At 35.3% G+C, this 144,179-nt stretch overlaps 3 protein-coding genes across 4 annotated transcripts; all 3 read left to right on the top strand.

Moving 5' to 3' along the window:
- The first annotated feature begins 11,784 nt into the window (after positions 1-11,784).
- LOC149788835 (uncharacterized) lies at positions 11,785-99,676 on the top strand. Of its 2 annotated transcripts, none has more exons than XM_089974960.1 (17): positions 11,785-12,115; positions 22,355-22,511; positions 30,273-31,034; positions 35,574-35,644; positions 38,619-39,021; positions 43,412-43,678; positions 47,982-48,563; positions 50,633-50,739; positions 52,331-52,579; positions 52,958-53,079; positions 61,460-61,620; positions 62,770-62,897; positions 66,621-67,196; positions 69,410-69,614; positions 76,919-77,046; positions 80,392-80,571; positions 97,433-99,676. In XM_089974960.1, exons 2-16 carry the CDS (start codon positions 22,442-22,444, stop codon positions 80,551-80,553), a joined length of 3,993 nt encoding a protein of 1,330 aa, XP_089831086.1. In that variant the 5' UTR covers positions 11,785-12,115; positions 22,355-22,441; the 3' UTR covers positions 80,554-80,571; positions 97,433-99,676. The 2 variants fall into 2 exon arrangements, with proteins under 2 accessions (XP_089831086.1, XP_089831087.1); XM_089974961.1 differs by lacking the exon at positions 11,785-12,115 and adding an exon at positions 18,881-18,967.
- Positions 99,677-121,525: 21,849 nt separating this feature from the next.
- On the top strand, positions 121,526-134,284 carry LOC149788836 (uncharacterized). The gene is made up of 4 exons (XM_089973554.1): positions 121,526-121,759; positions 130,412-130,550; positions 131,654-132,001; positions 133,988-134,284. Exons 2-4 carry the CDS (start codon positions 130,491-130,493, stop codon positions 134,282-134,284), a joined length of 705 nt encoding a protein of 234 aa, XP_089829680.1. The 5' UTR covers positions 121,526-121,759; positions 130,412-130,490.
- A 263-nt stretch (positions 134,285-134,547) lies between these two features.
- LOC149788837 (uncharacterized) lies at positions 134,548-137,078 on the top strand. The gene is made up of 2 exons (XM_089975794.1): positions 134,548-135,524; positions 136,946-137,078. The coding sequence occupies exons 1-2, from the start codon at positions 134,586-134,588 to the stop codon at positions 137,051-137,053; spliced, it is 1,047 nt and encodes a 348-aa protein (XP_089831920.1). The 5' UTR covers positions 134,548-134,585; the 3' UTR covers positions 137,054-137,078.
- The last annotated feature ends 7,101 nt before the right edge of the window (positions 137,079-144,179 follow it).

Consider the following 144,179-nt stretch of genomic DNA (forward strand, 5'->3'; position numbering starts at 1 on the left):
TTGTTTCAACAAAGTAAAGCCCACCGCATCATCAATCGCAATGCTCATTACGCGGTCTTGTTTAAAAGCCCTAGAGATAAATCGTAAATGCAAGTGTTAGCCAAACAGTTAAGAACACCGTGGCTGACGCAAACCCCATACGAATATTTACTCGTGATTTAAAACCCACCACCCACGACTATGGGCGATTTCGTACCCTCTTTTTCACTACTTGTGCCAAGACGGAGGGCCTGTCTTGTATACGTTCTAGTCGTCGACTTAACAAAAAAAAATAATCAAAACCTCTGACACTTTGGATCTGTTTCACATAGCGTCAAAATGTCGTCCTTTTAGTCTCATCTTCCCGTCAAATTGATTCGAGCCTTGTACGACATCAGTCGCGAAAAAAAAATCCACAAATACATGCTCTTCTCTTAGAAGACAGTCTCGAAGAAGTCTTACGATGGTTTACGGTGACAGCACGTCAAGTAATGCAAGGCATCATTCACATTTCTCATCAAACCAAACGCTTTTTGAGAGAAATATAGTAGGCTTCATGAAACTGGCCGATCCCCGCATCGACACTTAAACGAAAAAGCAAATCAGTTTGAAGCCTAGAGGTAGCGGTTGTCTAGGAGGTGTCATCATTCGCTCCATCTTAAAATGGGATCCCAATGCCCCCCAAAATAAAACACTTCCCGACCCAGAAGAAAATGAGCAGTGGTGTCAAGACCAGGTCACAATCATAGAAAAAAAAGCCCCCAGAAAAGGCCCTAGAAAACAGCTTATACTCGCAAGAGAGGCACTTCGGCTAGGGTGAAATATTACATCCCAAATTACGGCCTGCAGGGACGGTGACCGCGTATCCAGTAGCCTCATGTTCATCCACATTTTCCGTGGCTAGTGATACCAGCCAAGCCCAATTTGACACCCGCTCTTCCTAATTTGATTAAACAATTGAAACCGGTGTATCCAAGAACATCTCCTCTAGCGGTGACACCCTCCACCTCTTTATCCGCTGAGGCAGCTGCTCAAAAAAGTACCTGCCCCCAAAATCATGGTCCAAGAGAGATCGGGCATGTTACAGAGTTTATTGGATTTATCTAAGCAAGAACTGTCCCGATTTAGTCCGTTGCGAACCCCTCTACGACGCGTGATGCATGCCATAAAGTTGATACGATGTAAGCACAATCAGTGGCGGCGCATTCCACCATAAAAAAGACCTGGGGCAGGCAATGGATATCAGTGTTTTTGTGCTCCTTAACGCCAAAAGGTGTCCCGTAAAAGAAGTTCACACCGCCATCGTAGTTCTCCTGTACAAAACGGAAAAGGAAAAAGAAAAGGACAGTCTCGTTATCCGAAAAAACGATTAGCCAAGCATCGACGTCAACCCCAGAAAAGACCTTATCGTCAAAACAAAAAAAAGAGTAACCAAAGGGGAGGATTGTTTGGCGATATAAGACAAAAGTCGTCACATTTTAAAGCAGCTATGGTCAAAGGAGTTCGTCAAAAAGACAGGTTACGCACCCTTTGACCTGATCCAATACTGCTATAAAAGGGCGTGTGCCAAGTGTATTTTGTGTGTGTCCCAGAACAAAAAAACAAAGATGTCACCCCCAGAAAACCATCCCTCTTCTACCCCCAAAGGAAAGAAAAGGAAAGGACTACCTCCTCGTTTAGCCAAACATTGGAACGTGTTGTCCGTCCTGTCCAAAGCCCCTCCATCCATGCGAAAACAAACGATCCAAAGACGACATCAATACCCTGTGCGAATGTTGTCAGAGTGTTTTGAAAGGTAAGACACCTTTGTCTTCACATCAGAAAGAACTCCTAGCCAAGCATCGACACGTTCTTCGCCAAATGGTCCGAAAGAAAAGGCCCGTCCGTCAAAATAAAAAGATGCCCTGACGTTGTCCATCAGTTTTAATCCCAAGGGTTTTTTTTTTGGCATGTTAAGTGGAGAGAAGATCACCTTATCGAATGGTTAGGTTTTCCCTGACATCAGCATTTTCAGCAACAACAACAGCGATTTTTAAAGTTATTTCGTCAGCCGGTAGAATTGAACGAAGGATTGAATTTGATTTTTGTGTACTCCGGTTTTGTCGAGTACAACGTGGTGGGACACGCTTCCGCACCGTTACTGTGAGTCATTCCTTTCAAAGTGTATTATGGCGTGAATGCTGACACCGAAAGTTGATACACCTATCATGTTCACTGCGAATTGTTACATCCTCATTATTTGCACGATAGTAAGTCGTATTTCGACAGTGTCAGCATTGGTATAAGGAGATCTGGGACAAACTATTTTATTCTCCAAAGGGAAAGTCGCGGTGAAACTCCATTTTCGAAAAAGATTCTCTAACTACTTGTAAGTCATATATCCGGTGTACCGAGGAGTCGCTCGACAGCGAGGTTATGGTTTATGAGATATGCTGAAATCGGTGTTTGTTTTGGTGGTCCCGTTTTTAAACCGATGGTGACACGAGGATTGCAGGCCTTTAAAGACGCCGTTTTGACGCAAGTCAAAGAACTTTTTTAAAATGTCATCATTGACAAACAAAGTCCCAAAGAAGCTTTCTTGAGAGCAGGCAAAAATGTCTTGCTTCAAACTGGAAAAGACATTTTTGGCCTACGAGAAAATCCTATAAATGCCCTGGATGCTGACCTATCAGGCATTCCTGCTTCCCTGACACCACACCAAGGACAAGGCAGAAAGTGACGACGAAAACACCCCTCCAGAGGACATCACACACACAGAGCTAGAAAGACCAAGAAAAGAAGAACCGTCAGAGAATTAGACGGTTTTGATTATTAAAAACAGAGAGAAAAAAAGAACCAATTAGAGTCTTTCGAATATTCCATTTCGGAACTGGATCGTTTTACCATGCCACCTACCATGATGACGATGCAAGAATCTCAATTGGTAGAAGTTCGTCCCATCTCCGTCTTTGATAACCTCAGCCCACACTGAATTTGAAATCCAATGACAGCCACAAGATTACATCGATCTGAATAGCAGTTACTTGTACTTGAAAGTCAAAGTGATCAAAACAGACGACACCGCTCCGGGAGCCGATGCCAGAGCAGCTCCCGTGAACAATTGCATGCATTCCTTGTTCAGCGAAGTGGATTTGTACTTGAATACCAAACTAGTCAGCAGCAACATGGATACTTACCCGTACCGAGCGTACCTGGAAAATCTCTTTGACGTACGGAAAAGATACCAAGAACACTCACTTAGATGCTTGCGTGGTATGGAAACCTGACACAGCAGGCAAGAACAAATTTAACGACACAGCCCTGACAGCAGATGACGATGCTCACAATGTGGGCTTTAACGACCGTCGAAAGAAAAAAAATCCTGCAAGGACGTAGTTCAGAACTGATGGATCGATTGCATTTGGACATGTGGTTGCAATAAAATTATCTGCTGAACGGAGTATATCCGCCTTAGACTGAATCGTAACAGTACAGTGTTTCATTTGATGGCCCATGTCAACAGTTACAAAAACATTATCCATGACGCCAGAATATACGTGCGACGCGTAGATATTTTATCTAAAGTGGGGAAAAAACATCATCCACACTTTGAGCAGAACGACCGCCAAGTATCCGATACGTAGCGTGGAAGTGAAAACTTTCACCATTGCCACTGAACCTCGATCCAAGATCAAAGATTCATCTGTTCCAAGAACAGTTACCTAAACGTTTAATTGTTGACATCGTCTGCAACGACGCCCCCAACGGAGAAATAACAATCAATCATTTTTAGTTTAAACTCTACAGAATGTCCGAGATCGAATCAGACACGATGGCAAAACAATGTGCACCAGACAATTCGAACCTAACTTTACCCAGAAGAATTATTTGAAATCGTACTTGTCCCTGTACGAAGCTACCTGCCAGGTAGGGACCAACAGTAGTCACAGCATTTTGTACGACGATTATGCAGGAGGTTACGCTTTGTGGGAGTTTTATTTCACTCCAGACCAAGATAGCGACGAGGGACATGTCCACCCTATAAAACCAGGTCAACTGCGTGTGGAACTTCAGTTTGCAGAAGCTCGACAATACGATAGAAACCAACAGTTTGAGAGAAATCATTTTAGACTGTTAGAAGCTATGGAAGATACTTATCCATGTTCGAATCGTAGAGAATCTTTGGAAATGGAATGGAAGGATATGGTGGAAGCAGAACCCAAAGACATAGACGAAGAGGACTTGGTGGTCATTTCCAGATTGCCAGAAGAAGTACAACATTTAGTCTCATGTTGTGCTAAACACGTGGCAGAAAACATTACAGCGTTGACCAAAAAATATTGCGACGGATGTCAATATGATCATCCCAGCAAAATCAACATGATAAATGCATGATGATGAGACAAGAAGAAAAATTGTACGAATATCTGGGGGACACCTGGGGTCTCATCTCGGAATAAGCATTGTCTCATCAGTGGTAAAAAAGACATACCTGATCATTCCTCCCTGCCACTGAGTACTCTAGAGATCCGTCGCATCGAATCGCTCTTAGCACTAAATACGAAGACAAAGCTAATAGACTTTTGCTAGTCAGAGAATTTCAAACAAATGTTCAGGATTGAATTGATGACTTATCATTACCTCTGAAAAAAACAAGAACAAAAACAAAATGGATACCTGGAAACTTTATTCCCTTTTGAACAACAGTTCGTACACCTCTTCTTGGAATCCTGCCGTGTGCGCTAAAGATGAAATGCCTCATCGCAAACCTAAAGACCATCAAGCTTATGTTATCAACACGGACGACAGTCATCTCCCAGGAACCCACTGGGTAACCGTCTACTTTCCCCACGATGCTCTTGTAGAGTATTTTGATTCGTATGGATTGCCACCTTTGGAAAGACGACGTCATTCACTTTATGAGAAGAAACACCCAGACGACACGATTCAATAATGTGAAAGTACAAGGCACAGATTCCATGGTATGTGGACAATATTGTCTTTATCTTCTTCATCAAAGCAGTCTTGGATATCCCTTAGAACATTTAGTGACTTGTTGTGACCGCATCTTTAGCTAAGACATGTAGTGTACATCAATAGTCCAATGACCTCCCTCAATGGAACTCTAGCTTGACTTCACCACGTTGTCAACCTTGTCAAAAATGTGTTTTTTGATATTATATGAATTGTTTTATTGTTAGTTGCTGTTTGTTTTTTGTTGTTTTTTATATAAAAAAAAGGTTATTTAATATTATTATTAATATTAAAGAACGTTCTGTATCATTTATATTATGCACAACGTTCGATGTGTTTTCACTATGTCCACCATCTTCGTTTTGGAGGTAATTTATGTAGTGGAAGCACCTCCAGTGTATCATATCATTTGTTTACATTGTTTCATTGCTGTAAATCACACATAAAATAATCCCATGTACAGATGGATATTCTGAGACTATGTTAAGTTCGATGTATTACAAAACAAATGTTCTGTATGAGTGATATTATGCACAACGTTCAATGTATTTCACGATGTCCGCCATCTTTGTGATGGAGGCAATTTGCGTATTTGCACCTCAGATTTCCACTACGCGGTGTATACAGTCATTATTGAACAATAATAAACCGTTGATCTAACTAGTTTTTACGTAGAATAAGTGATGATCAACAATAGAATAATGCACTTACCGTCTCCTGCAAGGACAACGCTTCCGGATAGTGCATATTCTAATTTTCCCGCACCAAAAACTTTGTTTGGAGATCAATGTTTACTGTTTATACGTATGACACAATGATTTTAGTGTTTGATCATACATTTGTAATTAAGAGTGTAATAATATAATTAGCATTCAATATTTGTTTTGAATCCCAATATTTTAAAGATATTTAATATTTATTGACTTTTAAATACTTTTTGGCAATATGTAATATTTTGGCGGAGTGTTATAAATACGGGTGTCGTGCACACCAGTCAGTTTTCCTTCAACCGGCATCAGGTTCGTATGCAAATGCAATACATAATGTATAATCGGCTACTTTTTAGCAATATGTAATATTTTGGCGGAGTGTTATAAATACGGGTGTCGTGCACACCAGTCGGTTTTCCTTCAACCGGCATCAGGTTCGTATGCAAATGCAATACATAATGTATAATCGGCTACCAAAAGTGATAGGGAATGTTATCATTCTCTAAATAGAAATTAACTAGAAATAATAATATTAGAAAATATGGATTCATTTCTGCAAGATAAACATTTAGTAAATTTCAGTACTAAGGAAAATCAAAGCCAAAGATAAAGCGTTGGGTATTCTTATGTAGGGATATCGGGCCTCCATAACATTATTGCAGTACATTTGTATGACTTTATATTTTTATCGTAACAGACCTGGTCACCCGTTTCGCCTGTTAATTATATTTATTTGAATCTGTTTGTATTGGGATTGAATATTCTTAAATCATTATAGTAAATTCTATCTTATCATAGTTATTATTTAATACAAATTGTTGAGACTATTGGTTATATTTATGTGTACATTCTGTTATCTTAATTCGATTACTATGGAGAGAATATGTAAATTTTATCATACTGAATTGCTTATTGACATTTTAAGACTAAAATAAATCCTCTATTTTTCTCATTCAGATTTTATGTTGTTTATATACTTAGATAAATAATTTCCTCACATATAAGTAGCTATTATAAGAAGCCATTGTTTATACATGGATTCCATCTGTTACCAGACGACTCTCTGTATACTACCAGTATATTAAAATATTGCAACCACTTAAAGGTCTCAAATTAAGGATTGCCGTAGTTTCGAAACAGGAAGTAATTTGAGCTGGAAAATTAAATATCAATTGTTTTATTGTTAGTTGTTGGTTGTTTGAATAAAAGATGCTACAGTTTGAAACACGTGTTGGTGGTTTGTTTTCATACTTTTGTATGACTATACACGCTCTTTGAATTCTCTATCCCTCACCATGAGATAAACGATACAGCGTTCCTACTCAAAAAATATCATAGGGATGTTTTCTGTCGCGTCCGTGATTGAGACCTATAAAGTACAGCGGTCTCCAGTCTGGCCATCCATTGTTAATTCGCCAGCCTATGAAGATGTGTTCAAGACTAGCCAAGCTCCACGAAGCCCACGTGAATCTACATCGTGTCAGGAAAACTTGATAACCATGCCTGATGAGATTGAGAATGTCAGGATGTTAAAAGTGGCCCAAGACCTGATAGAATGGGTCTTTAAAGACGAAATAAAGAAGAAACAATAAGAATGGATAGAAAAGTATAGACTTCAGAAACTATAACAGCGGCAACAACAGCAGGAGCCAGGCAGAGGTTTTGTGGACTGACGTGTTGACGCGAAATAATTCTCCTTCTCCTACCAAAGAAGCAGACCCTATCCTGTTGGAAAGCCTACAGCCCGACGGGGACACAATTTTTAACGATAAAATGATTGTCATAAGCCCGTTAAAATTTAATCATTTAGAGGGCTACCCCCAACAATCTAGAAAAGAGAAATAAGTCAGATTGCCAACCATTTGTCTGTCTTTGTGTTTACTAGTTAAAAAATAGAAGTGTTCCTATAAACACTTCGTTCTATGGCTTTGTAAGATAATGTGTGTTTGTATGTGTGTGTGTGTTTGTTTTCTTTCCTTAGCAAAAACCGTATCCCTTACCAAAAAAGTGTTTGTATGTGTGTGTGTGTGTGTGTTTGTATATGTTCGTGTGCATTCGCGTATTATTTTATATTTTTCAATGTATGTGTGTTGTGTTTTTTTCCTTAGCAAAGAAAATATATCACTTAAGAAAAAAGTGTTTGCTTGTCTTTGTATACATTAGTGTATTTTTATATGTGTGTTTGTGTAAATGTGTGTTTGTTTTCTTCCCTTAACAAAAAAGTGTTTGTATGTGTGTGTCTGTTTCCTCTCTTAGCAAAAAATGTATCCAATAACAAAAGTGGTTGTGTGTGTGTGCGTGTGTGTGTGTGTGTGTGTGTGGATGTGTGTGTTTTCTTCCCTTAGCAAACAAAATTATTCCTTAACAAAAACGTGCTTACATGTGTGTGTATGTACGTTTGTTTTCTTCCCTTAGCAAAAGGCTTATCCCTTAGCAAAAAAAGTGTTTGCATGTGTGTGTGTTTGTTTTCTTCCCTTAAAAAAGTGATCCCATAACAAACAAGTTGTTTTTATGTGTCTGTGTGCGTTCGCCTACGTTTGAATGTGTGTATATGTCTTTGTTTTCTTCTCTTAACAGAAGTCTTATCCATTAACAAAAAAGTGTTTGTATGTGTGTTTGTGTTTGTGTGCATTAGCGTACATTTGCATGTGTGTGTATATGTTTGTTATCTTTACTTAACAAAAAATGTTTCCTTAACAGAATAATGTTTGTGTGAATGTGTTTTTGTGTTTGTATGTGTTTGTGTGCGTTTGCGAACGTTTGCATGTATTGGTCTTTTCTTACCCTTAACAAACGCACTAGCAGATGTATGTTCATTTGTTTATTTGTCTATGTCTATCAAGTTATATGTCCTGCCCAGCCAGGCGATGTTTGTGTGCTTTGTATGAATGGCACGGGTTACCGCGCCTCCAGACGATGTTTGTTTTTGTTGGTCAGTACCGCCCAGAAGTTCGTTCCCGTCCAACCAAGCGTTATAGCTTTTATCCGCTGTTACTGCTTCGCCCGATTAAGGTCATCCTCTTGCATCCTCTTGCAACATTGTTGTCAATGTCCTATACCGTGACGTCATCATTCATATTTTCCCTACACAAACCCAACCTATGTTCAACTTTCCCTTGTCCGTATACAGTCCCAACCTTTTTTTCGTATAAATCTTGGCGGTCAATCGTCCCAGGGGGTCTTGTACTGGTAAATCCCATTGTCCGTGAATCGTCCCCATATACTACTAATATTGAACGAAACCCCTTGCTAGTTTTAAATTTTAAAAACTCAAAACATTGGTGACAGTCTAATTAAAGATGAAAAAGAAGTAGTGCCTGTTGCCTAAAACACGCTATTTTATTCGACAAAGGCACAGCTTTAAAACGGCTGTTTAAAATTCAACACTTAAACCTTTATTTCATATTAAAATGCAATCATGACAAGTTTCAAAAGTGAACCTTCACACTGTAAAGATGACGCACCCCCTCAGGATTATAGCAGTCATGGAAGCTTATCTTCTTGTGGGAAATGTTTAACATTTTCATTTTCAGAAGTACGTTCGCTTCGATGCAGATCATATTAAGAACATGCATATGAAACTGCCAGTCAAATTAAACGTCCTTTGTGGGGAGACTCTCGAAAAATGAGAATAATAGCTATTTTTCAACAAAAAAAACCAGTGGCGTCACTCGGGTTGGTGTCACCTAGTGCGGTAGCTCATGGTGTCACCCCCATGGTCCTCCTTCCGTAACAGACCATACTGAATCCTTAGTAATGTCATTTTGGTGTCACCCCCTCTGATGGTGTCACCCGGTGCAGTCCGCACCCCCCGCATCCCCCTAGCGACGCCACTGCTGTGCCTGCTAATCATGTATTTAACTATGATCGGTTATCCGCTTATGAAATCCGACTGTACCGAGCAGTGTGTGCTCTGTGAAATTTGCAATTTTTTATTTTGGTGTCACCCCTCTGAGATGGTGTCACCCGGTGCGGTCCGAACCCCCCGCACCCACCTAGCGACGCCACTGAAAAAAGTACCCATTAATGGAACAACTGATAACATCAATTTCATAGAATCATTTACAATAAAACATTTTGGGCAGCACATTTGCAAAACATGGGCACAGCAGTGGAGTTAAGCAGAACAAGTTTAAATATATATATATATATATATATATATATATATATATATATATATATATATATATATATATATATATACTGTACGTGACTATGGATTGTTTGTGTCAGTGAAGGAATATCAGTTATGCGCAAGCTCTGGTGGAATTTTAGTTGGAGTTACTCTACTAGAAACGTAAAATGCCATTTCCTAAATATAAATAGAAAGTGTTATAGCAGCTCTTTTCTAGTGGCAAATATGATGTGAAGATTGAAAATTGAAATGTTCTATTAAAAGTTTAAGAAAGCAGAGAATTCTATTTAAAGTTCAGATAACTCTGTCTTGCACAAGATTGAGAAAGTATTTACTTTTTATTTCGCACAATGATGATGGCCACAAGTGTGTAGATGTTCAATACGACGAACATTTGGTGAAAAATTCAGAAATTGCGGCTTAGTGAATTTTATTACAAAAGAATAACGCCACGTTGAATCGATATACTAGAACAGGACTAGAACAAGAATAGGTAAAGCATTCAAAACATTTATGAATTTTGTATTGTGATTAGTAACTTCTGCTTTTACAAGTCACTTCATATTAAATGTGTACTGAGAAATAAACATATATATTATTCAATTAATTCTGATCACGTGCTTAACAGTTATGATTTTAAACGAGTTGGATGTTAGATATAATATACATGCTAAACATTATGTCAGATATTTTTGCATTAATATATAAATATGTCTTCTTCAAATATGCAGAACCCCTTTATACATTGTTCGGCTCCGTAGTTCATAATTTAATCAACAATGTACATTCAGCAACCTGACCCCAAAGGTTTCTATTCTATTCTAAACATCAGCTGGACATGGACCCTGTGAGTGGCTATGCGCCTATACTAATCACCCGGCTAGAGTAGAACTGTTGACGCAGGAGCGCCCGCATAATTATGTTTGTGGGGGGGGTCAAACATATAGCTGACAGCTATTATGTTTTAAGGAAGTAGGCTAAAATATGCTACCAGGAAGTGGGGTGGGTGGGCGGAGCTTGCCTATATGCGAATGCGCCCATGTGTCTTCACACTGGTAATTGGCACATACAAAGTTATTCACCAGCTACAACGTAAACATAACTGGGTGATATCTTTGAAATGCGTAGTACATAAGGTAATTTGGAATTGTACGTGTTGGCATCCAGTTTATACACAACAGTACCATGTGCTTTTGTTTACGTCTGTAGGAGGATGTATCTTCGAAAACGTCAGCTTAACTATAGTATATTACGACAAGGGCTCAAACCACTGCCAACTAATTATAGATTAATAATAGCTGACGATGACACTAAACATATGAACAATTCACATAGGTAATCAACAGCCCTACATGTACCAATTTAGTGAATGTTGACACTCAATACATGATAAGTCAAAATGTACACGAATTACACGATTTAATCATCTTCTGAATATCCTATAAGATCTGATATTGCATTAACAAGCGCAGCACACACAATTAAAATGTCATCAAAAAATTTAAGAGATGACAATCTTGTGTCTGTCGGGAGTTACCTTATGTTCGTATCACAATTTAAGCTTTGGAAATGGATTTCTTTCGTTTGGCCTCCCATCTAACAATTGATCTGAACAAACAAAAACCTTTTTCCTAGTGGGATTTTATAATTAAAGCTTTCATCCACTCGAGTCACATAGGCCCGTCATACGGCAGGATATGCAATTTGTAAAGGACTGAACACGCGCATTCATCGCGGACTTGGTTGTGTATTTCACATAAGTGATTCTTTCATATATTTAATTTTATTCAGATGACTGCAGTTGAAGTTCAACTGCCTGTTTGATATCCATCATAGCACATCAATACATGTACAACCGAAAAAATATAAAACAGCTGATCATGCGTCAGACAAATTCACAGTAACGTAATGGAGGATATGCCACGTGTCATGTCGAGTGACACGCTTATGAAAATTGGCTCAGTGCCAGAAAAATTTGCTCGTCACTAGTTTCAGTTTCCTTTTTACGATGGCCTGCATGTTCAGTTTAGCATCATTCGCTATTATACTCTTTATGTATTATCACGTGTACCAGTTTAAATAGTTGCGGAAGTGTGATGTTAATTTTCAATTGTAATCTTTATTTATTGTAATGTATCGCGGCTGAAGCTGGCCTGTACATGAAGGTGGAGTCAACAAAGGCGTGATTCCACTCACTTTCAATTTAGTTGGCATATTTCCACTTTTTTATCGTCGACTTCATACGTTTTATTTGTGCTGACAGATGTGTTAATACTGGTGTAATGTTATTGGCTGCTTTGGCTTCCATTGATGTTATTCACTCGAAGGAAAATACGGCGTGAGTATTGAATTTGTTATGCCCTTGCTTTGTACTTATGGACGTGGTGGTACTGTTTTAAACACTTAAGTGACTGTATTTTTGCATCGCCACGGTGTTACTCTTTTGCACTCTTTACATTTGATTTTGTAGACGCTAAACCACGAAATTAAATATTTACTAATATGCAAACTTTGATAGAGAATGCCACGAGTACCCACGAACATGTCTTTTGTAAGAAAACCACGAAACTTGAACCCAATGAAAATAAATGATAACACAGCACATTTAACCAAAGGTCATACTCTTTTCATGGAACTTCAGATATTATGTTTATTTGATTCTACGTACACAACAAATCAACTAATGCTGTCTAAAAAGATTTTCAAATGAATTTACTCATTATAATAACCTAGAAATGATCACGTGCTCTAAAGGAAGGATATCATATGCCATATCCCCACTAGATTAGACGTCATCGACGGTGACGCTGACGTTAATGAATGTACATCTTACCTGGCGTTATTGAATGTACATTTTTGTTGACGTCATTGAATCTACATTTGTGCTGACATTATTGGATTACGCTGGAGTTACTGAATGTACACATTTGCTAACGTTATTGAACGTACAACTCTACTGACGTTATTGAATTACACAATTACTGATATTATTGAATTTACACATTTACTGATGTTATTGAATTTACACATTTGCTGGCGTTACTGAATTCACATATTTACTGACGTTACTGAATTTACACATTTACTGATGTTATTGAACTTACACATTTACTGATGTTATTGAATTTATATCTTTGCTGGCTTTATTGAATGTACATCTTGTCTATATTATCTAATATCTCATTGTTCCTATCTTCATGATTGATGATTTGTTAAACAGTCTGATGAGTAGTAATCAGCCATTATAAAACAAGATCAGTGTTATCGACGGCGGCCCTGGAGTTATTGAACGTACATCTTTGCTGACATTATTAGCTGCACATCTTTGCTGACGTTATTAACTGTACATCTTTGCTGACGTTATTAAATGTACATCTTTCCTGGCGTTATTGAATTACATCTTTGCTCACGTTATTAAATGTACATCTTTCCTGACGTTATTGAATTACATCTTTGCTGCCGTTATTAATGTACATCTTTCCTGACGTTATTAAATGTACATCTTTACTGGCGTTATTGAATTACAACTTTGCTGACGTTATTAAATGTACATCTTTCCTGACGTTATTGAATTACATCTTTGCTAACGTTATTAAATGTACATCTTTACTGACGTTATTAAATGTACATCTTTCCCGATGTTATTAAACGCACATCTTTCCTGACCTTATTAAATTACATCTTTGCTGGCGTTATTGAACGTACATCTTTTCTGACGTTATTGAATTACATCTTTGCTAACGTTATTAAATGTACATCTTTCCTGGCGTTATTAAATTACATCCTTGCTGGCGTTATTGAATGTAGAGCTTTCCTGACGTTATTAAATGTACATTTTTCCTGACGTTATTGAATTACATCTTTGCTGGAGTTATTGAATGATCATCTTTCCTGATGTTATGAAATGTACATCTTTCCTGACCTTACTAAATTATATCTTTGCTGGCGTTATTGAATGTACATCTTTCCTGACGTTATTAAATGTACATCTTTCCTGACTTTAATAAATTACATCTTTGCTGGCGTTATTGAATGTACATCTTTCCTGACGTTATTAAAAGTACATCTTTCCTGCCGTTATTGAATTACATCTTTCCTCACTTTATTAAATGTACATTTTTCCTGACGTTATTGAATTACATCTTGGCTGGCGTTATTGAATGTACATCTTTCCTGATGTTATGCAATATGCATCTTTCCTGACCTTACTAAATTATATCTTTGCTGGCGTTATTGAACGTATATCTTTCCTGATATTATTGAATGTACAGCTTTTCTGACGTTATTACATGTACATCTTTTCTGGCGTTATTGAATTACATCTTTGCTCACGTTACTAAATGTACATCTTTCCTGACGTTATTGAATTACATCTTTCCTAACGTTATTGAATGTACATCTTTCCTGACGTTATTAAATGTACATCTTTCCTGACGTTATTAAATGTACATCTTTCCTGATGTTATTAAATTACATCTTTGTTGGCGTTATCGAATGTACATCTTTCCTGACGTTATTGAATTACATCTTTCCTGACGTTATTGAATGTACATCTTTCCTGACGTTATTAAATGTACATCTTTCCTGACCTTATTAAATTACATCTTTGTTGGCGTTATCGAATGTACATCTTTCCTGACGTTATTGAATTACATCTTTGCTGACGTTATTAAATGCACATCTTTCCTGACGTTATTGAATTACATCTTTGCTGATGTTATTACATGTACATATTTCCTGATGTTATTAAATTTACATCTTTCCTGACGTTATTAAATGTACATCTTTCCTGACTTTATTAAATTACATCTTTGCTGGCGTTATTGAATGTACAGCTTTCCTTACGTTATTAGACGTACATCTTTACTGGCGTTATTGAATTACATCTTTGCTAATGTTATTAGATGTACATCTTTCCGGACGTTATTGAATTACATCTTTGCTGACGTTATTGAATGTACATCTTTCCTGACGTTATTAAATGTACATCTTTCCTGGCGTTATTGAATTACAACTTTGCTGACGTTATTAAATGAACATCTTTCCTGACGTTATTAAAGTACATCTTTGCTGGCGTTATTGAATGTACATTTTTACTAACGTTATTAAATGTAATCTTTTTCTATATTAATTCATGATTTGATTTGTTTATGCAGACCGATGAGTAGTAAACCGCCATTACAAAACAAGATCAGTGTGACCTATCTTTTACAATATAGTGACCATGTGAGCCTTTATTTTTATAAAATGTTCCTATCTGCATGCGACGCGACAGTCTGTATAGGAGGAAACGAAAAAGGAAACATAAGTGAATGCTTTCTGAAAAGTGCACCAGAATATCAAAAGTAGGTCACTTTTTCATAAAAGTTGTATGACGGAATATCGAAAAGTAGGTTAATATGACTCAAGTGAAACACTTTCAGTACAAACAAACTTATCTACTCTTTATTCCACTCGACTGAAACACGTTCAACACACACAAACCACTAATATATATTTGACATATATGATACGAAGGAACCCTAAACTGTTGGGGAAAAAAGAACTCACTCATTGTAACACTGGATGCTATAAAATCATGCTGAATACTCAGAAAAGGACTTACACTGTTACTTATTGACAGGAACATGATGCCAGAAACATACTCTTCTGAAACGACATATGGCAAAGTCTCATATATATATATATATATATATATATATATATATATATATATATATATATATATATATATATATAGATAGATAGATAGATAGATAGATAGATAGATAGATAGATAGGGGGATATGTGTTTACAGTATCTACAGTGAAAGAGTGGGCATCATATCAAAGGTATTTGCATAAAAAATACTTTAAAATTCTTTAAGCCAAATTACGAACGATCAAGTAGTACTTCACATTTTTGAAGTATTTAGAGTTGATATGTCATTATTACGCTTTATACACTGCTGTTGCTAACTAGAACATTGTTTTTTATCCTCTCACCCATTTTCTCTCTCTTTCTCTCTCTCTCTCTCTCTCTCTCTCTCTCTCAGTTTGTCTGTCAATTTTACGACCATAGGTCCATAGACAATGTCGGATGATACTCTAGGCAAAAATCGACAAAGCTACTATTTCATGGATTTTCAAACATTTACTGCGATAATGGTTGTTGGTCGAGAGAGAGTGATCTGGACGGACTGTGGTAAAACTGACATACTGTGAGAGTGACCTGGATCGATTGTGGTAAAACTGACTTACTGACTTAGAGAGTAATCTGGATCGATTGTGGTAAAACTGACATACTGACAGTGAGAGTAATCTGGAACGACTGTGGTAAAACTGACATACTGAGAGAGTAATCTGGATCGACTGTGGTAAAACTCACATACTGACAAAGAGAGTAATCTGGACGGACTGTGGTAAAACTGAGATACTGACAGAGAGTAATCTGGATGGACTGTGGTAAAACTGACATATTGGCTGAGAGAGTAATCTGGATCGACTGTGGTAAAAATAACATACTGACAGAGAGAGCAATTTGGACGGACTGTGGTAAAACTGACATACTGATAGAGTAATCTGGATCGACTGTGGTAAAACTGACATACTGACAGAGAGAGAGATCTGGACTGACTGTGGTAAAACTGACGTACTGACAGAGAGAGTAATCTGGATGGACTGTGGTAAAACTGACATACTGACAGAGAGAGTAATCTGGACGGACTGTGGTAAAACTGACATACTGAGAGAGTAATCTGGATCGACTGTGGTAAAAGTGACATACTGACAGAGAGAGTAATTTTGATAGACTGTGGTAAAACTGACATACTGACAGAGAGTAATCTGGATCGACTGTGGTAAGACTGACATGCTGACAGAGAGAGTAATATGGATGGACTGTGGTAAAACTGGCATACTGAGAGAGTAATCTGGATCGACTGTGGTAAAACTGACATACTGACTGAGCAGCCAACACAGAGAAAGAGAGACAAAAGAGGGAAAGACTCGTTGACTTTGCAGGAACAGGAAGGGAGATAAAGAGGGAGAGACACGTTAAATTTGCAGGAACAGGAAGGGAGATGTCTGCCAATTGCACTGATATCAACCTCCAATAAGTAATAATGTATTTTCTCTATCACAGCTCATTTATGATGTTAAAAGTAAATATTTTTGTGACTTTGTTGAAGTGAGTAACTGATGGCTCTAGGTTATAAGGTTGTAAATCTTAAGCTATGTTTGTCATTTAGTGTGTTCGCCAGGAGGACACGAGCTATTACGGTAGACAATATGCGGCTTATGGGAATTTAAGATTACGTTCGGGTCGCTACTAAAGCTACCACATCATTGTCGATAGTAAAATTATTATTTTACAAATGTAACTGTTCCATGCTGCAAATAAAAATAAATTTATATTGTTTGCTTGTGTAAGTTCGTGATTTATATATATAATCGTGCGTCGTATTCTTTTGACTCTCTAACATTACCTCCAGCAATGTAATACCTCAAGCAAGTGCAATGATCTCATCTATAAAATTGAAGTAGTAGCAGCAGCAGTAAGAGTATAAAAGTAGAAGTAACGGTACAGAACTAGCAATAGTTGCTGTAGCTTCAAACCCATTCCGTTTATAGATGTCGTATTAGTATTAGTATCAGTATTAGTAACTGTTGCAGCAGCAGTAGTAATAATCCTTCCTGTAGTAGTAGTAGTAGCAGCAGCAGCCATATTAGTAATAAAGGATTCGGAAGTTAGCGGTATCACGATGTGATTAAAACAAAAACAAACAGAAGGACTGAATGATAGCTTACTAGCGAGAGAGGGTGCAGCCGGGGTAGCCGTACAGTAGGAGTGTCGGTACAGTAGTAGCAATAGTTGGTGTAGATGCAACCCCATTAATAGATGCCACATTAGTAGTAGTAGTAGTAGTAGTAGTAGCATCAACAATAGGAGCAAAACAAGGGTATGCTGTGAATGAATCCTATTAGCGGTATGAGTACTGTTGTAGCGACAACTGATGTGATTTAACTGTTTCCAATTTTCTTAGCCTTTTATATAGTCTCGTTGATTTAGAATCCAAATTTTAAAAACTTTGCTGATTCGCTCGTCCTAAAGGTACATGCAGCATTTCTATAACACACTGAACCCTGAGTCTACTTCTGACCTATATAGCAGAGTAAAGAAACAGACATTTGCGTTTATGTAAATTAATTCAAATGCCATTTGGTAGTGAGCGCAGACTTTAGATGTTGAAAACGTTGGTGATAATAGAGACAAGACAGTAGATTAAGTGGCTCTAATTAGCAACAGTAACTTGCATACATTTTAAAAGGAAATAAAACATTTTTTAAAACCTTTGACAGGCCTCTACACCTAAAGCGCATATATCTCACATTTATATTTTTGTTATAGAGGTCTAAAGTGGGTGTGAGTTTGACCAGAGACGTATTAATCAACTACATGTTAACAAATCAACTTAAATACAAATCGTTATTGACGAATACAAGGTTTAATTTAACATATGAAACACAGATTTGTATAAACTCCAACGACTCTTAGTTTCATGATGTCTTTCTCAAGTCGGTGAATGAGCGGCACTGTTTAACAGGGGACGCATTTGAGTGTGAATTGATTTAACCTTGAAATCTGTAGTCTAAAGGTTTTGTTTGTTAGCTCTACCGGGCCCATTTAGCTGCTGTCATACAATGACAACTACAACTGAATAGACGGACCGAAAACAGATCGACAGAATGATACCTAGAGAGAGACAGACAGACAAATAGAGAGGGTATAGAGTTGGGAGTGAATGCACCTTTGCACTACATTCAAACAAAATTACTTGAATGCTAGCACTGGAGTCTCACGTTTGAATTTGAAATTTATTTTTCACATTTATGCTATCACCTATATCGTGCACACAAGTAAACCCGATGAACAAGGCTTGCATATTATTTGATTGTTCTAGAAAGGCTATTACGGTAGTTGTATAAAATACACCTAAAACTTGCCAGGTATAGCGCACTATTACTCTATTACCGTGTTCCTAAAAATATCAGAAATTCTCTGCAGTGATTGGCTGGTTTTGTATATACAAAAGAAGTCTTTGAGCAATTGAGACGACAGTATATCGCCAAAGAGAGAATACACTTTTTAGTTTGAGAGCGTTACATTCCAATGGATTTGTAGTCAGTTCACGAGATTTATGCACATTATGTAAGTATAAATCGTCTCTATATGATTATACAACTACGTGTGTTTTTTATAGAGACACACAAAAACGTAGTTGATTACCCATAGGGGTCGTCAATTAAATATGTCAACAAAAGGGGGGGGGGTTTGAAGAAGTTTGACAATTGTTGACATGGGGGAGGGGGGAGTTCAAGATAAATTGACGTCAACAATGATATTTTTTACAATAAATTTAATAAATCAAAAAATAGGAATTTAGTCGGTGCGTTGGTATGGCACACACTCAGTGGCGTCGCTAGGGGGGTGCGGGCGGTGCGGACCGCACCGGGTGACACCATCTCAGAGGGGTGACACCAAAATGAAAAATTGCAAATTTTACAGAGCACACACTGCTCGGTCTAGTCGGATTTCATAAGCGGATAACCGATTATAGTTAAATACATGACTAGCAGGCACAGCAGTGGTGTCGCTAGGGGGATGCGGGGGGTGCAGACTGCACCGGGTGACACCATCAGAGATGGTGACACCAAAATGACATTACTAAGGATTCTGTATGGTCTGTTACGGAAGGAGGACCATGGGGGTGACACCATGAGCTACCGCACTGGGTGACACCAACCCGAGTGACGCCACTGCACACACTCGCTCGCCCGTCAGCAGCCCACCAGTTTAATCCTAAACCGGTTGAGCTCTTGCCAAGGAAGTCATAGTCTTGCATCATCATATTTGTTTTTATTCAATGTACATTGTAGACTGTAGACAGATTAACCACATATGGTATTAATCTGAAGATTAATACCATTGTGGTTATTCATCTGACAGATTTTTAAGGGAAGCTGTTACTAAATTCAAAGACTGCACTGAGGGGGGTAAAAAAGTTTTGACAATTTTATTAGTGGGGTCACTGAAAATTTGACAGTTGTTGACAAGGCGGGGGGGGTGGTAAATAATTGCCTATAAATTGTTGACATAATTAATGGACGTCCCCATATTCGCAATTGTGTGAACACCTACTTAGTACATGACATGCTAATGGAAATAACGTTGTGCTAACTGGCCGAGTCGTACGTACAAAAGTATAATACTTCCTGAACGTGCACTGAGCTGGGCAGTTAATGATACATAAGTGCATGTAAATGAATTAACAGTTTTACAGGTTTGGACAAGTAAGTTACTGAATGCATAGAGAGCTTTACAATTATTGACACCTAAACTATTGAATGCAAAGACGTGTACAGCGATTACCATCTGTATTATGTTTGTGCAACTCTGAAAGTTCATCACACTCGTTCATACCTAGGTCATTTGGTGCGTAGCGAGTTTTACATTCAATAAGTCAGACGCTTACTTACCTAAATAACAGTAAACTTATCCTGTTATCGTATGTACTTTGTTTCCTGTGACTCTGGGGTTGAAGTGTGGTTCTGGTTGCCTTAAGAAAATTTAGGGTAGGTATGTTGATACAAACTTGTTGGGTCTTTTTTTTTTTTTTTTGATCGGGACGGATTTAAATGAAGCGTAAACTAGAATAAAAAGCGTCATTTGTATGTTGAATTTAACTTCGATTGGAGTTTACATCCCTTTCTTAATTATTTCTTCTCCCGATGTTTTTTAGGTAGTTTCCAATTTGTTTTAAATGTAGGGTCAGCGGCAAATAACATGGTCAACTTAATAACCAGAGACACATAAACGCTTTTTAATCTTGCCTTAGGTTACATGAAGGTTTTATTAGCTAAAATCATCCAGAGTATTTCTAGCCACTAAAAACCTCTCTCCACAATATTTACAAGCAACATTAACATGCCGTTCACAGCAATTACTCCCACCACTAACTCGCTTTGCACATTATTTACACCCACTACTAGCCTGCCATCCACGGTTTTTGCAACCACCATTAGCGTCTCCATCTACAATATTTACAGCCACCACTAACCCCTACACAACATCTACACACAACACTAACCTTCCACCCACAGTATTTACACCCAACTACATCTCCATTTACAGTAATTAGACCCACGTTTACTAGACTCCACATTCATACCATTAACCTCCTCATCCACATTATTTACAACCACCACTAACCTCTTCATCCACAGTATTTACAATTACCACTAACCTCCTCTCATCCACAGTATTTACAACCACCACTAACCTCCTCATCTATAGTATTTACAATTACCACTAACCTCCTTATCCACAGTATTTACAATTACCACTAACCTCCTCTCATCCACAGTATTTACAACCACCACTAACCTCCTCATCCATAGTATTTACAATTACCACTAACCTCCTCATCCACAGTATTTACAACCACCATTAACCTCCTCATCCACAGTATTGTATCAATTACCAATAACCTCCTCATCCACAGTATCTACAACCACCACTAACCTCCTCATCCACAGTATATACAACCACCACTAACCTCCTCATCCACATTATTTACAACCACCAATAACCGCCGGATTTACTAAGCTTCCCATCGACGGTATTTGAGTCCACCACAAACTGTACAAATGCATAGACACATACTTGTTAGTGCTTCGTACAATCATGAACGTATATGCACGTGTACATACAATTCCCAGGTCCAGTCATTGCGATCATTAACTTTTCTATGTTGAAAAGACAGTTTCTCTAAGATTACAAGTGAAGAAAACTGTAGGCATATACCGCCTAACTAATATATTATAGATCAGCAAATTAGAGATATGAAAACAATTCTTTAGAAATAAACAATAGTTAAAAAGTAATTATTGAATGTAAAACCGATTAACACAGCATGATGAATTGGCCAAGAAGAAAGAATTGAAAGAAGCACCAGACATTTACTGTATACAGACAGTGAGCATTATGATTATCAACCTTTCGTACAGAAAGGGTTATATAATTTTGAACCATGTAACTCTCTTTCTCTCTCTCTCTCTCGGAAATTACAAAAGCACATGTGTGATATCTATACATAACATACCTGTGTACCTCCCATCAACAGTATTTCCATTCTGCTTCTCAGCCCTTGTTGTTGCACTGATTTACTTATAAAGGAGATTAACATCTCTCTCTGTCTTTTACGCGCGTTGAAAAAAAAATTACAAAAATCATGTGCGTAATGCCTATGTACTTGTCAATTTCACCGTCTTCGTTTCGCTTCTCAGTATTAACTGCAGCACTGAATTACTTATATAGGACACTAATGCAATTATTACAATAGTAAGGTTGCTTGAAAAATCCCTCCCATCTTTTGATATTCTTTCTCAAAATTCTTCAAATAACAAATTTTACTTGCTACTCTTTATACCTTTAAGTTTACAAACACGCTGCTATCTCTGCACTAATTCACAAATGAAATAGTAGTTACGTACATGACACTGGTCAAACTACAACTTCGCTCAATGTATTTTGCAGCGCAGTCCTCAAGTCAGCATTGTGCTAGTTTTGGACAACTTCATTTGGAGTCAATAACACTGATCCACAGTCTTTTACGGTAAGAACATGGCCACGGGAGGACATAAAGAAATAGGCTGCAATCTATTCAATGTCGGGACTGTGTCACTTGAAACCGGTAAGTGATAGATAAAGTTATATACAAAAATGCATTTGCCTTTAAATATCAAATCAGTTCATACACGTTCTTGATTTTCGTTTTCTTCCTTTTTTGCGTTCACAAATTGTATCTTTTCCGCGAAAGGTCACTTCTTTTTTAATGGTCTTTTTTTTTTTTTAATCATTGTTTTCATGTAAAGAGTGTGCATCCTGGAGATCACGTGAATACATTTTTCATGAGAGAAAATACCATGAAGATTGCTGTTTTTTTCAATGAAAACTGTGCAAGTCAAGATTTAAATTATACTTTGCTTTACGGAAACTTAAATTGTAAATGGTGCACAATTCTGAAGTGATAATTTCACAGTACACTGTCGTGGCCAGCATGACACGTAAACATTAAGATTGACATATGGGCTAGTCTCACAATATATTTTGTAGCTAGAAACGATTAACCTCTCTTGTTGGGAAGCATGAATGGATTTTAATTAGGACCCGATAGGTTAACGGTTAAAGATAGAGAGAGAGCGGTGTTAAGCAGCAGATGATGACAGGGTTTAGACAACCCAGGGAACATTTTGGGAAAATGTGAGCCATTTCACATACGTGTCATAAGATTATATTTCCAGAATAGTTATTAATAAAGACGGACTATAGAGGATTCTTCTAACTTCGATGGGAGTTTAAATTTTGTGGCTGTTATAGAAGGAGTCATGACTAAGCTAATCGAAGGAGGTGTGTTCCTTGACGGAATTCACGGTTAGAAGAAATTCTGGTCGCGATATTAGTTAGTTTAGGTTTTAGAGGCAAGCCAGAAATTAGCTCTGGGAAATATATTTCTCGTTTGATTGTCCCAGGGACGAGTGTCAGAAAGTTGAGGACACAGAACGAGGGAGATTCGGCTGCATAGGACGAGCGAGTCTATTTAAAGAACAATGAGAAACTACCTCCACACCTGTAATTCACAGTCGTAAAAGAGCACAGTCTGCATCCAAGAGATTGATGACTCGAAGAGTCTACATGAGAGAGAGAGAGAGAGAGAGAGAGAGAGCACGAAAAGAAATACAGAAACGTCGACATATCAACAGCAACGATTTGGAAAAGACCGGAAGCAACAAAGTGATGCTGACATCCTGGTAGTTTGAGTTCGATTAGATACTCGATGATATGGGTAGACAAAACGACTAATTGAATTTCGCACAAATTTTATATCTCTATTTCTAAGAGAAATGAATCATTTGATGTCATGTTCTATTTCATTTTCTTTATGAAGTTGATTAAATGGTTTAATTTTCATACCGGATCTCATGTTGTTTTATTCTATATCTCTGCTCAGATCTCTGTTATTCTATTCATTAAGTTCGCAATTTATTTTATTGTTTACTCGATCCGGGCAATAACACCGTGGTTAGTCATCTCCTGGATTACAATAACCAAAAACCATAAGAAGTGGGGGGGGGGATCTCTTGCATATCATCCCACCATCTGATATAAAATATTCAGGGAAAAATTTGCTTACAGATGTACAGACATTTATTTCATAAAATATTAGATAGATAGATACAAAAGTTTTTTTTATTAGAAGTTTATAAATTTTTAGAAGTAAAAACAAACCAGTAGATTACAGTATGTGTATGTCGCACAGTCATGAAATTTATTCTACAGCCATCTCGACAAGGAAGGATATTGCAACGTTATATAATTGGTATCGTGTAGAAAAATCTCTTGGAAAGTGTACGCATACCATTATAACGGTAGAAAAATCCCTTGGAAAGTGTACGCATACCATTATAACGGTAGAAAAATCCCTTGGAAAGTGTACGCATACCATTATAACGGCCGAGGTTCTTCTAGATTACTTAGTGTAAGTTCAGATTTAAGGTTGTAATCCAGCTCGGTACGTTTTCTCTTACGCTATAATTTTTACGTATGATTTGCGGCTATAGCAATGGTGGATGGGAGGGTGGGGCAGAATATTACACAATGAAATTGTGTAATATTTTAATTCATTTAGATATCGGTGATTATTATTATTGTTTGGCTGTTTTATTATTTTATATCTGCTTCGTAAGTTAAATTCTAAAAAATCTATTTGCCTCAATGCAAGAGTATGAAGCCCTTGTGTGTTACATAGAATATGACATTCATCTAAATGCCAATTTTGAAATAGATAAATAATATTTCGCTAAATGAAAATATAGTTAAAAATAATGAAATAGTATTCCGTTTTTGTTAGATACGAAATAATATCTCAATTAAGAAAAATATTGTTTCGTTATTTGAAAATATTATTTCCTTTGCAACAAAAGGAAAATAAAGAAACAAATACTTGGATAGAGATCCAGTAAGGGGCTCCGTTGTTAAAAACATGTCCGTGGGAAAAAAAATTCGTTCGAGTAAGAAAATAATTTGTGGAAGGTACTATTTTTATGGGGTTAGGTGCAGTGAAAAAAACTATTAGACATATTAGGTGGTACTCTGCAGTTTGGTATAAAGAAAGAGAATTTCCCAGGCCTTCCATACTGGGTACAATGGCTATTTAAAAAGGACTTTGCATCTATTAGATAATCTTAAAAGAATTTTTAATTCCCTTCATTTGGATGTCTGAATGATGGTGTAATTTGCGTTATAGAAGTGTAAAACTTGGCCTTACTTCAGACGTACACAGATAGAAAAAAAAAACTAGTTTCGCTTCGTCGTTTTTACTTCCTGGACTTCTGAAGTAAATTGTAAAAGACAGGAGAGATAAAACTTTCTTTTTTAATGTTTACCCCTTTTGTTCGATAGCCGGCCTTGTGACATCGAGCGAGAAACGCTTAACAGTCCCACTCACAGTATGACTTCAAATTTTCGTACGACACGTTAACGCGGAAGTTGAAGAGAGACCGAAACAAGACTCAAGTGAAACTCTTGGCAGATTTTTCCTGGATTCTGGGCATGACAATGTATTTAACGGAACTTAGTCATTAATATGAAATATATGTTTCAAAACAAGACGTTATGCAGTGTATATAAGATAAGTACTCATATATTTATCGTAACTCGTCAATATGATTATTTTCTGCTGATCGAGGAATGAATGCGGGCCCCGAGTAAAGCGCTCACCGTTACGGATCACTGCCATCCTACCTCTGTCTGCGTGGGTTCGTGTCTCGGATTCGGCCATTGTGGGTATGTGAGAAAGCTTGCCACTCGTGGGTCGGTGGTTCTTTCCGGGGTTTTCCCGGGTTCTTCCTCCACCATTTATACCGGCCGCCATGTATAACCAATCTTGTGCTGAAAAATGGCGTTAAGCCATGCAAGAACAAACAACAACAACGAATGAATCCAAACGTTATAACATATATGAATATATACTATATTATGTCATATATATATCCTTAGTAAATTAAAAATAAATCGAAAAATTCTTCCATAAATTTGTTACCGCTTATGCTTCCTATATCCTTTGAGAGAGAGAGAAAAAAGAAACAACTAGACGGAAGGTTTAGCATCGCTAATTAGCATAAAGTTGGTAGAAGTGTTATGTAGGACTGCAACGGTGTATGTTCGGTGTAACAACTGCTTGAACTCTCCATTGATTTTTAATAATTATACATTGCTATCCGAGCGAACCCGGTTCAGGTCCAATTATCGCCTTTCCCACCATTTATCCTTATTCCTTAATTACAATTTTATGCTAGGATACATTGTAAACTTAAAACGTGAACATGTTTGACATTATTACGAAGATATGTAAAAAGCCATTGAATCCTAAAACAATTCGGATGTGTATTAAGGGAAATGTTCACGACCGCATATTCAAAAGTATGAAAGAATCATTACCTGCATGGTAATTTGTTTATAAAAAAAAAATCAAATACTTATTTGTTGAAACCTTTTCGTATTAAGTGTAAATTGTTTTTTATTATTGTAATATGTATTGGAATATATATTTGCCGACCATTTGGTATCGTTCTTCTTTCCACATCTCGATATCCGTCGTCGGTATCAGACTATGCTGGTGTCTCATATAGTTCGATAGACCTAGAGGCAAGATCAACACGATTGCTTCATAATGTGGAAAATATGAACCCCGAGGATGCAGAATCCAATAGAAAAAAGGTAGTCATTAATAAGGAATCTGACTACGTAGTCATTAAACAAGGAAAAGAAACCGTGTAAAATAAAACAATAGCGGGCAATTTTATCCGAGTGGATTGTTGTTGTGGTGAAAATTGTATTGCCAGTCAGAATCAATATGACATTTATGACCACTCCTGAAATATTAGCTGAATGATAAGGGATTAAAGAAACATTAGGGAAATGCTAATGGATTAAAGAAACATTAGGGAAATGCTAATGAATGAAAGAAACATTAGGGAAATGCTAATGGTTGAAAGAAACATTGGGGAAATGCTAAGGGATGAAAGAAACATTGGGGGAATCCTAACGGAGGAAAGAAACATTTGGGGAATGATAAGGGATGAAAGAAACATTAGGAAAATGCTAAGGGATGAAAGAAACATTAGGGGAATGCTATGGGATGAAAGAAACATTAGGGGAATGCTAAGGGATGAAAGAAACATTATTGGAATGCTAAGGGATGAAAGAAACATGTGGGGAATGCTAAGGGATGAAAGAAACATTAGGGGAATGCTAAGGGATGAAAGAAACATTTGGGGAATGCTAAGGGATGAAAGAAACATTTGGGGAATGCTAAGGGATGAAAGAAAAGCAGCGCACTATCGCCGAGCTGATGAAGATACTCCCTGACAGTGTAGATTGGAAGGGATATCTCGTCCAGTTCTTCAAGTCCCTGCAAAACATGCGGTACTCAGTTACCAAAATGTTACGTCATCTTTCTACATTACCAAAATGTATCAGAATGCTTACGCTTTCATGCAAATGCTTGTTAGGATTGTTGCTATTATTTATTTCAGCGACTGAAGAAAATATGTTTAAGACTCAAACTAACAGAAAGACAGACACACAAGCATCAAGTTTAGTAAACATTAAAGTATGATTTAATTACATAAATGAAAATGTGAGAGGAACTTACAGTATTTTGAAGTAGATCCAAAATAATCCTGAAAAGGTTCATTTAAATCTCAGAAGAATGAAAACTTTCGTATAAATTATAAAACCGGAAAGTACTGATCCCGCCAAGAGTCGTGACATTGTCAAAATGGCGTTGTCCAGAACTCCTTTGAATAATTCACAATGGTTCGAGAATAATTAGTGTAGTCCAATGAGCACTTTCTATTTCCACTGAACAGTCCAAGCGATTGTTTTTCCTCTCAAATAATATCTAAATACAACATAAGAATTAACTTGATTCATCTAACATACCACATGACCGATCTGTCCAATGTAAAAAATCGAATATTTTCAAGATAGTTACTAACACTTGTATTATTAGTATTCGCCAACACATATGTAAGCATATATTTATAGACCCAATGCAATTTTCCGTTCTATAAATCTAAAAATAGACCCCATGCACGTACACCAAACCAACTATAGATAATCACTAAAATGTACAGTTCTGAATAAATATTTTAATAAAAGTTTCAAAAATGAGACAAAAATCATGTAACAGGACTTATATATATATATAATACGTAATACGTAAATGTTAAGTGTGACATTAGTTTGTAGTCATGCGCTCTTTGTGCGTTTCCGCGCGCGCGCGCGCGCGTGCGTGTGTGTGTGTGTGTGTGTGTGTAGACGACATCAGTGTTTCCGAGTATTTGCTGATGCACAGTGTGTAATGTTTGGGAATAACGTTTTGGATCAGGATGAGATCCCAATTAATATGATGAATTGCCCGAGTCAGACGGTTGAGATCGACAAGCGTCCATTATTTTCATAACTGGACTACGTTAATTTGAAAATAAAATCGCTTCACGGAATAATATTTCAGAACTCCAATATTTAATCCATAACACAGTTGAAAGATATAAGCGAATTATTCCACCTGACTTTTTTGTGGAGAAAGCAACAAATAAGCCTAAAAATGAATGGAAATGAATTTGATCACACCATAACGTCGATAAGCACGTAGTAAGACCATCATTACATATTTCGTACATGCTAGAATATAGAACATCAGTCATATATTTGTAGAACACACTGCATAATAAGGTAGACTGTATATCGCACAAATAAATTGAAGTTTTCTTTATTAGTATCTAAAATTAGCCCGTAGCTTTGCATGCGCTCAAAAATGAAATAATCGAACGTAAGACAAACGTTTTGTATCTATATTGTGCATCACACATAGCCTATTGAAACGTTAGTTTTCTACTATTATTAAAAGTGCAATGACTGATCTTTTGAAGCCTTGGAAAGCTTTGTAAACTGTTTAGCAAAATATCTCAGAGTTGTATCCAATTCTTATGTTACGTCTTTAGGCTCTAAAAGATAGTAACAAACGAAAGAGTGAAAACAACAAGCTTTGAAAAAATTAACAAATAATTTATTTCTCTGGAAAAACACTGTAGAAATGAAAAAATAAGAACTTACGATTTTAAGAATCAAATCCAAACATAGTGCAAGAATAATCCATGAATTAAATTTTAGAAGTCCTAGTAATGAAATGTTCTAATGACTTTAAGTTCGAGTCCCGATGAAGAATCCTAAATGGAAGTCGATGACGTATACTGTAGTCATTATGATGCTTCAGTGTCTAGTTATTTGTTATTCCACAGACAACCATATTCCGGTTTTTGAATTTCCGAATAAAATTTAAAGAAATGTTTTTGTCCGAGAATTCTGTATGAGCTCTAAAATATTTCCATGACAAAGAATTAATCTTTTAGAATCCAGATAATTTGAATAAAAACTAAAATATAACTTCAAACAGGCCACAACAAAAACGAACACCTTACGTCCCAGGGTTTAGAAGCCCGACTGAGATTATTTCTGTATAGACAAAGGTTATATGGATAAATAATGCGCAAAACAGATACCCGTATGAGGGTCACGTGCTCACATTACAGAATGGTTTAGCAGGTATCTACACGTCTATGGTCACGTATTCCAGTACAGCCTCAATTTCAATATTATCCTTCACACATTAAAGTTGAATTTTAAAAAAAGAAGTTTACTTGATTCTCAATCAAGGCCAGGAACTAGGTCATCAAAGGATACAAAGTTCGGGGTTTACAATTAAATAATCAGGTCAAACTAATTTCTGGAAAATATCAAATTCCTAGTAAACAAAATTACATTACTTTGACATGTAATGAAATTAACAATAAAAATATTTTGAAACTTACAAACAATTTAATTAAATATAAATTAAATCAAATATACATAACACCAATGAAGAGGGGATACTTTGTGAAATAGCTTTACGGTATATTAAATAAGAATTAATTTCAGTAAAGAATTTAATCATATAACTGAGTCTATGGTTTATCACCTTTCTTTAAAAGGAGAGTTTAGGCTAGTTTAAGAAGCAAAAAGACTGACGAACGAAGTCAAAGTGAAATGTCCCAAGATCCGAACTATGAGTATTGACACGATTATGTACAAAATTATTTATTTCACCTTGATCTAATTAGCCTAATCCCACGTGTGCCGCGGCCCCAAAGGTATTGTTTCTGAAGACAGAAGATGCTTGAAATGTCCATATTTACAGATGATTGTGGTGGTGGTGAAAGGTTTTGACAGTAGATTATTTAAAGTCATAAATATACTGATATTCAGCCTACAAGGTATCAGCGTACCAATATATAATGTACTTTAATATAAGTATACATGTCATTACTGATGTTCTTAACGTTTTTTACAGATGGCCTTGACCCATGGGCTGTTACTGTGTCTGGAGACATACTGTTGATCACAGACTTTAAGGCAAGTAAAGTCTATGTTTACAGGCGGCTGGACGGCATCTTGCTGTCTTCAACAGACAAACTAGAGGCATGGCCCCAAGGCATTTGTCGTGTTAATGAAAGGGAAATCTGCGTAACTCTGAGTAATGGTACCATAGAAATCATGTCTGTAGAAGGGACGGGCGTGATTAAACGGGGAAGAACATATAATCTACGTCCAGCACTTGATTACTGTCATGATGCTAACAGATTCATGGACAAGGTCGTTTTGTGTGGTGTTAAAGACAACACGATCTGTTGGTGCGTTTTGTCGCTTCGCGATGGAGTAGTTGACACAGTTCACAGCATCTGTGAAGGTAGATGGAGTAACTTGACCACAAAAGGTAACATGATTTATATATCGTGTCAGGCTGAAGCTGCTGACCGTGGTGTTTATGGATTTAATATTCTGAATCCACGTCAAGCGCCATTTATATACAAACATGAGGGACTGTCTTTGCCACTTGGAATAACAGCAGATGACAAAGGATTTTTATTCCTGTGTGATAGATTGCAAGACACCATTCATTATCTGACAGATAAGTGTGAGCTAGTGTTCATATATAGGAAGGGGATACCACGTCTTCCAAACGCAATATTCTGGGACCGTGGAATTCTCTATGTAACACGCTTGACGAGTAATGTGATCACTATGTTCCAACCACAATCTTCACATCAACAGGGTAAGTACCATATTTTTTATACTTCATTTACATCAGCTACACAAAATAATTCTAAAATATTTAAAACTAAATTAAAATATATATGAAATAAGATTGTTGATTTTTTTATTAAAGTGATTATAGGCCTTGTCGTGGTGATGTATGTAGCCGTCTTTATTTAAATAAATATAAATAAAATTGTATTGCTGTACAATTTAATATAATCTAGTTTATATAGGTATATTCATTCCTTTTTGTTAATAATTGCGCACCTTGGTTATCATCACAAAGATGTACACACGAATATTTATTTGTGGAACACTTCAGACCTTTAGCAATGTTACCTATAGGCCTTGAGGTGCCCCATTCCATTTTTGTCCATAAAATTGTTAAATGTTTTTATATCTTTATTTTACCCTTAATGTATGTTCTTGGGATTTTCATTAAAAAAATTGAAAAGAATTTTGAACAGAAATTTATTTAGATAGTCACTTTTGACACGGGTTCTCTAAATTTTCTAGCAATATTTTTTAATAGGGTTGTACTCGTATAAGTTCCTGTTCTCAGATCCATTTATTTTCTCCGCCTTGACCAAATAGATGGCCTATATATAACTTGTACTTCCTTCCTAAGGTGTTGCATGTTTTGGCCGCTTTTATTTATTGCTGCAGGTTATCCTTGTCAGGGATCTTTTCTATCCATTGTGGGATATAATGTAACGTTATTTGCTATATCCCTTTTTTATGGACTGGCGTTCAAAGGTCACATTTTTCCTTTAGTTGTTATTTACTTTATTAAAGCTATAATAATTTAAAAGATAAATGTCGCAAGGTACATAGAGTCCATAAGGAATTCTTTTCTTTTTTTGCGATTTAGAAGAGACGGATTTTGAGATTAGTGAGGTACAAAAAGTAAATATTAAAGCGAGAATAAAAGGGGCGGTTTCTTTGTATTCTTTAACTATACCGTCGTTCCGTTATGAAATTTTGCTAGCAAACCTGACGAATAATCTCAACATTTATATATTTATTGAAACAGTTTAAATTTACATTGCATTTTGTTTGAAATTCATATAAGTGCTTCTATTGTCACATTTGATTTCCAATAGCTCGAGACTTTCCTGGATAACACGTGTTTTTTTGCGTCTTTTGTTGCACGCTCATTAGAATCCAAGTGTAAGTAATACTTTTTGATACTGAATTGGGGATGATTTCATAATAGTACTTTATTCATGAAGAAATAATCTAGTCATCAATTGATCTCAGTGCAGGCAACCTAAACTCGTATCATGTTAGTGTCATATTATATAGCTTAGATGTATGATAGGCCACTAAACGTTCCTGTAATAAATGGTTCAAAATCGGTCAGTTCAAAATAACTCAGTAGGCAGAGCCTGTATCCATATTTTGAAAAGGTAATGTCGCATGTTAATCAAATGGGTGTGCAGAAAATCGAAGTCCTTCCCAATGGAATGTAATAATCAGTTAAGAAAATCGACTGGCCTTCCCAATTAAATTTAAAAATCAGTTTAGAAAATTTAACTGACTGTATGGTCTTGATGGTGTCAGTATTAACTGGTCCTCCTCAAAATCAACAGACCATCTCCCTGCGTACTAGATCTTAAATCGGCCCCTGTCGCGATCCCTTCACCAATTATTTAATACAGTGCACGTGTATTTTTGTTCAGACATACTAAATAATGACAGGGATGAATGAGTCAATTTTAAAACTAAAGCAGTACTTCAAAATTATATGAACTTTAAACGCAATTTTTAGTCAGGTGCAAATACCCAAAACTGTAACATCAACCTTGTGCATACTTATCAAAACGAAATAATATTGCAGACATTTAGGTAAAAGAGAAAAACATATGCAATAAATAGTCCAATACTAAATATGACAAAAGGTGTAGGCTGTGTTATCGTTCCATGGAATAACTTTACTTTTAAAGCAAAAACCTTTAGCATCCACTGTGAATCATTTTCCAAATTCTAAATGAGTTAAGAAAAATGAAGTGTTGTATGTCTTCTGCTATTGTAAGAGGAATATGTCACACTGTATTTACATTTAATTATTGGTGTGTAAAATGTCACGCGGTATTTACACTGAATTATCTGTGTGGAAAGTGTATATACACTGAATTATCTGTGTGGAAAGTGTATATACACTGAATTATCTGTGTGGAAAGTGTATATACACTGAATTATCTGTGTGCAAAGTATATAAATATACACTGAATTATCTGTGTGGAAAGTGTATATACACTGAATTATCTGTATGGAAAGTATATATACACTGAATTATCTGTGTGGAAAGTGTATAGACACTGAATTATCTGTGTAGAAAGTATATATTAGCCTATATATATGTAGCCTATCATTAAAAAAGCTTCCCTGTATACTTCCACAAGTGCAGAAGAAATTGTCCATCAAAATCCATACACAAATATATCTCTCAAAGTTATCTTTAATTATCTTCAGCACAATTACTAAATAAGTACCATTACAGGGCTTTACAATTTTAATAATGGTCAGCTCGTCGACTGCAAGCTAACTGATAATTGAACTTGTCCTTGGAGATTTGAGCTTGCACGAAATATGACAACATAACACCACTGCTAAATTTAAAACACAAAGAAAAATGTATGTGATTTGTAAGAGTCTTGTGTTATATTTATTTTACAAATAAAGCAAGTTTGTTTTCCTCTTTGTCCTTGCTTGCATCTTAAAACCATACTAAGGTTGTCAAAAAGATACATACAAAATAGTACATGGAAGATCAAAAAGTAGATGAGAAGGCAAATGGAATAGATAGTTATAAAAAGGCAAAAACAGACACATACATGTATATAGACAGAATAATGGATAGAGAGATAAGGGTTCTGATAATAATAGATTTTTGTGAGAATGAGAGAGACGTAAAAGGCCATGAATTGAAAACTAAAAAGTCATGACAGGGAGAACGATTTTTGCAGAATATCATTTGAAACATGGGATTGATTGACACTTGACACTTGACAGTTATGTGAAAGAAGAATATGGCGCATACGCATGGCAAAAAATGGTCATAATATATGTACTGGGACTTGTTCAGGGTCTCAAGTATGGCATACCGTGGTCATGATATATGTACTGGGACTTGTTCAGGGTCTCAAGTATGGCATACCGTGGTCATGATATATGTACTGGGACTTGTTCAGGGTCTCAAGTATGGCATACCGTGGTCATGATATATGTACTGGGACTTGTTCAGGGTCTCAAGTATGGCATACCGTGGTCATGATATATGTACTGGGACTTGTTCAGGGTGTCAAGTATGGCATACCGTGGTCATGATATATGTACTGGGACTTGTTCAGGGTGTCAAGTATGGCATACCGTGGTCATGATATATGTACTGGGACTTGTTCAGGGTGTCAAGCATGGCAAACAAATGGTCATGATATATGTACTGGGACTTGTTCAATGTGTCAAGCATGGCATAAAATGGTCATGATATATGTACTGGGACTTGTTCAGGGTGCCAAGCATGGCAAAACATGGTCATGATATATGTACTGGGACTTGTTCAGGGTGTCAAGCATGGCAAAACATGGTCATGATATATGTACTGGGACTTGTTCAGGGTGTCAAGCATGTGGACCTGTAAATCCCTGCCAATACTTCCAAAACCAATCCATAGATTCAAGGGAAACAACTGGTTGACGTGTCCATTCCATTGTTTCCTTTGTGTACATGTTTGTTTATCCTCGTTACAAGATTTTCCATCCCATGGTTCTGGGTTTTAGTAACCGCCTGTGTCTTACATGAACAATGAATAAATGCTATAATTCCCTGGTGTGTGATGATTATTTGTAACCAGTGACAAACAGATAACAATAATAGGACAATTTTCACAATGACTGAGAGACTTCAAATAGAACCCTAGCAGGGGGATCAATATTAATAATTTGCCTGTGGTTTTAAGACCATCAGGATCATGAAATGCAGCGTTCATTTTGTTTTAAGTTTAATGTTTTGTCAACGAAACATGACACGTTTTCGTTTCAGACTCCTCGTGGGGAAACTCATTTAAAAGACTGGTAGAGCCGGATCTGGATTTAAAGTTGTTCTGGGTGTAGTGGTGGTTCAAATTAGGCATCGTCGAAATACACGTTTTAATGGCCACAGTGGGTACAAAACTTTAAAACCAACCAAATAACTATTTCATGGAGGTACCACGTTATGCACAGAATGTTAATAACAGACCTATTATGTTAATGATTGGTCATTGTGACATGGAAGTGGTTGGTAATGTAAATTCTTATCCCGTTAATATTCATAACAATTTCTTTTTGGTTTAAAATTTGATTTTGTAATGTATGAGCCATGACAAATATGACCATATCAAAGACCATTAACAACAAAAATTTCCTTTTCTTCAGACTGGTATTTTGCCGACATATGGCACTGCAGTCTGTTTATTGTGCAGATGTTCATTAATAATTCTTTACTTTCAGCTCTTGGTGGTATTGCTTAAGTTGGGATGATTTTTATTTTGTTTCTTTTGCATATCATACAGGTCCAGACGTGAACAATGAAGCAAAACATAAAGTCACGGAAGAAACAACTACAGAGATAGAACAGAAAATTGTAAGTATTCAATATCTGATTATTACATCACATATAATTTACCATCTAGGCTACTGACAGCTTATTAAATCATCACATATAATTTACCATCTAGAGTATTGACAGCTTACTTAATGCATCACATATAATTTACCATCTAGGCTATTGACAGCTTATTAAATCATCACATATAATTTACCATCTAGAGTATTGACAGCTTGCTTAACATATAATTTACCATCTAATGTATTGTCAGCTTATTAAATCATTACATATAATTTACCATCTAGAGTATTGACAGCTTGCTTAAACTAAAATTTACCATCTAATATATTGACAGCTTATTAAATCATTACATATAATTTACCATCTAGAGTATTGACAGCTTACTTAATGCATCACATATAATTTACCATCTCAGCTATTGACAGCTTATTAAATCATCACATATAATTTACCATCTAGGGTATTGACAGCTTACTTAATGCATCACATATAATTTACCATCTCAGCTATTGACAGCTTATTAAATCATCACATATAATTTACCATCTAGGGTATTGACAGCTTACTTAATGCATCACATATAATTTACCATCTCAGCTATTGACAGCTTATTAAATCGTCACATATAATTTACCATCTAGGGTATTGACAGCTTACTTAATGCATCACATATAATTTACCATCTCAGCTATTGACAGCTTATTAAATCATCACATATAATTTACCATCTAGGGTATTGACAGCTTATTAAATCATCACATATAATTTACCATCTCAGCTATTGACAGCTTATTAAATCATCACATATAATTTACCATCTCAGCTATTGACAGCTTATTAAATCATCACATATAATTTACCATCTAGAGTATTGACAGCTTACTTAATGCATCACGTATAATTTACCATCTCAGCTATTGACAGCTTATTAAATCATCACATATAATTTACCATCTAGAGTATTGACAGCTTACTTAATGCATCACATATAATGTACCATCTAGGGTATTGACAGCTTACTTCCAATATGATACACCACAATACAAAATGTTTGATATGTGTTATGGATTGATATTTAATAGTAATCAAGCATTTTTACTTATAAATCAGGGCCCTTTATAGAACTATAAAGTTAGGTGGGGGATAGTTCCCCTCTACTCGACAGAAATGGAGATATTTTATGAATGATTCATTTTTGTCCTCTACTGGTCATAGACCAAAAGAGATTATAGGTGGACTGTCTTTTTTAAGTATGTATTTCTTGGAGAAATGTGGAAATGACACTCATAACATTAAGACAGGAAGTGAAATTGACTTTTGTTGAAATTGAAATATCCTTCTTAAAGCACCCATACATGTAATTTTGAAGGGTGTTTGTTCTTTGCCCTATGATGTGGTGTTACTATTGATTATATCCCCTCTTAATTTCAATGTCAGAGGAAGTATTATCTGCCATTTTCTAATTCTTGGCTGTTTTGTTTTCTATTTAATCATCTTAGATTGGCATAATATGTCTCAAGGGTGGGTAAGTATGGCCATAATAAGACTCAGTGTTACTTTGCCCCCAACTGCCGTATGGGTTGTGCGTGCATACAAGGATGGATGTCCAATTTGCTGCCTTCCATGGGATGAGGTATGTGATTTAGTGCAAGTCGTAACACTTATCAGTGAGGAAGAAAGGCACAGCTTCTTCCTGATAATTTCTGTATGACCCTCTACATTTACAGGAGGAGTCTGAATTACTTCCTTTGCTAGGGAAGTCTTCTGTGAGGTTACCATCTCATTGGATTCGGTGCTTTAGATATCACCAAAATTCCAAAGATCCCAGGTGATCTTGCAAGTATTATAGATCCCTTGCTTCTCCAAAAGGAAGGAAAAGAGCTCAGAGTTGGTTACACCTTGCTGAAATGAATGAGCAGCATTCTCACAGTGGAGGGAAAGACTTGAGAGAGTATCTCACTTTCCTAGAATGGATGATCAGCACGCTCTCAAAGCACCTGTGGTCGATATATGCGAGTCATGCTTTAAAGATAGCCGGGAAAGACATTTGATCTGTGAAGTATCTTAGTAGCTGGACTGGACATTGTTCACTGGACACCAGTTACCATGCTATGAGCACCGGCTACAGTAACGATGTTCGAGCAATCTGGTATTTAGTTTTTATTGTAATTTTTATTCAGAGACTATGCTGATACTCCCCTCCATCCTTTATCATACCATTTGTTCCCATTTAATCTCCATCCTTTATCATACCGTTTGTTCCAATTTAATCTCCGTCCTTTTATCATACTATTTGTTCCCATTTAATCTCCATCCTTTATCATACCGTTTGTTCCAATTTAATCTCCGTCCTTTATCATACTGTTTGTTCCCATTTAATCTCCATCCTTTATCATACCGTTTGTTCCCATTTAATCTCAGTCCTTTATCATACCTTTTGTTCCCATTTAATCCCGTCCTTTATCATACTGTTTGTTCCCATTTAATCTCCATCCTTTATCATACCATTTTTTCCCATTTAATCTCCGTCCTTTATCATACTGTTTGTTCCCATTTAATCTCTTGAGATTTCATATGTAAATGAGTAAATTTAACATGCTGAACATTAAGACTGTGCATATATCAAGCATGTCAGCACACGTTTTGTTTTCCTGTCTCATGTCAACAGGGTTGTCTACTAAAATTTCTAATAAATCGTACTTAACTGTGACTACATTTGAGCGCTAGAATCATTTCCACAATTGATAATGAATATGTAGTTACACAGACTTGATGGATGTGCAGCCTAACCAAATTTACATGAAACATGCAAAAATAAATGTACTTTAAAGATTTTGTTGGTTACAGTGGAGTAATGCCATATGTAGTTTTCCGTATATGCATGTGCTCCATGAGTTATAGGAATAAAACTTACACTGACCTTAGGAGTATTTTCTCCTAATGTACATTAGGTTTCATCACTCCAATAGTTTGTCTGTTTGTCATGTAGGTAGACAAAGAGAGGTCAAGTACAGAGACAGAAATGCCTCCATCTGTGCTGGTCCCAAAGGATTCTGATAAAGAGTGGTCAAGTGCAGAGACAGAAATGGCTCCATCTATACAGGTCCCAAAGGATTCTGATAAAGAGTGGTCAAGTGCAGAGACAGAAATGCCTCCATCTGTACAGGTCCCAAAGGATTCTGATAACAAGAGATCAAGTACAGAGACAGAAATGCCTCCATCTGTACAGGTCCCAAAGGATTCTGATAACAAGAGATCAAATACAGAGACAGAAATGCCTCCATCTGTACAGGTCCCAAAGGATTCTGATAACAAGAGATCAAGTACAGAGACAGAAATGCCTCCATCTGTGCAGGTCCCAAAGGATTCTGAAAATGACAAACAAGATAATGGTAAATACATGACATTGTTGCATGTGTAGGACTGCATGAATGTAGGTTTTCCATCGTAATTGTGTGCAGTATATTTTGAATTTTACAGTATGAGCCAGTGATCAACATTTGCTTGACTAATGTTTACAAATTTATCGACCAATAATATCGCACTTATGTAAAGCCGGTATGAAATATATTAAGTCAACATGTTATTGATATGTTTGTTAGGTGTGCTTTGTCATTAAAAGTTATGATATAATACTAGAGATATAGTAATGATTTGACCTGAGTAAGTTTTATCAAATATCAGCGCTTCTTTTTGCCTGTCAAAAAATGATCAGTCAAAAGTGTGGAAACTATAGTGGTTGTTAGTCCTCAAACATGTCTTTATTATCATCCAGTGACCTTGACATTGCCGACATGGATAAAAATATTTGACAATACAAGTTTTGCAAATAAGATTATAAAAACTTAGTTTTATACGTTTAAATGTTTGTCAAGTAGGTTACACGCATTGGTCTTCTGTGAATTACATCATAAATGGCAGATCATGAAAATCCCATTTCATTATTATGTGTTTGGTTCATCAATCATACTTTTAAGGAAATCCTGGTGATTAATAAATTCATTTCAATTAAATAGTTTATTATCATAAATATTTACATTAGTGATGAATGTGTTTTCTTTCCAATTACACATGTCAAAGCAATATCACGAGTTATATCATTAACAATGAACACCTTTTAAGTCACCAACCATAAGCAACATGCATGAAAACAATCTTTAGCATCGGCAAGCTAACAAACTGGTTAGTAACTGGAACATCGGCAAATCACAGACACATGCAAATATTAAGATTAAATAGATTCTATTGACTATTAGTAATTATTTCTTATTTATCAAAACTTGCTTCCAATATTAAATATTCACATTATAACAGGAGTGACCTTGACATTGACTACATGATGAAAATACTCATTTTGGCATTGCAAATGGAACACGACCTCTCTGTTGTGCCCTTCTCAATTTTTATAAATTTGTAAGTCCCTCTCTATGTATGTATGTATGTATGTATGTATGTAATGCACACTGTTTGCAAGATGATGTCTCTGTAGACACAAAATGCTATTTAAACCTAGATTATTGATCTACTGCTACAATAAAATCTACACAAGGCTTTATGAATAGATATCAAGTGTAATAGTGAGCATGTGTAACACATTCTTTCTCGTGGTTCGGTGGTTCTTCCCGGGGTTTTCCAGGGTTCTTCCTCCACCAGTTATACTGGCTGCCATGTATAGCCTATCTTGTGCTGAAAAATGGCGTTAAACCATACAACAACAACAATAACACATTCTAGGTGGGAACATTATGTAACACTATTTTAAAGAGTAGTGGTACTGAATTATAGCAAATCATACAAAGGATTGTCTCTGTAGATGGTGAATAATAAGCTTTTTAAGTTGTTGTTGTTGTAGGGTTTAATGCCATTTTTCAGCACACGATAGGCTATACATGGCAGCCAGTATTATTGGTTGAGGAAGAACCCGGGAAATCCCCGGAAAGAACCACCGACCCTCAATAAGCTACTGGAAGCTTTCCCACATACCCACATTGGTCGAATCTGAGACTCGAACCCATGCAGACAGAGGTGAGATGGCAGTGATCCGTAACAAAGAGCGCTTTAGACCACTCCACCACTCAGGGCCCCAGCTTTTCAAGAGCTTGGCATGAGTCAGATGACTTTATATAAGGTAGTATGGAATTCCACAGTTTGGCACCAGAAAAAGCAAAACTCTTCTGATCAAACTCTGAATTTGGTATAGGTAGATATAAATTGTTGTTTGAGTTGGGTTTATAATTCATACATATGTACATTTTCAACAAATTTAAAATTACATTTAAGATAATCAGGTGCCAATCCTTTTAAGTAAACTTTTGAAACTTGGTTTTATGCTGAAATTGAAGCCATTTTAGGATTTTGCAGATTTGTTAATGGTGTGTCTAAATAAGTATCAATAATAACTCTAGCTGCTCTCTTTTGGAATTTCAGAAATCTTACATGATTTCTGTATCACCATTGCCCTAGATAGAACAACATAATTCTATGTTTGTCATGTTATTTACGTTGAAGCAAATCCTTTTTCTGCTCTTGAGGAGGTAAGAGTGTCTTTTGTTCAATAGATAAAGCATTGTGTTAATGTTTAATAAATGTATCAACTTGAATTTTCCAAGATAATATCTATCACAATGCCAAGTACCAATGGTTTTTAATTTTCAGACTAGTGTACATTCTTTGATTTAGCATTACTTTGAAGTCAGCTTTCTCACCGTTTACTCTAGCTTGACTACGTATGATCATGGCTTTTGATTTGGATGCATCTGTCTTCATACCCTTGTGCTCACACCAGATTTATATTTGTACAAATTCTTGATTTAATTTAATGATAATTTATTAATCTCATAACATGTTAATCCAGTGTTAGATAATGTCACATCTGCAAACATGTTAGCGGCAGATATCTCCGCATGATATGGAAATCATTGGTGTACAACAGAAAGAGTAATGGTCTATAAAACGGTCCCTCTGGTCCAATTTTCACAGTTTTTTATCGGAATGTTTATTCCAATTGAAACATCTTGTTGTCTGCCATCAAGATAGATTTCAAGCCAAGTTAAAAGTTTACTGTTATCTACATAAACGCTATGGATTTCCAGCAGGATTTTGTGACTTACGAGATCAAAGGTCTTTCTAAAGTTATGTATCTGCAATGTTAACTTGATCTATTGCTGTTAACCAATCTCCCACCATTCTAGACATATTAATATCATCATATCAATATCATCATATTAGTTTCATCATATCAGTATCATCATATCAATATCCTCATATCAATATCATCATATCAATATTGTCATATCAATATCCTCATATCAATAGCATCATATCAATATCGTCATATCAGTATTATCATATCAATATCATCATATCAATATCCTCATATCAGTATCATCATATTAATATCATCATATCAATATCCTCATATCAATATCATCATATCAATGTCATCATATCAATATTGTCATATCAATATCCTCATATCAATAGCATCATATCAATATCCTCAGATTAGTATCATCATATCAATATTGTCATATCAATATCCTCATATCAATATCATCATATCAATATCCTCATATCAATATCATCATATCAATATCATCATATTAATATCATCACATCAAAGTGGTGCTTATCTGACACCCACCACAACCTCCATAGCAGCCGTCTTGAAAATTGTATTGTTTCATTGCCTCAGCCACAAATCATGAAAAGACGTCAAATTTGATCAGATTAAAATGATGCCAATATTACCTCCTATGACCATTTACAAAATCGTGTTATTGCTACAGCTTCACGATGAACTGTCATATCGACGTAAGTTTTCTCCAAAAATACCACCGTATGTTTTGTCGTTTCCAAATTAAAATGATGCTGATAGGGTCATTTTTAAGATCCTGCTAAACGGATGGTCATGTCTGAAAGAGGTGTTCACCAAAAAACTTATTACAGGTGTATACATTTCCTAAAGAACAATGCTGCCAGTCTTGTATTATTAAGGTCACAACGACTGATTTGAAATTCATTTTATTGTTACAAAATATCAGAGATAGTTTCAGCACTCTGCAGTTTAAAAGAAGAAATAGTTTTATCATTCGATTAGGAGTTAATCCCTTCGAGGGATTGTTGATAAAGAATTTGTCCAAATTGGTAGGATGGTTTTAAAGGGTTGCTGAATATTCCTGACATAACAATACCATGAAATATTTAGCATGACAAACAAATTATTTTGAATTATAAGTGTTGCAAAATTAATATATGTATTATGCAGTTTTTCACTGGAAAAATTAATCCTTGTGCTGATGGCAAGTGTGAAAAAGTGAATGCTCTGGCATACAGCCTCAATACAGCTGTATTGGATTTTTTATGTGAAGAGTCAGCTCCCAACATGGATAAAAGCAGTCAATACTCATAGTTTATATGTGTGTGTGTGTGTGTGTATATATATATATATATATATATATATATATATATATATATATGATTGGGGCATAATTTAGGACACTGTCATTGTCAACCTATTTAACCTTATGAAATGTGCTCAAATAATTTTTCAAATCAAACTAGATTGTATATAGTAGTTTAATATGGGTATGATTGTGTTTAACTTAGACGATGTTTTCATGATCTGCTTAATACAAGAAATTGCATTTTTGCATCATCAAAAGAATGGTCAAATACTTTACTTTACTCATTGTGAACATTTTTAGGGTTGTTCTTATTTTGTTATTGTTCTTGAAATTGTTCAGTGTTGCCATCATAAGACAATGAAAGTTTCTATTTCAGACCCTGTCATTCCCGTGGAGATCCTTCGTATGGACAGTAATTCCATTGAGCTGTACAAAAAGGCTCTGCAGGATGGAGTGGAGAAGGTTTACAGTATCAGAGTGATGGTGGTAGGGCAGTATGGGGTTGGAAAGACAGCATTGACAAAGCACCTGCTTGGGCAGAAGGTTGATATATCTAAGCGGAATAGCACAGAGGGAATCGACGTGCACAAACATTGTTGCAAAATCTCGCTGGACACTGGTGAATGGATAGTACAGCATGAAGGTACGCTATCATTGTCCAAAAACTGTTACAAAGATAAATTTTCTTGTCCAAAAAGACCTGAGTAATTTTGCATAATTATGTATATAGTATTTAAATGAATATTGTACACCTAGAGATAGGATTGGAGTTAAACAGAAGTGTAAACTTTCTTGTGTAACTATCTGGAACAAACGAACCACATTCAGTATTCTTGAATGATTTTCATATGGCATATATTGCTGTTTGGATGTTACTCCAGGCTTTATATTGAAAATACTTTCGATTTTTTTTATTATTATTTCAATACACTGATATTGTGAATGCCAATAACATATCTACCGAAATGGGTTTTGCTTCCATATTATTTTTAGACTGATCATAATACCGCTACTAACAATTTTATCCATTACTCCCAGGCAAAAATGGTATTGCTTAAAAGATACAAGTTATCTGCTCATCTAAGTAGCAGTTAAAGTTATCTCCCCTTGATACAGGGATTGGTGCCAAATCTCCTAAATACTTCAGTTGCTATGTCTGCTTATGCCAAGTTGCTTGAGTTCCAGACAAAAAGGTCTCGCAATCAATATGCAATATAGAAGCATTGTGGAAGTTTTACCTTTAAGCCAGTGGGAGGAGTGTTCTATTCAATGGGAAGTTTACTTCATCTATTAATTTCAGATTATTCTGTTCTTTCTTTCTTTAAAGACAAAGTATCTCACTTAAAAGTGTCACCAACTGTCCTGTCCTCACACACAAATAAGTGCAAATCTGGTGTGTATCATATTGTTGGATAATTTCCGTTATGGTCGGATACATACAGGTAAGTTTTCTATAATATTCTATTTCAACAGTCCACTTCCTATTTATAAACACGACTCTCTTCTGATTGTAATAGTATAGGCAGTCATTTGGCCTTTCCTGCAGGTAACTTTGTCCTACAACTGATATTATAGCATCCCATATCAATAATGAATCTTCATTTCATGTTCATGTGCATGTATAGTGTGTACTGTAATGGCTTTCAATCTTGGGACACAAACACTCACAATGCTTACAGGAAGTTCCTGTGATTGAATGACAATGACTATATTCTCCAAAATAGCAGGCGAGTTTCATCTTGGAGCAAGATATGGTATCCTGCGTTATTCTAATCCTCATCCTCAGTCTCCTTGCCAGCCTCGTACATTTTATCATCAGTCTCCTTGCCAGCCTTGTACATTTTATCGTCAGTCTCCTTGCCAGCCTCGTACCTTTTGTCATCAGTCTCCTTGCCAGCCTCGTACATTTTATGATTTTGGTCATCTAGGTCTGAAGTTCAACATCCATGTAAACATAGTATGTCTTGGTCATGAACGAAAATTGAATTAGTACACTGGTGACTTCCTTGCTTATATGGAACAATCTCTCCGATTGAGACTTCCTAAGCCTGCTGGGTTTGCTTAACGTGGAAGCAGACATCTTAATCATAGGTCGCCTTCTTGGACTCCCATTACAAATGTTTTAGTGGATTTGTCCCACAGAAGCAAACCAACTAATACAAATGAAATGACCCCTTCATTCCTCAGGTTTTACCAATATGAGCCAGAATGGAACTACCTATAATGGACGTATTTGCTGCATGTGTAATGTCAAACTCAAATTTTATATCCCACAAGTCCTGGATCCAAAGTCCTGACACCTCTGGCTCCAAAGATGATATGTAAAGCAAGAGAATTGAAGTTTTGCATCATCCTGACTGCTCCACTCAAATGAAAAATATTGGATGAACTACCTCATCAATCTAGCAACATAATCTCCAGGAAATCAAGATATTCCCTCAAGCAATCACAACGATGGGTGTTTAATCCTAACCTAGAGTGACTGAGCATTCACATCTGGATCTTATTAATATACGCCCTCAGGATCAAAGAGTTCTCACAAGTTACCATTGGTAGAGAAATTGTTCAAGTGATATCGATAGCCCTCCACCTCACAGGTGTAATAAGGCAATGGAGTATTTTCTCACAGTGGTGTGTACAAGCACACTTTATACCAAGGCGGGCATCCACACCTCAATAGCTAACTTCATATGGTTCTTTGACAAGAAACAGCTAGCACTAATCACAATTATAACCTACAATCACCTGCTTTGTCATGGAAAAGAGGATAATGGACAGTTGAAAGACCTATCCACTCTTCTGTCATTTGCGTTTACCAATGACACTGGATCCTTGCCGAAGAGAAGACAACAAGACAAAATTTTAACCGCTCACAAGAGCTTTATTGTTTCATCACTCATGTGAGACCTGTTTCCTGACTGCAAATTGCAGGCAGAAGCAATGGAATACATACTCTATTATTCAACCAGTCAGTAGTTTCTGACAAGATGGGTAAGTGTCACTGATGTAGGCCCTGTTTTCATTGAAAAGAACAGGCTCTCATGGGGAATCAGGATGAATTTCAATCAGCTTCAGGACACTTTGTCACAGTATCATCATCGACTCTGAAGTGGGACCAAAACAAGAGTCATCTTATCTCTTTCATGAACTCATGTGCCGTAATGGTACATACATACCGTATAATTCTGCCTTCCTGGTTTGTTAAATAGACAGTTTGCAGTTATGGCTGAAGTTCCCATGGCTTCACATGTAAGGAAGGCTAAAAGTTAGTTCCTGTCAATCAATACCTGAAGCTGTCAAATAAAAAAAGCCAACTGCAGTTGTGACTAATTCCTGGCATGCAAAACAGTGCAAAATAAATCACCCATATTTCTGCTTCATACATGTTATATCAAGCTTCTATTTCTTTAACAAATTAATAAATGCATGTTTGTTTACTGATTTCTATTTATGGATGACCTAAGTCGTGTGATCCTACAACATATGCTGAAGTTAAAGGCTTTCACTTGAATCAAGCCACTAAAAAATGTGTTTGAGTGAATTTAAACACAATAAATATTTATTTTATAAGTGAACCAAAGTTGTTAATTGTGAATTTTGTGTCTGTTAAGCTGGTGACTGAGGCGACCACAGTTGAGCATGTTTACATAGTCTTTGTTTCCTCAGACCTTCCCATCCCACTTTATTCATTTTAACATTTTGGCGGAGAATGGAATCTGAGCCAGTTATCAAAAATTTAAGCCAGATTTATGGCTGAAAATAAATATGCTGAGAATTAGGCATGCTTTAGTTTGTCTTACAAAACATTATGTGACTTTTGTTTAATATTTTCGAATTTTGTTTGTACAGCATTGATGGGGAATGGTTTGATTTTATCACCTGACTATTGGAACTCTGATGTCATGGGCATGTAGGTTGCAAGATTTGTTTAGTCATGTGACTAGCAAAGCAAATGGCAAGTACTATTTCAAATTTCATCAATGTTGTAGTTTCGTCTGTATCAGTTGATTAAGGACCTAACAAATGTTGTAATCACAGAGAAAATTGTAAGTATTCAGTTTCATGCAGGAATCGCTGGACTTTAGGTCGTTTGTATACTGCCACCTTGCCGTGACAGCAGATTCCCACTTTTGTCAATAAATATCAAAGATATCTTAAATGGGATGGGAAACTTAGACTATGTATTTACTACTGTGGTGATGTTGTCTATTGTCAGTGCAGCTCCTTTTATTCTCTAAAATATTGTTTACATTTGGTAAATGGGTCTATGTCATCCAGATCAGGATATTGAATAACTTTATGTATGAACTAGGGACTGTACATCTTAAGAATATCTATATTTAGAACGAAGCATTATCAGGATGTAATACGATATGTAAAGTCAGCATGACATAACGTTTGAGAGATAGTTTACTTAGTGTGTTAGTATTAAAATACTATATGGGCCAGTTTATTGTAACGGTCAGTTGATAAGTTATCTGAGCCAGGTGAGCAATATTTGGTACACTTAGGCCTCTTGTTATCCTTGTTTTAATACCCTGTATTTATAAACAGTTTTACCCACTCAACTCCTGTGGGTAAATACAACCATGAGAAATCCACTGGAGCCTCTTATCCCATTTGCTTGGTGTGTATTTTGTGTATATGGATGTATTGATGTAATCTATGTTCCCTTTGGTCTCATACGGTGTGGAACTTTTCTCTACTTCATTTGAAGATTCCCTCCATTCCAAGGCTCATCTAGATGTTGAGAAATCACTGTCTTCTGTTATAGTATGGCTCTTTCATTGGCACAGATGTCACTCATGACACAATGAATGGCATAGTAAAAACTCCATTAATAGGTCAACAGTGTCAGGAGTGCTCTTCGCCCCCAGTTTTCTGCTTACAACAGGTTTAACGACACTAATGTTTTATAATACTGTCTGTATTTTCCGCTTTTTAAGATTCTGATCAACTGACCAGACTGCAGCGTCTGAGGGAGCTATTGTCTGGACCAGATCAGAAGCCAGATGTGAGCCAAGAACAAGAAGGTAACATTGAGGGTATCTATCAAAGAGAGACAACTTCTGAAGTAGATACCGCTAACAACTGTAGTACATTAGCTATGTCAGGGGCAGACCAAGACATTAAATTAACCTTCTCCCAATCAGCACATTTGCCTCATATCAAGGTGGATGATGAGAGACATGATGCATTGCACTCAGGCCAAGAGTCAAGCAATGTTGCTATTCCGGTGAGTGAGGTAAAGACCCATGAGAGTGAGACGAAAAAGGATGCAGTGATGGAAATCTTCCATTTGATCAATGAAAATGCTGACAAACTTGAAAAGGATATAGTGAAATATGCAGCATTGTCGATATGGGACTTCGCAGGTCAATACGCTTTCTATACTACTCATCAGACTTTTCTCACTAGTCGTGCACTGTATCTCTTGGTTATAGATCTCAGTCAACAAATCACAGACCTAATAAAAGATGACAAGTGTTTCCTTGATACGGATGGGACAAAACTGTCTAAAGTTCACGGTAAGTACATGATTTTTAGCCTTGAGTGTGATGTCAATAAATAGGAGTATATTCCAACAAAGTTAATAACAGAACAAATTCTGAAAGTATGTACATAAAAGATCCATACAACAGTAGCTTTAAAGGAGATATTATACCAACTTGAGAAATTAGATATTGGTATAAGGTTCAAAAAGGCATATGGAATCAACCGCTCCAGTGGCCTGGTGGTTAGAGCATCCGCCTCGGGTGAAGTAGGTAGTGGGTTCGATCCCTGGCCAAGTCATACCAAAGACTTTTAAAAATGGTACTGACAGCTGCCTCGCTTGGCACTCAGCATTAAGAGTTAGTGTTAGGACTGGTCGGCCTGGTGCCAGGATAATATCACTGGGTGGGATATCATGCTACATGTATGCGGCATGATGCCCCAATACTAGACATCACTATAAAACTGTCACACTGCAGACATCATAGCGATATGACTGAAAAATTGTTAAAGCTACGTTAAAAATCTGAATCACATGCACACACACACACACACACACACACACACGCATATGGAATCTCTCAAATCCAAATAGGTCCAGATTTATTATCTTTAAAAATACTACTGCTTGTTAACAAACAAGAGCAAATTAAATGGGGGTCTAATTATTGGGGATGTGTGTTGAGGATGGGTGCTTTTGTTGAAGGAAGTAAACCTTTTTTATACAAAAGGCATTTGTTTGCAATACAAGACTTAATGGTAATAACATAACTTAGGACTTAATCTTTTTGTAATTAGAAGCAGACACAATGATAATCATATGTGTATCCTAGATTAAATGAACAGTAAAAGAAATAAATGGAATAAATACAAAACAGTACAGATTTAAGACGGTATTTAACTAACATGGAGAGAGGCAGGGGAGACTACTCATGGAAGGAAGTGGGACATGAATAAAAACTAACAACAATCCAGAGCAACTTAACATAGAGAACAATTACAAAATGGCCCACCCCCAACCAAACCCAACATTCACCCTATAAAAAATAAGATGCTGAAATAAGAAGCAAATTTGTAATGAAAACAATTGTGTAATTTATAAGTAAATTACAAGCCGGAAAAATAGAAAATATTGTACATTTACAACAGGAAGAAAAAAAAACAACCCGAACAAACCTTAAAGATAGAACATTATTACATGCACACTAGCCCCAAGCATTAGATTTTCCCTTTGTATGTCTAAGTGAATATGCAATTATAATAATGTTTGGAGGGCTATAATGCTATTGGGATGCATATCCTGGAAATATATGTTGAAAAACGGACACATTGACAGGGTTGAGAAATTGCAAACAAGCCAACAACCATGTTCATGTTCTTCAAAAATATTACATAAACTTTACAATGAAATTCCATTTGCATTTTTAATCAAGCAGTTATCTGTAAAAGTATGTGATCTCTCTCTGTTTGTCAGTTAATCATATTCTCACTTCTAGAATACTGGATATAATTCCTAATTGTTAAAAGCATTGCTATTTAATTGATTGTTAAAGACATTGCTATTTAATTGATTGTTAAAGGCATTGCTATTTAATTGATTGTTAAAGGAATTGCTATTTAATTGATTGTTAAAGGAATTGCTATTTAATTGATTGTTAAAGGCATTGCTATTTATTTGATTGTTAAAGGCATTGCTATTTAATTGATTGTTAAAGGCATTGCTATTTAATTGATTGTTAAAGGCATTGCTATTTAATTAATTGTTAAAGGCATTGCTATTTAATTGATTGCTAAAGGCATTGCTATTTATCTGATTGTTAAAGGCATTGCCATTTAATTGATTGTTAAAGGCATTGCTATTTATTTGATTGTTAAAGGCATTGCTGTTTAATTGATTGTTTAACTGTGGCTTAGAATACTTAATGTAATATGTTTAATTTGGTATAATAATGTGCACAATGTATGTAATAAAACAAGGACATAATGAAAACTAGTTTATAATTGATTATTGTGTCATCAATATTAATGAAAGTCATTATTATTATTATTATTATTATTATTTAACTTATCCAATTATACATAAAGTAGTTTCTATTCTTTTCAGACGTGATTGAGATTTGGTTGAACTCCATACATTCCTGTGCACTATCACCTGAAGCCAGCATTCCCTATGTGATTCTTGTTGGTACGCATGTGGATAAGATCTCAGAGGTATATTAAGTTAGAATTTAATCGTTAAAGTTCACTTTAAAGACCGGACTCGTGTTGATATACACAAAAATAATGTACAGCAGTGTAAAGAGTCATGAGTTGCAATCAAGGTTTATTTAATCATGTGCAAACATGACAAAATGGAAATCACTTCAATAATAGGTTTAAAAGGCTACTAAAATGGAAATCATTTCTAGTATATTTTAATAGAAGACATGAATGACAGTTGTTTCAAGAATATGTTAAAATAATAACTAAATTCTAGTCATTTCAAGAATACGTTAATATAATACCTAAATGGAAGTAATTTCAAGATTATGTTAATAGTTACCTAAATGGAAAGTTCACAAGTGCAAAATATCGATAGTCCACAAGTGATAAAAATGGAAAAGAATAAATGAAGCATTTGGAATATGGTATCACGGTACCAATTGTTTTTCCATATACCTCAATGCTAATGTTTTGTGAAATAAATATACTTTCTGTCCTACTTGGGCATGCGTGTCACACACTGTCATATAGAACAATGCTAGATTGTCAATTTGACAATGACATAACCAGGTACTCCATTGCATTTAAGAGAGATAACTCTACTGGAACTAGACAGAGGTAAGAGTTATCTAGTCACAACAAGCACATTTTCAGCCATGTGTACCATATTTTTAAAAAATCATAAAAAATACAAAATATGATTTAGATAGAAATTAACACAAGCTCACATGTTTCCAAGAGGCTCAACTTTTTTAAAAGCCAAACAGAAAGTACAACTCTTACATAATGCACCAATCACAGCTAGTGTTGTTCTTTAATTCTGAATACAATGTTCCATACACCTTAAGCTCCGCCCACCTGGACTTGCGCAATTGGTGCCGTTATACCATATAAGCTACAGTGATCAGGTTTTTATATGCTGACATGCACATAGTAAACAATAACTGGGCATTTCCATTGAGCACTGACATTTTGCTTAATGCTTACCAAGACCGTATGAAAAGCAGACTTTTCAATAAATGATGATGCTTGTTATTAACAGTGTCTATTATACATTTGTCTATTTTCTTCAATAACTGACGAAAAATGAGAAAGGACAGTCAACAAAAGCAGTTTGAATAAAATATTTTATAAAAATTATTGTTTCATTTGACTTGCATTTTATCAGTGTTGCTTATTCAGTCTGACTAACAAAATTGTCAGCTAATTGATAGATATCAACATTGGCTTAGAAGGCAACCTGTTACACGGTGGATGAAAGTTTTTCACGAAGGTGTTCCCAGATACTTAAAACTTTCATGGGACTTGATCGTTTTCAAGTTTCATTAACTTGTCTATGAAAGAGATAAATGTTTCACAGAGTTGACAAAGATCTAGCATTTTACCATAGCTGTTTTAGAATTGGCATAACTCAAGAATATGACACTTAAAATAATACATTTATGCATTTCTTCGAGAAACTTGGCAAACCAAAAACAGAATCATGTTTGTGAAAGTTTTTTAAAATATAGTTAATGGCTTCATATAGAATGTCATGTTGTGAATGAAATGCTCATAGACTACATGTGAAATCTCCACGTTTAATGTATTTTGCTTACAGATATCTCGAAAAGAAGTCATTGACAAGTACTTTAGGAAACTCCGGTACATGCTGAGAGAAAAGCCAACCATACGCCACCTGATGGATGATATTGCCATTGATAACACACAGCCTGACCCCATGCTGGATGAGTTGAAAAGAAGAATTTTTGAACTTTCTTCCCATCAGCCCCACTGGGGAGAGGAAAAACCTGCCCGATGGCTTCCCTTAGAACAAGCCATCATGACACTAAAAGCTTCTGGTGCCAAGGTGCAGTTGACAACAAAATATATTCTCACATACGTATCCACTTAAAGTTGAAGCATAGAAGTGTGCGATGTTCTGAATCCATTGACCAGTATTCCTGTCAATCTGCCTTTTTCATTTCTGTGATATGGTTTTAATTTGACAAGATCTACCTTTACAGACCTTGGTGAATGGCTAGCACTTGTGTTAAATCAAAAGGTCTGTGATCAAGTTCTCTAGGAAATAAAAAAGAAATTCTATAGGAAACAAAAAATTGTTTCTGCAAAAATAGAAATTATGATTCATAGCAATAATGCATTATTTGTTAATGTGGTCATCATATGTTCCAACCAACTCCTTAATTGTTGGATTAAAATAGCTTTGTACATTTCTTTCGATCAGGTTGTACCACTCAGTCTCATTGAAGAGATTAATATGTCTGGATCTGTTAGGATTGAGGACAGAAAGGAATTGGAGCTGTTCCTTAGATTCCATCATGAGATGGGCACAATCCTCTACTTCAGGTAAATAAGAGTTATTTTTCCTTGTGATTGAGTATACTTATATTAATCCACTCTTGGTAAAAAATGGATCAAGATAATTATGTTTAAATTATCTCATTTTATATTCAGCAAAGTAATTGACGTTTATAATAATAATAATAATAATAATAATAATGCTTTATTTATAGAGGGTGACTCATTAGTCAAGGACTATTCTCCCATGAGGCCCTCTTAAGGAGAGTATAACAATGCACATCATATGAAGATAACAATAATTACTTTTTATTTTAACATGTTTAGTATTAAAATACTAAATTCCATTATCTATTAGAAACACATACATGCTCGTGATATCTTTTCTTAAATTCTCGAATATTTTCAACAGATTTTACATGTAGTGGAAGCTTATTCCACAGAACTGTACCAGAGTATTGGAAACCCTTTTTAAATTGCTCTGTTCTTGGTTTTGGTGGTAGAAGGTTTCCATGTGACATTGATCTCAACTGTTGTTGTGCTGAAAAAGGCCTGAATACGTCCTGAAGATACTCTGGTGCAGTTCCATGTAGACATTTATATAAAAGAACTGCCTTGTGAAAATGTATCCTGTCATATATTGTGAGTCATTTGAGTTCTGTAAATAATGCTTTTGAGGGATGATCAACAGATGCATCTAAAATTACATGTGCTGCTCATTTCTGAAGTTTATAAATCCTGTCAAGGTCAGATTTAGCACAGTTTCCCCATACATTAGAACAATAATCCATTGTTGGAAGAATATATGACTTGTAGTATAGTTTGCGAGTTTCCATAGGTAAATATTTCTTGATTCTGCTGAGAAGCGCAATTTTGGATGACAGTGTTTTACAAAACTTATCAATATGGTCATTCCATAATAAATTATTATCTATGGACACACCTACAAGAATTTCATGTTTGACATTTTCTAATGGATGATTATTTATTGCAAGAGATAGTTTTGGGTTCTCTGACTTGTGTAGCTTTTGTGATGTCCCCAAAATGATACATTTTGTTTTACCTACATTATTACCATCCTATTTTGTTTTGCCCAGTTTTGGATCTGTTTCGTGTAAGATTTTGTTGTACGTGTTTATAGGTTATTGCTAAATTCCATATGATGAGATGCTGAAATAGATATCAGTATTTTAAGAAAACATGGATTAAATACAATATACAATCCACTATGTAAAATTCATCATTTAATAATCATTTCATTTTAACACTACTTAATTTTTATGAAACAATTCTTAGCAGATGCTGCTTGAGTTAAATTATTAATCTATTCTCAATGTTTCTGAATAATTCAGAAACGAGTTGAAGAAATCCGCGTAAAATATATTTTGATTATTTCTATAATATAACCAGGAACAGTGTCATTCATATAAGCCTTACTACCAAGTCTATGATACAGCAGTACAATATCATCTGGACCATGCTAATCATTCTTCTACCCGCCAGATATAGCCAAGCATAGCAGTACAATATCATCTGGCCCATGCTAATCATTCTTCTAGCTACCAGATATAGCCAAGCACAGCAGTGTAATGTAATCTGGCCCATGTTAGTCATTCTTCTACCCGCCAGATATAGCCAAGCACAGCAGTACAATATCATCTGGCCCATGCTAATCATTCTTCTAGCTACCAGATATAGCCAAGCACAGCAGTACAATATTATCTGGCCCATGTTAATCATTCTTCTAGCTACCAGATATAGCCAAGCACAGCAGTAAAATATCATTTGGCCCATGCAAATATTACATCTAGCTACAATGTCATCTGGCCCATGTAAATATTACACCTGGCTACAATGTCATCTGGACCATGTAAATATTACATCTAGTTACAGTGTCATCTGGACCATGTAAATATTACACCTGGCTACAATGTCATCTGGCCCATGTAAATATTACATTTAGCTACAATGTCATCTGGCCCATGTAAATATCACATCTAGCTACAATGTCATCTGGCCCATGTAAATATTACATTTAGCTACAATGTCATCTGGCCCATGTAAATATTACACCTGGTGACAGTGTCATATAGCCCATGTAAATATTACACCTGGCTACAATGTCATCTGGCCCGTGTAAATATTATATCTGGCTACAATGTAATCTGGCCCATGTAAATATTACATCTAGCTACAGTGTCATCTGGCCCATGTAAATATTACATCTGGCTACAATGTCATCTGGCCCATGTAAATATTACATTTAGCTACAATGTCATCAGGCCCATGTAAATATTACATCTAGCTACAATGTCATCTGGCCCATGTAAATATTACATCTAGCTACAATGTCATCTAGACCATGTAAATATTACATCTAGTTACAGTGTCATCTGGACCATGTAAATATTACATCTAGCTACAATGTCATCTGGACCATGTAAATATTACACCTGGCTACAATGTCATCTGGACCATGTAAATATTACATTTAGCTACAATGTCATCTGGACCATGTAAATATTACACCTGGCAACAATGTCATCTGGACCATGTAAATATTACATCTAGCTACAATGTCATCTGGACCATGTAAATATTACACCTGGCTACAATGTCATCTGGACCATGTAAATATTACATCTAGCTACAGTGTCATCTGGCCCATGTAAATATTACATTTAGCTACAGTGTCATCTGGACCATGTAAATATTACACCTGGCAACAATGTCATCTGGACCATGTAAATATTACATCTAGCTACAATGTCATCTGGACCATGTAAATATTACACCTGGCTACAATGTCATCTGGACCATGTAAATATTACATCTAGCTACAATGTCATCTGAACCATGTAAATATTACACCTGGCTACAATGTTCTCTGGCCCATGTAAATATTACATCTAGCTACAATGTCATCTGGACCATGTAAATATTACATTTAGCTACAGTGTCATCTGGCCCATGTAAATATTACACCTGGTGACAGTGTCATCTGGCCCATGTAAATATTACACCTGGCTACAATGTCATCTGGCCCATGTAAATATTACATCTAGCTACAATGTCATCTGGCCCATGTAAATATTATGCCTGGTGACAGTGACATCTGGCCCATGTAAATATTACACCTGGCTACAATGTCATCTGGCCCATGTAAATATTATATCTAGCTACAATGTAATCTGGCCCATGTAAATATTACATTTAGCTACAATGTCATCTGGCCCATGTAAATATTACACCTGGTGACAGTGTCATCTGGCCCATGTAAATATTACACCTGGCTACAATGTCATCTGGCCCATGTAAATATTACATTTAGCTACAATGTCATCTGGCCCATGTAAATATTACATCTAGCTACAATGTCATCTGGACCATGTAAATATTACATCTAGCTACAATGTCATCTGGACCATGTAAATATTACACCTGGCTACAATGTTCTCTGGCCCATGTAAATATTACATCTAGCTACAATGTCATCTGGCGCATGTAAATATTACATCTAGCTACAATGTCATCTGGCCCATGTAAATATTACATTTAGCTACAATGTCATCTGGCCCATGTAAATATTACACCTGGTGACAGTGTCATCTGGCCCATGTAAATATTACACCTGGCTACAATGTCATCTGGCCCATGTAAATAGTATATCTGGCTACAATGTCATCTGGTCCATGTAAATATTACATCTAGCTACAATGTCATCTGGCCCATATAAATATTACATCTAGCTACAATGTCATCTGGCCCATGTAAATATTACACCTGGCTACAGTGTCATCTGACCCATGTAAATATTACACCTGGCTACAATGTCATCTGGCCCATGTAAATATTACACCTGGCTACAATGTCATCTGTCTCATGTAAATATTACACCTGGCTACAGTGTCATCTGGCCCATGTAAATATTACACCTGGCTACAGTGTCATCTGACCCATGTAAATATTACACCTGGCTACAATGTTCTCTGGCCCATGTAAATATTACATCTAGCTACAATGTCATCTGGCGCATGTAAATATTACATCTAGCTACAATGTCATCTGGCCCATGTAAATATTACATTTAGCTACAATGTCATCTGGCCCATGTAAATATTACACCTGGTGACAGTGTCATCTGGCCCATGTAAATATTACACCTGGCTACAATGTCATCTGGCCCATGTAAATAGTATATCTGGCTACAATGTCATCTGGTCCATGTAAATATTACATCTAGCTACAATGTCATCTGGCCCATATAAATATTACATCTAGCTACAATGTCATCTGGCCCATGTAAATATTACACCTGGCTACAGTGTCATCTGACCCATGTAAATATTACACCTGGCTACAATGTCATCTGGCCCATGTAAATATTACACCTGGCTACAATGTCATCTGTCTCATGTAAATATTACACCTGGCTACAGTGTCATCTGGCCCATGTAAATATTACACCTGGCTACAGTGTCATCTGACCCATGTAAATATTACACCTGGCTACAATGTCATCTGGCCCATGTAAATATTACACCTGGCTACAATGTCATCTGTCTCATGTAAATATTACACCTGGCTACAGTGTCATCTGGCCCATGTAAATATTACACCTGGCTACAGTGTCATCTGACCCATGTAAATATTACACCTGGCTACAATGTCATCTAGCCTATGTAAATATTTAAAGAAACAAGGAATAAGATCTCTTCAGTAAACAGTAAAATGTCATCTGACTGATGAAGACCATATCTCTAGCTATAATATCGCCAAGCACAGTAGTGTAATGCCATCCATGTAAATCATACTGCCAGATCCAGATCTATGACATAGCCAAGCACAGCGGTACAATGACATCTGGCCCATGTAAATATTACTTATCACTACAAGGTATAGCCAAGCACAGCGGTACAATGACATCTGGCCCATGTAAATATTACTTATCACTACAAGACATTGCACTGCCATTAGATTAGATGGTCGGTGCCTTATAGACATTGCACTGCCATTAGATTAGATGGTCAGTGCCTTATAGACATTGCGCTGCCATTAGATTAGATGGTCGGTGCCTTATAGACATTGCACTGCCATTAGATTAGATGGTGGGTGCCTTATAGACATTGCACTGCCATTAGATTAGATGGTCAGTGCCTTATAGACATTGCACTGCCATTAGATTAGATGGTCGGTACCTTATAGACATTGCACTGCCATTAGATTAGATGGTGGGTGCCTTATAGACATTGCGCTGCCATTAGATTAGATGGTTGGTGCCTTATAGACATTGCACTGCCATTAGATTAGATGGTGGGTGCCTTATAGACATTGCACTGCCATTAGATTAGATGGTGGGTGCCTTATAGACATTGCACTGCCATTAGATTAGATGGTGGGTGCCTTATAGACATTGCACTGCCATTAGATTAAATGGTCAGTGCCTTATAGACATTGCACTGCCATTAGATTAGATGGTGGGTGCCTTATAGACATTGTACTGCCATTAGATTAGATGGTCGGTGCCTTATAGACATTGCACTGCCATTAGATTAGATGGTGGGTGCCTTATATACATTGCGCTGCCATTAGATTAGATGGTGGGTGCCTTATAGACATTGCGCTGCCATTAGATTAGATGGTGGGTGCCTTATAGACATTGCACTGCCATTAGATTAGATGGTGGGTGCCTTATAGACATTGCGCTGCCATTAGATTAGATGGTGGGTGCCTTATATACATTGCGCTGCCATTAGATTAGATGGTGGGTGCCTTATAGACATTGCACTGCCATTAGATTAGATGGTCAGTGCCTTATAGACATTGCGCTGCCATTAGATTAGATGGTCGGTGCCTTATAGACATTGCGCTGCCATTAGATTAGATGGTCAGTGCCTTATAGACATTGCGCTGCCATTAGATTAGATGGTCGGTGCCTTATAGACATTGCGCTGCCATTAGATTAGATGGTCGGTGCCTTATAGACATTGCACTGCCATTAGATTAGATGGTCAGTGCCTTATAGACATTGCGCTGCCATTAGATTAGATGGTGGGTGCCTTATAGACATTGCACTGCCATTAGATTAGATGGTGGGTGCCTTATATACATTGCGCTGCCATTAGATTAGATGGTCAGTGCCTTATAGACATTGCGCTGCCATTAGATTAGATGGTGGGTGCCTTATATACATTGCGCTGCCATTAGATTAGATGGTGGGTGCCTTATATACATTGCGCTGCCATTAGATTAGATGGTGGGTGCCTTATAGACATTGCACTGCCATTAGATTAGATGGTCGGTACCTTATAGACATTGCACTGCCATTAGATTAGATGGTCGGTGCCTTATAGACATTGCACTGCCATTAGATTAGATGGTCAGTGCCTTATAGACATTGCGCTGCCATTAGATTAGATGGTGGGTGCCTTATAGACATTGCACTGCCATTAGATTAGATGGTGGGTGCCTTATATACATTGCGCTGCCATTAGATTAGATGGTCAGTGCCTTATAGACATTGCGCTGCCATTAGATTAGATGGTGGGTGCCTTATAGACATTGCGCTGCCATTAGATTAGATGGTGGGTGCCTTATAGACATTGCACTGCCATTAGATTAGATGGTCGGTACCTTATAGACATTGCGCTGCCATTAGATTAGATGGTCAGTGCCTTATAGACATTGCACTGCCATTAGATTAGATGGTCGGTGCCTTATAGACATTGCACTGCCATTAGATAGTCTATTGACAAAAATAATAAGACTTGATATTAAAGCTTAAAATTTTCTTGCTGCATGTATGATATAATAGGCATTGAAACTGTCAGAGGGATGTAAACACCCAGGTGTGATATTTATTTGAAAAGATGTGAACACTCAGGTGTGATATTTATTTGAGAGGGGGCAGGTCAACATAAAACACCCTGACTCAACAACGAGAAATTATTTAGTGGATTTAAGAAATTATTTAAAGGTCGGAAAGAAAACAGGTGCGCTTCTAAAAATCGTAGGACGATTCGCAGTCTTACGCTTAGCAGATTCATGTGGACTAGTAATACATGTAGTTAAAACATGACATGTGTTGATGTTTTGTTTGTTTTTGTGCCTTTTTTCAAACTGATTTTTTTCTCCAAAAGTTGAATTTGGCCTGAGAGATTCAAATGTTTCACAAGATTCCATTTTGACACTGCTTTAAAATATGTGATATGTGTTAAATGTCTGATTAATCTATAATTAGTATAAGTACATTTACAATATTTGCCATTACTTTGTAGCAGACACACCCATTTTGTAACAAAAGGATAAGTTGTCTTAAGTATTTTATCTTGAAAAATGAAAACATGCTGTTAATATTAAACTCGTAGCACAATCCCTCAGGAAAAGTTATGACATTCCTTACTAACCAAAGCTGCGTGTGTATATATATATAGAGAGAGAGAGAGAAAGAGAGAAAGACAGCAAGAGATATAATGCATATATTTAAGCGACAATTACTCATTTTGTCATCATTCGCATGTCAAGATATCAAAATACCCAACTAATTATCATAGGATAAAACTGTCAGTGCAGGTTAAAATTATCCAATCAAAGCGAATGAATCTGTGCCAAAATCTACATTTAAAAAAACTGGATAAAGCATTTTCATATGAAGGTTATGAATTAAATGACCTATGTAAACATTACGGATTATTTTTCTTAATTCTAATGGGCTTATATTAAAGTTATTACAAGTATCTTGTTCCTTAAATGTTGGTTGAGACAATAACTGTATTTCAATGTGGAACAATCATATTTATTCATATAACAGGATGCTACCATTAGGAAGAAATGTTTTTGCGCAGCTCAACTAATATTTAACTAAATTTTAAGAAAACCCCAATAGAAAAATGTTCATGCACTTGCACACACATAAATAGATGTTTTCTAATAGTTACATTCTCTGTGTGTCGCCATTTCTCTCACACATAACATAATTTCTTATGGAAAGATGTTTCCTTCACATCTTCACATCTGCCAAACCCGCAATAAACTAACAGCTTCTCAAAGCTAATAATTTTACATTTGATTCCAAACATTTTCAGTTCAGAGGGTTTCGCAAGCATATATTTAGTTTTATAACAAGTTATTTCTGTCTCTCATTGTATGTTCTATATGACAGTATAACTGTCCCTGCCTTTGGGGTGTTATGGTTTTGATTACAAGCTTTAACACTGTCATAGACATCTTCAACATGTAACTTGTATAAGTTTTACTAGTATGCATCATACAGATGGGGGTGTATGTGTGTACACAAATTAATCCAAGGCAGCCAACTTTGGCTTTGTTCAGTTTCTTGCAATACAAAATATATAATTAGTACAGGCTGTCTTATGTAGAACAAGGGATATAACTCTTGCTAAGCATTTTCTTTGTATTTGGTTTTCAGTGTTGAAGGACTCAGAGAGAAGATTGTCCTGGATCCACAATGGATGATTGATGCTCTGAAGTCTCTCATCACAGCTGAGTCTTTCATCAGTAAAAACCCTGCCATCACTACCAAGTTGTACGAATTCATAAACACAGGAAAACTCACCCATGAACTGATAGGTTTGTAATTATTTGCTTTAGAACAAACCCCTGGTCTGTTTTGACATTATTGTATCAATTTTTTTAAGGGACTGTTGGCATATGAATTCAGTTATATTAAGTATTAAAAATGTATCGTTGTGCTGATGACTTTGTATTTCTTCGCAACAAATGCAAGAGCTATTTGCCACTGGGAAAATTCAAATTTTACAACTTCACATATACGGTGATAAATTTTGTAATCAAGTCTAAGTGGAAAGCTGGCATGTAATAATGACTTGACAAAGCAATAAATAATCATTCCACAGGTGTGTATGATTTTTCCATAGGGTTTTACTTGGTTTAGAAAATGTAGATGAACGCAAGATTCATCGAGAACAGGGCAAACACTTTGACGTTTCCTATGACAGTTGGAAGTTAGTGAAGATTGTCGGCCATTTGATAATCATTCTTATTATGAATGAAGTCACCTTTTAAAATCCCTAACTAACACAGGTGTATGACGTGTGTAACATTGAAGAGGTAATACTAACATTACTTGACCAAACAAAAATATTCTTGTTTGGACTATACTTACTCTAAAAGGTATGAAATCTGCTCTCATCAGAATAATTTAATGACTAATTAAAAGTAATTAAATGATTTGCACTCTAGTAGGGATGAACCCAAGTCAGTTCTTTCACTACGGCTGAAAGAAATATGTTTTGTGCACAATAACTCTATTCCGCCACCATTTACAATTACCAAATATTGCAGACCACTTGCACTTGGATCATGAAACAGAAACATTATAATGTTAGGGTCTAAAGGTCAAAGGTTAAGATCACTATAATTGCAACAAAACATATAGTTTCACCACAATAATTTAAGTTAATGACCTACCTCAACCAAACTATACAGATGGTCTTCAAATTTACAAACTTGCCCAAACTTTGTGGATGACATTCATCTTGGTAAGGAAGAAGGCTACTGATTTCAAGCTTAAATATCAAGGTCACTCTAACAGAAAGAAGAAAAAGTGTTGCTGGATGCAAATTCTCAATTATCTCTATGAAGGACTATTACAATTGGGGCATGTGTGTTGTGTACTGTTAATGGCAATCATGTTTTAACAGTCCATGTGTAATTTTTCATATTGGATATAAAATATCTAATGATGTTCTTTTCTAGATGTCATCTGGAGTAAAGAGAACAACCCGGAACTCCATGACAACAAGGATCACATTTTACATCTGATGGAGCAACTGAACATTATTGCCAGGCCAAGGATATATGTTGAAGAAGGAAAAGAACCCAAGGCAAGTTTATGTACAGCATGATTTGGTTTAGTAAGTTTGCCTTCAGTGTTAAATTCATCTGGAAATAAGTAAATAATGATGCTGGTAAAGGGATGGAAATATATATATATATATATATATATATATATATATATATATATATATATATATATATATATATATATATATATATGGAAGGTATATTTCATGATCAAACATATTTTTTGCACAAAATGTGTGACCTTGGATAATTAAACTTATAGATGCATCTCCAAAGAAACAGAATTATGGGCTTGCAGAATAACTTTACCAATGAGCTGATTGTTGGCATTATTCTCAGTACAATCGGATCACAAAATGTGGTCACTATGACTGATATTTTTGCTTTATTGACTTGGTTAAAATTTGTATCTAAAGTTCATTTCTCTGGAGCTGTGTACAATGGAATCGAGAATCTTCATCATGATATGAGTTGCAGTTAATTGTTCCAAGTAAAAGAACATAGTGATCACAAAGGTAGGTTACTGTGACACATATTTTACATTCGTTGACTTTGGTTACATTTTACAGTTGAATTTGAATTCCAAGATACTATCCTCTAGATGATGCAATGCAGCCCTACAAACATCATCCCCATTGTAACAAAAAGGTATCGGCGACCTATATTTCATGTCTTACTGACTTCAGTTAAGCATTTGCATTTACGTCTTGACTACAGTTGTCTTGTACCTTAGTCATGAAACTTGCTGAGATGATGCAGACAAATGCTTTTTTCTTCATTGACATATTTACACTTTTTATTTTAAGTTCATTTCTTGGATACTGATCATTTTATAGCCATGAAACTAAAAATTAGAGGCATTTCGTTTATTGTTCAATCTTGCAAGAAACGTCATTTTGATCTTGAGGGAAAGTTCTGCTGACATGAGTTCTGTATGTATGTATTGCTCATCATCACACATGGACTCCTGCCTGACATATATAGTCAAGGCTACTAATGAGGTATGCAATTTATCTTGGAATAAGTATCTTTATTGTTCCCCATCACAAAGAATAGAGAACATAACAATTATCTGTGTTCATTCATCCATATTTCCATCAGTTCAGCTTGTAATGCTGTACCATCACATTTATTTATTAGACCTGGTTTTAACAATCACCATGTGGTCTTATCTTGAATTCCAAAAAATTATTTTCAGCTTGTCAAGCATGATTCCCTTAATGAGACTCTTCTTCTGTTAAAAAGAGGACTACTGGCATGAAAGATTATTGCTTAACAATGACTATCACCATAGTTATCTGGGCTGATTGTGCTAGTGAACCTTTGTCCCCTGAATGAGAGAGAGCCAAGCATAATAATGAGGTCATCTTGCTTATGATTAGCACAGCTTTTGTGGAGACTGGATTTCTGATCAGATTTTGATCAAATTTAGAATCTATGTTTATATCACTGATATCTCAGAAGGATTCAACGATGCTTATATCACTGATATCTCAGAAGGATTCATCAATGCTTATATCACCGATATCTCAGAAGGATTCATTGATGCTTTTATCACCGATATCTCAGAAGGATTCATCGATGCTTTTATCACTAATATCTCAGAAGAATTCATCGATGAGGAAGATGCTTGCATTTAACAAGCTGATAACATATCTGATATGCTGAGTTTGTTACCCTGTTACCCTTCTATAAATCATTATTTTATCAGAGTTTGATTAAACTTAGAATGTAGATATATCAATGAAGATCTTATAGGATTTCAAAAATGGCACTTCGAGTGTTCATTAAATAGATCAGCAATTATGATGTTGGAATGTCATTCAAAACATGATGTTTTTTCCATTTTCTGTTACAGATGGTCTGCTGATGCCAAATCTTACTTGCCTAACAATAGTTTTCATATTATTAACATGTGTCAATCATATTATGTTGCTGTTAGTCTGTCAGTCTGTCTGACCATTTATCACTTATAAATTTGGTATTTGAACAACAACTTTAGCTGTCTGCCATTTATACTTACCACACTTTGCAGATGGCATGCAACTGGTGTAAGGAAAATCTCAATCAATTTCAGAATCAACAAGCCAGAGATCAAGGTCACATCATGTTGTATATACTGTATATATTGTACATAACATATAGAAGGCCTCAAGGTAGATTAGTTATGTAACTAATTGAGTTACCTTCTTTAAATAAAGTCTTTATTATTATTATTATTTATATTATAATAAGGTAACAGTAAAGTAAAGCAAAAAAATAATATGTGCATAATAACGTGAGCTTTGCACCATGTGCAGTCCAAAATTTGTGGATGGCTTGCATTTGGTAAAGAAATAAAGCTATTGAATTTGGGGTCCAAAGGTCAAAAGTCAAGGTCATGGACCAAATTAAGAAAAATGGCTTGCACAACATTAGCTATACATAGTAGACTGTAAATGGCTTACATTTAGGGCACCGAAGAAGCTTATTGCAGACTGATCAAGTATTTGGGAAGTGTAAGCCAAAACCAAGATGTTCATTCAATCTGCAGTAGCATGAGTAATCATGTAATTAGTGTCATTAACTATGAATTCACCTGAACATGGGAGTAAGAAATGTAGAAGCGGTTTATATTATCTGGTGATTACAGATAAATCTGTTATCAGATTTAGAACAGTGTTCTGTTTAAAAGGGTTTATTTTATAATTAGGTTTCGGTTTTGCTCTGCCATAAATGTGCCTCAGCAATTTCACTAATATTGCAATCCAGTTCTTTCACGTTGTTGCAGCAAGCTTATTTGAGATGGTGAGAAAAGAAAATGGTTACATGGAGATAAATAATGTCTCTGTTTTTGAAAAATGTTTATTAGAAACTATTTTGACACATTTGGAGAGAAATTTGCTTTCAGCAATATTTGTCAAATTATCAGCATTTCTTGAACAATTACAAGTGTACATGATTCCTTGATCTCTGTTGCTTACCAGTAAAAGAAATTCTTTGATCTCTGTTGCTTACCAGTAAAAGAAATGGGATATTGATCACTAATTGAAATATCGGATGTGTTAATCTCATAAAGGTTTTTAGAGTGGGTAATGTAGATTCAGTAGATCAGATCATAGGGTAGTTTGTGTTCATTGATGATTCCCACTCTGGCCCAATTAATAGGATAGATTTGTTCAACAAATATTGTAAAGGACCAAAATTGTTTCTCCCCATCAAAGTGTGTAATAGTTGTGAAGCTTGTGTTTAGTTGCTATACAGGACAAGAATCTAGCCATCCATGACAGATTAAGCTGAGTTGCTATGCTATAGATAAAATCCGCTGAAATTTACAACTTCCCAAAATAGCCCCAATATATATTGAGCAAATAACTTATCCATGCAGACATGAGTATATTTAAAACTGCATCATTATTGGGAGCTGTTACAGGCTCTTTTTCTGCAACAGTATGAATATATATAAACGTTATATCCAGTTAGCAACTCCAGTTAATATTTGATCAATAGGGGATGTTTCTGAGACATCCCATATTGGCTGCAGTTAATTTGAATAAGCATCGACATTAGCACTTTCTACTGATTGACAAATTTCAACAAATGAAAAAAATGATCACCAAACATTTGTGTAAAGCATATTTGGATAGAATTAAAAAGATTTGTCAAGTATGTTTTTCACATTGATGTAATGTATATTTATACAAATTAAACACTTTAATTTCTACCAAATATCTCCATTACAAATTAATTAATTCATTTATCAGGAGGAGAATTACTTCCTTGCCCCATGCATCCTTCAGCAGAAAACACCAGAAGATATTATCTGCCCAAAACCAAATGAACAAATGGGGAGCTCTCCAGTCATGTGTTATTTATTCACGGGGAAGTTTCTACCCAGTCCGATCTTTCATAGACTGATTGCTGCCTGTGTTGCTCACTGGCCAATAGCCACGAAGAAGAACGAGGAGTCAGAAGAGAATCTGATCTTCTGTGGCTGCTGCGTTTTTCAGTTGGACCAGTATCACAAATTGACCCTATTCTTTAGAGAGTATGCTATTTTTATGAGGGTCACAAAAATGGGAATCAAGGTCAAGACTCCATCTTCAGAGCTGTGCATTGAGGTGAGAGAGTTCATCACTACCAACCTCCTTAAGATTATTGGATACCTGGGTCAGAGTCTGAAGTTTGAGTACTTTATACAATGTACTGAATACAGTGGCGTCAGTATCAACAGCCTGATTCCTGTATCTAGGCTCGAAGAGAATCCAGAAGTACGCTGTGATTTCCATGACAACATAATTGACTCAAGCAAACTTTTAAAGTTTTGGTTTGCGGATCAAGTGAGTACTAACAAATTAAGGTGTTATATGAATTGTTATTGGAGATTTTACTTACAATTATATATTATGTGTAAATTCCTTGGTTATAGACTAAAAATGTACTGAGAGCTAAATTAAAATCAGATAAAAATAAATAAAACTCCAGTCTGAGAAAGAAGACTGCAAGTTTGCTGTTAACAGTTTCTGAGAAAACGATTGAAGCAATGTTTGCAGACAAAAAATAATCTCTTTCATAATTCATGTAATGTTGTTGGTGCAGGTTAAGTTTATGCTCTTTCTATTTGCACTTACGTAACTATGCAATTTGCCAATTTTTGATTATAAAATGTCTTTAGCGTAGGTGAAGGATACAAACTGACCCTTAGCCCAAAAGTATCCATCAGTTCGCTTGTTATTGTGAAACTAGGCCACATGCCAAGAATAACCTAAATATACTACTTATCCTCACTTTCTTTGGGTTTTGAGATATATTTATATTATGATATTAGTGTCTGACTCATCAGTGTGTACTATTTCGGGTTGTACTTTGCAAATTCATTTCAATTATGATATCATTGTCAGATCTATCTGATTAGGATGTCCCAGCATTGACAATTTAGGGGGAACTTCCGCACCTTCATTTCAGTTAGAGGAGAAATTTTAGGAGTACATAAGAAATGTAGGGAAAAAATAAATGCAGGCTTAAAAATACAATACACTTATTCAGTTAATTTTTCAAAACAATTCTCAAGTAGTAAGTACAGACCTTATAATCACAGCTCCTACAATTAACATGCATTCTTTGTAAATACATTTCAGTTTGCTGAGATATGTATACATGAAATAAAAATCCTTTATACTCATCACCATTGGTTAGATTTTGATGATTGAGCAATATGATTGGTTAATGATAAACTCTGCAACAAAAAGGCATTGATGCTACATATACAACAAAGTGTTTTAGTGTGCAAGTCAATAGACAGGTGTAGTCTAGCACCTTAAGGGAAACATCTAGTTGATTGTGGTCAAAAACTGGAATATGCATATAGAGTGAATGTCATACATATGTACAAGAAAAATCTATCCTCTACGTATAATCCAAACTGACATGTATAGAGTATTGTATTGTATTCTTTTGATTTCTGCATATATATGCACACGGTCATCTTTACAAATGTGTACGTGCAGAGCAGTTTCTCTATCGGAATTATGTAATGTACTACTTTGATTTCTGTATGCACATGTACACATTTATGCTAATAAAGGTACATGTACAATGATTTCTGTACAGGAATCATATAATGTACTACTTTGATTTCTGTATGCACATGTACACATTTATGCTAATATAGGTACATGTACAATGATTTCTGTACAGGAATCATATAATGTAGTACTTTGATTTCTGTATGCACATGTACACATTTATGCTAATATAGGTACATGAACAGTGATTTCTGTACAGGAATCATAATGTACTACTTTGATTTCTGTATGCACATGTACACATTTATGCTAATATAGGTACATGTACAATGATTTCTGTACAGGAATTATGTAATGTACTACTTTGATTTCTGTATGCACATGTACACATTTATGCTAATATAGGTACATGAACAATGATTTCTGTACAGGAATCATATAATGTACTACTTTGATTTCTGTATGCACATGTACACATTTATGCTAATATAGGTACATGTACAATGATTTCTGTACAGGAATTATGTAATGTACTACTTTGATTTCTGTATGCACATGTACACATTTATGCTAATAAAGGTACATGAACAACGATTTCTGTACAGGAATCATGTAATGTACTACTTTGATTTCTGTATGCACATGTACACATTTATGCTAAGAAAGGTACATGAACAACGATTTCTGTACAGGAATCATATAATGTAGTATTTTGATTATGTATGTACTGTTGTACAGTCATCTTAATGAAGGCACATGCACAGTAACTTTTGTATATGAATTGCATAATATGGTGCTTAAAGGACAAGACTGTAATGGCCTCATATGAAAGCCATGATCTTTTTGACTAATTTTTCCTGTATTCCAGAAGTAGACATTTTCTGGAAGTCAAAAGAGTTGCTTAATTTGGTTTGCATAAATGGGTCATTGGGTTACTTTATTTAAAATGTTTATAATATTTGTCTTGTTCGTTTGGACGAGCTGAATGTTCACATATTCTGGTAACAATTATTTAACTTTTGATGTAGAAACAAGTGGATGTTGTAAGAACAGCAGTTCAGGCACAATTAAAAATGGCCCAAACAAAAATGGGTGCATCAACCACCAAATCAAAATTTGATCTTCCTGTACGAAAGCCTAGGTCCACAGCCATTCAACGATCAGGACAGTTACCTACCAAACCAGTCAAGTCCAAGGCAAAGATACAAGCAACAGCTGCTTCGAACAAGGAAGGTATAATGTCAAGAAGATTAATATTTTCCTGCAGCTCTAAGACAGATATAGTGATGATGACACTATGGCCTACAGGTCCCACGGGTAGACTAATTGCCATATAAAGACAAAATTGCCTACATGTGCCACGGGTAGACTAATTGCCATATAAAGACAAAATTGCCTACATGTGCCACGGGTAGACTAATTGCCATATAAAGACAAAATTGCCTACATGTGCCACGGGTAGACTAATTGCCATATAAAGACAAAATTGCCTACATGTGCCATGGTTAGACTAATTGCCATATAAAGACAAAATTGCCTACATGTGCCACGGGTAGACTAATTGCCATATAAAGACAAAATTACCTACATGTGCCACGGGTAGACTAATTGCCATATAAAGACAAAATTGCCTACATGTGCCATGGTTAGACTAATTGCCATATAAAGACAAAATTGCCTACATGTGCCACGGGTAGACTAATTGCCATATAAAGACAAAATTGCCTACATGTGCCACGGGTAGACTAATTGCCATATAAAGACAAAATTGCCTACATGTGCCACGGGTAGACTAATTGCCATATAAAGACAAAATTGCCTACATGTGCCATGGTTAGACTCAGTGTTATAAAACTAATCCACTCGTGAAGGCACCATTGTCTGTATGTGCAGAGATGCTGCCAGGGTGCACGATTACGTGAATCTTGCAAAATGTGAACTAATTCGTAATTTACTTCAAGACCAGTGAAAATTGGTTTAAAGTCGCACAAATAAAAATGTACTCTGTGCATTATACAGTTTTGACTCGGCTATTCACCCTTATAGTGTTTGTTGCGACATAAGTCACTGCAGTAGAATGAGCTTAGCGCTTTTCAGGACATGTCTTTTTGTAGCTGTTTACACATCCAGTTTCTTCGGCTTGACACAAATTGTTGTAAACTAAATCCGCTTTTCACATTGAGCCCTGAGCCATTGTTCTGTCATAGTATGAATCTTGCATCAAGGGTGTTTTTAAAATGTGCGTTTACAAGACACCCTACCTAGAAAACTAGAAATGGATGAGTCTCAGTGTGGTTCATTGTTTGATGACGATGTTTTTCTGCGAATACCGCCCGATGACTGATGATTGTGATGAAGGTAATTGCCTTTTAAAGCTAGGAAGTATTTAAGATTAATGTAGCAGGGGAAGTGTTAATGCAGATACCAGTGAGTGATTTGGAACCTGAAAATGGTGTTTAATATGAGTCCGATGTACACTGCTGGATAAACAACAACAGCCGGCAATGCCGGTCAACCAATCGTTTAAGCGGCATTTCAGAATTACATATAGAAAAGGCGGGCTAACAACCAAATTAAAAGACACTGCAAAAGCAGAGTGCAATTTTCGTTTCTTCACTCATCACAATTCAGCTTTATGGAATTTTGTACTACAAAACAATATAGCCTTTGCACAAGGGTTGACAAATTTAATAAATAAAACTCTTACAAGTGAAATTAATAAGTAAATTATCAAAATACTTTTGTCTGAACAAGTAGATTATGACATTAATGGACCTAAAATCCTAATACAACTTTATGGGACAGTAAATCTGGCACAATAGTCAGTAAAGTATTAATTCAAGAAAGCAAAACTTTGACAAATCTTATGACAACTCTTATTTTTGAGAAGAGGTAGCCAGTAAACTGAATTAACTCATTAAGAATAAGGGTATCGACTAATTGAAAAGATGATAACATTGCACACTACGTGAAGCAAAAATGTTGAGAAAAACAATAGGAAAACTACCCAGCCACATGCTTATTTGTGTGGCAAGGGGAGAGTTCCCCATTAGATAAAATCTTAGCAGCATCTCGGTATGTCCAACATGGGTAGACTACCTGCAATATGACAGATACACTGGTGAGTATACCGTTGTCAGCATGTGTCACAGGTAGACTAACTACCATATGACATTACACTGGTGATGATTTCATTGTTGACATGAGCCACAGGTAGACTGACTGCTATATGAATAATGGTATATACGCTTTTGATGATACCATTGTCAGCATGTGTCACAGGTAGACTGACTACCATATGAATAATGACAGATACGCTTTTGATGATACCATTGTCAGCATGTGTCACAGGTAGACTGACTACCATATGAATAATGACAGATACGCTTTTGATGATACCATTGTCGGCATGTGTCACAGGTAGACTGACTGCCATATGAATAATGACAGATACGCTTTTGATGATACCATTGTCGGCATGCGACATCTTCCAAGCCAGTCTCAGAATGCATTTGGCCAGCACGATCATCTCCATTATATACATGTTCCAAACTTTGTGGATGCCTTGCATTTGGGGGGACGGAAGAACCATGACAATTTTCAGTTAAAAGTTGAAAGTAGCTTGAAAGAAGAAAAATAATTTGTGTACAATAACATTAGGTTTATATCACATATCTAGCTTACACTTTGATTGAGGAAAAAACCTTTTAAATTTTGGTGTAGAAAGATCAGAAGTTTGTGCCTGAAAGGTAAAAAATTGGATCTGGCGCAGTGACATTAATTCAACATAACAAACCTGGACCAAATGTTATTGATGGCTGTAAGGATAAAGCCTATTGATTTTGAAGACAAAAGACCAAACATTAAAATCACTGCGATGGAAAGAAGGACAAAACGTACTTTCTACAGTTAAATATCAGTAATCTACATCAATAACTATTTTGTACATTAGAACAAATACCAGAATCATACATTTTACTGCAGCATGACCCAGTTTCATGGCATCTTTAGCATACTTTGATACACACTTCCATACCCAGATTTTTCTGAATCTTATCATAGTTTTAACTGGTCATCCTAATAGCAGATAGTTTGAGTTGTTCCCCTTGTTTAATTGTAACAGTCAACCATTCAAGCTTGCCCATATCAGGATTTATAAGATTTTTGATAAGTTTGTTTTGCAGCTGAAAATATTTCTGTGACAAAACTCTTGTGGACATGGGAGTTGCATATATAATGCAAACAAATTCAATTTTTCTGCATTTACATATACGGTGTTAGAGGGTGACAAACTTGATTATCTTATAGGACTAGTTTTAAATAGGTTACTTGTAAGATATTAAGGTGGTGGTCATTAAATCCAAAAACGTAGGGGGTCTATAAATTCCTTTATGGCAAAACTTATTAGTGTGAACCACCTATTCGTTATTGTAAACTACACTGTACTGCCAGAATTTAATTTTACCAAAATCTTGGAAAAGGAATAAGTTTGTACCCAAACACAAGAAACCTTTGATATTTCCAAATACTGGTCCAAGATGGGAAAATGCGAGATATTCAGAAGCCACTTTTAGATATATCATTTGCAGACCTAAAGCCATTGGGAACTGTTGTTCAACTGTGAATTATTTCATATTGTTGATTTAAATTACCAGAAGTATAAAACATTGATGTACATATGCAATCAGTCACATTATACTTGTACCTCTTGGTCAGCACCATATCTGTCCCATTAAATCACACATGTAGTTTTGCAACTGCACAGATGATCTGCTGTCATACTCAGTATACATGTTACTTATGGTCAGCATCATGTTCAGTCAACTAACATATATTTTGGAAACAAATGATCTCACAGACACATGTCCAAAGTACATTATCCTTTTCTGAGCTACTACTGTTACAAAAAGTACATCTACTGTCATGTTGAAACAAAGTGTGGAAAGTGAACTGTGCTAAAAGGAAATGTTTGCAAGGGCATTACTAACAGGACAAGGGGACAAGGGCACTATGAATAGTACATGGAGCCAAGGGCATTCAGAACAGTACATGAAGACAAGGGCACTAACAACATAAAACTGTAACAAGGGCACAAAGAATAGTACATGGGAACAAGGGCACAAAGAATAGTGCATGGGAACAAGGGTACAAAGAATAATACATGGGAACAAGGGCGCAAAGAATAGTACATGGGAACAAGGGTGCAAAGAATAGTACATGGGAACAAGGGCACAAAGAATAGTACATGGGAACAAGGGCACAAAGAATAGTACATGGGAACAAGTGCACAAAGAACATTATATAGAGACAATGGCATTATAATTAAGACAATATAATTAAGCACATACATAATAGTACATTAGGACAAGGTCACCAAGAACATTACTTTGGAACAAGACCATTAAGAACAACACATGGGAATAAGGGCATTAAAAACAACACATGGGGACAAGGTCACCAAGAACACTACTTTGGAACAAGACCATTAAGAACTAAGGGTGTAACGATATACCGATTTACCGGTAAATTGCGATACAAAATGGCTGAAATGGTACATCGCGATACGAGTTTAGTAATACCGGTGTACCGGTTTCATTTTCTTCACCAACATTAGCCAGTCCATAACTAGCTTTGAGCACACCAATGTCTTTTATTAGTCTTAACGTAGTTACCAAAATGGCGGCTTCTTTGTATGAGCCTAGTGAAGAACCCAAGAGCAGATAGTTCTGTTTGGAATAATTTTTCACTAAAAAGGGAGTTTGGCACTAATACAATTGACAAAACTGTCGCTGTGTGTAATATGTGCAAAACTGAAATCAAGCACACAGGTGGTATGACGAAACTCTCGACTCATTTACGGCGTCACCATCGATCATTACTTTCCATAGGTACTGTGCAGCAGAGTGACACAACCTCTAACGCAACAGTCGAAGGTTCCATTAAAAGTGTACTTATTGTTTCAGATCGACAACCAAAGGTTGCTGTTATGCTAGGTGCACAGACTAAATACAAATCTTCATCACCAAGGTCCACAGCTATCACTCGTGCCATTGCTAGTTTCATCATTCACGATTTGCGGCCGTACAGTGTTGTATCAAACAAAGGATTTTTAAACATGGCATCGGTGTTAAGTAATTAGTCTCTCAGGTTCCAACCAAGAAAGGTTGGGAATCACTGATATTATTAATTTACTATATTATTCATTTTTCTAATCAAAGTAGGATATTTATCAATATGATAATTTTTGTGATTATGTGTTGTTTTTCTTGTGTTTATCCCTTGTCATGTTTTGTCCTACAAGAAATGAATCGTTAGATTGATTTGAAGACTTTCTAATCAGGCAAAATAATTCTACAACTCTTTTCCAGTATTTTGTTTCTTGCTTGTAGAAGTTTTCACATGTTGATATAATTTTTATTTTCTAAACAAGTGATGTGATTATTACAGTTACTGGGTGTTTTGGTTGAATTAAAAGCAAGATGGTTTCATTTTCTTCTTCATATTTTATTAAATGCAAGGACATTGCTCATTATTTCAGTACAAAAATATACAATATCAACATTCCAGTCATAAATGCTATCAATGACCAATACGTATTGATATGTATCGCAATACAGACATGCCATATTGCAATATATTGCAATACATATTTTCCTGGCAATACTCATCCCTATTAAGAACAACATATGGGAATAAGGGCATTAAAAACAACACATGGGAATAAGGGCATTAAAAACAACACATGGGGACATTAGGTCACCAGGAACATTACTTTGGAACAAGACCATTAAGAACAACACATGGGAATAAGGGCATTAAAAACAACACATGGGGACATTAGGTCACCAGGAACATTACTTTGGAAAAAGACCATTAAGAACAACACATGGGAATAAGGGCATTAAAAATAACACCTGGGGACATTAGGTCACCAGGAACATTACTTTGGAACATGACCATTAAGAACAACACATGGGAATAAGGGCATTAAAAACAACACATGGGGACATTAGGTCACCAGGAACATTACTTTGGAACAAGACCATTAAGAACAACACATGGGAATAAGGGCATTAAAAACAACACATGGGGACATTAGGTCACCAGGAACATTACTTTGGAACAAGACCATTAAGAACAACACATGGGAATAAGGGCATTAAAAACAACACATGGGGACATTAGGTCACCAAGAACATTACTTTGGAACAAGAACATTAAGAACAACACATGGGATAAGGGCATTAAAAACAACACATGGGATAAGGGCATTAAAAACAACACATGGGATAAGGCACTGTGCATATTACATCAAGGCATGGTTAATAAGGACAGTACATGGAGACATGGGCTCTTAGAACTTTACATGTTGATAAGGGCATTACATGGTGAAAAGGGTACAAGGAATATTACACTGAGGCAAGGGCAATAAGTAAAAGTACATGGGGATATGAACACTAAGAACAGCATGTCTTGACATGGGCATTGATAACAGTACATGGGGACAATGGCTTTAAGAAGAATGTATTGGGCATAAATATTTAGAACAGTAAATGGGACAAGGGCACTAAGAACAATACATTGGGACAAGGGCACTAAGAACAATACATTGGGATCAGGGCACTAAAAACAGTACATTGGGACAATGGCATTGAGAACAGTACACGGAGACAATGGCATTAAGAACAGTACGTGAGACAATACCACTAAGAACAGTGCATGGAGACAGTGGTGTTAAGAACAGCACTGGGGCAAGGGCATTAAAAACAGTTCATGGAGACAAGTACATAGGGACATGGTCACTAAAATAAGGACAGCAGTCAAGATGAATGCATCTGGAATAAGATGCCATTTATTCATGAGAGGCTAACTGCCTGATGAAAATAATGTTAAGGTTTTTTAAGGATAATTAAGATTACAGCCATATAATTATTCTCATCAAGAATCACAAGCCAGTCTTCCTATATTGTTAATAAGGTTGTTCAACAGATATCAGATTTGTCAATTAAGCTAATGTAAAATGTTATAATAGATCTTACAAATTTCAATAAGTTTGGAGATGTGCCGTCAATACCAGTGGCCATTTAATGAATAATATTGTTAAACTGCTCTAAGCCACGTCCATGCTCATTTACAGAACAACAATTATTCTAAATTCATCAAAGATATTAAAGCTTTATAAACCTGTAACGAGCTCAACCCAAGTTCAAACTTGGAACAAAATCAAAATACCCATTAGTATTTAATGATTTTCTATTATTTGTATGATACTAGTATTATGTCACAAATATGCTTAATAGTATCTATACATTTGTCTAGGTTAGTAATATATGCGATATCATGATTTAAAGTTTATGTGATATATTTTCTATATCTATGTCCAGGTTGTGGGAATATTTCCAACATGTTGACAAACATAATGAAACATGATGTAACTATTCAACTTAGACAACACTGCTAGTCCGTCTGTTAACCATATGTACTTAGATAATGAACAACACTATGATTCTACATGATTTCATTTGTGTCTTTTTCAGAAACACCGCATCGGATTGCTCTGAATCGATGTTTGTCAACAATAGTGAGGGATCTTGATTTTAAGCTTGTCTCCATGTACATTCAAGAGAAAGAACTTTTTGATGATGTGACAATGCGTGACATCTCGGTAAGAGCAGTCATACTGAAAAAGTTGGTTAAAATATACATAGGATCTTTCTATTGATTTTATGATAGATTATAGTTAATTACAACTCTTCCAGGCGAAACATGTCAATAAACTTTATGAATTTGGGGTCATATGGTACTCCTGATTCATATTTTATCAATGTATATATTTAAATTCTGCACATATCATCCATTCAGTTTCTTGGATAATAGACCTAATCTTAAGGCAAGGCATCAGTGTATCTTATGCCTCCCTGGAGAATATTTATGGTATTCCAGGAAAATCCTTGGAAAAGCATGGAAAATTCTAGCATTGAAACCCTGGAATATTGGAACTAATATTCCAGGTTCCTTCCAGTGTGGGCTGGGAAACAACAGAAAAATATATGGAAAAAAATGGAATATTGGCATGAGACAAACCTGGAAAATTATATCATGCAAAACCATGAAAAAATCATGGAGACGCCTGGAAAATTTCAGCATGGAAAACCCTAGGGGTATCTGGACAAATATTCCAGGCTGGTTCCAGAGTCGGCTGGAAAACCATTGAAAACCCTTGAATATTTGCATGGATTGCAATGTGATATTTAGCTAAGAACACCTGAAAATAGTTAATGAAAACGTGAGATTTCCATAGAAATTAATTTTCATCTGACTGAGATGCTGACAGGATTCACTCCCATCTGTCAAAACCATACACTGACAGGATCTACTCCCATCTGTTAAAATCATACGGTGACAGGATCCACTCCCATCTGTTAAAATCATACACTGACAGGATCCACATCCATCTGTTAAAATCATACGCTGACAGGTTCCACTCCCATCTGTCAAAATCATACACTGACAGGATCCACTCCCATCTGTCAAAATCATACACTGACAGGATCCACTCCCATCTGTTAAAATCATACACTATTAGGCAAAAAATTAGACTTTAGCCATTTGAATTACACTGAACCACCTCTTTTTCATAAATCCTCTTAGAATAAATCATGCATCCTCCCCTGCTTCATGTATGATTCAGGTACCATCCACTGAAATAGATTGCTGCAGTATGTACAAGGTACCCTGGAAAAAATATTTGACTATTTACTTCTTTAGCAAAATGATTTCTTGTTTTAGTTCAACATCTGAAGTCTTTTAACAAGTCTTATAAACATCTTGAAGTGTTATTTGTGACATTTTAAGATATCCTAAATTTAATTATACCATCCATTTTAAAAACGGCTATGGCATATGTCAAACAGTTGGTACTTTCGATCTTCAAACTATAAAATAGATGACTGCCATAGTCTTTGAAAATTCAAAAATTAGATGCAATGACGTATGAACAATGATGAATAAGATAAGTGAGAAGTAAGAAAAGTCGCTGTAAGAAACCGAAATTAGATTAACAAGCTTGCGTGCAATTCACTAATCTCATCATCGATAACTGACAGCATTGCATCATGAGCTGCAGTTTGGCAGGCGCAGCCATAAAAAAATATTGATCTGCAATGGTATCATCTCAATGATTATGTGAAGCAAGATTAAGTTTTATTTCATAAATTAAATTGTAAGATAAAGCTATGCAGCAACAGAGTAATTTGCAACTCAGTCTTAATTGTATTCAAAACAAGATACCTCTGTGGTTTTTAATTATTTCCAGGGTTCTGTGATTAGTTGTTCAACACGTATTGCTACTGCTTGCAATAAGATTTCCCGATTTAATGAGCTAAATTGTGCAATGGTTCAGTCTGAAAAATGGAGCCTATTGGAAAATGAAGATGTCATGGCAGTTCAGTATTTGTATATTTTAAATATGATGAGTCCATATTTAGAGGTTCGTAAACTAGTCTCCAAACTGTAAACACAGTAAATAACCATTTTTAAGGCCTAGATATCGAAGTAGGTCTCTGTCACAGGAAAATCACATTCATTCTTGTGTCATTTTAATGATTTCTTTTTTAAAAGGAAAAAGTCGTAACACATATAATTCATTATAAAATGCCAGCAGGATAGATGTCCCTTTCTCAAAGAAAATAAAAATTAAATACATTTTAAAGTTTTGTTTAGTATGAAAATAACTGACAATTATATTTACTTCTGACAGAATATATCAATAATGATAATAATAATAATAATAACCAACATCATCATCATCATCATCATCAAAATGATACTATTTGTCATCATCAAAATGATACTATTTGTCATCATCAGAATGATACTATTTATCATCATCAAAATGATACTATTTAATAATACTCCGAACAATACTCAGTAATAATAACTGGGACAGGTGTAATATCCCTAACGATAAGAAATAAAAGAATCAGAAGAATGATATTGCCCTTATTTGGTAAAACATGCCGATTATTTAAGCATTCATATTTTTTGGAAATGTATGCTTATCTTAATTATTTAAATAATAGAGTTTATTATTATTATTATCATTATTATTATTATTATTATTATTATTATTTTGATATATACAACGTACAGATTTGTATAAGTCTGATAATATTATAGGTAATAAAATGGATTTAGTAGAACTAAAACAATAATCTTCATGATTATGTTAATTGAGGGCATCATTATTATAATATTATTTCTTGTCAAGTTGCTGTTTGAAATTGTTTAAAAATCAGAGTTTTGATTAAGATACAATGAATACACTGTGCAGAGGGACATTTACATATTAGAATCTTGTCTTTGAGTAATATTGTATTCCAATGAAATGTCTTAGACAGAAATCTGGATGCCATCCTTAATATCCAACATTTACATAGAATATTTAAGTGAAAATGCTCATGTGAAACACACACAAGGAAATCCAACTAGGAACAAATTTAACATGTGTCAAATCAGGATGAAAGTCCAATATTGTTATGAGAAATTAGAACGCTGCCTTATTTACAGATGTAATGGAAAAGAGTGTTTCCTAAGTTATACCTTCTTATGTGAACATTCAAATTTTCCACAAATAGGATCCACTACTAGGATGTGGGAAACAAATAGGATCCACAAATAGGATGTGGGAAACAAATAGGATCCACAAATAGAATGTGGGAAACAAATAGGATCCACAAATAGGATGTGGAAAACAAATAGGATCCACAAATAGGATGTGGAAAACAAATAGGATCCACAAATAGGCACCTGTTGAAAACAGTTTCATCTAGATACCTATGCAGAGGATCCATGTGAAAATGAAATTAACCAACAACCCCGCCTGATAAAGATGATTTCAGTTTTCTTAGTAATCCTGGATGTACATTTACTTATTTGAACTTTTATTTCATATTCCTTTGATAAATTACTAAAATTTATTTAACAGTATTTCCTTTTTATGATTCTGTAGGATCAGAAAACAACATCGAACCAGATAAGGGAGCTCATAAAACTGATTCAGCAGAGAGACCAGGATACCTACGACAAATTTAAAGAATGTCTCATTCTGGCCAAACAATCATCATTAAAAGACATGTTAGAAAAAGAAGAGGCAAAGTTAATGCAGAAATAAAGAAAGCTCAGGACACAGGTTGGTATTTAGCTCAACTGGTTGCATGAACAAGTGAGGCTATAGCGAGGCCCTGTGTGCGTTAAGCATCCATCAACAATTTGTTTTTTGGAACTTCTACAAAAAAATCATTTAACCAATTTGAAAAGAACCTGCCAGACATCATCCTGTAGTAAGTTTTGCAGGTTTGTACAAATAATACTCATCCATCAGCGCATATGGCCACCTTGGCCAACAGTCGAAAGACCTTAAATTGGCTTTTGTTAACTATAAAAGGCTCAACAGAATTTAAGAAGACTTAAGGGAAAAACATCTTGACATAAAGGATTTCACATTTTGTACACATGATACTGCCTCAAATATGATTACCATTACTAAAAGTAGAAAAATCTTTAAATGACTTCTCAAAAAGCATCTAGCAGAAATTGGCAAACTTTCACAGGAAGCTTTTCCACATAAAATCAAGCCTGACACTTTTCTACAAATAGTCTGATTCACCATCAAACAGGACTCTCAACAAAATTTCTGGATTATTGTCCTATGCTCCAGTTTTATTACAAATCTTAACATTTTGTCTTGAAATTTAGGTTGTCTAATAAAGTATTGCTTGATAACAGTAATCGCTCATTGAATATTCAGCAAGCATCAAGGTTAAAATACAACAATAAAGACCTGAATGTTTTTTAAAGGAATCATGATTTATATTTTAGGAAATGTTTGATGATGTCCTCAAATTTTAGTCATTCCTCAACTCTCAGCTCTTTTGTAGGGACAGAAACACTTCCACCCACTGAGCGCAATTAGGAGCAAACTCATTTCTAATTAATGACAAGACCGTACGCTTATCAGCAGTCATGCAACTATATTTCATGATCAGATTTTTAAGACTGTTGAATAATTTTATATTATCAAGATTTTGAATAATTTTGTTTACAAGCAAGATCTATGCATTTTAATGAAGTAATCTTGTATCTGATTGGCCGATTATTAAGAGTTCAAATTCTAATTTGATTCTGCTTCATCTTCAGATGTTATAGTTCAATGATAAGTGAAATCTCAGGCATTTCAACAAAATATAAAATATGTGTTTAGGTAGAGGTGGGGGACGTGAAGTTTCTATAAAGTAGTCCAGACATTGGGATTGGTGGGTGAATAGGGTGCAGAGCCCCACCCCACCCACACCGAACACTGAAATAGTTACAGTGTATCAGCTCAAGTTGATCTGATTTTCCTTGTTGGAGAAGTGTGGAATTTGTTTGAAAACATTCCTTTTCATATTACAGTTGTGTAAACTCATATTTTTCTTACAGATCTTTCTTATACAGGTTCCAATAAATTGGGGACAAAATGTATCATGGAGAATCATTGGGGTCATTTCAGACCGACTTAGACTACTTGGTAGATCATGGAGAATCATTAGGGTCATTTTGAACTGACTTAGACTACTTGGTAGATCATGGAGAATCATTACGGTCATTTCGAAGTGACTTAGACTACTTGGTAGATCATGGAGAATCATTACGGTCATTTCGAAGTGACTTAGACTACTTAGTAGATCATGGAGAATCATTATGGTCATTTCAGACCGACTTAGACTATGTGGTAGATCATGGAGAATCATTAGGGTCATTTTGAACTGACTTAGACTACTTAGTAGATCATGGAGAATCATTAGGGTCACTTCAGACTGACTTAGACTACTTAGTAGATCATGGAGAATCATTAAGGTCATTTCGAACCAACTTAGACAACTTGGTAGATCATGGAGAATCATTAGGGTCATTTCGAACCAACTTAGACTACTTGGTAGATCATGGAGAATCATTACGGTCATTTCGAACTGACTTAGACTACTTGGTAGATCATGGAGAATCATTAGGGTCACTTCAGACTGACTTAGACTACTTGGTAGATCATGGAGAATCATTAAGGTCATTTCAAACCAACTTAGACTACTTGGTAGATCATGGAGAATCATTAGGGTCACTTCCGACCGACTTAGAGTACTTGGTAGATCATGGAGAATCGTTAGGGTCATTTTGAACCAACTTAGACAGCTTGGTAGATCATGGAGAATTGTTAGGGTCATTTCAGACCGACTTAGACTACTTGGTAGATCATGGAGAATTGTTAGGGTCACTTCAGACCGACTTAGAGTACTTGGTAGATCATGGAGAATTGTTAGGGTCATTTCGACCCAACTTAGACTACTTGGTAGATCATGGAGAATCATTAGGGTCATTTCGAACCAACTTAGACTACTTGGTAGATCATAGAGAATTGTCAGGGTCATTTCAGACCAACTTAGACTACTTGGTAGATAGCTCAACCTCCGATGAGCTTTGCTTTCGCCCTCAAAGTATATCTATCAAGTGCAATGTTTTCTCAACTTCTCAGAAGAAAGCAGTCGGTGTGCAATGGTCTCAGGACAGAAATCAACTTGTTGTGGTCCCTCTACCATGTTCAATAACTGATGATGCAGTCAGTGTTCTAAATGTTCAGGCAATCAGGGTCTTGAGGATTAAGAATGGTATATTTTATGTCCTAGTAATATCCATATCCAAACACTGAGAGTGGTATCCAAACACTGAGAGTGGTATGTTTTATGTACTAGTAATATCCATATCCAAACACTGAGAGTGGTATGTTTTATGTACTAGTAATATCCATATCCAAACAATGAGAGTGGTATGTTCTATGTACTAGTAATATCCATATCCAAACACTGAGAGTGGTATGCTTTATGTACTAGTAATATCCATATTCAGACACTGAGATTGGTATCCAAACACTGAGAGTGGTATGTTTTATGTACTAGTAATATCCATATCCAAACACTGACAGTGGTATCCAAACACTGAGAGTAGTATGTTTTATGTACAAGTAATATCCATATCCAAACACTGAGAGTGGTATGCTTTATGTACTAGTAATATCCATATTCAGACACTGAGATTGCTATCCAAACACTGAAAGTGGTATGTTTTATGTACTAGTAATATCCATATCCAAACACTGAGAGTGGTATGTTTTATGCACTAGTAATATCCATATCCAAACACTGAGATTGGTATCCAAACACTGAGAGTGGTATGTTTTATGTACAAGTAATATCCATATCCAAACACTGAGAGTGGCATGTTTTATGTACTATTAATATCCATATCCAAACACTGAGAGTGGTATGTTTTATGTACAAGTAATATCCATATCCAAACACTGAGAGTGGTATGTTTTATGTACTAGTAATATCCATATCCAAACACTGAGAGTGGTATGTTTTATGTACTAGCAATATCCATATCCAAACACTGAGAGTGGCATGTTTTATGTACTAGTAATATCCATATCCAAACACTGAGAGTGGTATGTTTTATGTACAAGTAATATCCATATCCAAACACTGAGAGTGGTATGTTTTATGTACTAGTAATATCCATATCCAAACACTGAGAGTGGCATGTTTTATGTACTAGTAATATCCATATCCAAACACTGAGAGTGGTATGTTTTATGTACAAGTAATATCCATATCCAAACACTGTGAGTGGCATGTTTTATGTGCTAGTAATATCCATATCCAAACACTGAGAGTGGTATGTTTTATGTACTATTAATATCCATATCCAAACACTCAGAGTGGTATGTTCTATGTACTATTAATATCCATATCCAAACACTGAGAGTGGTATGCTTTATGTACTAGTAATATCCATATCCAAACACTCAGAGTGGTATGTTCTATGTACTATTAATATCCATATCCAAACACTGAGAGTGGTATCCAAACACTGAGAGTGGTATGTTTTATGTACAAGTAATATCCATATTCAGACACTGAGATTGGTATCCAAACACTGAGAGTGGTATGTTTTATGTACTAGTAATATCCATATTCAGACACTGAGATTGGTATCCAAACACTGAGAGTGGTATGTTTTATGTACTAGTAATATCCATATCCAAACACTGAGAGTGGTATGTTTTATGTACTAGTAATATCCATATCCAAACACTGAGAGTGGTATCCAAACACTGAGAGTGGAATGTTTTATGTACAAGTAATATCCATATCCAAACACTGAGAGTGGCATGTTTTATGTACTATTAATATCCATATCCAAACACTCAGAGTGGTATGTTTTATGTACTAGTAATATCCATATGCAAACACTGAGATTGGTATCCAAACACTGAGAGTGGTATGTTTTATGTACTATTAATATCCATATCCAAACACTGAGAGTGGTATGCTTTATGTACTAGTAATATCCATATTCAGACACTGAGATTGGTATCCAAACACTGAGAGTGGTATGTTTTATGTACTACTAATATCCATATCCAAACACTGAGAGTGGTATGTTTTATGTACTAGTAATATCCATATCCAAACACTAAGAGTGGTATGTTTTATGTACTAGTAATATCCATATCCAAACACTGAGATTGGTATCCAAACACTGAGAGTGGTATGTTTTATGTGCTAGTAATATTCATATCCAAACACTGAGAGTGGCATGTTTTATGTACTATTAATATCCATATCCAAACACTCAGAGTGGTATGTTTTATGTACTAGTAATATCCATATCCAAACACTGAGATTGGTATCCAAACACTGAGAGTGGTATGTTTTATGTACTAGTAATATCCATATCCAAACACTGAGAGTGGTATGTTTTATGTACTAGTAATATCCATATCCAAACACTGAGAGTGGCATGTTTTATGTACTATTAATATCCATATCCAAACACTCAGAGTGGTATGTTCTATGTACTATTAATATCCATATCCAAACACTGAGAGTGGTATGCTTTATGTACTAGTAATATCCATATTCAGACACTGAGATTGGTATCCAAACACTGAGAGTAGTATGTTTTATGTACAAGTAATATCCATATCCAAACACTGAGAGTGGAATGTTTTATGTGCTAGTAATATCCATATCCAAACACTGAGTGGCATCTTTTATGTACTAGTAATATCCATATCCAAACACTGAGAGTGGCATGTTTTATGTACTATTAATATCCATATCCAGACACTGAGAGTGGTATGTTTTATGTACTATTAATATCCATATCCAGACACTGAGAGTGGTATGTTTTATGTAAACACTGAGAGTGGTATGTTTTATGTACTAGTAATATCCATATCCAAACACTGAGTGGCATGTTTTATGTACTAGTAATATCCATATCCAAACACTGAGAGTGGCATGTTTTATGTACTATTAATATCCATATCCAGACACTGAGAGTGGTATGTTTTATGTAAACACTGAGAGTGGTATGTTTTATGTACAAGTAATACCCATATCCAAACACTGAGAATGGTATGTTTTATGTACTAGTAATATCCATATCCAAACACTGAGAGTGGCATGTTTTATGTACTAATAATATTCATATCCAAACACTGAGAGTGGTATGTTTTATGTACTATTAATATCCATATCCAGACACTGAGAGTGGTATGTTTTATGTAAACACTCAGAGTGGTATGTTTTATGTAAACACTGAGAGTGGTATGTTTTATGTACTAGTAATATCCATATCCAAACACTGAGAGTGGTATGTTTTATGTACTAGTAATATCCATATCCAAACACTGAGAGTGGTATGTTTTATGTACTAGTAATATCCATATCCAAACACTGAGAGTGGCATGTTTTATGTACTAATAATATTCATATCCAAACACTGAGAGTGGTATGTTTTATGTACTATTAATATCCATATCCAGACACTGAGAGTGGTATGTTTTATGTAAACACTCAGAGTGGTATGTTTTATGTACTAGTAATATCCATATCCAAACACTGAGATTGGTATCCAAACACTGAGAGTGGTATGTTTTATGTACTAGTAACATCCATATCCAAACACTGAGAGTGGTATGTTTTATGTACTAGTAATATCCATATCCAAACACTGAGAGTGGCATGTTTTATGTACTAATAATATTCATATCCAAACACTGAGAGTGGTATGTTTTATGTACTATTAATATCCATATCCAGACACTGAGAGTGGTATGTTTTATGTAAACACTGAGAGTGGTATGTTTTATGTACTGGTAATATCTATATCCAAACACTGAAAGTGGTATGCTTTATGTAGTAGTAATATCCACATCCAGACACTGAGAGTGGTATGTTTTATGTACTTGTAATATCCACATCCAAACACCGAGAGTGGTATGTTTTATGTACTAGTAATATCCATATCCAAACACCGAGAGTGGTAGGCTTTATGTACCAGTAATATCCATACCCAAACAGTGAGAGTGGTATCCAAACACTGAGAGTGGTATGTTTTATGTACTAGTAATATCCATATGTAAACACTGAGGATGGCATGTTTAATGTACTTGTAATATCCATATCCAAACACTGTGAGTGGCATGTTTTATGTACTAGTAATATCCAGATCCAAACACTGAGAGTGGCATGTTTTATGTACTCGTAATATCCATATGCAAACACTGAGAGTGGTTTCCAAACAATGAGAGTGGTATGTTTTATGTACTAGTAATATCCATATCCAAACACTGAGAGTGGTATGCTTTATGTACTAGTAATATCCATATCCAAACACTGAGAGTGGCATGTTTTATGTACTCGTAATACCCATATCTAAACACAGACTGGTATGTTTTATGTACTAGTAATATCCATATCCAAACACTGAGAGTGGCATGTTTTATGCACTAGTAACATCCATATCCAAACACTGAGAGTGGTATCCAAACACTGAGAGTGGTATGCTTTATGTGCTAGTAATATCCATATCCAAACACTGACAGTGACATGTTTTATGTACTAGTAATATCCATATCGAAGCACTGAGAGTGGTATGTTTTATGTGCTAGTAATATCCATATCCAAACACTGAGAGTGGTATGTTTTATGTACTAGTAATATCCATATCCAAACACTGAGAGTGGCATGTTTTATGTACTAGTAATATCCATATCCAAACACTGAGAGTGGCATGTTTTATGAACTAGTAATATCCATATCCAAACACTGAGAGTGGTATGTTTTATGTACAAGTAATATCCATATCCAAACACTGAGAGTGGCATGTTTTATGTGCTAGTAATATCCATATCCAAACACTGAGAGTGGTATGTTTTATGTACTAGTAATATCCATATCCAAACACTGAGAGTGGCATGCTTTATGTACTAGTAATATCCATATCCAAACACTGAGAGTGGTATCCAAACCCTGAGAGTGGTATGTTTTATGTGCTAGTAATATCCATATCCAAACACTGAGTGGTATGTTTTATGTACTAGTAATATCCATATCCAAACACTGAGAGTGGTATGTTTTATGTACAAGTAATATCCATATCCAAACACTGAGAGTGGTATGTTTTATGTACAAGTAATATCCATATCCAAACACTGAGAGTGGTATGTTTTATGTGCTAGTAATATCCATATCCAAACACTGAGAGTGGTATGCTTTATGTACTAGTAATATCCATATCCAAACACTGAGAGTGGTATGTTTTATGTACAAGTAATATCCATATCCAAACACTGAGAGTGATATGTTTTATGTACAAGTAATATCCATATCCAAACACTGAGAGTGGCATGTTTTATGTGCTAGTAATATCCATATCCAAACACTGAGAGTGGCATGCTTTATGTACTAGTAATATCCATATCCAAAGACTGAGAGTGGCATGTTTTATGTACTAGTAATATCCATATCCAAACACTGAGAGTGGTATGTTTTATGTACTAGCAATATCCATATCCAAACACTGAGAGTGGCATGCTTTATGTACTAGTAATATCCATATCCAAACACTGAGAGTGGTATCCAAACCCTGAGAGTGGTATGTTTTATGTGCTAGTAATATCCATATCCAAACACTGAGTGGTATGTTTTATGTACTAGTAATATCCATATCCAAACACTGAGAGTGGTATGTTTTATGTACTAGTAATATCCATATCCAAACACTGAGAGTGGTATGTTTTATGTACTAGTAATATCCATATCCAAACACTGAGAGTGGCATGTTTTATGAACTAGTAATATCCATATCCAAACACTGAGAGTGGTATGTTTTATGTGCTAGTAATATCCATATCCAAACACTGAGTGGTATGTTTTATGTACTAGTAATATCCATATCCAAGCACTGAGAGTGGTATGTTTTATGTACTAGTAATATCCATATCCAAACACTGAGAGTGGTATGTTTTATGTACTAGTAATATCCATATCCAAACACTGAGAGTGGCATGTTTTATGAACTAGTAATATCCATATCCAAACACTGAGAGTGGTATGTTTTATGTACTAGTAATATCCATATCCAAACACTGAGAGTGGCATGTTTTATGAACTAGTAATATCCATATCCAAACACTGAGAGTGGTATGCTTTATGTACTAGTAATATCCATATCCAAACACTGAGAGTGGTATGCTTTATGTACTAGTAATATCCATATCCAAACACTGAGAGTGGTATGCTTTATGTACAAGTAATATCCATATCCAAACACTGAGAGTGGTATGCTTTATGTACTAGTAATATCCATATCCAAACACTGAGAGTGGCATGTTTTATGAACTAGTAATATCCATATCCAAACACTGAGAGTGGTATGTTTTATGTACTAGTAATATCCATATCCAAACAATGAGTGGTATGCTTTATGTACTAGTAATATCCATATCCAAACACTGAGAGTGGCATGTTTTATGTACTAGTAATATCCATATCCAAACACTGAGAGTGGCATGTTTTATGAACTAGTAATATCCATATCCAAACACTGAGAGTGGTATGTTTTATGTACTAGTAATATCCATATCCAAACACTGAGAGTGGTATGCTTTATGTACTAGTAATATCCATATCCAAACACTGAGAGTGGCATGCTTTATGTACAAGTAATATCCATATCCAAACACTGAGAGTGGCACGTTTTATGTGCTAGTAATATCCATATCCAAACACTGAGAGTGGTATGCTTTATGTACTAGTAATATCCATATCCAAAAAACTGAGAGTGGCATGTTTTATGTACTAGTAATATCCATATCCAAACACTGAGAGTGGTATGTTTTATGTACTAGTAATATCCATATCCAAACACTGAGAGTGGCATGCTTTATGTACTAGTGATATCCATATCCAAACACTGAGAGTGGTATCCAAACCCTGAGAGTGGTATGTTTTATGTGCTAGTAATATCCATATCCAAACACTGAGTGGTATGTTTTATGTACTAGTAATATCCATATCCAAACACTGAGAGTGGCATGTTTTATGTGCTAGTAATATCCATATCCAAACACTGAGTGGTATGTTTTATGTACTTGTAATATCCATATCCAAACACTGAGAGTGGTATGTTTTATGTACTAGTAATATCCATATCCAAACACAGAGAGTGGTATGTTTTATGTACTATTAATATCCATATCCAGACACTGAGAGTGGTATGTTTTATGTACTAGTAATATCCATATCCAAACACTGTGAGTGGTATGTTTTATGTACAAGTAATATCCATATCCAAACACTGAGAGTGGTATGTTTTATGTACAAGTAATATCCATATCCAAACACTGAGAGTGGTATGTTTTATGTACTATTAATATCCATATCCAGACACTGAGAGTGGTATGTTTTATGTACTAGTAATATCCATATCCAAACACAGAGAGTGGAATGTTTTATGTGCTAGTAATATCCATATCCAAACACTGAGAGTGGTATGTTTTATGTGCTAGTAATATCCATATCCAAACACTGAGAGTGGTATGTTTTATGTACAAGTAATATCCATATCCAAACACTGAGAGTGGTATGTTTTATGTACTATTAATATCCATATCCAGACACTGAGAGTGGTATGTTTTATGTACTAGTAATATCCATATCCAAACACAGAGAGTGGAATGTTTTATTTACTAGTAATATCCATATCCAAACACTGAGAGTGGCATGTTTTATGAACTAGTAATATCCATATCCAAACACTGAGAGTGGTATGTTTTATGTGCTAGTAATATCCATATCCAAACACTGAGAGTGGTATGTTTTATGTACTAGTAATATCCATATCCAAACACTGAGAGTGGCATGTTTTATGAACTAGTAATATCCATATCCAAACACTGAGAGTGGTATGTTTTATGTACTAGTAATATCCATATCCAAACACTGAGAGTGGTATGCTTTTTGTACTAGTAATATCCATATCCAAACACTGAGAGTGGTATCCAAACCCTGAGAGTGGTATGTTTTATGTGCTAGTAATATCCATATCCAAACACTGAGAGTGGCATGTTTTATGTGCTAGTAATATCCATATCCAAACACTGAGAGTGGTATCCAAACACTGAGAGTGGTATGTTTTATGTACAAGTAATATCCATATCCAAACACAGAGAGTGGAATGTTTTATGTACTAGTAATATCCATATCCAAATATTGAGAGTGGTATGTTTTATGTACTAGTAATATCCATATCCAAACACTGAGAGTGGTATGTTTTATGTACTAGTAATACCCATGTCCAGACACTGAGAGTGGTATCCAAACACTCAGAGTGGTTTGTTTTATGTAAACACTGAGAGTGGTATGTTTTATGTACAAGTAATATCCATATCCAAACACAGAGAGTGGAATGTTTTATGTACTAGTAATATCCATATCCAAACACTGAGAGTGGTATGTTTTATGTGCTAGTAATATCCATATCCAAACACTGAGAGTGGTATGTTTTATGTACTAGTAATACCCATATCCAGACACTGAGAGTGGTATCCAAACACTGAGAGTGGTATGTTTTATGTGCTAGTAATATCCATATCCAAACACTGAGAGTGGCATGTTTTATGTGCTAGTAATATCCATATCCAAACACTGAGAGTGGTATGTTTTATGTACTAGTAATATCCATATCCAAACACTGAGAGTGGTATCCAAACCCTGAGAGTGGTATGTTTTATGTGCTAGTAATATCCATATCCAAACACTGAGAGTGGTATGTTTTATGTGCTAGTAATATCCATATCCAAACACTGAGAGTGGTATCCAAACACTGAGAGTGGTATGTTTTATGTGCTAGTAATATCCATATCCAAACACTGAGAGTGGTATGTTTTATGTGCTAGTAATATCCATATCCAAACACTGAGAGTGGTATGTTTTATGTACTAGTAATACCCATATCCAGACACTGAGAGTGGTATCCAAACACTGAGAGTGGTATGTTTTATGTGCTAGTAATATCCATATCCAAACACTGAGAGTGGTATGTTTTATGTGCTAGTAATATCCATATCCAAACACTGAGAGTGGTATGTTTTATGTACTAGTAATACCCATATCCAGACACTGAGAGTGGTATCCAAACCCTGAGAGTGGTATGTTTTATGTGCTAGTAATATCCATATCCAAACACTGAGAGTGGCATGTTTTATGTGCTAGTAATATCCATATCCAAACACTGAGAGTGGTATGTTTTATGTACTAGTAATATCCATATCCAAACACTGAGAGTGGTATCCAAACACTGAGAGTGGTATGTTTTATGTACAAGTAATATCCATATCCAAACACTGAGAGTGGTATGTTTTATGTACTAGTAATATCCATATCCAAATATTGCGAGTGGTATGTTTTATGTACTAGTAATATCCATATCCAAACACTGAGAGTGGCATGTTTTATGTGCTAGTAATATCCATATCCAAACACTGAGAGTGGTATGTTTTATGTACTAGTAATATCCATATCCAAACACAGAGAGTGGAATGTTTTATGTACTAGTAATATCCATATCCAAATATTGAGAGTGGTATGTTTTATGTACTAGTAATATCCATATCCAAACACTGAGAGTGGTATGTTTTATGTACAAGTAATATCCATATCCAAATATTGAGAGTGGTATGTTTTATGTACTAGTAATATCCATATCCAAACACTGAGAGTGATATGTTTTATGTACTAGTAATATCCATATCCAAACACTGAGAGTGGTATGTTTTATGTACTAGTAATATCCATATCCAAACACTGAGAGTGGTATGTTTTATGTACTAGTAATATCCATATCCAAACACTGAGAGTGGTATGTTTTATGTACTAGTAATATCCATATCCAAACACTGAGAGTGGTATGTTTTATGTACTAGTAATATCCATATCCAAATATTGAGAGTGGTATGTTTTATGTACTAGTAATATCCATATCCAAACACTGAGAGTGGTATGTTTTATGTACTAGTAATATCCATATCCAAACACTGAGAGTGGTATGTTTTATGTACTAGTAATATCCATATCCAAACACTGAGAGTGGTATGTTTTATGTACTAGTAATATCCATATTCAGACACTGAGATTGGTATCCAAACACTGAGAGTGGTATGTTTTATGTACTAGTAATATCCATATCCAAACACTGAGAGTGGTATGTTTTATGTACTAGTAATATCCATATTCAGACACTGAGATTGGTATCCAAACACTGAGAGTGGTATGTTTTATGTACAAGTAATATCCATATCCAAACACAGAGAGTGGAATGTTTTATGTACTAGTAATATCCATATCCAAACACTGAGAGTGGTATGTTTTATGTACTAGTAATATCCATATCCAAACACTGAGATTGGTATGTTTTATGTGCTAGTAATATCCATATCCAAACACTGAGAGTGGTATGTTTTATGTACTAGTAATATCCATATCCAAACACTGAGAGTGGCATGTTTTATGTACTAGTAATATCCATATCCAAACACTGAGAGTGGTATGTTTTATGTACAAGTAATATCCATATCCAAACACTGAGAGTGGCATGTTTTATGTGCTAATAATATCCATATCCAAACACTGAGAGTGGTATGCTTTATGTACTAGTAATATCCATATCCAAACACTGAGGGTGGTATGTTTTATGTACTAGTAATATCCATATCCAAACACTGAGAGTGGTATGTTTTATGTACTAGTAATATCCATATCCAAACACTGAGAGTGGCATGTTTTATGTACGAGTAATATCCATATCCAAACACTGAGAGTGGCATGCTTTATGTACTAGTAATATCCATATCCAAACACTGAGAGTGGTATCCAAACCCTGAGAGTGGTATGTTTTATGTGCTAGTAATATCCATATCCAAACACTGAGTGGTATGTTTTATGTACTAGTAATATCCATATCCAAACACTGAGAGTGGTATGTTTTATGTACTAGTAATATCCATATCCAAACACTGAGAGTGGTATGTTTTTTGTACTAGTAATATCCATATCCAAACACAGAGAGTGGAATGTTTTATGTACTAGTAATATCCATATCCAAACACTGAGAGTGGTATGTTTTATGTACTAGTAATATCCATATCCAAATACTGAGAGTGGTATGTTTTATGTACTAGTAATATCCATATCCAAACACTGAGAGTGGCATGTTTTATGTACAAGTAATATCCATATCCAAAAACTGAGAGTTTCATGTTTTATGTACTAGTAATATCCATATCCAAACACTGAGATTGGCATGTTTTATGTACTATTAATATCCATATCCAGACACTGAGAGTGGTATGTTTTATGTAAACACTGAGAGTGGTATGTTTTATGTACAAGTAATACCCATATCCAAACACTGAGAATGGGATGTTTTATGTACTAGTAATATCCATATCAAAACACTGAGAGTGGTATGTTTTATGTACTAGGAATATCTGTTTCCAAACACTGAGAGTGGTTATTTTATGTACAAGCAATATCCATATCCAAACACTGAGAGTAGTATGTTTTATGTACTAGTAATATCCATATCCAAACACTGAGAGTGGTATGTTTTATGTAAACACTGAGAGTGGTATGTTTTATGTACTATTAATATCCATATCCAGACACTGAGAGTGGTATGTTTTATGTAAACACTGAGAGTGGTATGTTTTATGTACAAGTAATATCCATATCAAAACACTGAGAATGGGATGTTTTATGTACTAGGAATATCTGTTTCCAAACACTGAGAGTGGCATGTTTTTATGTACTAGTAATATCCATATCCAAATACTGAGAGTGGCATGTTTTTATGTACTAGTAATATCCATATCCAAACACTGAGAGTGGTATGTTTTATGTACTAGTAATATCCATATCCAAACACTGAGTGTGGTATGTTTTATGTACAAGTAATACCCATATCCAGACACTGAAAGTGGTATGCTTTATGTACTAATAATATCCATATCCAAAAACTGAGAATGGTATGTTTTATGTACTAGGAATATCTGTTTCCAAACACTGAGAGTGGTTATTTTATGTACAAGCAATATCCATATCCAAACAATGAGAGTGATATGTTTTATGTACTAGTAATATCCATATCCAAACACTGAGTGTGGTATGTTTTATGTACAAGTAATACCCATATCCAGACACTGAAAGTGGTATGCTTTATGTACTAATAATATCCATATCCAGCCACAGAGAGTGGTATGTTTTATGTACCAGTAATATCCATATCCAAACACTGAGAGTGGTAGGCTTTATGTACTAGTAATATCCGTACCCAAACACTGAGAGTGGTATCCAAACAATGAGAGTGCTATGTTTTATGTGCTAGTAATATCCATATCCAAACACTGAGGGTGGTATGCTTTATGTAATAGTAATATGCATATCTAGACACTGAGAGTGGTATCCAAACACTGAGAGTGGTATGTTTTATGTACTAGTAATATCCATATGTAAGCACTGAGGATGGCATGTTTAATGTACTAGTAATATCCATATCCAAACACTGAGAGTGGTATGTTTTATGTACTAGTAATATCCTTATCCAAACACTGAGAGTGGCATGTTTTATGTACTAGTAATACCCATATCCAGACACTGAAAGTGGTATGCTTTATGTACTAATAATATCCATATCCAGCCACAGAGAGTGGTATGTTTTATGTACCAGTAATATCCATATCCAAACACTGAGAGTGGTAGGCTTTATGTACTAGTAATATCCGTACCCAAACACTGAGAGTGGTATCCAAACAATGAGAGTGCTATGTTTTATGTGCTAGTAATATCCATATCCAAACACTGAGAGTGGTATGCTTTATGTACTAGTAATATGCATATCTAGACACTGAGAGTGGTATCCAAACACTGAGAGTGGTATGTTTTATGTACTAGTAATATCCATATGTAAGCACTGAGGATGGCATGTTTAATGTACTAGTAATATCCATATCCAAACACTGTGAGTGGCATGTTTTATGTACTAGTAATATCCATATCCAAACACTGAGAGTGGCATGTTTTATGTACTCGTAATATCCATATGCAAACACTGAGAGTGGTTTCCAAACAATGAGAGTGGTATGTTTTATGTACTAGTAATATCCATATCCAAACACTGAGAGTGGTATGTTTTATGTACTAGTAATATCCATATCCAAGCACTGAGAGTGGTATGTTTTATGTACTAGTAATATCCATATCCAAACACTGTGAGTGGCATGTTTTATGTACTAGTAATATCCATATGCAAACACTGAGAGTGGTTTCCAAACAATGAGAGTGGTATGTTTTATGTACTAGTAATATCCATATCCAAACACTGAGAGTGGTATGTTTTATGTACTAGTAATATCCATATCCAAGCACTGAGAGTGGTATGTTTTATGTACTAGTAATATCCATATCCAAACACTGTGAGTGGCATGTTTTATGTACTAGTAATATCCATATCCAAACACTGAGAGTGGCATGTTTTATGTACTCGTAATATCCATATGCAAACACTGAGAGTGGTTTCCAAACAATGAGAGTGGTATGTTTTATGTGCTAGTAATATCCATATCCAAACACTGAGTGGTATGTTTTATGTACTAGTAATATCCGTATCCAAACACTGAGAGTGGTATGTTTTATGTACTAGTAATATCCATATCCAAACACAGAGTGGTATGTTTTATGTACTAGTAATATCCATATCCAAACACTGAGAGTGGCATGTTTTATGGACCAGTAATACCCATATCCAAACACTGAGAGTGGTATGTTTTATGTACTTGTAATATCCATACCCAAACACTGAGAGTTGGATAAGCCCCAAAACGCAAGAGGTTGGGGGGCAAACATTTTAAACATCATGGAAAGAAATTGAACCCAGTTTGTCCTTCTCACAGTCTTGCATACCTACCACTAGACTGGAATGTCCAGACCAACAAGGCTCATTAGCAAGTCGCCTCATATACCTAAACCAAAACAATACAAACCCTTTCCTTTTGCTTCTTTAATAGTACATACATTCATAGTTTTTCTACACTTGTTGGTTTGATATGCTTGAGATTTGATAGCCAATTTGAAGACTGTGGTGCTTTTGAAGTTTCCAAGTCTGATGGTTCGGTCTTCTGCTATAGTTATTTATACTGTTGATTCATTTAGTAGAAAATACTGACACAGTTATATCATCCTTGATTTTATATAATGTTTGTTTTTTCTTCAGAGTAGCAAATTTGACCTGAACAAGAATTTATTTTAGTGTTTACTGCATAAAAGATGGTTTGGAATCATGCCAAGCTCTTCCAATGTATATATCTATATTTAGAAGAAGAAAAAAAATTTCAGCTTTCAGAGATTACTCATTAGTTTCAATTCTATTTCCTTTTTCTGCATAATTGTCTGGTTTGCACTACATTTTTGCCTTCAGTAGTGCAATTCAACACTTTTGATACTGTTTGTGTACTTGACATTTCATCCATTTTCAATGAATTATTTTTGCCCAGATGTATCTTGTTTGGTCTAATTTATCAGTCTGAATTTTGGCACTCACTTTTGTATTTGTAGATACATGAGGAAAGCTACTACAAATACACCAAAGCAAGAGGAAGAAAACACCTATGGTAGCAACATAGATATAAAAAACAGACGAAAATTCGAAGCACATTTGCTTCCAAAAATATGCCAGTAATGTTATTTTAAACAATTATTCACAACTCCGGACACATACAACCATCAGGACCATTCTGGCGTACAACCATAAGGACTATTCTGGCGTATAGCCATCAGGACCATTCTGGCGTACAACCATAAGGACCATTCTGGCGTACAACCATCAGGACCATTCTGGCGTACAACCATCAGGACCATTCTGGCGTACAACCTTCAGGACCATTCTGGCGTACAACCATAAGGACCATTCTGGCGTACAACCATCAGGACCATTCTGGTGAAGAAAATTTAGATACGGCTAAAATATTCTGCAAACACTCTGACAAAGACTGGCAAAAGACAAGTCACCGATACTTGGTGATAAAAAGTTTAAAATGTTCACAGGGAGACCGGTTTATAGCATGAAATGCAGGTATCATCTTGGCCAAAAACAAACAATGCCTATGAGGAGTGACCGTAAATATCATTTCAGAACATTCAGCTACTTTTTGCTTGGAGTCTTTTCCCACATATTCATCACATGAGGATGGGAAAATTGTTCCCGTTGGCCACACATAGGGGCAAGGGCGATGTACAGAGCTTTAGTTTGCAACTGAAACTGTCATAGCATTTCACCTCAGCTTAGTGTAACAGGGGCAATTCTTCACAAAACTTTTATTTAGGTGAGGATTAGAGATGTTTGCAACTGAAATAAAACTGTTTACTATGAAAAATTGGAGGCGCCACTAAAGAGCATTGTCTTGAGGCATCTCAGCCGGGCACCACTAACGAACCCTGTCGTTGCCATAGTAATCGTACACTATGTTAGATAATGTGTCCTAAATTTCATGAAGCAACAAGGAAGTGGTCGAATCAATGGAATCACGGTCAGTAAGAACATGTATCAGTGAATCAGGGATATATGGTCCTGAGACCTGTTGTACAGATATGCAAATGATTACTTTCTCTACAATGCTTGAAACAAACGTGTGTGTTTGTCGCGAACATGGATAAAAAGATGGGCTTGTATTGCCCCCTATATACAAATAGTTTGTGCATTCAAACCCTGCATTAGCATTTTGAACCAGTAGTTGATGTAGATGGCATCTTAGCAGCCGATGGCAATAATAGACCTGTTGTTAAATGTAACCCATACATCTACCCCATTAATACTGGAGATTTTTGTCATAATTATGAGGCACTTCTGGTTAACCACAAAGTTGAATTCATTCTATAATTGTCATACAGATGCAATGTTCAGCACAAAGTTCATTGAAGTCCATTATAACATTAAAGGGAGTTTTTATTTATGCAAAAGCAATCGCTTCAAATGTTTGTAATTTATTATCTCATAAAGAGAACTCATAAAACATCTTTTGTCACCATTGATATATGACTGAATTATGACTTCACAATATATTATTATAAGACAAACAACCTTCTGGACTGGACTATGTACAATCATATGCATGATTGTATTACTGGGAGGTTTCATTTACTTCATTCTTATATTTTTATGTTCGAATGAAAATCTGGCATTGTTGTTTCAAATTAACTTTTGGTATGGAATTGAACAAATATTTGATACGTTGTATTAATGTGCAGTGTTAATAATATAGTGTATTAATGTGTAGTGTAAATAATACAGTGTAGTAATGTGTAGTGTTAATAATACAGTGTATTAATGTGTAGTGTAAATAATACAGTGTAGTAATGTGTAGTGTTAATAATACAGTGTATTAATGTGTAGTGTTAATAATACAGTGTAGTAATGTGTAGTGTAAATAATACAGTGTATTAATGTGTAGTGCTATTGGCAGTTTAGCAGATAGTTTTATTGAGAAAAGCAATATGCCATTTCCATTTGTAGGTATCTTAAATTCTGTCACTGAAAACAGGTATTCAAGATTGATATCAAAATATCTTTTTCAGCATAATGTTTTAATTAGATTTGTATTAGATACAAAAGGCAGCATATGGTATTTTTATCACTTTGTAAAGAATCTAGGAATGAAAACACTAAACAATCTTCTGTCCATATTGTACAAGAAATAAAAAACGTTCATCCATGTATGTACAATGATAATTGTTGAAATTGAAATTATTTGGTCATTTCATTTTTAAACATTATGCAGTATCTAAAATAAATCAATATAACCACTTGTTTTTATATTTATTATGTAAGCTTACTACATTATTAAAGTACCTGCAGAGACTCATGAAACATTATTAACATCTACAATGAATAAATGAATGTTGTTTTATGTCTAGTCAACAAATATTTTCGGGCCTTTAGGGTTTGAAGAACTCCGAATGCACTGGAACGAGCAGTAGATGATTTGTTTTCAGAAGTGGAGGTGATTGGTATCAAACCCACACCGATTAACATAAGTCTGGTGATGTTGGTGATGTTTTACAGCCTGACAAAATCGAGCGTTATTTGAACCAAAAGCAATGAAATGATTTATGATGGTCCTTCAGATACGCCTTTGACAGGTTCCGAACCCACTCCGGCATGGGTCTGCGGTTTTGTTGCGTGACGCTACCAAGAATTCGAGACACCCCCGTGATATGGAGCGCGGTGTGTTACCACAGTACGACGGATGAAGGGTGGATGATATCTGTCAAGTGGCACGATTGCACTGTCAATTCGACAAATCGACAGGAGAAACATAATGGAACTAACTGCACCAAAGTGACAACACAACAAACAAAATAATGCAATAACCTGACAAAACTTTGGCAACAAAGCAAAAGTATCATTTTGTCGTAGTAGCTGGCGTAGACGCTTTGACTTTGTCTGCTTGTCGCTTTTTCGTGGCATTTTCACTGTCTTGTGACTTTGAGATCTTTAAGCTGTGTCCTGTTGTAGCTTGTCGCGTTTTCCTTTTCTTGACATGCACATTTGACACCATCCGTGATGGTTAAGCAAAATCAATATAACATTGTAATTCCCTAAATGAATAACAGTACTTCAGTGTCAATTGTTGTTGTTGTTGTGGAGTTTAACGCCATTTTTCAGCACACGATAGGCTATGCATGGCGGCCAGTATTAATGGTGGAGGAAGAACCCGGGAAGAACCACCGACCGCCGAGAAGCTACTGGCAAGTTTTCTCACATATCCACATTGGCCTAGACTCGAACCCACGCAGACAGAGGTGAGATGGCAGTAATCCGTAACGGAGAGCGCTTTAGACCACTCGGCCACTCGGGGCCCCCTTCAGTCTCAAACAATTGAGTATATAATAGTTAAGGAAACATTCCATGTATTTGTTAACATAGAACCTGCGTGATTTTTTCTATAAAAATCCAACAAGGAAGAAAGTTATTAAGTTGCTAGACTCAGCTTCCCTCCCTGCTTCGGTCAAGGTACGTTCAAAGTTGTCTTTTGGGATAATAAGAACACAGTTATTTCAGATAGAGATACCATAATCAATGTTTGTATAGAATAACGTTAAAGATATAATAATTTGATATAGTTCATATAGAAATTTATTTAATCAGATGTTTTAAAACATCAATATTTCATGTAGTTGGGCTAATTGTTTTTCTTTTTTCCCCGTGGCTTACAAGTTGCACAATGGGATAGTGATAACTAACGGAAAACAAGGGTGCGTTAATATCGTATAGATTGTCAGATCTATTCAATCAGGGTAGTAGTAAGGGTTGTCACACTTGTTGGCGCATTAATTACCTGTGTAAGATCGTTGAGTTGTATAATATCACATCATCTAGTGTTAGTATCGGAGATGAGATCAATATTAAAGCCATCTCTAGCTCCCGTACCAGTTGATTAGTAATTGACGAAAATTTGGAGGTCTGTAAGCAGATATAAATCTATTTACTATTGAGGAAACCTAATGTTTTTCTATCTGTGCTGTGTGTTTACCTTTTGCCCTTGATAATAGAGTGTAAAGGTCATTTGTAACCCGTTGAAAGCTGGCCTTACCATTGTTATATTTGTCCCTGCAAACCAAATAAATCGAGTAAAGGTTCCCTACGTTACTAACGGTTGTCTCAAATGATAATGCTATTATATTACCGTTAGGTTCTGGAAAACATTTATACACATTCATCAGTCAGTAATTAATTTAGACGAATTACATCAGAGTATAAATGAGAGTGTGTTACCATTTGTACTTTGAATGAGACTTTCTTCTTCGCCAAAGTACAGGACGAACGACCATCGTTGTCCTCTCTCTCTCTCTCCCTCTATATATATATATATATATATATATATATATATATATATATATATATATATATATATATATATCGCATCCGCTGCTGGTACAGTTAGTCTGAAGACAAAATTCTATGAATTTTCATAAGGTTTGTGTTATAAATGGAATTTAGTATTTGAATACTTAACATGTTAAAATCGTAATTATTGCTATCTTCATATAATTTGCATTGTTATTTTCCCCATAAAAGGGCCTAAACGGAGAATAGTCCTTGACTAAAGAGTCACCCTCTATAAATAAAGCATTATTATTTATTATTATTATTATAAAAGAGGTGAAAATCAGGTATGATCCAGTCTTAATAATCACAGTAGCAGGAATCAGGGCATATTCTCTCTCTCTCTCTCTCTCTCTCTCTCTCGTCACTAGGGTTGGTGTCACCCCGATGGGCTTTCTTCCTGCAGAAAAAATTAACAGATTTATCAACAGTCATTTTGCTCTCTCTCTCTCTCTCTCCCCAACTTTACCATCATTCATAGGTCCAGAGACGTCGTCGTATGACACAAGCGAAAATCCCCAACGATCGTATTTTCATGAATTTTCGCCCGTATCTAACAACGATAATCCAGAGAGAGAGAGAGAGAGAGAGACGGGGGCGACCATTTGGACATTTTCATATTTAATAATTAATACACGAGTATTAGAGCATTATAATAGGTTTAAGAAACAAAGACAGCAAAGTATTAAATACGCTACATTATAGGCACAGTGTCGGCTAGCAATTGCAACTATGTATCATTGATATTATGAACAATGTAGATAGATCCCAAGGAAAGTTTAAACATACCGTTATATTGAACCAGATTACCGTAGGTTACTTGGTATAAGTGCAGTTTTAATGTCTTCGTCCAGCGCCATATGTTTTCTCTCACTCCAGATTTTTGCTCTTTTTATCTATTACGCACGAGAGGGGAGATGGGGAACGGAAAAAAAAGAAAGGATACCGATGAAATTGTGTGCCATTTAAATTTCTTTTAGAAAACAGGCACTATTAATACTTTTTATTGTTATTTTCATATGTCAGTTAAGATTAATAAATGAGTAGAAATTCATCATTGATCTATAGATCTGCAACTGAAAAAATGTCTATTTATTCGTATTATTGCGCCATGGACGGATCACAAATTGATATACCAATAGTATTGGTATATCAATTTGCTTTATACCAACACTTTCAATGCCATGTTATGTTCAATGTATGTGGTGGTTGTTGTCGTTGTTGTTGTAGGGTTTAACGCCATTTTTCAGCACACGATACATGGCATCCAGTATTAATGGTGGAGGAAGAACCCGGGAAATCCCTGGAAAGAACCACCAACCCTCGAGAAGCTACTGGCAAGCTTTCTCACATACCCACATTGGCCATTTAGACCACTCGGCAACTAATGTGTGTGTGTGTGTGTGTGTGTGTGTGTGTGTGTGTGTGTATATATATATATATATATATATATATATATATATATATATATCGCAGAAGTCATACAGGTCATGTTCACGCATTTATTTACTCATCTTAAATTAAACGTAAATTGTTGTTTCAAAATATAATATGAATTTTGTTTTACCAAAGTCTATTCAATCCTAATTACTGAATGATCTACACTTTGACAGTCATCAATAAACTTCTAGATGAAAATGATCGATCTCGGTGGAATTGTACAATGGGTCTAGGTACTAAACCGGGTCAAGAAGAGAACGCTTCTAGTCTAATAGTCACAATATAGAGTAGTACAAATTTGTTTATCAACATGCGTAGTTTTCATTGTGACATCACAGCGCGCGACATTCAATCCGAGTTGTATTCGCTCTCACCTTTCTGATGATTTCGTCCAAACTTGACGACGTACTTTAGCATTGATTTTGCCGTAGGTACTTCCCGGGGAGTGAAAATAATGATATTCTAAAGGAATATGGATGTATGAGGATCCATATAAAGCCAATAATTGCAATTTACAGGTATGTAAAGTCAAATTCTAAAATTCTAATTCCCAGATGGGTAACGATTTAATATTGAATTTATTCAACGAGTTGAGCAATGTCCAGCTTTTCCGAGCCTTGGCGAGCAAACGTTGGACATTATTCAACGAGTTTCTTAAATTTAATATTGTCATTACCCATTTGAGATTCTTTTTAGCACATTTTATATTTCAGTGGAAATTATTTAGATAGAAAGAAAAATGAATAATTTCTTTCATTCTGATAAACCGCGCACCTTTCATTTGATGTACATAAAATATAGTCCCAAACAAAGTTGAACTAGTAAAAGCAGATTGTACATTTTTACAAACTATAAATCAATGAAAAAGCTTCCATCCTAATAAACAGAACATTTTATAACGGCAAAATCATTTTTTCAAAACAGAATGATTAATGCGATGTGATGCCACATTTATACGGTAAACAGCAGGCCTAGAGTACATGTTTACCCTAAAATGTCACTTGCAGAACTAAACATTACATTTTTGCGATTTTTATGTGGAAATAGAATTACTGGATGCGGAAATTCTCACATTTACTGCAATGCATTCGTGACCGGATATTTACAGTATTTGATTGGAACAATAGACTGTTAAGAATACGTAAATACATTTCTTTTTGAGTCGGATTTGCATCCCATATATACTGTCTAAAGATGCTGTGTTTGGATAAAGTTCTGTCAGTTAAGAGACCCATTTATGTCCTAATTCTAAGGGTATTGCTTATTTGATGGTGGGATGGGGTGAGGGAGCGGTATATCCGTAACATAAATATAGAATCCACCGTATATACAAGCGTGGTTTAAATGTTAAGTTACAGAAGTAAATAAACTCACCTCTGTTCACTGAAGAAGAAGAAAAAAAACTATGTGATAAATATTCGGTATTAACTAACTAGATTACCTGTATGACCTTTCTCTAAACTTAAACTCGTTAACTAATTTTAATTATTAGCAAATTAATATAAAAGTAACTACCAGCCATCAACTCCCAGCTTCCCATTACATGTTTAAGAAACTTAACAAGGAAAAAATGTAGACAACAAGCTTTGTAATATTTAACAAACAATTTATTTTCCAAAGAAAACAAGTTAAAAATGAGAAAAAGAACTTACGGTTTTACGAATCAAATCTAAAAATAATCCAAGAATTACAAAATAGAAGTCCTAATAATAAATTGTCCTAGTGAATTTGAGTTCGAATCTCGATGAAATCCAAAATGGAAGGTGATGGCATTTGTTGTGGTCAGTGTCGTACTGATGTGTCAACAGTTCTTTGTTGAATCCCACAAAATAATATTCCAGTTTTTAAATTATATGTAAATTTCAATAAATGTCCTTGTCCAAGAATTAATTTAGAACACAAGTATTTCCAGGGGAAAATAATCACTTGGAATCCAAATAATTTCAAGAAAATAAAATAATTAGCCCTAAAACTGGCCACAGCATAAAACACTTTAACTTCTCAAGTGTTAAGGCACTAATGACTATTTTTTCTCAAAACATCAATAATAAATCTATCTACTTCACAACACTGATGCCCGGATGTGGTTCAATCCTCTGGAAAAACCAAATTGATACATGTTATTTGTCATGTACACCAAGTATCGCCTCGATTCCACTTTATGATTCTTACTCTGAGAAAGAATAAAAAAATAATTAAAAAAGTTGTTTACTACCACTCTTCTTGGTTCTGAGTCAAGGTCAAGAACTAGGTCAGCATTAGATACAAAGTTTCTATTATTAATTGTTTATAATAAAAAAAAAACAGGTCAAACAAAACTGAACTTAATTTCTGGACAATGTCAAATCTAGTAATTAAAGTTACATTACAATAGCATGTAATGAAATTTAAAAAACAAAATAAAACTAACAAGCAAACAATTAAATCAAATATACATAACTATATATATATATATATATATATATATATATATATATATATATATATATATATATATATATATATATATCAAGATAACCGGGTGGGATTTTCGGATTCAAAACAGAACACTTTTGACGATGATATAAATACAATGTTTAATAATGGATGACTTGAATGAGCAATTAATTATGAATATGTGCCTGTACATATAATCCAAATATTGGATTTAATTAACATAAGAACGCACAGACTTAATGATGAAAAAAACAAATAAATTAATTTAGCAAATATAAAGACAAGAGGTGAATTGTTCACAACGATTTGACAATGAAACGATGGATATAGTTTACTCAGGTAGTAAACGATGTAGAATTTTACTCATGTAGTAAAATTAATTCACTCAGGTAGTGAAATTATGATGATAAAAAGGAGGGACAGATATACAACTTATCTTTTCAATCCCGAAAGATAAACTGGGTTTACGAACCCCAGAATTAGCCCACGGATAACAAAATTGCATGTAAGGAGATACACTCTGTCATCAGTACACTTTGTTCCAGATCTACGGCTGCTACAGTTCAGCTTCACAGCTGCTACGATCAATGCCTGTGGTTGGCTATACAGCTTGTTCCACGTCGACTCTGGTCACTCTAGACACCCTAGACACTCCTGACACCCCGGACATTAGACCCTCCGGACACACAAGACATTAGACACTCCGGACACCCTGGACATTAGTCTGCTCTACAGCTGAAGATATGCATGCCCTTAAAGCAGACTGCTGGCTGACAAGACTTATCGGTATTGTAAAGAAATGTATGTACGGTGAGGTATTTATACACAGACATAGTCTGTGCATTGTAGGCATTCGGTTTGTCCCCTCCAGAGCACTTCGTATATGCGGCATGGGATGAACCGAACTCACTATTTCGAAATACGACACAATACTCATAAATCACCTTCGGGTATCGTTGTACACAAAAAACGAAACCCGAGTACATGTATTCAGTAAATAAAAGAATTTAATTCCGTGACTATATATATATATATATATGATTTCTTAGATTTTTGTGATTACTTGTTTGATTATGGGGAGTCGGTGCTGGGGAGATCGTGTTCAGACTGAAATAATTAGCCAATTACTTGGGGCAAACGTCACGGGGTGAAGTATTAGTGAGTTTCTATGATGCCATGATTTACTTTTGCTGGATTCAGGTCAGAGCTGCATGAGTGTCTCTGTCGTTCAGTACTCCATAATCGTGTAAAATTATCGTGTGACTCTAGGTGAAGTATTTCTGATTGGAGACTGGTAAATTATATAATGGAGTAAACAAGAAGGGACTGTTCCGTCGTCAGTAGGAGCCCTTTCTTGTTGCTTTGGAGGTAAATATAGTGTATAGTTACAGGCTAGATGTAGCTTAAAATCATGATTTGACTGGCCTAAGATGGCATTGTAACGTGCATTTTAATAAACCTTATACTTATTTATTTATTCTTGTAATATTTGAACATTATGCTTATTGTTTCAACTCTTAGTACTGGCATAAAGTCTGGCATGTCTTATGCACTAGCTTCAAGTGTAACCCAATTGTATGCACTGGCACACGGTGTAACCCAATTTTATGCACTGGCACACGGTGTAATCCAATTGTATGCACTGGCACACGGTGTAACCCAATTTTATGCACTGGCACACGGTGTAACCCAATTTTATGCACTGGCACACGGTGTAACCCAATTGCATGCACTGGCACACGGTGTAGCCCAATTTTATGCACTGGCACACAGTGTAACCCAATTTTATGTACGGGCATACAGTGTAACCCTGTTTGATGCACTGGCACACGGTGTAGCCCAATTTGTATGTACTGGCATACGGTGTAACCCCGTTTGATGCACTGGCACACGGTGTAGCCCAATTTTTATGTACTGACATACGGTGTAACCCCGTTTGATGCACTGGCACACGATGTAACCCAATTGAATGCACTGGCACACGGTGTAGCCCAATTTTATGCACTTGCACACAGTGTAACCCAATTTTATGTAGGGGCATACAGTGTAACCCTGTTTGATGCACTGGCACACGGTGTAGCCCAATTTTTATGTACTGGCATACGGTGTAACCCCGTTTGATACACTGGCATAAAGTCTAACCCAGCATTGTGCAGGCTTATGCTGCGCAATATAGATAAATACTCGCACTTGTCGTGTTAAGTTTGGTTGGCAGAGATAACGTAATGAGGCATCTGCATGGTGATTGTATTTGCTAGATACATGTAATATTCCATTCAGCTGTCAAGGCAATGTCCTATATATTGTGCAAAGAACCTTTTAGTGGGTGGGGTCATAACAAGGTAGTCACTGTGTAAAGAATTTCTTCCTGCTATAAAATATAAGCACCATTATACGATGGTAAACTGTTTGATTTAACCTTTGAACTTTGCGTTTTAACTTTCTTCTCGCGATCGTTCCTTATTTGCAGAGTGATACTCCGTATTCAGGCGTATACTGCGTTGCGAAAATCAATATACCCCAATAATTCACTTAGATATGTTGTGCAAACAAGGCTCCGGAACGCAATCTTTTGCCTTTGCCAGCTACAGTCTACCACCCTTTTATGGTAGTTACAATATATTAACATTTCCCTTTTCATTACAAGCTGGGACTTATAAACCGTTTAAAGACATGAATTGGTCTTTCTAAATTATGACACAGGAGTTTAATTCAAATAGTGTAGGTCAGACACAGAAACAAAAGAAGTGACAAAAGTTGCAAATATTCTACGCTCTCACATATGCACTTATTTCCTTAATTAAATGACCGGCCGGGCGTAGAAATTGTACATTTAATTAGTGATAACAAATAAGTAAAAACAAACTTTGGGCGGACGGGGGATATGGATTGCACACCCCTTCCTCTTTTGGGAGGTTGGGGCTTTAACGGCAAATATTTTCCTCCTTCTGAGTATTAATTATGGCAGGTTCATTAAATTAAATATTAATTATGACATTAGTCATTAAATTAAATATTAATTATGACATCAGTCATTACATTAAACATTAATTATGGCAGGTTCATTACATTAAATACCTTTACATATAAATTTACGTTGAGTGGACTACAATCAGGATGACATCGGCAACAACAAACAAACGTACACTGATGGGGTAACTGATCGTGATATAATATACACGTTCTGATAGAGCGTTTGCTCGTGATAGAATATACAAGTTCTGATAAGGTATTTGATCGCGATAATGCATACACAGTTTGATAGGGTATTTGATCGTGATAAAAGATACAGGGTATGATAGGGTATTTGATCGAGACAAAATATACACGGTATTATAGGGTATTTGATCCTGATAAAATACACACGGTATTATAGGGTATTTTATCACGATTGAACAAAGTACAAGGTTTACTAGGGCATTTTATTCTGATAATACATTAAGAGTCTGATTGATTAATTGAGTCTGATAAGTTAATTGAGTCTAATAGGTTAATTGAGTCTGATAAGTTAATTGAGTCTGATAGGTTAATTGAGTCTGATAAGTTAACTGAGTCTGATTGGTTAATTGAGTCTGATAAGTTAACTGAGTCTGATAGGTTAATTGAGTCTGATAAGTTAGTTGAGTCTGATAGGTTAAGTGACTGATAAGTTAATTGAGCATATAGAACACAAATGTTCTGATGTCCTATTCAAATGTGATAATACATACACGATCAAATATGTCAGTCGATCGCGATAACGCATACACGGTCTGCTATGATATATAAGGTCTGATTATAGTAAAAGTCGCATGGATCATGTTAGCGCATTTACTGATATAAATTTCAAAACCGGTGTTTTATTTAAAATTTAATCGTAATATAGTTATAACAAAGTTTATTGATTCGTTTTTTTTAAGTGATCTTCACATTAATTGACATAACAAAAAATCCGACGAAAATTATCAATCTCTATGGACTTTTTACAATTGCAGTACGGCATTAGGCTGGGTCAAGAGAGTTGATATTGGAATGAACTGTTACTAGTGCAAGGGGATCAAGGTAAGATCACGTGAACAAAAAGTCACGCGCAGTTTCATTCATTTCCTCTATGGATGTTAAACTATGAATGGGATAGAGGAGTAATATGCAAAATGTTTCATTCTGAACTTTTACATACGACATTTCTTCATAATGAAAATTTAGCATCATGTAAAATTTAACTAAAACAAATCTGAATTGTCAGCCGTGTTTATACTGTCTTTACACGTATGGTGTTGTTGTTGTATGGTTTAACGCCATTTTTCAGCACACGATAGGCTATACATGGCGACCAGTATTAATAATGGAGGAAGAACCCGGGAAAACCCCCGGAAAGAACCACCGACCCACGACCAGCTACTGAAAAGCTTTCTCACATATCCACATCATCCGAATCTGAGACTCGAACCCAATGCAGACAGAGGTGAGATGGCAGTGATCTGTAACGCAGAGCGCTTTAGACCACTCGGGGTCCCTTCTTTATACGCATGAAGGAATATATTTTTATAGGCATAATAAGTATTATGTAAGAATTTAAATAAAATATGTGACATACCTTACCGAAGATACATAATTGCCTCCAATTTATAGGACTTGTGTGTCGTATATTTTTTGTTCGTTTTGTTTTCTTTTCTTTTTTATGTCGGTGGTTTCCCATGCTTTGTTTATAAATTACGACATTGATACGTCTCTGTGATTTTTGATGTACAATTTCTTCCCAACCGCCGGCGCGTTCCCTCTTACATCACAGCGCAACAAAATCGGTTGAAACGGGATAACCCTGCTTGCTTGACCGTGCCTAAAAATGTCGAAGTACGATATCACTGAATTTACCGTTAAGCATTTTTCGAGGAATTTGTTCAATAATGTTCAATGGAATTTGATGGACAAGGCGCGAATTAAAGTGAATAAATGCCATTTCAAGGTATCTGTAATCAAATTCTCCAAAATGACACCTATAGCTGCAGAAAAGTTACGGACAGCGCGTACACGAGCTATGTGAGTTACACTATAATCGATAACGCACACATGGTTTGATAGTTTAAATTGGCGGTTATAAAATATACACTGTCTGATGTGTTAATTGATCTTGATGGAATATACACGGTCTGGTAGGTTAATTCATCCATTTAGAACATCCACGGTCTGGTAGACTCTGTGGTAGTAGTAGTACATACACGGTCTGATAGCCTATTTGGTAGTAGTAGCACATACACTGTCTGATAGCCTATTTGGTAGTAGTAGCACATACACGGTCTGATAGCCTATTTGGTAGTAGTAGCACATACACGGTCTGATAGTCTATTTGGTAGTAGTAGCACATACACGGTCTGATAGCCTATTTGGTCGTGATAGTCTGATAGAGCATACACTGTTTGATAAAGTAATTCATAGTGATAGAACATACATGATCTGATAGGTTAATTAATCGTGAAAGAACAAACACGGTCGGTTAGGGTAATTAATCGTGATATAACATACACGGTCTGGTATATTAATTAATCGTGATAGAGCATACATGGTCTGGTAGATTAATTAATCGTCATAAAACATACAGTCTGGTATGTTAATTCATAGTGATAGCACATACATGTCTGGTAGACTAATTCATCGTGATAAAACATACACGGTCTGGTAGGTTAATTCGTCGTTATAAAGCATACACGGTGTGCTAGGTTAATTCGTCGTGATAGAGAAAGTTTAGATTGAATCCCCAAAACCGTCGGTAATTAATGTAGAAGTTTATATTGAATCCGGGAAAACTTTGGCAAGTGATGTTTAAATTCATATTGAATCAGGGAAAACGTTGGTAATTGATGTTGAAGTTTATATTGAATCCAGGAAAACGTTGGTAATTGATGTTTAAATTCATATTGAATCAGTGAAAACGTTGGTAATTGATGTTGAAGTTTATATTGAATACGGGACAAAGTTGGCAATTGATGTTGAAATTTATACTGAATCGCAAAAAAGCGTCGGTTATTAATAACAAGATTTTCCTGCCTGAGAAAAAGGGTGCAAAAGGTGTTTTGTGTTAAACGTGACGAACCTAATGTGTAGAATGATTGTGTCTCATACATATGTGAGACAGCTCTTAATTTCCTGATTCAAAGGAGATTTTTTTGTGCTGTGAAGTTTACCAAGGATATTAAATTTTTGTCCCCGTAAGTAGATCCATTGTATTCATAAAAAACACGTTATGTCTGTCAATTACGAGAACAGAAAAAGAATCGATTTGTTTGAAACTCTGATTTACACGTTATATTCATTTTCATATCTACATAATTTATTGTTCTAATCTAAAACGTATAAAACACATAAAGCACACGTTTTGCTGATTTCTAAACTGCTCAAGTCTCTTCCGATGAATTAAAAGACTGGGAAAAATATTGTGGACCTTCTTGCAAAGAGCTTATCAATGAAAGAGGGAGATGGCTGCTCGAGTTCGCAAGCTACAACAACTTGGTACTAGCCAACACCCTGGGACAACATAAAGTTTCACGATGCTGGACATGGCACGCACCAATTGGAACCCATCACAACCAGATTGACTACATACTGGTTCAGAACCGTTACCGATCTGGCATCAATAGAGCAAAAACAAGGACATTCCCAGGTGTTGATGTTGGGAGTGATCACGACCTCGTGATTATGAACTTCCGAGTGAGGCTGAAGAAAATTAACAAGCCAAAGAACATCAAGCTAAACTTCAGCCTTGAACAACTGAAGGACCCTAACATCTGCAAGTCATTCCAAGCCACAATTGGAGGAAAATTTGCTCCACTCCTTGTGATGGATGGTGATGTCAACGGGATGACAGACACCTTCAACACAGTCATGACATCAGCTGCCAAGGACATCATTGGCCTCCATCGCCCGAAGAAAAAGCCCTGGGTTACAGAAGAGATTCTGAAGGTGTGTGATGCCCGAAGAGAACTCAAAAACACCAGACACACAACAGGGGCAATGGAGTACCGAGAAATAAACAAGAATATCAGAAAAAAACTTGAAGAAAGCAAAAGAAAATTGGATTGGACAAAAGTGCACAGAAATAGAGAGCAGTCTGATAAAGAATAACAGCAAAAAGGCATTCCAAATTTTGAAAGACCTCACCAGACAGAAACAACCAAGAGCCAGTACCATTCAAGACAAAAATGGAAAATGCCTCACAGAAGCGAGTGACATTGCAGAAAGATGGACTGAGTATTGCAAAGAACTCTACAACCATCAGTTCACATGAGACCCAGAGGTGCTTGAAGTTCCAAACTCCTCAAATGATGATGACTTCTCCATTCTCAAAGAAGAGGTGGAGTCAGCAATAAGAGCACTGAAGAATGGGAAGGCAGCTGGAGTAGACAACATCCCAGCTGAACTTATCAAGAATGGGTGGGGGGAGGAATCAGTGAAAGAGCTACTAACAAAAATCTGCAACAAGATCTGGCAGACAGGTGAATGACCAACACAATGGATCCAGTCACTGATTACAACGCTTCCCAAAAAAGGCAATCTCCAGCTGTGCCAAAATTACAGAACTATCAGTTTGATCAGCCATGCTTGTAAGGTAATGCTGAAGATCATCTTGAACAGACTGAAACCACAAGCAGAAGAAATAATCGCTGAAGAACAGGCCAGGTTCCGGAGTGGAAGAAGCACAACAGAACAAATATTCAATCTCAGGGTTCTGTGTGAAAAGTACTCGCAACACCAACAAGACATCTATCATGTGTTCATAGATTTCAAAAAGGCCTTTGACAGAGTGTGGCATGAGGCATTGTGGGCCACAATGAAGAAGTATAACATGGGTCAAAAGTTAACCAATACCATCAAACAGCTGTACGCCAAGGCTACCAGTGCAGTAATTGCCCAAGGTTCTGTGGGCGACTGGTTCCAGACAACAGTGGGAGTGCGTCAAGGCTGTCCCGTGTCACCCACGCTTTTCAACATCTACCTAGAGTGTATCATGAGCGAAGCCCTGAAAACCGCTGTGGGACAGTCAGCATTGGAGGGCGTAACATCACTAACCTCCGCTTTGCGGACGACATTGATGGGCTGGCAGGCAGTGAAGACGAGCTTGCCACCTTAGTGAAGAACCTGGATGAAACATCTTCCAGATTTGACATGGAGATAAGCGCTGAGAAGACAAAGCTGATGACAAATAGTGGCAAACAAATCTCTGCCAAGATTAAAGTGAGAGGACATGAACTGGAAACAGTGAGCCAGTTCAAATATCTTGGTTCCATAATCACCGAAGAGGGATCAAGAGCAGAAATTTTGTTAAGAGCAGCACAAACAATGGCAGCTATGTCAAAGCTAAGACCCGTCTGGAGAGACAAGAATATCTGTCTGAAAACTAAAATCAGACTATTGTGAGCTCTAGTCATCTCAATCTGTTTGTACTCATGTGAGGCCTGGACCCTGACAGCAGAATTACAACGAAGAATCCAGTCACTTGAAATGATATGCTACAGAACCATCCTTGGCATCTCTTACATGGACCACATCACAAATGAAGAAGTGCGTAACACCATCAGGCGCGAAGTAGGCCAATATGAGGACCTCCTCACCACCGTCAAAAAGAGAAAGCTGAAATGGTATGGCCATCTCACTAGAGCCAACAGTCTATCCACAACAGTCCTGCAGGGCAGCGTCCAGGGTGGCAGAAGGAGAGGTAGACAGAGAAAAAAGTGGACTGACAACATCACAGAATGGACGAGGAAAAGTTTTGCGGAGACACAGGCATTGGCGCGTGATCGAGATAAGTGGAGGGAACTGGTCAGATGTTCAGCAGCACATTGCCTCGACGACCACACTAGGTGATGAGACTGATGATGATGATGAAACTGCTCAAGTAACATATTAATGACAATAACCGATTTCAAGGTAAGTTACTGTAAGCTATACAATATTTAAGTGTAACTTTATCGATGCGGATATAAGGAGAATAAGTGCTCAAAAATATGACAATAGGAAAACAAAATACACGTTAATGCATATTGAAGAAGTGGTATTTCGTCTTCAGTGGGACTTAAGGTATCATTGAAAGACTAATATAAATGATAACAAAAGTATTGAGCAAATGCGGGGCACTGTTTATATATGTTTTACATCACCCTTTGGGGAACCCGAGTGGCCTAGTGGTCTAAAGCGCTCACCGTTACGGATCACTGCCATCTCACCTCTGTCTGCGTGAGTTCGAGTCTTGGGTTCGGCCTATATGGGTATGTGAGAAAGCTTGCCAGTAGCTTCTCGTATGTCGGTGGTTCTTTCCGGGGTTTTCCTGGGTTCTTTCTCCACCATTAATACTGGCTGCCATGTATAGCCTATCTTGTGCTGAAAAATGGCGTTAAACCCTGCAACAACAACAACAAAAACAACATCACCCATTGAGCACGTGTTAGTCTAGAAATCAGCGCACACCCTAACCCAAGGAGGGTCAACAATTACATTAGTAACAGAAACACTGAAATAACAATAGAAACAATCAAAGCAGCAACAACAGCGGCGTGCAGTAGTGAGTATATAACAATCAACCACCCAATACAACAATTGAAACCAGTGTGAATATGGAAATCAGCACTTGCAGTTACGTTAAGAAACATGGGCTTGATGGCACAGTTACGAGTACGATTAGACAGCGTAGGCAGTGCTTGAATATAGTATCACAAAACGCACGTGGAATTTAGAGATACAGTCAGGACTATTGATATAGAATAGGCGCCAAACAACTATGGATGGCATTAACAGAGGACCGTTCAATCGTGCGCATTGAACGAAAAAAGTAAAAGTGAACAATGGCGTGGCGGAAAGGTGGTAGATCCCACGAGAAATCAAACACCAGAAATGCGATCGCGGAATGGTTTCAGATCCCAGAATAAATTAGACGCCGTCGCTGAAAGTTGACAGATCTCAAGGAGAAATCAAATACCAGAAATGAGACAGGGACAACCAAGGCCATGATTGTCAAATTCTGGACTCTGGATTGTAAACTTCCAATTATCAAGAAGCGGAAGGATTTTCTGCAGTACAAAGGAATTAGACTGGTAGAGGATGTAACCAGGCTGAATACTGAACTTATCAATAAATTATCTAGGCATCAAGAAACTGACAGTGCATGGTACTTTAATGGATCTGTGTATGGTAAAACCAAATCAGGAAAAAGGATAAAATTTGACATCTATGATGAAATTGATGAGAAAATTAGATTATAAGTGTAATATGCAATTCTGTGAACTTATGAAATTGACCGAATAGGTATGTGAACTTTCGTTTTTATACTCCTTTTTCTACTCTAATTTGTTTTAATATTTTGTTTATACGACACTTCTTTCCCTCACCAATTTTATCCATAATTTATATGTCTGATGATTCGCTGGTCCACTGTTATATATCTCCCTAATAAATTCTCTCACTAGTTTATAAATCATCTTTCACTCTTATACTCTCATATACACATTTACTAAGTTGTTTACTCACTTTTCTCAACATTACTCTTCCATGATAAATCTCTCAGTCTCACATTTTTTGCTCATACATTCAATCACCCACCACTTCCTTGTATGCGCTCTTTCACTCTTTCTTTTTCTTCCCTTTTACCCCTTTTTTCATTCATTAAGTTGTAATTTATATTCTTTTTAATCTGTGCCGTTTGGTTTACAAAACTGTCTCTAGCTCCGGAAAGGTCAGTCAGAGGTGCATAAGAGTTATCGCAAATGGAGTTGTTTCACTTGTTGTCCATAGTATACTGTATCAATGTTAAATGCAGCCATAGCTACAGCCTTTACTGTAACACCATGTATGATTTTATTATGGATGTTTATATTCTGTGTGAGTGTGAGTGTGAAAGCCATGCATATGATAAACTCAAGGTGATAATTACTTCATACATTCCTGTACAAGAATATGTATGTGTAAAATTTCTGCTGTTTTCATGGATAATAAAATAAAAATTATATCTATTAATGTTAGAGGCCTGCAAGGTTCAGTCTTAAAACGAAGGGATATTTTTCACTGGGTAAAACAAAAGAATGTATCTATAATATGCTTGCAAGAAACTCATAGTACAAAGAACGATGAAATATATTGGGCAGCTGAATGGGGATACAAATGTATATTTAGCCACTGCTCTAGTAAGAGTGCTGGGGTTGCAATATTTTTTAGAAATACTTTTGAATTTATAATTCATAGAGAAAGATGTGACAGTCAAGGGAGATTTATTATTTTAGATATTACAATTAATGGCAACAGAATAACCCTCGTGAATTTGTATGGTTATAATGATGATAATCCTAGCTTTTTTAGAAAGTTAAAGGAGGAGACTTTATTTTTTGAGAACTCATCAATTATAATGTGCGGAGACTGGAATACTGTTCAAGACTTAGATTTGGATACTTATAATATTTTACATGACAAACACCAACAGTCTAGGGCAGCGATTCAAGACCTGAAAAACCAATTGGAATTAATTGATCCCTGGCAAAATTCCAACCAAGACTTAAAGATGTATACCTGGAGGCAAAAATCTCCCTTGAAACAAAGTAGACTAGATTACTTTCTTGTATCAGATGACATTCATATGAATACAGCTGATGCATGTATCTTACCAGGGTAAAAGACTGATCATTCAGCTATTGTTTTGAGTGTGGCGTTTTCAACGTTTCCAAGGGGAAAAGGATATTGGAAATTTAATAACCAACTGTTGAGGAACATTGAGTATACTGATTAGGTCAAAAAGTGTATAACTGACACTGTAAATGAATATTATGTAGGGGGAAATAAAGATGACTCTCTCCATGTTTCTCTTTCCTGTAACGACCAAATGTTCTTTGAAATTTTGAAAATGAAAATAAGATCTGAAACTATAGGTTATTCTATTAGGAAATCAAAAGAGAAACGGGAAAAATTAAAGAAAATTGAGCAGGAAATAATAGAAATTCAAGGGGGACTGTCGAATAACATAAATGGGGAAATTCTGGAAAATTTAGAGAGAAAAAAAGCAGAATTAGAGGAATCTAGGAAAAAATACATAGAAGGTGTTATATTAAGATCTAAAGCTAGATGGTATGAATTTGGGGAAAAAAGCACAAAGTACTTTTTAAATCTTGAAAAAAGAAACTATGTTAATAAGACAATAAAGGAAATTATTTTAGATGATGGGACAAATATATCTGACCAAATAGATATTTTAGAAGCACACAAACAGTTTTATATGGAATTGTTCAAAAGTAGAATTGCTCAGCTTGATGATGAGGCTATTCAAGAAACTCGAAATAGATTTTTTAATCACAATATTAAACTTAGTCGAGAGGAAAGAGAATCATGCGAGGGTATGCTTACAATTAATGAATTTGGTATGTCTCTAAAACGGATGGAAAATGGAAGAAGTCCTGGCTCGGATGGATTCACTGTAGAGTTTTATAAATTCTTTTGGAAGTCTCTGGGGGGATTTATATGTAGATCAATAAATTACGGATATAGTGTAGGAAAACTTTCAGATTTTCAGACTCAAGGAGTCATCACCTGTCTACCAAAGGAGGAAAAAGACAGAAGATATTTTAAAAACTGGAGACCTATATCACTTTTAAATACTGATTATAAGATTGCTTCGGGAGCAATTGCAGCTAGGATTAAAAAGGTTCTTCCATCAATAATCAGCGATACTCAGAAAGGATATATGAAGGGTAGATTCATTGGAGAAAACACCAGACTATTATATGATATCATGGACCAACTTGAGAATGAAAACAGATATGGTTTATTATTGTTAATAGATTTCGAAAAAGCCTTTGACTCAATCAACTGGATCTTTGTGGAAGAAGCTCTACAATCTTTTAATTTTGGTGATTCCGTTTGTAAGTGGTTTAAACTGTTTTGTAATGACTCTAATAGTTGTGTTATAAATAATGGACATATGTCATTTTTTTTAGACTTGAAAGAGGCTGTCGTCAAGGAGATCCCCTTGCACCTTATTTGTTTATCATTGGGGTTGAGATTTTAGCTATAACTTTAAAGCAAAACGTGGATGTACGGGGAGTAATCTTTGACGCCAGTGAATATAAATTGGGTCAGTATGCCGATGACGCTTTTATTCTTCTTGATGGATCTAGTTTTTCTCTTGAAGCAACTATGAATATCTTGCAAGGTTTTTCTCTATTATCGGGACTTAAATGTAACATAACAAAAACAAAAGCTATTTGGATTGGAAACAAGAAATTTTCTAATGAAAGAATATGTCCCGAAATGGGCCTAATTTGGTCCTCTTCTAACTTTACACTCCTTGGCATAGAATTTTCTCCAGATTTACAACAGATGGTGGAAATCAATTATATGAAGAAACTAACAAAGGCAAAACGAATACTGGCAAGCTGGAGTCAAAGACATCTATCAATAGTTGGTAAAGTAATTGTTGTAAAGACTCTTGTTCTGCCCATATTCAAACATCTTTTTTCAGCACTTCCTAACCCATCAGCAAAAGTTGAAGCAGAACTAAATCGCATGTTATTTAAATTTGTATGGGGTGGAAAAGTAGAGAGAATAAAACGTGATATACTAGTTTCCCCAGAAAACGAGGGAGGACTAAATATGATACACATATTTTCATTCATTAGGTATATTAAGATAAGATGGGTTAAAAGATTGCTGGAAAAGGAAAATGGAACGTGGCAGAACTTAGTCAATACAACTATACTCAGAAATAAAAAGGATATTTGGAATTTAGGGAGAAGGAAATTAGAAGAATTTTGTAAGTTCATTAAAAACAGTTTTTGGAGAGATGTAATTTTGGCAGTATCTAAATGGAAAGAAGAACCGCAAAGTCCTAACGAGTATCTATCCATGAGTATTTTAAATTTTGTCCCCCCTAAAATGATCTAACAATACAAATCCTGGACAGAAGCTGGTTTTGAAATTCTGAACGATCTAGTAGATGTTCACGGTAATTTAATATCTTTTGAGATAATAAAACAAAAAACTGGAAGCGATGATTTCTTGAAATACTTCTCCTTAATATCCAGAATTCCTAAAGCATGGAAAGATGCCATAATAACCACCTAGTACATAATAATTTTGATAAGCAGGAGGATAAAATAACAAACTTGCGAAAACAAGATTCACTCAAGTTTGTTTACAAAGATCTTTTACAGGAAGCTAAAAGGCAACACACTGCGAAGCAAGAAACTTGGATGCAAGTATTTAATAAAAATATAAGTAGTGAGGAGTGGTCTGATATATATAGCCGGGCAAAATGCTGTACCAAGGATACCAAGTTGATCTCTTTTAACTTTAAATTAATCCATAGAATAATCGCTACTAATGATTTTCTTAAAAGAATTAACATATTTGATGACAACAAATGTACTTTCTGTAAGAGTGAAACTGAAAGTATTGAGCATCTCTTTTATGACTGCAGTATTACTTCACAGTTTTGGTACCGTTTTATTGAAGTTTTTGCACCTTTTTGCCCAAATATTGTACATCTGTCCAAAAAAGAAACATTTTTAGGAAGTGAACAACTGGACAGTTTGGGTAATTTTCTGCTTATTTTGACAAAATATTATATTTATACTTGCAGATTCAATATGAAAAATCCTTCTATATTTGCTTTTAAGCAAATAGTTGCAATGTATAAGAACATTGAAAAATACACTGCTAAGGTAAATAAAAAAGAGGACCAATTTCTTCAAAAATGGACCTCAACAATGAACATTTAACTTGTCTCTGACTTGAGGGTAAACAGGAACAAAATACTGTAATATCACAAAAGCCATGTAACCTAGATTGTGTGCCATATGCATGTGTATATGCGTGTGTGTGTGTGTGTGTTTTTCTTTTTTACTTTCTCTGTAGATTATATTTATTATCCCTAGATTATCTGATAACCAGAAATGTTTGATTGTAAGGTGACCCTGGGATGGTTCCCCGACCCATTGGTCAACCTATTACGGGGTTAATAAAAAAAAAAAAAAAAAAAAATACCAGAAATGCAATGCAAACATAACCGGCAGGTGGACATTAATATTGTGACGATAGTTTGTTTTGAACATATTCTCTTCCTCTTTTGTCATCTCAAATTATTTAAATACTTTTTCGTATTTTTACAATCCAACTTTCATTTAAACTCGTTCATACCAATTCATTTCTTATTTTTTTCTCTTTTTTATATCCGTCCTAAACCGCGCACTTCAACTAATATATATATATATATATATATATATATATATATATATATATATATATATTCGCAAAGTAATGTATCAACTATACAGCGCCTTCCCCCAAACCAAGCATGAAGAACAAGGCAAATCGAATTCTTCCCTAATAAGATTAAATACATAATGGCTTTAACTTTCCTATAATAAGCTGCTTCAAGGTGTCATGAAAAAATCAACCACGTCGTTCTGTTTCATAAGTATACGCAATGATGTAGTGCTAAATAAAGAAGTGAGATAACGCAATAAAGAAGTGAGATAACGCAATAAAGAAGTGAGAGAACGCAATTAAGAAGTAAGAAAACGCCGTTCCATCGCGTTCCACAGTACTACTCTCCTGATTATGCGTCAAACATTCACTCCGTTTGTGTGCTAGCAAATTGCATGGACATTCCAATATCCAACGGACATTGATCTTTCTGCAAATAAAGTAGGATTCCTAGTTTCTATTCGCTATTATCAGCAATGACAGAATGTCATTGTTCACCAATATACGATACTTGGTACTCAGGGCAAAAAGGGTTTCACCTTTTTTTATCCTAAGCCAAGTAAAAAAACATATATTGACAAAGTCTTTTCTAAGAAACCTTAGCTGAATTTACTCGATCTTATTCCTGGAATTTAATCTCCAAGTCGATAATTTGTCATGATTTTTGTTTGGCATTTGTACATTTCATTTATCTAATTTTTATCTGTTAAAACTATATCACTCGTTTTTTATTTGAGATCTCTAAGTTCCTTTTCAAATGCACAGTATTGTAACTCTAGGTGACGTCTTATCTCTCCCATAGTTCATTGGGCGAATGTACTCTGATAATAGTTCAAAGTTGCCTATTGCTTAGAGCACATGCCACAAAGCATTCATTCTTGGATAAGTCGTATTAATGAAGGATTTTGACGGTAAGTTACTTTATGTACTTTTGAATTTTATTGCTTTTTATTCAAAAGGTTTTGACACAATAAATATTTTGTTCTAGAAATATATATTATTTCAGATTTATTATAATAAAATCTACAGCCTTATTAAAATTTAAAATTGGACGGGTCTTTAACAAGTATATGATTTACATCCAAGCGATACATACATAACATATATGCAAAGTTAAGTAATCTAAGCTTGTTACAATTCAAACTTATATCCGTTGTTGTCGCCGAAATACTTCCACGTTATTAGTGTACTTTGATAGATGCGGTATCGTGACAATACACGGTACTACCGTAAAATAATATACTGTGAGAAACTAAGTGAAGGAAAATAAAAATTGCATCACTTCAAGCAGACCAAGGTAATGTCAACATTCATTACGTACAAGAATGAAAATGATCTACATGTAACAAAATGTTTCGTGCCGTGTTCTGAAAAAAAAAATTCAAAATCACCAAAATACCCGTACTTTTATCAGGGAAAGCAATGTGCACCCATATATCACCATACCCTTTGATTCGTATCGATTTCATGTTGAATGTAATCGTCTATATTTAAAGCAATAGTTATCGTACATGGAGATAAGATTCTTTGTAAAAACAAGTAATCCGCCATTCATTTAACACCTGTTATGCAACCCGTGGGTCGCAACGGGTTATGTTGACATATTTATTAAGTTGTAATTTACCTGAATGAAGGCCAGGTTATCAAGAGGAACGTTAGTAAGAGCGCCACATACGTAATGTATATGCTGTAACCAATGTAATTATAATGCTTATTTTGAATGCACTAGACAAAATACTAACATAAAAATTTGTAATATGCAAAGCGAATATGAAAATATATCAGAATTTGATTTTTTATTAAATTGCGCCACACAAAAGAACATAAAGATAAACGTCAAAGTCCAGATATAACGTACAAGAATGTTGTAAAGTACAGTCAGTTGAGTAGGGATGAGAAAACTCTACTGGAATTGAATACATTGCGATCAGATAGATGCATATAATAAACGAATCCATGCGTCTTAAAAACAAAATCGAAAATAAAGTCGGCAAGTTCGTTGAACAATTATGGTTATCTCGCGCAAGGAACCGGAACCGGATGTGTCAACCGAGCCTTTCCACGAACTTTGTCAAAGATCCATAACAAGTCCACATAGCATACCATTAATAACTGGTGCATTTGTAGAACACATACAGTGATAGAAAATTACCATTAACTGTTGCGGGACATTTTAAAAATCTGTGATCAAACATAGCCGATATCAATCACACGAAATTTCCCTAAGGAATATTTCTTGTCTCACATTCTCTCTCTCTCTCTCTATCTCTCTCTCTCCCCCCCCCCCCCCCCCACACACACACACAACTAGAAACAATTAACAAAAGTAGACAGAGACGGAGAGAAAACAATAAACATTTTATCTGGATGAAAATCTTAAACTGTAACTTACACCAAGTAACCTGCAAGAATCTAAGTTGTAATAATGGTTTGTGTACTCATTCCATGTGGGTTTTTTTCTTCACAGTGTTAAACGATACCAATTACATGAAGTTACAAATCCTGGCTAGACAAGAGGGCCGTACTGTAAATTCCTTGGCTATGTGGCACACAAATACTGTAATCTAATTGATTCTTTGATTTCTTTTGTTTGATAGAAAGGTTATATAACAGACCATTTATAAATAGTTTAATGATTAAATGCGTACTCTCTCTCTCTCTCTCTCTCATTGTTGGACCTAGGACGGTAAAGCTGACAACAAAAACTGTCGAAGTGAGAGGTCGGAAGATTTAAAAAAAGATGAATTATATGATCATTATCAGTGGTAAGTCAAGCATTCTAATGACTTGGATCATATGATGAATATCAATGATAAGACAAGTATAATGATGGCTTGATTTATATGGTCAATATCAATGGTAAGTCAAGCATGCTAATGACTTCGATCATATGATGAATATCAATGGTAAGTCAAGCATCATAATGATTTGGATTATATGGTCAATATCACGTATAACTGGACAGTTTATATCTGATGAATTTTCATCCGACAATGACCTACTGCAGAAAAATGAGAATAATGACGTGGATTGTATGGTCAGTATAAATAGTAAGTCATGCATCGTGATGAATTGAATTTTTGGCTCAGCCTATTCTCCGTTCATTTCGACGTACTTGCTGGTGGTCAACTGATTGATTCTTTCTTCGATACATTGCTTCCAGAAGACAGTCTTCACTCCGTTGGATGTTTAGGTGTGTGTATTTGTGTGCGCTATATATAAAACAGACTTCTGAAAACTAGGATATACTACTAGTTTTACTCTCTACATGTGTTATAACTAAGATTTTTGTTTATACATACATACATACATACATACATCTGCCATCTTTGATGGTGATAAGACTTCCAATTGTTACCAACTGACCGAATTGTCTGCAATCTGATTGGATATAAACGGTCACGTGTTACTGATCAAATTGTTTTGATACATCATTTAACTCTCATGATTATATTTGTTTACCAGATTCCAGGTAGTTTAATATAAAGCTTTATCTGTACCAAAGCTTTACAGCATAATAATAACAAGACCCATCCATCCATATCCATGATTTCTAAGCGAACCTTGCAACCCTGGTTAAAATTCCCCATTAACAGTTAAAACAATGTAATTGCACAGTCACTCCTGCACTCCAACACTCACCCCTTTTGCCAACGAAAACATGTGGCAAGCTTTACAGAATATATATTGCATTTTGCTTCGGCAATATGTTCCACCAGCTGTTGTTAAAGGCCAGGGTTATATGATGAGCAAAGGATCTCACTAAAAATAGACAAGATCAGTTTATGCTGTATATATATATATATATATATATATATATATATATATATATATATATATATATATATATATATATATATATTGCCTAGAAACTAATAAGGTATATAAACAATGTATCTGGCTTGAATTAAAGAGGTTCTCAAAGGATTTCTTTGTTTCACGATAAATTATGTCTGGTATCGATCAGATATTGCAAATTGTTATGTTTGCCTAAACAAATCATTTTACACTATGGTTTGGAGAAGGGTTGATTCCTTTGTGACATGGGTTTATTTATAAAGCGGTACATATGACAATCCTGATATCGAAACGACGGTTACACAATATCGTAGCCGTATAATACATGACATTATTTAAGGAAAGGGAGTGATACAAATCAAAATATAATTTTATTGCAGCCATAAAGCGTTCAATTACGAAGCAGTATCACAATAAAAGATTTTTTTAAAGATAATGTGTTGTAACACCAGCTAAAGCACACTTTATTGGAACCCACTACAATACGGTATTGCATTCCCGGTGTGTAGATGTACCGATTTGAAAGATGCAGTCTGCTGGCAATTTTCGTCCAATATCAAATAGATATGAAATTTACAAAGAAAATAAATTACGCAATTGGATATTTTTGATGATTTTCAGCAGTTTCAGCTACACGTTTCAGTTAAAACGAGCACTGAAGAAATATTTATCGAAATTAAATATTTATGGCAAAAAAGCTCAGTAATAAACATACAAACCATTGCACGTATTATAGATTTAAAACTGGCATGTCTTGTCTCTGAACAAACACAAAGCACGGTGAGATAAAAGTTTGGCAGAATTACCTGAAACTAGTCGATTTGTTTTACTTTGTGTTTGTTCGGAGATATCAACAGGTTGGGTGTGGAATTTCCAACAGGTTACAGATACCTCAAAGCGCTGCAGGACTCGTTAAATCTTTGTACAGGTTCTACTTGTACTCCCAGATTAGATTATCACCAAATGAGTGTTATATGCCTCTAACCATTGGGAATATAAGCGATCCAACCAACAATTACATAAATATGAAATATGCAGGAATGTTAATTTTCCACCAAATCATGACCTGATATATAAGAAAAGGAAGAATAAAAACGCCATAAATTACAAGAGGTACTTGTAGTGACCATAAAAGTGAGTAATTGTAACATATATTCTACGTGTACAGTTTGGAAAGGTAGCAATTTATTTTCACAGTTCTTGTTTCTGCTAAATTTAGCTATTCATTTGTTATTTTATCATAGTGTAGCATAGAAACATATGAAGTTTTCAAAATTGCATAACAGGTTGTAAATCAAACTTGAAAAAGCTGTTGGTGTCTAAGTAGTTTTTCTTATTACAAAATGAGATGGCAATGAAACTTCGTAGAATCTGAAGCCTCCTTTTAGCTTGGAATAAGCCTTTCTATCAATATCGATTTAGAAAGCAACTATATTCTAAGATCCGCAAGATGTCACAGTGTAAGAGGAAATTGTAGAAGACAGAAGAGCAAACACAGTGAGTCAAAGATATGTAGATGCTAAATTATACTGTCATATTCAGTCGATAAACGACAATAAACTAAACACACAGTCCAGTTTAGAAGGGTGCCAAAACAATATTTATTAATCATTAGGAAATAATCAACGATTTATATTGATCTTGATAATTAATGTGTGTTTTGTTTACATCGCCAATCAAAAATGCACAACACAAACCCACAAATTCCATAATAAACTAACATGTTCATTGTTGAATGAAAGAACACATCTCGCTTTTTTTCAAAGGTCTACTTGCTACACTGGCCATAATTTCAGATAACTTGTATGCTGCTTTTTGACTTACCGAAACAATTAATTACCAGTTGTTTTAGCTTGGAATAAGCCTTTCTATCAAGAAATATAGAATATATTAAGATTTTTAAGGGTTTATCAACGAATGAATCATATTTCGTTTTTTAGTGGAGAACTAATATCTCCACCCTAACAACACTTTGAGCAAATTTGCTATTGATATATCGCCAATAGGTTTAGCTACGCACTTTGCAGTGCCTATATTGAGTTTTGATACCTCCTGTTTCTTTTTGTAAACAAATGTTTCAACCATTTAACTAAATGCAATTTTTTCTAACTTTGCCACGAATCATTTAAATATTTTCGGTAAGGTATCATTCCAATTGTGGTAGATGTCCAACTAGTGGCGCTTTTGTACTTTCAAAATTTCCTACATCTTTTGCCTTACATCTATTTTCTGGATCTCGTATTTTGCTGACATATGTTTGATTCTTTAATTACAGGTATATTTATTTTGGAACCATAGAATGCATGCTATTTACAATATTGACTTGAATCAATTTATTTCATTTCATTTTGTTTTTTCACCTCCTTCTCCAGAGATGTTCACGATGTCTCTTTTACTTAGATTCAACAGATCTTTGGGGTTATTTGCTCAGATGTCAGTATTGTCATGGACGTACACAATTTGTTGACTTGAATAACTTTTTTCTTCTCAAAATATGTTGATTTAAGCAGCAATACCATAAACTTGAATTTGAACATGCGGACGTGCCACATCGTTATCAGCGTACAAATAATATAAAATTGTACAATCATATATTTCACGCTTTTCTGTCATTTATGGTGCTGATTACTACAACAAAGACTACAACATACATGTATATAGCTATAGCTACGCCATCTTTTAATATCTAATTATCTCTGAATGGAAAACGTTTATAAGGAAAATAATTTAAGATTTGTTGAAGACAATTATATAATAGCACTATTAGTACAGCGATACAGAAGTACAGATAGAAATATATCGTACCAGTAGAATCACTCCACAGGAAACGTGTTGAAAAATATGAATGTAAACAAACAAGGAAGACAAAGATATATTCGCCAATGATAACAATGTTAAACTGGTCACGTCATTGTCAGATGGATTAAAATCGTAAAGTTTCTTCAGTTAGTTATTTTAATCAGTTTGTAAAATGAAATTAACGCTGATTACCCGACTTGAAACGAAAGTAGATATTTCACTGGTTATTTGTCATTCAAGTATTGTTTTAATATCTTCTAACATGTTAATTTCAAAACGAAAAGAAACACCTGAAAATCATGGAAAAGTGCTTAACAAATACATATGCATTGTCTGATTCATTTGTGGCTTTAGCACCAATTGTCGTACAGCTGTTTTGAAAATATTAATATTATTCAAAAAAAAAATGAAATTCAATAATGTAGATTGCTTCGATTGCCTAATAAAACGTACAGATAAAAGCAACAAATGGAACATGAGTCATTTAACGTCATAGGTTTTTAAATGTTTTCTCTAAAGCTCTAACACATTTAATTTCTGTCCATTTGCGAAATCCTCTTATCTTTATTTTGATGTATCTATATGTAATTTATTCATTTACTTTCTCTGTCTCCTTTTAAGTTCTCTATTCCTAGAAATATCCTTTTCTATATAATTTCTCTTTTTATTTTTCTTCAAGGATTGCAATAACCTTTTCTAGTTTAATTCATTTTCTCCTCCATATTTTGATTCTTATGACAGATCGTTGTGTCCATAGCTTCTTTTTATCCAATTCAATTTTTTTAAATGTTCACTTCTCAAAGAAAAAGTTTTAAGATTTCTTAAAAGTAGCCTCTGTTACAGTATAATTTATATTGATGTTAAGTTACACATTTTCATGTAAATACATATAAGGCGAACAAGATAAAAATGCAGCTGATTCCTAGCTGAGCAAAGCACCCGGGAAGTTTACTCACAGAAGCTTGTAATCCAGGCAGAGTTATCTTTAGCAGCCAAATCGTAAAATGTTTACAGGAATTAAATAAGTATGAATATTTAATAACAAAAAATAGCTAACATCACAAGGTGCTGTAAACGTGCTTTTATCAACGAAGTCTTTCGAAACGATTGTATCGATAAAACTACCAAAGAAACGTTTACACAAAAGATTAATCTTAAAACAAGACCAAATGGGAATGTCAGCCATTTATACATCGAACTATATCTACGACATTCTAAGGAAAGAAATGGAATAAACCACAAGTAAAATAAGAAAGAAAAAGCATCAGCGCAAACAGGGTAAAATAAACAATCTGTCACATGTTGTCGCAAAGATTGATGAGGGTCAATATGAGCAAGAAACAATGCAAGTCTCTGGTAGAGTGTACAATTCCTTACAGGGGCTGGATTTTGTTGCTGGATATTTCACGATTTGCGGTAGCTCAAAACTAATATTTTAATTTTTTATAAAAAAAGAAAGGAAACAAATAGGGATTGGCTTAATCAGTTGCGGGCTGTACAAGCTAGAAATGTACATGAAGGAATGGCTGCTTATGACGACAACAAAAGAATGCCAGTTCTGCAGTTAAAATAATTCCAAGCTGAAATGGCACAGTGTCTTTCATTATGCAAAATTATTATGATTTTATATTCATCTACTAAATCTGACACAAGTTATGGACTTTAGAACGTAGAGAGTAATATTAACTAAAAATGATTTAACCCATTTTATTCTACAGCTTGACCGTAAATCAAGATTTTTCGGTGTCTTAATTTCATTGCAATGTTTCTGTATGTTGCCGTCAATTAGAAATAGGAATCATTGATAGACTGAATATCAGTGTTACTTATGAAGACTGAAAGGCAATAACAGTTCACGCTATGCATGAGGTTATACTTTCCACGTAAGACTTTATATATATATATATATATATATATATATATATATATATATATATATATATATATATATATATATATATATATATATATATTTGTGTGTGTGTGTGTGTGTGTGTGTGTGATAGTAGTCATACCAGGAACAATATTTAGTGACGTACATTCTTCTTTGAGCTTTCATACAAAATCAGACGAGAAAGATTGAACAAAGAATTCAAGAAATTAGCATTGAATTAAACATGAACAATAATAATTAGCACGTAAAACGTTTCAGGTAAATATCGTTATATTAACTGATGCAGCTACTTATTTGGACAAAGTCACATGGTGCTCAGTTAGTCATTAGAGCTTACGAAGCTAATAAAATAAACTGAACGGCTTATAAAAGTAACACCCCAATTTGTGATTGCAAGAGTTTACTTACACATGTTATCGATGCATCTATAAAACATGTTTCTGATTATGTTTGCTATATACGTATATCTATAAAGGCTCCACTAAGGCTATCAATGCAAAAGAAATTGCTCGTAAAGTTATAATTGTAGCACACTAAAACATTTGTAACTCTTTGCCATTTCTTTTGTGGCATTGTGCCTTTATTTATGAGGTATAACAAATTATGAATGACTATAATTGTGTCAGACACTCCATGTAAATGTGTCTAGAGATCGCTTTACGTGTGTTGCGTCGTTAGTTTTCCTCATAGCGCTAAGATTGCATTAAGATGTAACAGTGAATAATGATGGGATTTGAGTAGATTTTCTATACTGCATTTAATATTATCGTATTCGAGTGTCAATGTGATGATAATAAAATACACTAGTAAATACAGATTCTGTATTTTAGCTTGCCCTATAAGGATACGAATCTGTGTGAAAATTGTTATACTGAGCTAGAAATTTTCTACTTTAACTTTTATCATCATATTTCTCCTAAAGGGATAAGAAGTGTTGATGTGCACACACACACAAAAAAAATGACTGAGCTAATGATATCGTGTTGTGCTACCATTTATATTTATAGTTGAAATGTTAAATTATCAAATAACAATATTATCACTTTAACTAAGTTAATTTTTATTTTAATAGGAAATATGAAGAATGACCTGACAATAAAATTAGTAAGCAGCCTTGAATAGTACAAAGAATAGAAGCGGAAGACATTTGGATGTTTACTTTGGACGATAATGATTCACCGGATGTTCCGGGGAGGGAGGATGACTGCAATGTAACCCCTTCTCTCTCTCTCTCTCTCTCTTTCTCTCTCTCTCTCTCTCTCTCTCTCTCTTGTTGTTTACGTACCATAACTGCACTGGACACAGTAATAGATACATATGATTTCTTTGAATAATACAGATAGTTCTAAGTACGTCCACCGGATCGTTATCTAAATAAGTTGCTAAGGAGATTTGTCAATCAAATATACTTGATGATGATGATGATGATGATGATTATTTCATTTCATTGTGAGCATGGTAATTGCCATCATCATTGCTACTTTTATCACTTATTAAGAAAGAAAAGAATGACAAAGACACATAGCATGTAGCAAGAGAATTGCAAATTAAATTCAGTATTTTTTAAAAACTAGCAAAAAAAGGTTTTGCCTTTTTCTATTTTACTAAAGAAAGTCACTTTGAACAACATAACGTTGAATTTGAATATAATAAATAAATGTTATCAATGAAGAAATTAACAATATATATATTATATTGACTGGTATATTAATCTAGAGGAGTCTAACATTAAATTGACTGGTATATTAATCCAGTGGAATCAAACATTAAATTGACTGATCTAGCATTAAATTGACTGGTATATTTATTCTAGAGGAGTCTAACATTAAATTGACTGGTATATTAATCCAGTGGAGTCTAACATTAAATTGACTAGTATATGATTCCATCGGAGTCTGCCATTAAATTGTTTGGTGTACGAATCCAGTAGCATCGACCATTAAATTGACTGCTTTATAATTCCATCGGAGTCTGCCATTAAATTGACTGGTATATGAAACCAGCTTAGTCTAACATTAAATTGACTGGTATATGAATCCAGCGGAGTCAAACATTAAATCCACTTGTATATGAATCCAGCGGTCTTATAATGTAAACGTATCGAAAATGATACCAAAATCTAATAGATTAATTAGGAACTTCATTCAGCTATCACAATAGAACACAAAACAACTTTAAGAATTTGTTAGAAATCTAGATTGCGTATTACGACAGCTATAACATGCTGTAACTAGTATAATAAAGTAATATTGTATGATGGCAACAATACTTTGCTGATGTCACATACCAAATTATATTTTAATACGTGTGCCAGATTCATGGGTCCAAAGAACAGGGTAGCAGTGTCAATATTGCCCGGAAGGAACTAATGGACAAGATAAAAGATCTGCAGAAAACAATTGGTCAGGACCCAAAAATAACCATCGAGAACTTTGAGAACTGGGGAAAAACCCAGAGAGCAGTAGTGCTTGCTACCCATCCGGAAACCCTTAACCAGTTAAGGAAGTTAATCTCCTCAGCCCGGGATATGGGATTAAAAGTCCGATGTGCGGGTGCCAAACACAGTTGGGCACCTCTCTTCGCTGACTCAGAACAGCTGCTGATTTACATGGAAAGAATGAGAAGTGATTACCCTAACACGGGAAAAATACACATGGTAAAGGTCAGTGTGCTGTATATTCTTCAAACAGATAAAAATAGAAAGACAGGGAGATCGGTGATTTACAGGCATATGTTTTTACCTTCACAATTTATATTGCCTGTCCACAAACTATGCAATCAATTCAAAGCTATAAAATGTACAATGCATGTCTAATAAAAATCTAAACTCTCATTTTCACTTCCTACTCTCTCCAAAGATTTAACAAGGCAATAATTGTAAATCACTGAATGTCAAATGTCAGCATGACGTACATAAAGTCTCTAACGAGATTATCGCTGAGACAAATAAATCCCTGTGTAGGCATCGTAATGTTTTACTTCCTGGAGGCCCTTTATACCTTTGTAAGAAATCTACAGAGATTATAATTCCATGGATGGAATTGTGTTGATTTTTGCCAATCCATATATTAATTATGTTCTTAACACTTGATCTTCAAATAGAAGAAAGAAAAATTTAGTGCAGCGTTTCAAGCCAGTAGTATATACAATTTATTCTTGGAGGTGCGAAAAGTAGTAATAGTAGTAGTAGTAGTAGTGTGTGTGTGTGTGTGTGTGTGTGTGTGTGTGTGTGCTATTCATGGCCACCATAAATGACTTCCTGTTATGGAAAGATACTGTAATCATTATGTTTCCATCATATGTTTCAGTTTATTATAAAAATAGAGATTCATAATGCAATATTATATTAAATACTCGTAATACAATATCATATTCAACACTCGCAATAAAATATCATATTCAACACTCGTAATACAGTATCAGATTCAACACCCGCAATACAATATACTGAACACTCGTAATACATCATATTCAACACTCACAATACAATATCGTATTCAACACTCGCAATACTATATCATATTTAACTCTCGTAATATAATATAGTATTCAATACTCGTAATACAATATCATATTCAACACTCGAAATACAATATCATATTTAACTCTCGTAATACAATAAAATATTCAATACTCGTAATATATAATTATTATTATTATTATTATTATTATACACTCATAATACAATATCATATTCAACTAGTTGAAATAATTTTTACCTTTCTTTTATTCTTAGATTCGTTTTAATCCTGCGGTTCAGCTATGTATCATTATTTTAGCTTATATTTTTTTATTCTCTTATCATAGCCAATCATTCTTAGTTAACACAGTTAAGCGATGCCTGAGTAGTGAATCTGTCCGTATTAAAATGCCTGAGTAGTGAATCCGTCACTTTTAAAATGCCTGAGTAGTGAATCCGTCACTATTAAAAATTCCTGAATAGTGAATCCGCCACTTTTAAAAATGCCTGAGTAGTAAATCTGTCACTCTTAAAATGCTGAGTAGTGAATCTGTCAGATTAAAAATGCCTGAGTAGTGAATCTGTCAGTATTAAAATGCCTGAGTAGTGAATCTGTCAGTAGTAAAATGCCTGAGTAGTGAATCTGTCAGTATTAAAATGCCTGAGTAGTGAATCTGCCAGTATTAAAATGCATGAGTAGTGAATCTGTCAGTAGTGAATCTGTCAGTATTAAAATGCATGAGTAGTGAATCCGTCACTATTAAAAATTCCTGAATAGTGAATCCGCCACTTTTAAAAATGCCTGAGTAGTAAATCTGTCACTCTTAAAATGCTGAGTAGTGAATCTGTCAGATTAAAAATGCCTGAGTAGTGAATCTGTCAGTATTAAAATGCCTGAGTAGTGAATCTGTCAGTAGTAAAATGCCTGAGTAGTGAATCTGTCAGTATTAAAATGCCTGAGTAGTGAATCTGCCAGTATTAAAATGCATGAGTAGTGAATCTGTCAGTATTAAAATGCATGAGTAGTGAATCTGTCAGTATTAAAATGCATGAGTAGTGAATCTGTCAGTATTAAAATGCATGAGTAGTGAATCTGTCAGTATTAAAATACCTACTCGATCATCAACAATGAGGACAGTCTCTGTTTGAATCAGTTCTGGTCATTTTCCCCATCTCCTTTCTCCATAGGGCAAAGACAAAACTGTTGATGTCCACATAATGGCTGGTGTATCAACAGAGGAATTCAAACAGTTTGAACTGGACAATGCTATCAATTTACCGTGCAACACCCTCCTGACCATTGTCCAGACGGTCGGTGTCATCATCACCGGATGTCATGCAAGTTTCTTACATCTGTCCATCTCTCTGTATGACTCTTTTCTAAAGCTAACTATAAATGGAAATGTTTTAGTCCTCTTTGTATCTTTGTTAAGGCTTGTTAAAGACCTTTATGTTCCGCTAGACCCTCCATCACACTCGGTGTAAAGACCTAATAATGTTTCCTACCTTAAATATATTTTCAGCATGTTTTTTATGTTTTCTAATCTGATGGCGTTTGTTGTTTGTAATCATATCATTATATATGTTTTTATGTTATATGTGTTGTCTAATGTTGTAAATCGCTTAGAGCTTCTAAAGATTAGGCGCTAAACAAAGTCCTCATTATTATTATTATTGTTATTATTATTATTATTATTATCATTATTATTATTGTTTTAATATATTCCCTTCCTTTTAACAGGGTGTTGGCAAAGACTGCAAATGTCCGTGTGACTATGTAGTTCAGATGAGAATTGTTGACAGTAACGGGCGGTTGCAAACCTATACTAAAGATACACATGGCGAGGAGATGATGAAAGCTGTCACAGCTAACTTTGGGCTGTTTGGGGTTGTATATGACCTGACTCTCAGATTGGAAAACAAGCAAACTGTTGTCCAAACGATCAACGACTACTTCAGCGTGCATCATATTTTCTTTACACAGGGTGTGATGGAGGGTCTAGCGGAACATAATTGGTCGTTAGAACTCTTCTGGTTTCCTATGAACTCTACGTGGCCTATCTGCGAGTACAGTGCACGTAATGATGAAGTCTGGGCTCGAATAATCAACAAAGTTGAGGAAGGTAACTATGAACTGTCAGACGAGACTCGTTACAATAAACAAAAATGGTGGGACAGGAACTTTACTGAAATGTATCACCGTTCTCAGGCTCTTTTCAAGTATCCTTCAACGTTTCGAACTATGCAACGAATTGGCTTCTCCATTTTGAAACATATAATGTATCCTAGGATGGAGATACTACACGAGAAACTGACAAATGCAATACACTTCCGGAATTACATCGAAAAAGTATCCGTGAACAATATGGAATTTGCTTTTGACTTAAGCGAGCAGCGGAATTACGATCTCATTCGTAAGGCGTGTCAGCTTGTCATTGAGGAAGTAGAGAAAGAATACAAAATGGGTCGATATCCTCTTAACGTGGTGATGGAGATGCGATGGATGTCCCACAGTGATGCGTACCTCTGTCCTGCTACGATTGTGAAGAATAAAAACGCTAAAGACCCCAAAGTTGTCTACCTTGAGATATTATCCCTAGGTGGAACGAAAGGATGGGAAGACTTTTGTGTGGTGATAGGCACTAAATGGATGAAATTAGGGGGAGTACCACACCTGGCTAAACAGTGGGATTTCCTGCCCAATATCCACAGCTACGTGAGAAAGGTACATTTACTAAGCTCCATTAGAAGTTTTATGGAAATGTTAGCAAGATAAGTGAGGCTTCAACAAGAATTTTATAAGCATAGCGATTCCCAAAATCTATGTTTATAAAACACTGAATTTACTTGATTCATTGCAAGTGTTGGATCAATAAACGTTTTAGGTCTTCGTATTCTTTTGGGTAACACTTCAAGAGTAACATTTTTTTGCCATTAAATTTAAAACTGTATTCCGTAAACCATACTCAACCTATCCACAAATAATTAACAAAAACTTATATAGGTGTCTATTTGAAAAGATGCATGTGTTCACTTCATTATTTGCATTCTTCCTACAGCTTTCTTCCAGAATAGTACAGTACAGCAATTCTAAGTCCATTACGTATTTCATAGTGTGTGTGTGTGTGTGTGTGTGTCAACGCTGATTACACTTGAGATGTTTAGCTGTCAAATAAGAAATCTAAAACTTAGTCTTTTCTTTGACCTCATAATTTTGTCTGTTAAAATTCAGAATATGTATTAATTCTTCTTTAAACTAAATTTCATATTAAGTGGAAACCCTAGAGTATGATAAATAATTATCAGTATGTCTTTCATTTAATACGGTTATTGGTCTGATTAAAATTTTAATAAATAAAGGCTGGGTCTAATTTTGTTTATATTCATTATGTGCCGGGGTGCTCTCTCTCTTTTTGTTTCTCTATCTCTCTCACACACGCACACGCACACACCCCCTCCCCCACATACACATAGATAGATAGATAGATAGATAGATAGATAGATAGATAGATACTATACCCGGCACAAAATGGTATGGTTTAAACCACTGCATATGATGTCCGGCATATTAAGCCACTGAGATATAAACAGTTGTTAATAAGATTTATGATGAGTTACAAAATACAATTTCAGTGAGAACGTTTGTACACCGTAAAAGGGTGCCTTTATTTAAAACATGACCCTCTGGGGGTAACTCATTGTTGTAGAATTTAAAAACAGTTGTCATTAATTTAATTTAAGTTTTAAAGACAATTTATTTTTATTCGATCTTCAGGGTAAAAAACGCTTAGATTTGATCAAAGGAAACGAGAACTAGATACTAACTTTTCCGCGTTCATGTGTTGTTTTAAAAATAAATTAAACCAGGATACCTAATGGAACACAGCGAGCATTGATACATTGTGAACACTGTATTTCGCTCTATATTAGAAGCACTCGATCACAAAAAACGGGAACAAAGGCCCGATTAGCATATATATATATATATATATATATATATATATATATATATATATATATATATATATATATATATATATATATATCGAGAAGAGAGAAAGAGATGGAGGGGATTGTTATATAGAATGAAATTGAGGATTCCTCTTCTAACTCACATTTCCTATTTGGTTCATTCCTCTTTTTCAGAAGTTCGGCAGTCGTTTTGACAGCTTTAGACATCAACTGCAGCAAAGTGGAGCCGACCCTGACAATATGTTTTTAAATAGCGGATTGAAAAAATTGCTATTCCCTTAAAACTTAGTTACTAATTGTTCAGTAATTTACATACTGAAAGAACCTTTTTGGATTGTTTTAATGACTTGACGACGGTATTTACTAAGCACGTGCGTATAGATACCTATATTTTCACCGGTGTCTTCTACAAATTACGAAAGAAATGTATGTAGTCAATAATACGTTCGCCATTGTGATAGATGCATTTCTGTGCTCTTTAAACAATGCAGATGTCTTATAGACAGTAACAACAACAAAGACCGGTATGTTTACGTTTTATATGCTAGGTTATAAATACTAGCCACATGGTGTCGATTATAAGCTAAGTTGTAACATTGTGACGTTAACAGACTCCTAAAAACAAAGAACGAATCAGATGCAGTGAAAAAATACATAGATAGATGGCAGTGATTTTGCCCTAGATAATTGTTGTATTTTCTCGGCAGGAAATAGTTCTTCATTGCATATTAAAAGTCGTTTGTTTTACTATATCCTTGATAGGGTAATTGCTAGGCATCATATTAACGACAACCAATTTCTTTGTACTCAGAGTCTATCTTACCCTCAGATTTTCGTATTCAAAGTTACCGATCTTTATCAACTGTTGATGACTGGTTCAAGCGATAACCTTGCGAGACTTAGCAAATACATTTTATCCAAAATAAAATACTTTGTTTACAATGTACTCCTTCTTCGATCTTTATCTCATAATCAATGTGTTTTTGTTATGCGTGTAACCAGATGATGCTGATGTCGTTTATATTTTATTTATTGTTCAATTTTAGTACCTTTATATCATGTCTAAATATAGACTAGACTTTTTATTTAAAAAATTAACTGCTAAGAGCAATACAGATATGTCTCATATTGTAATATTGTAATATACTCATTGACTTTAGTACAAAATTCGCTTCTCTCTCAAGAATTAACGAATGGCTAAAGGTTATAGAATAGATAGTGAAAACCATTATGCTTGGAAAAGTTTTATTCGAAGAAAATAAACACCAAGCAGAGTTACATTGACAGCTGTATGAGGAGTCGCAGGCTATCTTCTCTCTATCTCATCTACTTCCACTATAGTGGTATCTGGTGAGGCTCTTCACAATTGGATACTTTAGTTCAAATCATGTCTTATTTCATCAGTTTTGGGACCAAATATTTGGATGAAAGTGCAAACAATATACACAATTTTAAGAACCATCTACGTTATATCAAGACATAAAGTCCTGTGGAATGTTTGCATATGGTCAATCAGGTTTCTTCTATCCTTTATGGGGAAGACTAGGTGAGACTCTGTCACCAGATCTGTTCACATTTGTGCTTAACGAACTTTAAAGAATATTTTTCCGCAGTATCAATGTACTGGAATAAACATTATATCTACTAAACATTAAGCCGTTGTGTAACATAAAGTGTTGGTCTAGTTCTATAAATATGATGTCATTTCCCTTGGTACAGATATAGACTCTTAAATCATTCTTAACTCATGATAAATGTTATCAACAGGACTTCCTTTCAAGTTTAGAATTTTATTGTTCCGGTCATACTCTGACGATTGAGACATGTTGACATAGTTTCGAATTTTTATATACTGTGAAAAGAAAAGGCTAAGAATTTACGAAGATAAATTTTATTTGAGGGTTCAATGTAATGAATACAATCTCAGATAAAAATATTGAGAAAAGGTTGGATGAAATAATAGATTATCATAAAATGTGTTAATATTGTGTCTGATCTTAACACCTAGTGCCTTGTGCAATTTAGTTACTTTTCTACATTGTGTGTTAAGATGAAGCGAAACTGGTGATTTTCTGTTAATGCACATGTACATTAATATTACGACCTGTTTGTATTATATTGTTTTATAAGTACTACCGGCCTTGAAGCCTGAAATTGTGAATAATTGTGTCATACTTGATGATTATTTTAGTAGAATGAACATGCTTTGTATGATTTTCGAAATTATGAGAGTTGAATACAAACTATGCTAAATACAAAATTATGATTTATTTGTACCAAACCATGACAGCCAATTTTCACTGTGTTTTCAAACTAGTTGAAAATATTATTTATATTTTTGTCCAGAATTTAAATATATCTGGGCCTTTCTTTCTAGGAACTGTATCTCGTTTAAGATACGAAATTTAATGTTGCACACGCCAAAACGGAATACATTTTGCTAGCAAAAACGTACATAACTTCCATATTCCAACTGACAGTTACCACTACCTCCTTTCAATGATATAATACTGACAAGTCTGCTTTATAGTGTGAAATCTGAAATTTAAAAAATACCATAATTATTGAGAATATAAGAAATTAAATATCTATGAATCATTATAAAATTCAGGAAAGAGCTGATTAAAGTGCCTGAATATATCAATGCTCAATGCATAGCGTATTCTATCCTGTTTTACATGAAAAGAAGACCATTAGTTAACAAGAAACAATTTTAAACTATGGAAAAGAGTTACTACTTATATGGAATACGGTGAGCTGTATCGATATTTAAATCGAATACATACTGGTTGGGTTTTGGAATGAGGTAACAAATGGAAAAGACAACTTGTATGACTGAGTAACGAGTCAAATAATATCAATAATTATAAATGGGTTTCTTTCATCAAGAGCATTTTTTATATCTGTCAGTCTATAATATCCTTATTTTACCAAGCCTGAATCAATAACCCTAAAATCGCAAAAGCTCGTATATAAAATGATTTGTAAATACAAGGATGGCATGTTAAAGTATAATATATGAATATATCAAATATACTATTTAAGTAGGATAATTTGAGTTTGCTAAGTTATTTATACCATTGTTTGATTGTATCTATCAATCATTTTATTTTAATCACATAATAGTGTTATCTACATTTGCTAAAACAAGTGACGACACGTAAGACCGGTCTTAATATTTTTATCTCCTTATACCACAATATAAGTTTGTTGATTATTGTATATTTAAAATGAATGGATATTTACAATATATGTTACAGTTTTACCTATATATAAATATTTTATTAAGAACAACAGTGGAATTTTGTTTATATGTTTATTTAATTTTCTGTTATCCTTTCACACGACCTTTACTTGTAAAACTATTTTTATGTGCCTTTAATTTATTGTGAATAGGAATTTTGGATCGTATAGAAATGTTTCCTGGAGCGTTGCAGAATAATAATTACAGATATCATAGGTTTTGCGTCTGGTAACTCGTGTCTGATTACAGATGCCATATTTTAATACCCCTTACAGAACTAGTAATAATCACCAAATTATAGCATATTGTACGAAACAGCAACACAATAAGTGTCACCATTCCTACGTCGATGATTGCGAAAAGTCGACCTGATAAACGGTTTTCTTCTGTGTGTTGTTATTTTGTTTGTATTTTGTGCCTTATTTATAAGAAGAAAAGAAAAAGAAACTATTCCAATAATGTTTGCTCTCTTTAGTTATTGATATTAATACATTGTTATTTCAGTATGCAATGGCGTCACGGGGGGTGGGGGGGGGGAGGTGCGGGGGGTGCGGACCGCACCGGGTGACACCATCAGAGGGGGTGACACGCAAATGACTGTCTATAAAATTTTCGACTTTTGCGCAGGAAGTCTTCCATGGGGGTGACACCATGAGTTACTGTACATGACCGTCTATAAAAATTTCGAATTTTTGTGCAGGAAGTGTTCTGTGGGGGTGACACCATGAGTTACTATACATGACTGTCTATAAAAATTTCGAATTTTTGTGCAGGAAGGAGGTCCATGGGGGTGACATCATGAGTTACCGCACTGGGTGACACCAACCCTAGTGACGCCACTGTCAGTATGATAAAACAGTAACATATCGCTAACAAAACATCATATATGTCATAAATTAGGAAGGGGAACTCTTGAAGGATTTATAAAAAAATAATATGAAAATTACTTCCCCTCACCTTCATAAATTTAATCGTCTTTGACGGTAAAGGACTACTTGTGTTCCAGATATACAGCTTTGGAGACAACATTATATGGAAAATTCAAAATCGTTGAATTTTACCCAACCTCTTACTGCATATAACCATTCCTGGCGTGTTTCTATATTGATAAGACCTTATGAACTGCAGTAGAAATTTTAAAGATTATATGCTTTTATAATGAGTCACGTATGTGGAATAAACAGCTGCTTTCATAATTTGGAGTTACTATACCGGTTTAGTAAAACGCCTCGTAATGCATGAGTTAAGCAGTTGTTCTACTTCTCATTTCAATCAATGGCAGAATCAACTTTGCACAGGCAATCTACTTCATTTGTAATTTCATCATTAGGCAACTACGAACTCTCATTACCTTTTTTCCTCTTTTTCGAAAATATATTTTACATAATTCCATGACCTACCCATTGAAATATGGATCATCTGTGCTGAACGATATGTTTCACTCTGTATGTGTTTCTCAGCGACAGCAAAGTCTGGTATGCGATGCAAAATACTAATTTATTATTAAAATTTAAGACACATTATTTTACACGACTGTGAAAGCGTACAAGGTATACAGAGAGAGAGAGAGAGAGAGAGAGAGAGAGAGATCTTGTTCAAATTCAATGCTATGTAGTATTAGAGATTATTGAATGTTAATGGTGATTTAAGATGGTAAAATTAGGCTGAAGTCTTAAATCCGTCATTAAACAATTTATTGTGTCAGTAAATTCATTATTTTAAATACTTGATATCCCCTTTACAAAAGGACACCACTCCGGGTCTAATCTTTGCCTGCAGCACGCTCTGATACAAAATTCTGCCCTACATATATACGTACAGTACACTCTGATACAATACTCCGTGTTTAAATCTGCATGTACAGCATGATCTGTAACAATGTCTTCGTCTACATGTATATGTACCGGGTCCACATCTGCAGGAACAGCACTCTTTGATATGACACTCCTAGCTTGCATCATTTTGTTAACCACACTTTGATACAACACTCCGAATATACATTTGCATATACAGCACGCTCTGATACAATATTCTGCTTCTACATTTTTATGTTCTTTTGTGCACATCGCTGTGCGACGATATTACGGGTCGGCATCTCCGTGCGAAGCACGCTCAAATAAAATTATCTCAGCCTGCATATTTTCGTGACACGCACTCGGACACAATACTGCAGGGAACTGTTTAACAAAACAAAGTACGCCCCTAGTTTTTGGAGATTTTGCCAACGACTTTCGTACCTGATTATAGCTGTTGCACTAGCGGAAATTACGTACCCTATCTTTTCATAAATTTCCTAACATTTTTCCGAAAATTTACGGGAAGTCCCAAGCAGGCATTTGAGCAAAGTTTTCTCATAAGTATATTTGTGGAGAATGAGAGTCATAGAGTGAATTATTTTCAGATGCTCCCTTTCGCTGCAATCTAAACCATGTATTAGGTATTTATGTAACAAAAATATTTTAAACAAATCTTTACGCTTTCTCCGTGAATATTCAAATGTTAATATTCATATGCGCGATGATACATTGTAATTTGCTGATTAAATCGAAAAATATAAATGAGACATTAGATCACCAATTTTAATTCAATTCCCTCAAATATCACGTCGGAAAAAAATTTACCTTTTATAAAGGTTTTGTCAAGGTCAGGGTGTGCTAATAGTCAGAGACGGGTTTCATTCAATGGTATATATATATATACATAATATGTTGATGCTAGTAAGGCAATACGTTCAGCTACAGACATGATTTTAATCCAGTAGATAGTAAGAATCATTCCATGGCTATTATTCAGTAGATGTAAATGTTTTTAGCTGTGTGTTATACCTGACTCTGTCCGAATTTCGACTCCTTATAATAAGAGCAGCTGTCTTTATAGCCTCAATGCCGCTATTGTAATAAATTTCACCACTATTCCAATCTAACTAAAGTTTGCAGGGAAGGAATTTATTTGCTAAAATAACGTATCTGACATTAACCGTTCTTTGAAATAATCAAGATGTTAGGTTTAAACAACGTTTAAATATTCAGTTGCCAACTCCTAATTTAGTCACCGAAGTCGCCTACAATTCTGTGGTTTTTTTGGGGCTGGAATTCCAAAGGTAGTAATGTAATACATTCGACAATGTCCGTTAGTGAATAATGCAATAACAACATTCCCACATGGCGCACACATTGATTCGAGAGGGAACGAAGAGAGGCAGACCCGGATTTTTTAAGCGGATCTGAGAAGAAAAGCATACATTATATAAATATAAGGCTCGCGTGAATAGTGCTGTTCAGCTGGGAGCTGGAATACTTGGAAAGATGAACCTGGGATAAAGACACACCCAGCTTATTAACTTGTACGCATAAGACACATACTTGCAACAGCTATTTACTTCAGTTATACCTTTAAAGACAAATATATATTTGCAAATGCTAGGCAGTATAGCATTGTATAAAGCACAAAATGAGAATGGAGTATCACAAAAGGATCACATACCGTAAACGATTTAGAGTTGTATTGGCTTCATATGTACACAATGGTAACGTTATCAAATCATATGTTAAAACTTTCGACTGAAATAATTGTATGCTTGTAAAAACAGGCCGAGCTTCTCAGTTTGGAGGAGAAATTTCGTGGCTCACAATGTAATGAGACATCGCTATGATCTAGATTTAATGACACCCAACGAAATATAGTACCAATATATTTCAAGATTCATTATTAGTCAGAAAAGTTGGCATAATTTCCTCGTAATAGCTCTAATGGGGCTAAAATAAATGGAAGGACGAGACAAAAATCAAAATAGTTCTTGATGTAACGATTGTCATCATCATCATCATAATATTCAAAAGGTATTCTCACAGAAACTGGAATTATCGGATGCTTTTACAACGGCTAATAATTACTAATCTTTCAGGAAAACTTTTTGGTCGTTATATAAAAAATAAGTGTCAGCTAAAACAAAAATGTAATATAAAAGAGATCAGTGTTATTAACAAACATTTAAATGGATTTTTTTATATACAAAGAATCTTCACTGGCATTATCCACAACATCTTTATAGTATTGAGTTCAAATTCGACAGTTCATACAATTTCTGTTCGACAGAGAAGAGTCACACTGTTTTATTGTGCTACAATATGGTTCCAATAGTCCATTGAAATAATTTAGACCGAA

Source organism: Sinohyriopsis cumingii, chromosome 11, assembly GCF_028554795.1.
Source record: "Sinohyriopsis cumingii isolate HCF-2022 chromosome 11, ASM2855479v2, whole genome shotgun sequence".
Classification (NCBI taxonomy): Eukaryota; Metazoa; Mollusca; class Bivalvia; order Unionida; family Unionidae; genus Sinohyriopsis; species Sinohyriopsis cumingii.

Bases quoted from the DNA above. Each gene is read 5' to 3' on its own strand.
- LOC149788835 (XM_089974960.1), top strand. From the start codon at position 22,442: ATGGCCACGGGAGGACATAAAGAAATAGGCTGCAATCTATTCAATGTC. The intron at 43,679-47,981 runs GTACGCTATCAT...CCGCTTTTTAAG, and splicing joins ATGGATAGTACAGCATGAAG to ATTCTGATCAACTGACCAGA. The intron at 48,564-50,632 runs GTAAGTACATGA...TATTCTTTTCAG, and splicing joins AAAACTGTCTAAAGTTCACG to ACGTGATTGAGATTTGGTTG.
- LOC149788836 (XM_089973554.1), top strand. From the start codon at position 130,491: ATGTTTACTTTGGACGATAATGATTCACCGGATGTTCCGGGGAGGGAG. The intron at 130,551-131,653 runs GTAACCCCTTCT...TACGTGTGCCAG, and splicing joins GGAGGGAGGATGACTGCAAT to ATTCATGGGTCCAAAGAACA. The intron at 132,002-133,987 runs GTCAGTGTGCTG...CTTTCTCCATAG, and splicing joins GAAAAATACACATGGTAAAG to GGCAAAGACAAAACTGTTGA.
- LOC149788837 (XM_089975794.1), top strand. From the start codon at position 134,586: ATGAGAATTGTTGACAGTAACGGGCGGTTGCAAACCTATACTAAAGAT. The intron at 135,525-136,945 runs GTACATTTACTA...CCTCTTTTTCAG, and splicing joins TCCACAGCTACGTGAGAAAG to AAGTTCGGCAGTCGTTTTGA.